This window comes from Chanodichthys erythropterus, chromosome 11 (assembly GCF_024489055.1).
Source record: "Chanodichthys erythropterus isolate Z2021 chromosome 11, ASM2448905v1, whole genome shotgun sequence".
NCBI classification, from domain to species: domain Eukaryota; kingdom Metazoa; phylum Chordata; class Actinopteri; order Cypriniformes; family Xenocyprididae; genus Chanodichthys; species Chanodichthys erythropterus.
The window spans coordinates 8,960,182-9,082,077 of record NC_090231.1 but is presented as its reverse complement, the minus strand read 5'-3'; the positions used below and the strand labels follow the sequence as shown (position 1 = coordinate 9,082,077).

The 121,896-nt window shown below is 38.5% G+C and overlaps 3 protein-coding genes across 5 annotated transcripts; 1 reads left to right on the top strand and 2 right to left on the bottom strand.

Annotated features, from left to right (window-relative positions):
- The first annotated feature begins 2,607 nt into the window (after window positions 1-2,607).
- Window positions 2,608-3,606, top strand: gpr185b (G protein-coupled receptor 185 b). Its single transcript, XM_067401087.1, has one exon. The coding sequence runs from the start codon at window positions 2,608-2,610 to the stop codon at window positions 3,604-3,606; it is 999 nt and encodes a 332-aa protein (XP_067257188.1).
- Window positions 3,607-16,796: 13,190 nt separating this feature from the next.
- On the bottom strand, window positions 16,797-59,779 carry zgc:109889 (uncharacterized protein LOC553542 homolog). Of its 3 annotated transcripts, none has more exons than XM_067400409.1 (10): window positions 59,584-59,779; window positions 33,638-33,782; window positions 32,263-32,397; window positions 27,393-27,546; window positions 25,703-25,820; window positions 25,228-25,311; window positions 24,685-24,863; window positions 22,432-22,716; window positions 18,895-19,283; window positions 16,797-17,523 (listed from the first exon to the last, which is right to left on the bottom strand). In XM_067400409.1, the coding sequence occupies exons 2-10, from the start codon at window positions 33,768-33,770 to the stop codon at window positions 17,366-17,368; spliced, it is 1,635 nt and encodes a 544-aa protein (XP_067256510.1). In that variant the 5' UTR covers window positions 33,771-33,782; window positions 59,584-59,779; the 3' UTR covers window positions 16,797-17,365. The 3 variants fall into 3 exon arrangements, with proteins under 3 accessions (XP_067256510.1, XP_067256511.1, XP_067256512.1); XM_067400410.1 differs by having other exon boundaries at window positions 33,638-33,779; XM_067400411.1 differs by lacking the exon at window positions 25,228-25,311.
- Window positions 59,780-62,247: 2,468 nt separating this feature from the next.
- htr2cl1 (5-hydroxytryptamine (serotonin) receptor 2C, G protein-coupled-like 1) lies at window positions 62,248-89,999 on the bottom strand. Its single transcript, XM_067400412.1, has 3 exons — window positions 89,609-89,999; window positions 65,720-65,920; window positions 62,248-63,203 (listed from the first exon to the last, which is right to left on the bottom strand). Exons 1-3 carry the CDS (start codon window positions 89,997-89,999, stop codon window positions 62,248-62,250), a joined length of 1,548 nt encoding a protein of 515 aa, XP_067256513.1.
- Between the last annotated feature and the right edge of the window lie 31,897 nt (window positions 90,000-121,896).

The following is a 121,896-nucleotide window of genomic DNA, read 5'->3' as shown; positions in this document are numbered from 1 at the left end:
ATCTTGGCAGTAGCTGCTTACACAATACTAAGATAAACAGAGCTAAGAAACACACTAGGGAAAATCACGATACAATGAGCATATTTACATAAGTGGCTTTAAAAGAGACAAATAAATAGGTCTGTCTATTCAGCTACCAACCATGTTATAGCGTGCACTGATTTAACCACATTGCCAATTGACAAATGCGCATCGAAATGCGTAACAAATACTTTATCAGGTAATATGTGTATATGCAGAAAGGTGTTGTAAATGATTGTTGTAACAGTGCATGGATACTTGTGAGAAAGGTATGAGAGAGTGATGATGTAATAGCTTACCCACAATGCTGTGCAGAGAAGATGAATGGGGGAGTGAGAGTGAAGGTGATTGGTGGGAGCTCCCATCAATGAACACATTGCAGGGCTGATGCTCAACCAATGTTGAGACTTATTGTGATTCTGAACACGGCTAGTTATTCATAAGATTTTCTGTCAGGGAAATCGCAATGAAAAAACAGCATTCCTTCAAACAGTTCAGTGCCCTCCATTCTCACTGTGGGTCTCTATTTTCGGCACACATACAAAAGCCAACTGCAACGTACTGTTTGTCCAATTTTTCTTTTGCACTTTGTGACTAACAAAGATTTTTTGTGAGGTATAAGAACAACCAAGTGTCACAGCAGGTAAAACCTGTATGCCATCTACCGCTCCAAAACTAATTCTCATGACTGTCTGTCTGCCATCATTTGCTAGCAGATGCTCAATTCAAGGAAATGCGCCTTTCTAAAAATAAAGCCTTGTAAAGACATCTGTTGTTGGTGTATTTGAAAGTGTCCTCATAGTGGGAGACGCACGCGCCACTGAACACTCACACTTACCACTACAATCCGTATATATATATATATATATATATATATATATATATATATATATATATATATATATATATATATATATATATAAAAAAAAAAAACACACACACAATGACGAAATTAGATATCTGAATCGACATGTTACATAATCATCACGATTATAAATGTATACTTTAAGAATTTTCGGGTGCCAATATGTTGCGTATAATATCACGCAAAAGACACATGAAAGTCATAAGAATGATGTAGCAACAGAGACGCGCAAAGTAGACAGATTTAGTTACTTAAAACAAGTCAAGTGGCTTTGTGTGAGCAGGACAGTTTGGTGTGGTCGGTAATCTTTGTAGAGAAAAAAAAGGAGAAAGAATCGGGTTGTTTTGCGCAAAGCGGCAGCAGCTGCCATTGGGTCCGGTACCGGGGGGAATGAAACCTAGTGAGACGCGCTTGTCCCTTGCACCTTATAGTTGGATTCATGTTGTCTGAACGTGTTTTAATATTAATATTCTGTCCACAGCATCTCTGATTCACAGACTCGATCATGACTGTTGTGAGGACTCTTGACGTCAGAGGGGAGAATCATCGCTGAGGTCCAATGGGGGGAATATCAAGCGAGGCAGAGCTATCGTCCTACCAACAGTATTAGCCATGCTAACCGATGGGCACCTCGCTTTTCCACAGGACTTAACCCTCCAAAGATGACGGTTTTACCCACCTACGTGAAATAAAGGGCATTTTAGTTCTTCTTTTATGTTGCTCTCCGTCTCTTTCTGGGTCCCCCATCTCCTCTCTCATCTCCATCTCCTCTTGTATGACAAGCACGGACAGCGCGCGAGCTCGGGGGAGAAAAAGGCATTGCAGCTTCATGGCACTGAGGTACCGTATGCTGATGCGCACTTGTGCTTTCTTTTGTTAGAACATTTCTTAGTTAAACGTGTCATTGACTTGCAATGATTGGTTTTCAACGGGCAGTAGTGTATTTAAATAAATTGCCGGAGGGTTGACCTCTCCGAGTCCTTTGCAGTCTTTTCTTAGTCAGTTTATATATATATATATATATATATATATATATATATATATATATATATATATATAGCCAGGTCGGTGAGGTAGAAATTTATGAATGAATGAGTTAAAATGTGTCTGCGTCTATGGCGTCAGGCAAAAGCGCATCATTGTGGATTCTGGTAGCATATACACGATGCCTTCATAAGAGACCCGTGCACTGAGGTGGCGCGTCTTATTTTTAGACAATTACTAAAAATAGAAACAAAGTGAAGTGCGTGCGTTTCGTCGGGACTGGTGCCTGATTAATAGCCTTTTTAGCGATGAAATGCACATGCAGCAGTAAACTAAGCGAAATATTGCATATTTCCAGCTCGTCCGGATGCAATTTGCTACACTGTTTTGGTGGTTCAAAATGAGCCAATTGCGCCTCGTTAGTGCTCAGCGACTGTTTATTAATTTCTAATTAACCACAAACCAACACTTTACGAGCTATAATTATAAAATCTGAAAATTTGAGCTAATGACAACATTTGTAAACACACAGCCTACTTAGCCTAGTAATTTTATTCTTCACTGCCCTAAGAATAAGAGACTGTGTCATCAGGTCCAGACGCTTCAGGCATATTTCTTTTGACAGATATCCTATTCCCACTGCCTTTCCACTGACATACACATTCTCTCTTATCTTCACTACCGCACCCCTCTCTCTCTCTCTTTCACCCCCTCCCTCCCTCCCCCCACCATCAGCTATGATTCACTCTCTTGCAGCAGCAATGAGCAACCAACTTCAAAACACCTCTTCCCTCTCCACGGCGGGCACGTGGAATCTCCTGGACGTGCGGAACTCATCACCGGTGCGGACGGCAGAGCTGAGGCCGCTTCCCGTTAGCCCATGGGACATTGCACTGTGCGTGACAGGCACGCTCATCTCCTGCGAGAATGCAATCGTGATTGCCATCCTGTTCTACACGCCCACCTTGAGAGCTCCCATGTTCATTCTGATTGGGAGCCTCGCGTTCGCGGACCTGCTCGCAGGACTCGGCCTCATTCTCAACTTCGTTTTCATCTATATGCTGAACACGGAGTTTGCGACTCTGATCTCCGTCGGCTTGCTGATCGCCGCCTTCTCCGCATCAGTGCTCAACATCCTGGCTATCACAGTGGATCGCTACTTGTCCCTGTACAACGCTCTGACCTACCACACAGAGCGCACGGTCACGTTTACCTATGTTGTGGTGGTTCTCATTTGGCTGGTGTGCATCACCCTGGGCCTACTGCCAGTGCTCGGCTGGAACTGCCTCAGAGATGAGGCCAGCTGCAGTATCTGCCGGCCGGTCACTAAGAACAATGCCGTGGTGCTCGCTGTGACGTTCTTGCTGGTGTTTGCCCTCATGATGCAGCTTTACCTACAGATCTGTAAGATTGCCTTCCGCCACGCGCAGCAAATCGCTGTTCAGCACCAGTTCATGGCCATTTCCACCACAAAAGGTGTGTCCACGCTCTCCGTCATCCTCTGCACCTTTGCCGCATGTTGGATGCCCTTCGCCATGTATTCGATCGTGGCAGACTCCAGCTACCCAATGATCTACACGTATGCAACAGTGCTGCCCGCGACATGCAACTCGGTCATAAACCCAATCATATACGCTTACAGAAATCCGGACATCCAGAAATCCCTGTGGCTAGCCTGCTGCGGATGCGTGCCGTCCAACTTCTCCTTGCGGCCAAGGACATCGAGCGATGTATAAGTCGGACTACCTATGAGTTATGTCTATCTCACATAATTGGTTTGTACCGTGTCAGTGTTAATGATATGATGTTTTCCCTTGATGGGATCCCAGTCAATCGTTGTGGGTTGTGCAGTAGCTGTTGCGATCCAAGATGTCAACCTGCAAATGTATAATTAGATGTCTTTAATGCATAGAGCACCTCTATGCACAAAATATCAAATCCTATCAGATATGAAACAGTTCAAACTGAACATGATCTAAATAATCTAGATATGTCATACAGGCCCAGTGACAAAAATCAATATACTATATATCTAAAAAAAAAAACAAAAAAAAAAAACACCATTAACAGTGAAATGATTACAAAATCAACCCAATTTGTGTGAAGGAAGCTGTAAATTGTGAACAGCTTTCATGTACACGATAATGCTATATAGAATGTTTTCAGCACCACGGACAGCGGCAGGCACAATGAGGCTATTCCCTTGCAAACCCGCCTCTAACACTTATATCTGTGTTTACTAAAAAATGTATGAATGACAAAAAGAAAACACAGTCCCGTGAGTGAAAATTATACCGCTTCTGGCGTCTGTTGCTTTACAGCCAGATTTATTAAATCACTTTTCTTTTCTTTTTTTAGTTCATCTCGCTAGCTGAAATTATGACGCAAGAAAAAATGACCTCTTTTCTTTTAAGCGCAATTTATTTGTTACTACAAGTCTTTTGCAGTGAAAATTCATATCATAAATGTAGGATTCCCTGGGAAAAGCCTATTTGTTTAGACATGCTGATTTATTTATTTTTTTAATTGTCTGACGTCCCTAATGACTTCAAAATTTCTGCTGCCACAAAGTTGTGAGGCAAATCATATTTTCAAACATTTTTGGTCTCTGGAATCTATTGTGCACACCTTTTGGTTTCAGTGCATAACAGCGAATTAATGAAAGTTTAAGCTCAAAATGAGGTGTCAGCCACAATGCTTTCGATACGACACAGACTCTTTCAAAGCAATTTTGCAAAAGACCAATTGGGACAGGAATGCTTAAATGAGACAAATGCTTTGGGTCTATACAGCAAAATGATCCTGGTGATTATCAGATATAATTGAGTGTGTAGACTCTACAATTAGTCCGCCAGATCAGAGATCAGTGTTAGGGGCAGGCTTGTGTGTAAACAGATCTACATGTAGGCCTATTTAATGGTCTTATAATTAGGCCAAAATGGGACAGAAGGGACTTAAGTTAAGATTCAGCCAAAAAGACCTAGAAGTGGCATGTGAGATTTAAAAACCACATTACTGAATCTGCCAAATCGGATATATATATTATGCTGTACAACCAAAACAAACAAACAAAACCGAGAAACATTATGACTCTCAAAATGGCGCAAATGAATCATCACTAACAGCTAAACACTCTCAGAAAAAAAGGTATGGCTCTGTCACTGGGGCAGTACCATAAGGTACAAAAGTGAAAAAGTACATCTTTGTACCTTCTTTCCCCCTAAATGGTACATATTAATACCTTAATAAAGGTACAGTATTAGTACTTTAAAAGTACATATTAGTACCTTTTCACTTTTGTACCTTAGGGTACTGCCCCTGTGACAAGTGCGGTACCTTTTTTTCTGTAAGTGAAGGATTAGTTGTAATATTTTATATGCATAGATATTTGTGGAGCTTGAAATATGACCATAACAAAGCCTTGTGTTTTCAAGGGGTGGGGTGGGGGGAGGGGAGGGGGCTGTTCTTTGACAACCCCTCATTTGCAGCAAAGAGTCTTAATTTAGGCCTTACCTTTTCTCTTCTGCAATAATGAATCAGCTTGTACCGTTCACTGACAGAGCTACAATCACAATGAGGCCATCAACAGAGCTAATTTTACTTCCTGACTTGAACATGATTAAAAGAGAATAGGTTAGTGAGACCAGGGTGTTTCAGCTCTTTAAATCAAATGTACTGTTTTCTAGGATGCACTTTTGCATTGTAGTACAAGTATTCAAAGTTGGCCTTGAGAGCCCATCCAGATGCCCTCTGACTAACCTCAATACTCTTAGTGACCTGTACGAAATCTGATGGACTTTTACATGGAGGTATTTCACAGTCTGGACACTGTGGAACGATTCTCCAGTCTTCTTTGTGCGATTGTGTGATACGCCTGATCGTTTGTATGTCTGTGTTTGAGAGCGAGAGGACCATTTGTTTATATACCACTCACTTATGTCAGGAGTGGGGTTCAGTGACCTATCACACTGTGCCCACTTATAAAAAATAACCCACCCCACATAATACACGAAACCTAGCAAATATCAATGTTTTTCAGCAAATCTCTATCGTTATGTAATGTATCTCCACTACAATGTACTCAATGGGATACCATAGATTCAGTTTGTTCAGGGGTGCAGCGGTTATTTTTCTTATGCAATGCTGTATGAAAACGTATATTTTTATACACATCAGGGCATGAGTTTTATGATGTCGTTTTGGTGTGTGAGTATATGTACGTGTGTTCAGTAACTGTATTCTTATCGATGTTTTCTTAGAAAAAACAAAAACAGAAAAAAACGAAACAAAAAAACAAATGAAACAAAAAAAAAGTGTGTTGGCAAGGCAGAAAGTGCCATAATTTCACTTAATAGTGTCTTACTGAGTTCATGCATTAATCATATCAGTAAAAACAAGGATTTGATTTGTAACATCACCTGACTGTGTTGAAAGTACCATTCAGCTTCAAACCTGCAATGGTTGAAGTACAGCTTTGTGCCCAGATTATAGGCAGCTTGACTACTGAAGACAGACAAGATATAGTTTGTTTAGTAGCGGAGGGTTTTAACAGTAGGGTCTAAAGCTAAAAAAATAGACTCAGAGAACCAGATGGTGCACACGTTCAACGCCAAGGGAACGGCTGCATTCCACCCTCTCGCTTGAACACTGGAGCCCAGTACGGCTACTGGCAATGCAGTCCTCTCTTTAGTGTTCTGTTGGACTGGGACAGCCCTTTTGTGTGCCAGACTACAGACAGATGGTCCACCCCCAGCCTCATGCTCAAAAGTGACCTATCCAATTACTAACACCACAGATATCATCACAGAAATTAAGTATGCCAGGCAGCCAGTCATCTAGAGTTTCACATATCTTCAGTCAGTAGTGGATAAAATATAAGACGACTGCATTCCTCTGGAGCTATACAGCACAGTCAACGGGGGCTTATTTTCAGAGTTGCACTGAGAGAAAGAAGAACAATCTAGAGTGAGACTAGCATACCTTAGTCCTTTGTCATGACGTCACTGCTGGCGTACATAAATGGAGAGAGGTCGTCTGAATGACGGCACCTAACCGCATGGAAGCTCTATTACCACTAAATCTAGCCCTGCTAAAAATAACCTTGAGGAGCATGAAATGTTACATTTATCTAGGGTACTTGAAATCCGTTTTCTGGGCCATTAAGCTGAGCTCTGTGTTTCCCATCAACAACTACATTAGAGTAAGAAGGCGCCTTCCTAAAATAAGGAAGGGGAGAGAGACAGTAAGCCTTTAGAAGAGCCTCTGGGATTATGTAACCACTGCACCCAAATGTAGCTCATTCTACAAAAATCCAAATCTCTTGTTACTGATGAAGTCTCACTATGATCCACAATCACTTTTGTAATCATTTATAGAGCTAAAGGAAAGGTCTTCTGTAGGTAAACTGTCAGCACAATTATGTGGCCCTTATTAGCAAGTGGTCAGAGATGTGGAAGGGTGCTCTGATACTGTGATGTAATTGTTGTTGATCATTTTCTTGCTTTGTTTGTTTCTATTTGTGTTGTGAACTGAAATCTGACAAATACGATGCACTTTATGAAAGGAACATGCTACACATTGCAATGTAAGTGTGGAATGTAATCCTTCCTAAAAATGATTTATTTTTTATTACTGTAAATATGACAATATCAAGACAAAAAGAGAGTGGGTGAGAAAAAAAACAACACGAGGAGAATACTTTGTCAAATAAAATTCAGCAAACTCAATCACGGTCTATAGTTGTTTGGTGTCTTTATCATCTGTGTGTGTTTGAGGGGGAAGGACAGACTCACACCGGTATGGTTCATTGTTTGAAGGCGGCTTAGCTTTAAAAGGATTGCGTATGAATTATTGAGCCGTTCCGTTTTACGTAACGCTTGCTGTCAGGATCACGGTGAGTGTGGGATCTGAACGCCAGAGATCTTGCCGTGCCCACGATGAGAGGTGATGGGCAATTCGCACCTTTTTGAAGCGCCTGCTGTAGAAAGTGTATTAGGCCTACAATTTCAGCAGAATTTAGTTACTACTTCACTGCTATAAAACAAAAATGGATTAATAGGGTAAACCTCAAACAGTTTAAGATGTCAGAATCTCTATAAAATATTCATTTTATTTTATTATATATAAACTGAGCATAAAAAATAAATACAAATATAGCTGCGAGCAGCAATCATCGGGGTTCAAGCCTTTAAGCACATGCGTAAAAAGGTATTATATTTTATTGTATTATAGCATGGTAACTCCATTAATTAAACGTGCTTACTCACACAGTTTTGTTGCAGAAATGGAAATTCAAAATCAATAATGAGGTAAGAAAATGCTGATTCCAGGTTTCCCCCTTTAAAAATCGTAATTTTCAGGTCTCAATGTAATTGTAATGTTATATTACTGCAAAAACGTACGTCAAATGAACAAATGAAGTGGTAGACCTTGACAAAATGTGATTTGTAATGTTATTATAAGGATTTATATAGTTTGAAGGGATTTTAAATGACAAAACCTTGAAACCTTGAACTATATTAGTGGCCTTCTGCCGCCATCTGGTGGCACAAAATGACAGTGTCAGGCAATTTACTATAAAAAAAAAATATGGTTTTAAAGTTTTTTTGACAGTTATAGCGCCACCTATTGCGAAATCTTTCCCACCTTTTTTGGGGGGTGTCCTCAGAGTGTGCCATACATATGCGTGTTAATTTTGGTGAAAATATTTCATTTCATTTTGAAGTTATAGACACTTATATATATGAGAGCATAAAAAATGACCCATGAAAGTCTTTCGTTAAGGATTTATGGGCTTTCAAATATATTTGGCCACACCCATTTTGTAAATGACCCTGTTGTAGTGACCCAAAGGGTAAAGTTCAACTTTTTTTTTTTTTTTTTGATAATTATTGATCTAGAGAGTTCAGAGAATTGTCCTGCACTGGTTTGGTTCCGATCGGGCGAAAAATCTAGGACTACTTCGCAAAAGTAGGTTTTTCACATATTTGCGAATAAATAATGAACAATTTGATTGACCGCATTGGTTCTTGAGGCAAAGCTGTTCAGAATGAGGAGATATATCAAATGATATGCATATTGTGAAACACCATGTGATTACTGAGGCGCAAAACTCGTTAGCGCCAACTAGTGGCCGATTTCTTTCAAGATTCTTACAGAACTCTTGGACCATGAGTCGTACATGCCCACGTTTTGTTCCAGTCGGCCTCCGTTAACCTTGTCTAATAGGTGCTCAAATTTCATTGGCCAATTGCGGCCATGTTTTTTGAGATACGCCAATGTCCTCATAGACTATCATACCGCCTTGGTGCAAGACACTGTATGCCAAATTTCAAGTCGATCAGACTAACGGTTGCGTAGTTACAGCTGTTTTCATTTTTTTTCAAGTTATAGCGCCACCTAGTGTCTCATCGTGACCAAAGATTGAGCCCATACACACGTGAACCGAGTTTCACATCTCATTTCTTTCTCAAGTTATAGCCATTTTAGTAGAAGTGGCTCCACCCACATCATACTTTTTGGCGCCCCTTAGTGACCATGAACCAAAATTTCGATAATTATTGATATCCAGACTCCAAAGAACATTTCTGCACTGGTTTGGTTCCGATCGGGTCAAAAACCTAGGACTAGTTCGCAAAAGTAGGTTTTTTAAAAAACCCAAAATACCCGAACATTCAGAGACATGTCCTCCGCTTTGCGTCGGGTGGTTCTTCGCCGCTACATCGTGCATTAAAATCCTTTAATGCATGGCTAGCCGTGGATTATCCCTTACATAAACATTTACCAATGCACACATCAGTTATGGTACAGTAAATGGAATCTCAAGCATGTTCGCTTGATGTGCAAGAACCAATGAGGTTCATTGTTATGTTACACAACACATTTGAGCTTCTGGAAGAGGTTCGTTCTCGCGCGTCAAGCTGTTTCCGATGAGCTCGTTTATGTTTGCTGATTAATGTTTATACGTGAATAAAAGCCTAAATTAAATCTGTTTGTCATATAAAGTGATTGTGTCTCTTCAGAAAATTTGAACTAAACCACTCAATTCATATGGGTTACATTTACGATCTCTTTATGAACTTATTGAAGCGTCAAAGTGGTAGTTGCATAGCTGTCAGTGGAGGGACAGAAATCTCTCAGATTTCATTTAAAATCTTATGGGTTTAGAACAACATGAGGGTGAGTAAATAATAACAGAATTTTCATTTTTGGGAGAGCTTTCCCTTTAAATAGGCTACATTTAGGCCTAGATAGAATTATACTTTTCTCTCCTGTGTGCTGTCACATGCCGCCATGATTCACCCTAAAAATATTATTTTGTCAAAAAAAACATCTGTGCAAGATATACTGGAAAGCATCGAATACATTTAATTGAATGCGATTTGGGTGGCACTAAATGAACTGTTAAAAAAAACACCAAAGGAGTGTGATGTCCACTGGAATAGAGACTGAAACTGAACTGAACATGATAAAACACAAAACAAACGTGTGCTGAGGTAAAAACTCGCTTCCCTCAGGAGCAATGTTAACTTTTGCTTACCACACATAGGCCTACACGCACACAAGGGGGAGAAAAAAAAAGGTTGGTGGGCACTGGTTAATGGAGCTCGCCTGTATATTAGACAAAGAAAATACTGAAATTGATGTAGGCTACCGAAACGAAGAACATACCCTCGATTGAATGGTAGACTAATAAGTGAGAAATTGCGCATCCTGCTGGCAATTTGAATGAATGACAACTAATGAATGCGCGAAGAGGCAGGACAGTAAGGTTTACCCATGCCCACGTAACCTGCCTACTCATTCGCTCACAAGCTCACGAACACGCACACGGTGAAAAGCAGGGATGAGTCATGGGCGCGCGCGCCCACGCATGCGGACAGAAACTGAGAGGTGACAGTATCACCGCCTCAACAGCACTGAGTCACACCACAGCACAACTGAGACAGTCACCACGAGAACTGCTCCAAGACACAAACAGAACGTCACATAATATACCCTCTTTTTATACAGTTATTACACTTGCAAATAACTTTAAATAAGACAATAAAGACAGAAACTTTTGAGAGCCACCAAACAAACAACACTCTTGACTGTGTTACTAGCTCATCTGTTACTGTTTTGTTCAATAATTGTCTCTGAATTGTAGTGATTCTTTTTTATTGTCTCGTTCTTTATTAGACATGCACACAAACAATTTAAACAGGAAAGAAGACCTACTAAACCATTCTGTGACAATAACTCACTATTTCTTACTGTGACCGAGAGTGGACACACAGTTGTTTTGTCGTGGCAGCAAGACATGTTAACGGTAACCCTTCAAACTATATAAATCCTTATAATAACATTACAAATCACATGTAAATATTAATTTAGCTTAAGTGGTGATTGATAGTGGATAGTAATATAGGCTAATGTATACTGGTGGTGATAGCCTATTGCGCTGTTGAGCCGCATGTAAGTTAACCTCTTGAGGAGAATTCAAAACAAATGAGCTCTGCTCACACAAAGAAACTCAGTTATCATGTTGCAATAAAAATTCAATATGTGGGGTTTATTTACTACATATGATAAAGTTAAGCATCACATGACCGAAAGTGCTAAATTCCTGAATATCACCTCGACTGAAATTTATACTAATTTCATACAACAGTTCAATAAATAAGTAGTTAACATTAATCACTTACGTTTTAGGTGCAATATTGCCTGTTTTTGTTCTATTGTAGCAGTGAAAATAGTCCAAACAAAGCAGAACCAGCGCATCTCGCAGCTGTGCTAAACGATTCAGCGTTTTGAACGAATCGGTTGAGTGAAGATTCAATGACCCAATCATAAACAACTGCTTCATTCTTGAATGATTCAGCCTTTTGAATGAATCGCTTGAAGAAATGAATCAGTGACTCACTCATTAAGACTATCATTTACCGCCATCCACTGGCGGTTTAATTTCATGTTTAAAAGTATAATTCATTCATATAATTCATAGTATATTTCATCAATATTTCTTATTTGTATATTCAATTTTTTTTAAAAGAATCTCATAACATTATTGAATGTAGTTGTACTTTTTCAGTGTAAATTATTTAATTTGGTAACAGCCCTATAGTGTCTTACTATTTTAATATGAAATTTAGAATTTGAAATAAAAGAATAAACACATTTAATTAGATTGGGGGAGGGGGAGATGCCCTTTATAAAGGTTAATTATTATTATTATTAATTAAGAAATTATTATTATTATGTAAGAAATATTAATAAAATACCCCAGGGTAAATAACATAAATATGCAGATTAAGATATATCACTGCTGATAAAACACTGATGAGAATGTTGCTTGTTTCAGAATAAAATATATTTACAACACACAAAAAAATTTTTTTTTTTCTTCCCAGGCAAGCTAGGTTTTTACCCTGACAAGTAAATGGCCAATTTAGTTGTCCAAAAGACAAGCACAAAACAAGGCTTAATGTGGAGCACTGTATTTTGCATTTATATTCTCTCCTTTAATGGTAGCATCACTCTAATATTTGATACTGACACAAAGGAGACGGCACAGACCTACAGAACGATTTTATTGTCATCAGATGTAGTTTTCACACTACCAGCATTTATAAAATGATTTTGATCCGCATTTTATTGTTCATAGCAGAGGGCTCTCTCAACTTGTTATATTTTAGTTTGTCAATTGATACAATTTTGTAGTCTTCGCATACACATGCACCCCTGAAACCACAGAGCCCCCCACATAACAAATCCCTGCCTACAAGAAAATATATTTTTTGTATCTATCCCATCCACAGCCGTTTAAATATATTCACTGATCGTGTCTTTAATATTTTCATATTAGCCTACCGCTTTAAATTCCCGTAAAGTGAAAAAATCCCAAGTGCGCCCACAGAAATGTCATATAGAATCAAAGCTTTGGCTGGCAAGACTGCTGCCATTTACGGTGAACGTGATTTCACCAAGTACAACATGTTCCTGGAACAACATTCCAATCAACCAATCAAGTTTACAGTTTATGTCAAGGTTAGGGTTACGACCCTGGGTTGTGTTTCCCGAAAGCATCGTTAGCCAACTATGGTCGTAAGTCCCATTGAACTCTATTGGTAACGATGGAACTTGCGACCATAGTTCGCTTTGGGAAATGCACCCCTGGTTAGGTGCTTCCACAACAATGTAATTAAACTATCATTTCCCTCTGATTTTAAGGATAAGTTATGGGTAGGGTTAGGAAAAGTACATTTTCAGATAGGAATATTGTTAATCCAGGAATTTTAGATATGTCAGTAGCTTACAAGCTGCAATACAAACATTCACTTTAGTCTAGGACTAGCTTAAGCCTTGTCTGTGAAACCGGATTATCTACTAATAAAATAAGATAAAATATTTATTTATTAATAATATCCATTTCTGATAATCCCAGGTTGATATGGTCCTTAGGATCTCGACTCGAGGACAAGACTACACATTGCGTAGCCACAACATAAGGATATGCAACGTTAGTTACCTTGACTAAATAATCTCCACGACATAATATCACATTCCCAAAAATGTATTTCTCTTAGGCATGACAAAACTAAGTTCACCTTTTCCAGCAAACAGACTCATTCACTTTAAAAACTCAATTTGGCAGCTCTACAAATAGCTGAAGGAGACAATGAGGACAATGAAACAGAGATGCGTCACAGATCCACACAGCTGATCAGTCCTGCTGCAAGTCACGACTGTGACGGTGACACATCCTACCTTCCTTGAAGTTAAGATCAGGTGAACAAGACCCTAAGTCACCCTCAGTTCTCTGCCAATTTATGAGGGATGAGAAATCATAATAGGAAAAATTAAATGAAGGAAAGTGGGAAGAAGGTACAGTAAATGTTAAGGATAATAAAGCAATAAGGAAGGCTTTTCAATAGGAAGGGAATTAAAGCACTGCTTGCCTCAGAAGTAATCTGATCTAGCATGTATAAAATGATAGGGATTCATTTGAAGGATACAATCTATAAATCAATAGAGACAGAATTTAAGGAAAGGATGAGTTACTTGATGCTTGCTGTATTATTTTTCACATGCTTCTATAGTGCGATTGTGATTACAGCATGACTTTTTTATTTTTTATAATTTTGTAGACATTGCTGGAGTCAATTTCCATTTCAGTATCCTCACCAAGCCACCAATAAATAGTTTTAATTTATTAATATTGGAGTACATATGTAAATAAATACCCTGAGATTTGAATGGGGGAAACCGATTGAATAGTTTAGATATTATAAGAAACCAGACATTTCCATGGCGTTTAAGATCATTCATGAATCCCAATTTTTTCCCCCAAATATTTCATTCCTGGGGAAAAAAAAAAAAGGTCTTATTTCATTTGATCATGGAAAATACTGTATGAAGACAAAAAAAGACAAAAAACAAACAAAAACAAACTACCACCATTGGGCATGATTGATTTGCTTTTTAATATATGCATTAAATTGATTTATAAATAGATTGAAATTGAAATATTAAATGTAAACAAACCACACCACACTGAGGAATGTTTTAAGAAGCACTTTAATGGCAGTTCATACATGCATGCAGCATTTGCCTACATTATATTATTTTTAATACATTGAGTTCTGCCATTTTAACAAAGTTCTATACATCACATTGTTTAAAACACAAAAAACTTCATTCTTTACATACAAAACACAGGCTAAACACACAGCTCATGATAGCTGGTACATTGGGAGCGTTTAAACTTGAAGTCTCCCTTTTTGTGCAGTGAGTGACACATTTAAGCAAATAAATAGAAAAAAAAAGCTGAAATACTGAAGTGCTCTTATTCTGTACAAATTAGCATATTTAACGTTTCAAATGCCCCAGAAGGCAAGATGATTCAAAAATTAAAACACTAGCAAACAAAGCTAAAATTCAAAAATGACCCCAAACCAGCTGTTTATCAATTACACAGAAAACACTGTTAATTTGTGTTTGTGTTACACATTACCAGGACAAAACAGGCAAAAGCACAGCTGTCTTGTTGTCTGCTTAATTATGGCGTGCTTGGTGCCTTGGTAATGATGCAGTGACATCTACTGTGGCTATAGTGAGATGATTAATAAGTGAATGGTTTGATCCTTTAGGGAACAGATGGCCATGAACTATATCCATTTGAAAGGACAGAAAAATGTTGTTTTTTTTTCTTTTTCCATTCTTGAAAAGACAGTGGAAAAACAAAGAGAGATCCTGACACAGTTAAAGATACAGTCCATAACTACTAACACAGCACCACTTGAACCTCAAAACAAAGTATCAAAGTATTGTTTAATGAGCCAGTAGATGAATAAAAGCCCAGCTCTGTTGTCTAAAGTCATTTGTAGTTGCACTACCAGTAACTGCCTACAAGTAGCAGCAATCACATTTTGTGACTTGTGTGTTGGTAGATTCAGAATGCAGCAATATACTATCAAAGTCCTTTAAAAGCCTGACTTGTAGTCAAGAAGAAAGCAAACAAAACCCTAAAACTCATTCCAATCCATCCAAATGGGTTCAATCATTTAATTAAATTTGGGGAGATAATGTGCATAAAACATAATCATGAAGCTTCCCTCCATCCCTCAGATTCAGAAAATATGTTATATTTGCAACAGAATTTGATTATATCTTACATATACACCCTTGATAAAGTTTCCCGATTCAGATTGTCCATCCATTCAATTAGCTGGGATGTAAACATAAATATATTTTATACATTTTAAATAATAAACGAAAATATAACTAAACATCTACTGTTTATTTGTGCTCTATTGGAGCAAATCGCTCAATAATATTGCTATTTAGACTTTCAACTGGTATCATTTCAACTGGTTTGTTATCCGCTTGATTCGTGGTTGACATGTATTCAAGAGGTCAAAATGCAGCTGTTTCTTTGGGCTTGAACATGAAAATGTTTACATGCAGTTGCAAGAAAAAGTATGTGAACAACTTGCAGAATCTGTGAAAGATTTGAACAAAATAAGAGAGATCATACAAAATGTGTTATTTTTTATTTAGTACTGTTCTGAGTAAGATATTTTGCATAAAATATGTTTATATATATAGTCCACAAGATAATAAAATAGCTGAATTTATTAATTCAAAAGTTTATGAATCATTGATTCGTAATACCATTTCATTACCTGGATGATCTACAACCTTTTTTTTTTTTTTTTTTTTTTTTTTTTTAAATGATAGTTGTTCTTGAGTCCCTTGTTTGTCCTAAAAAGTTAAACTGCCTAATGTTCTTCAGAAAAATCCTCCAGGTCCCACAGATTGTTCAGTTTTCCAGCATCTTTTGTATATTTGAACCCTTTCCATCAGTGACTGTATGATTTTGAGATCCATCTTTTCACACCGAGGACAACTGAGGGACTCAAACACAACTATTAAAAAACGTTCAAACATTCACTGATGCTCCAGAAGGAAACACAATGCATTAAGAGCCGGGGGGTGAAAACTTTTGCACAGGATGAAGATGTCAAAATTTTTCTTATTTTGTTTACATTTTTTTATTTTTTTATTTAGTACTGCACTACAGTCACTGCTGGAAAGGGTTCAAATATGGAAAAAATGCTGGAAAACTGAAGAATCTGCAGGACCTTGAGGGTTTTTCTGAAGAACGTTAGGCAGTTTAACTGTTCAGGACAAACAAGGGACTCAAGAACAACCATCAAAAAACAAAAAAACAGTCATAGATCATCCAGGTAACGACACAGTATTAAGAATCAATGGTTCATAAACTTTTGAACGGTTTCATTTTAATAAATTCAGCTACTATTTTTTGTCTTGTGGACTATATATAAACACTTTTTGTAAAATATCTTACTCAGGACAGTACTAAATAAAAATTAACAAGCATTTTGTATGATCTCTCTTATTTTGTTCAAATTATTCACATTTTCACAGATTCTGCAAGTGGTTCACATACTTTTTCTTGCAACTGTAAATGTTTATTATATTATCCTCCAATATATTCCTGACTGTTTCCTGTCCTTCAAGCTAAAATTAACATTGCATGTTCATCCAGCTGGCTGTTCTAATAATTATGGGGTCATGTTCTAAGGTTAGAGAGAGAGAGAAAAAGTGCAGGAGAGAGGACAGATGGTAGGACCACCACACTCAGAGTGAGTGATGAATAGTCTCAGGCATAGGACTCAAGCCCACTGCGCTGACGACCCGATCTCTAACAGACATTATTCCATGGGGTCAAAACTCTCATTAAATTTCACAGTCAAGGCTTCAATTTAAGATGTACAATCTAAAATTCAAAAGTTTCCAGTTTTGTCTCTTTGAGACTTTGTAGTTAGGCAGCCCCCCTTTTTTTAAACACAGGAGCCATGATATATTAGTGCAGACAGACATCAACATGCTACATTAGTTGTGATAATTCTGTTCTCTGAAATCTACACTGTAATGCTTACTTCATGTTTTTTTTTTTTTTTTTATTTCTCTATTGTCGTTTTTCTCATCTCAGTCTGACCACTCATTTTCATCCAGCTCAGAGTCTTCATCAGATTCGCTGTACTCCACGGCGATGCGACGTGATAATATAGTGGCTACGTCATTCCCAACTGGCTCCTTCTTCGCTTCCTGCTCCCGCTGTTCCTGCACCTTACGCAGCTGGATCCCTATAAGACAAAAACGAAAAAAGGAGGACCAGAGAAGATCTCTAAACATCAATTCATACATAACTAAAAGGGTGAACCTCTCAAGAACTGTCAAGAAATGTGTCTCAGTTCATATTTCCAAAGTCCCTTCAGTGCAAGTCATTTCAATCAGCAGCTATCTTTGAAGCTATTTCAGTCATGCAAGTACAGCTCCTCTCTCTTTGAATGGGGAACCATCAAATTCTCCAAAGCTGTTCACCAAGCTTGCAATTAAATTTCATATTTGAAAGCACCGATGACATCCGACATCAAATGTCTCATAAATTATGTTTCTAAACACTGAAATCACAACAAAAAAACTGCATTCTTCAGGCTAGAGCAGACAATGCACATTCAATAGCGACTGGAGCTTCTAAAGGTGGCTGCAATGACTTTATCCTATGCTCACCAAGGCTGCATTTATTTAATCAAAAATACAGAAAAAACAGTAACATTTTGAACTATTATTGAAATTTTAAATTTTAAACTTTTCTATTTTAAAATGTAATTTATTCCTATCATGCATGCCTGAATTGATCATTTAACATTATCAATTTAATATAAATAGTCACTTTATACTGTCACTTTTGATCAATTTAATGCATCCTTGCTAAAATAAAAGTATTATAAAAACAACAACAAAAAAACAAAAACAAATGTACTGTCACTAAATCTTTGAATGGTGTTATATTACACTGCCTGACCAAAAACGAAAACAAAACGAACAAAAAACAACTTTGTTTGGATTTAAATAGGGAAATGCTTAAGAGTCTATGATTGGATCATTATTGCAGTGATTACTATGTTTCTAGCATGTTATAGGATTGGCAACAGTTCTTCTAACCCTAATTGATGGAGTGTGTAGCTTTTCATTTCTTAAACAACCATGTACATGTAGGAAAACACATACCAGGATAGCCATATACAAGGATGACAATGTCAAGATTCTTCAGGCTCAAATTGTGAAAATGGTTGGGATGGAGCATGAAGAATCATTTTCACAAAAGAACTGGCACCTCTGAGTCCTGACCTTAATTTAAAATTGATGCACCTCTTGATGGAAATAAATATGATGTTATTTCCATCGAGAGGTGCATCAATTTTTGTTCAAGATCTTGACAATGCAAGAGTTAAGAACTCCAAACAGCAACTGTTTTTATTGCCCCAGCTGTATATTATATTATATTTATATAATATAAAAGAACATTTAAAAGTTTTTACATTGTGACATTTCCATGATGCCGCCAATTTTCAATATCGAAATGAAAGGGGAAAAAAAAAAAAAAAAAAGTAGATTGTAGTCACCATCTGACATCTCAACACCCAAACCCCACTTTATGTGTGACCTCTCACCTCGTCGGATGGCTGCCAGCAGGTCGCTGCGTGCATCGCTCATTGGGATGAGAGGTACCTGGCCCTTCCTGGGGACAACCGGTGCTTCCACAGGGGCAGTGGGCATAGTGTGTGAGTGAGGGTGCGGGTGGGGGTGTGTGGGTGGTCCAGGTGGAGGTGGAGGGGGGGCTGCAGGGGGAGGATGGGTTGGGGAAGGGGTGTAAGAAGCAGGGAGGGCAGGAGTCGGAGGAGAGGGGTTGTAAGTCTGGGAAAGAGATGGCATGGTGCTGGCTGGGGCAGAGGAGGGGCCAGTGGGACTGTCAAAGGCAGTCTGGGCGGAAGGAATGAGAGGTGGAGGTGGAGGAGGAGCAGGAGGTACGAAATACTCTCGATGCTGAGACTGCTGACCACTGAGATATAAACAGAGATAGAAATTATTCAGACAAACAACTTTACTCAAAAGATGAGGTTCTACAAGATGGAAACTCATTGCTTTTTTATGTTATAAATTTCAGCAGGTCTCATACCAATGAGGCCAATACAAAAAAAAAAAAAATGTATATATTATATATATATATATATATATATATATATATTTATATATATATATATATATATATACACACACACACACACACACACACACACACACACACAGGTGCTGGTCATATAATTAGAATATCATCAAAAAGTTGATTTATTTCACTAATTCCATTCAAAGAGTGAAACTAGTATATTATATTCATTCATTACACACAGACTGATATATTTTAAATGTTTATTTCTTTTAATTTTGATGATTATAACTTACAGCTAAGGAAAATCCCAAATTCAGTATTTCAGAAAATTAGAATATTGTGAAAAGGTTCAATATTGAAGACACCTGGTGCCACACTCTAATCAGCTAATTAACTCAAAACACCTGCAAAGGCCTTTAAATGGTCTCTCAGTCTAGTTCTGTAGGCTACACAATCATGGGGAAGACTGCTGACTTGACAATTGTCCAAAAGACGGCCATTGACACCTTGCACAAGGAGGGCAAGACACAAAAGGTCATTGCAAAAGAGGCTGGCTGTTCAGAGAGCTCTGTGTCCAAGCACATTAATAGAGAGGCGAAGGGAAGGACAAGATGTGGTAGAAAAAAAGTGTACAAGCAATAGTGATACAGCACCCTGGAGAGGATTGTGAAACAAAACCCATTCAAAAATGGGGGGGAGATTCACAAAGAGTGGACTGCAGCTGGAGTCAGTGCTTCAAGAACCACTACGCACAGACGTATGCAAGACATGGGTTTCAGATCGCATTCCTTGTGTCAAGCCACTCTTGAACAACAGACAGCGTCAGAAGCGTCTCGCCTGGGCTAAAGACAAAAAGGACTGGACTGCTGCTGAGTGGTCCAAAGTTATGTTCTCTGATGAAAGTAAATTTTGCATTTCCTTTGGAAATCAGGGTCCCAGAGTCTGGAGGAAGAGAGGAGAGGCACACAATCCATTTTGCTTGAGGTCCAGTGTAAAGTTTCCACAGTCAGTGATGGTTTGGGGTGTCATCTGCTGGTGTTGGTCCACTGTGTTTTCTGAGGTCCAAGGTCAACGCAGCCGCATACCAGGAAGTTTTAGAGCACTTCATGCTTCCTGCTGCTGACCAACTTTATGGAGATGCAGATTTCATTTTCCAACAGGACTCTGTTATGGCTCTCATAACACCTGAGCAGTGCCACAGACTGATCGACTCCATGCCACGCCACATTGCGCAGTAATTCAGACAAAAGGAGCCCCAACTAAGTATTGAGTGCTGTACATGCTCATACTTTTCATGTTCATACTTTTCAGTTGGCCAAGATTTCTAAAAATCCTTTCTTTGTATTGGTCTTAAGTAATTCCAATTTTCTGAGATACTGAATTTGGGATCTTCCTTAGTTGTAAGTTATAATCATCAAAATTAAAACAGAACTATATCAGTCTGTGTGTAATGAATGAATATAATATACAAGTTTCACTTTTTGAATGGAATTAGTGAAATAAATCAACTTTTTGATGATATTCTAATTATATGACCAGCACCTGTATATATAGAAGAAGAGTAATGTCCACACAGCTCCAAACACTTAATAAACAGTGCAACGTTTTGTCTTCATTAGGCACAATGATTGTACTAAAATGACTAAAACTGAAATAAAAAATAAATTAATACTAAATATAAAAAAAACCCAAAGGCTAATAAAAAATGAAAAAAGCAAATAACAAAATTACTAAATAATAAACAAAATAAATTTAAAATGAAAACTGAAAATATAAAAAAGAAAGCCAATTCAAAATATTAATAAATGCTACAGTATTATAAATAATACTAAAAGAGAGTTTGAGAGAGTTTGAATTAGGAGATGACACACCTAGGGCTCTATCACACACCCTGTTAAATGCGACGGCAGGCACGATGCAAGTGTTTTTTGCTAGTTTCAGCCCGATGCAGTTATCGTTTCCATGTCCTGCGCCACGTTGTTTAAATAGCAAATTCATTTATGCCCATTTGTGCGCCCATGGGCTTGCTGGTCTGAAAACGAGGTGTGTTCAGGCGCATTGTTGGAGCGTTACTATTTTGAGGCAACTGGAATAGACTGCGCCATTGACCAACTGAAACCTGGTCTAAAGTCAATGGCGCAATATTTGTTTTGTTATTTAAACAGCGCGTTAGTAATATGTGCCTAAATGCAGGTGCACAATCGCGTACACTCTGCTTATAACACATACAGGGATGCGCAAGCAGCACACAAACATGTCAAATTTTAAAAATAAAAGGATTACAATGTAAAAGATTATTATTGTGTGCATAAAGATAAAAATGCTTTGGTGGAATCCGGCTTGTCCAGTACATGGACTGCTCACGCACTTCAACCTCGCGCACAAGCAGATCCGTTTCCTTGCTAGAGAAGCGTTCAGTTTTTCCGCTTGCAAATTCCGCCATGTAAATAGCCAATCCGCCATGGCACGAGCGCAACTGGCTTTTAAAGGGAATGAGAGAAGAGAGGTTTATTGCACGTTATGCCAAAAACACACCCATCACTCATTAAGAGAATAGAGACAACCCTCTCAGACCATGCGCCAGGCACACCGACCATTTTTCCTGTCCTTAAATTAGCAAAAGTGGATTCGGACACGCCCTAAGTGCAGTTGCGCCGTGCGGTTTAGACCATGTGCTTAGATCAGCCCCTAGTCTGTGGTTTCTTGTGTAAAGTCTGATAATGTTACCAACAGAAGAAAATGTGTACAGCGAGACAGGCTTTTGCCTTGTAGTGAGTGCTTGGCCACAGACATTATGCTAGCTAAATTTTACACATGATTGTATATGTATTTTGTACATTATTCAGACTCTAAACAAAAATATAAATGAAATAGCATTTAGACCATGGTTCTGCAACCCCTAGGCCTAGGGGTTCATGGTTGAACTGCAGAGAGAGTGCAAAAGAAAACTGAATAAAAAAAAAACTTTATATTACAGAGATTTACACAGAAAATACTATGTTATGAGAAGCCAAAAAAAAAACAAACAAACAACCCAGACCTGTAGTCTTTAGCCTGCAGGGGGCGTGGCCCGTTGAGAGCGGGGTCTGTGACTGGTTGTCCATGGGAGGTCTGAACCCTGCCAATGGTCTGTCTCCCAGGTGGAGCGGAGGAGGAAGAGGCTGGCCGGTAACCGCGGTCCAAAGACTGGGTCTGGACGTGAGAGGGGGCCATGAGGTGATCTTTGCCATCAGCAGCAGAGTATGCGCTGGTCACAGCCATCTGTTGAGCTGGGTGACTGGGGCTGCCTGGGTAAGAGTGCTCACCCATGTCTGAGGCAACCGACCTGATGACAGAAAGATGAGAGAGAGAGAAAAAAAAAAAAAGAAAAAAAAAAAAAAGACATGAAGAGAGAAACATTAAATGCAAAACAAATGTTTTGGGTTCTAAAGTTCAGCTCTATTGAAAGCACCTGTGTGGCATGCTGTTGTTTATTACCACAAATAATAATTCTGACTGTTGATTTTGCTCCTCAGTCACTGCACCAGAATGAATGTTAGAAGACACAGTGTTTGGAAAGTGTAGGCAAAAACATGCAACTTCCTTTATTGAAATTTCTCAATAAAGAGAAAACAGTCATTGCAGCTAATTAGATTTAAAATTGAAAGTCTCACCAAGGCAGCATTTATTTGATAAAAACACATAAAAACAGTAATATTGGGGAAATATTAATACAATTTTAAATAACCATTTTCTATGTAAATATATTTTAAAATGTAAATTATTCATGTGATGGCAACACTGAATTTTCAGCAGCCATTATTCCAGTCTTCAGTGTCACGTGATCCTTCTAAAATCTTAATATGCTGATTTGGTGTTTAAGAAAATTAAGGTAGAAAACAGTTATGCTGCTTAAAGGGTTAGTTCACCCAAAACTGTAAATTCTGTCATCAATTACTCACCCTCATGTCGTTCCACACCCGTAAGACCTTTGTTTATCTTCTGAACACAAATTAAGATATTTTTGATAAAATCCGATGGCTCAGTGAGACCTCCATTCCCAGCAAGTTAATTTAGACTTTCAAACACCCAGAAAGGTACTAAAGACATATTTAAAACAGTTCATGTGACTACAGTGGTTCAATCTTATTGTTACGAAGCTACAAGAATATTTACTGTGCGCCAAAAAATTACTTTATTCAACAATGAAGCTTCAAAGCTTTACAAGCTTTTACGAAGCTCCATGAAGCAGTGTTTGAAATCCCCCATCACTATGTATTGTTGAATAAAGTTGTTATTTTGAATATGTCTTTAGTACCTTTCTGGGTGTTTGAAAGTCAAAATTAACTTGCTGGGAATGGAGGTCTCACTGAGCCATTGGATTTTATCAAAAATATCTTAATTTGTGTTCCGAAGATGAACAAAGGTCTTACTGGTGTGGAACAACATGAGGGTGAGTAATAAATGAGTAATAAAAATTTCATTTTTAGGTGAACTAATCCTTTAATATTTTAGAAATGTGTAGAAACTGTGATACTTTTTTCAGGATTCTTTGCTGAATAGGAAGTTCAAAAGGACAGCATTTATTTTGTAGCACTCTAAAAGTCTTTATGTTCACTTTTGATCAATTTAATGTGTCCTTGCTGAATAAAATAATAGTAATAAAAAAAAAAACAGTAGTGTACAGTATATGGTTAAAAATATATATATATTTTTTTTTTCAGTAAGCATCATTCTTCCCTTCATTTCTACACACCAATAAAACAAACAACAGCACAATTCATCTACAGCACATACTACATACATAACATATATTTAATATATGAAATTAATTATTTTAAATATATTAATTTTTATTATGTATATAATTGTGTTCACGCAGAGACTCAAACACAAATCAATAAATCATTGCCGATTTATTGAGATAGTTTGAACTGATTTGAACAGAACCAAACTAATCAACCAATTTTTAAACTTTAAATGTGTTGTACATGTCTCTGATATAAACCTCTGTCTTACTTGCTTAACTGTGAGAGAAAGCCAAATAAAAAGCACATTAAAATCATTGCAATATTCACATGTAAAATAACTAAATATCATCTAATTGTTTAACTTTACTATATAAAAAAAGAACTGCATACAGATGTAATGCTTTAGATTGGCAGGTGAGTGCTCAGGTGTCTCTATAAATTCAAACAGATGTTGGCAGCTCAAAGTGTCAACAGATGGCAGTAGTGAGCTATGCTGAACTGCAGCCCAGTTTGAAGATCATGTATTGCCATGGAAAAGAGTCACAGCGAATGAGACCACCAACCTGTTGTCCGGCGAAAGGGAGCCTTCAGAGGACATGCCATGGTATGGAGAAGGTGTGAAGCGGGCATCTGGGCGGAACTCCTTATCAACCGCCATTACGTTCCACTCCTGTCTGCGATTTCGAGCCTTACGAACCTTTTTCACCTCACGACTGGGATCCTCCACCTGCTTCTGCTGCTCCTGAGTGAGTGAGAGAGAGAGACAGAGAGATCATATGAGAGTGAGTGAGGGAGAAAGAAAGTTGCAGTGTTGCAGAAAGCCCAGGGATTCATCACAAATCACGTTTGGTGAAAGAGTTTTAGACTGTCAAGCTAAAAAGAGTAAAATCACAGACACACAGACTGTAGTGTCCACATCTTTCACTGAAAATGCTGTGAAGAAAGTTTTCTACATAATTCAGGAAATGCATTAAACATACACACGCACTCAGTAGAAAAGCTAGTGAAGAGACTGCAGGGAAAGAAAGTGAATGCACAAGCAGGAGTCAGCATAGTGAGGGATTGACGGATGAACAGAAGGACTGAGAGAAATGCAGGTCTCTTACGGAGGACAGGAGGGGGCTTCTGAGTAGGGCCTGCCTGGAGTGGGACTTAGTCTGGTCTGAGTGAGTCTGGCCTGAGCCGCTGGTCTGGAGAGAAGGGGCAGAGTCTGGGGGGGTTAGAGCTCTCATTCATGCACACATAAAGACACGTTCATTGACGTGTTTCTTTCTGCTCTATTCTTTGCATTTAAACACACAGGCTTCTGGTTCGTAGGAGGAAATGAATTGGAGAAACTGGTTTTATGGGGGGCCTGGAAGTGCCGTTGGAATCAAAGGTAGGTTGTCTGATGTGCTAAGCATTATTCCAGCTTGTTGATAAGTAAATCTTAACCATGTTAGTACCATGTACAACAACATTTATTTAAGTATCAACTTGGTACCAAAGTTCCAGTATTTTTGACATCCCAACTGCAGTGTATGATTGTGGAAAGAACAGATATGAAACTGGACATAAAGTGCACATGTAGTAGACACACACCTTCTGTCTCCTCTTTTCTTTTCTCTTGTCCTCTGTAGCTTGCAGCATTTTCTCCCTCCAGAGGTTAAAGAAGTAGGAGGGATCTGTGTAGAACTTTAGTGCATCCTTCTTATCATCCCTATATAAAGAAAGAAAGAAATAGACATATGATGGTTGTATAAGTGTATTAAAGGGTATAAACTGTTTAAACAAACTAATTTGCTGAAACAAATTGGGCATTCAGACACTACTTGAGATTGAGAACATTCTAGGATAGTGCACTTGATGTGCAGCAAGTGATTTATCATTTTGTCACACTGCACCAGAGATGCACAAACCAGGGACATAGTCTAATCTGTCCAGCCAGTTTCAAAACTAATCGAAAATATATTTAAACTTCTCATAATAGCAAAAAAATATCTTTAATGTTGCGTTTTGCACTATTTATTTTGACAAAGCATCGGTCAACTGAACTAATATCTAATAGCAAATACTCCATCTCTTCATGTGGTGTGAGTTTAACATGCATTTGGGAACACAATGTAATATTATACCGTATTATATAATTATTATTATTATTGTTATATTTAAATAGTTTGGCTTCCTATAAACACCACTGTGAAGATGTGGACTGAATAACTATTACAACTAAAAAGAAGTATATTTATTTATATATTTGGATATAATGCAAATTTTTTTTTTTTTTTAAAGGGATAGTTCACTCAAAAATGAAAATTTGATGTTTATCTGCTTACCCCCAGGGCATCCAAGATGTAGGTGACTTTGTTTCTTCAGTAGAACACAAATGCTGCTTTTTAACTGCAACCGCTGCCGTCTGTCAGTCAAATGATGGGAGTGGATGGGATCTTCTACTATAAGAGTAAATAAAACTTGCTTAGACAAATCCAAATTAAACCCTGCGGCTCGTGACGACACATTAATGTCCTAAGACACGAAACGATCGGTTTGTGCGAGAAGCCGAACAGTATTTATATAATTTTTTACCTCTAAAACACCACTATGTCCAACGGCGTTCAGCAATCGCTTGGTGATGTCTGATCGCGCTCTGACAACGGCAGTGATGTCTAGCACTCATTGAAGTATATGCGCGAGATATCACTGCTGTTGTCAGAGCGCGATCAGACCTCACTAAACGATTGCTGAATGCAGTTGGACATAGTGGTGTTTGAGAGGTAAAAAATTATATAAATACTGTTCGGTTTCTCGCACAAACCGATCGTTTCATGTCTTAGGACATCAATGTGTCGTCATGAGCCACAGGGATTAATTTGGATTTGTCTAAGCAAGTTTTATTTACTCTTATAGTAGAAGTTCCCATCCACTCCTATTATTTGACCGACAGACGGCAGTGGTTGGAGTTAAAAAGCAGCATTTGTGTTCTACTGAAGAAACAAAGTCTCCTACATCTTGGATGTGCTGGGGGTAAGCAGATAAACATCAAATTTTCATTTTTGGGTGAACTATCCCTTTAAATTTGATTTTTGGCCCTTTGTTATAAAAGCCTTGGGCATCTCTGCAGTACATAATTACTTACTCATAATCTTCTTACTCATAATTCCGAAGCTCAGAAGCTGAGCTGAAGCTACAGTATGCTACAGAAGATGCACTGTCGCTACGGTTGATAATAAACAACATTTAATGTATCTCATGGTAGAATGTCAGCTGGAAGTAAGGATGACGATGATGTCACCTGTAAGGGCTGAGAATATTGAGAGGGGGAGGTTTGTCTCCACGGTGGTAGAGCTCCAGAACAGGATTAGGGATGGAGTTCCTGGAAACCACCTGTTGGTCCTGAATGGTGGAACTCTTGAAGGCCTTTCTCATGTTGATATCTTGCAGAGAGACTAAAGACGGGGGGCAGAGGGAGAGATCAAGCTTATGTATTCATTATTTTTATTGAGACTGTCTTCGTTGCAAAACTACCATTCTTAATTTCTATATTTGTCTTATTTTTTAGTAAAACGATCTAAATTTTCTCAATAGAAATTTACCAGAGAATAAAAAATGCATAAGATATTGAAAGGTTCGCTTACCAAAAAATGAAAATTCTGTCAATTATTACTCACCGACACATGCGTTGTGTGTTCACACAAGAGCTGACATTGTTGCGTGAACATGCTTTGAATAATACCGTTTTGTAAATAAAGCTTTTTTTTTTTTTGCACAAAAAGCACATGTAGTCACATGTAGTACTTTAATGATGTCTTTCCTACCTTTCTGGGGCCCGTTTCAGAAAGGAGGTTAAGTGAGAACTATGAGTATGTTAACCCTGAAATGAGGGGAACTCTGGGTTTTCTGTTTCAGAATGAAAGGTATGTCAAACCCGAGAAAGCAGGGTAAGTCAAGCCTGTTTCTGAAAGAGAGGTAACTTATACTCCGAGTCAGTTACCATGGTAACTTACTCTGTGAACCTAACCTGGTCAGGAGCAGGTTTTCTTCAGAGTTTCTTTCAGTCTCCTCCCCCTTTTTAAAGTTTCAAGTGGTGTTTAAATAGTTAATTCATTCGTTCATGCTGGAAAAATGCGAGTATTTTTTGTCCTATTTCAAGTACAAATATCTAAAAATAAATGTGCCTCATTCCGAACTCGCTCTTCTTCCTTCACATCAGAGAGGCATTTATTTTCAATAAAAATGAAGAAAATGTTCTAAAAGTTGAAGAAAATTTAAAAATGATAAAATAATTTAGCCTCTGATATTATTGCGTCCTGTTAATTTTCAACACTGGAGGTGCAAATAGTATGCATCTGCCAGTATAAAATATAAAATGAAAATTAATTAGTTTAATAACTTACCATTCTGCCAGGTTTCACCTTTGATATTATAACAGTGATAAGAATTAAACTTGCATTGAAGTATGCGGACGTCATTTTGTCACGTGCTGATGTCATGGTGAATCCTAATATCGGCACTCCATTGATGATAGCTTTTCATAGTCGTGGTGCACGCGCTTAACTCAGAGTGAATGAACTAACTCAATTCAGCTGTTCTGAAACCGAAAACTCAGAGTTTCCCATTCCAGGGTAAGTCAACTCAGAGTTCAAGTTTCAAGTTGGTTGAACCTCCTTATTGAAACGGGCCCCTGGACCTTGAAAGTGGAAGTTGTATCAGATGTCTAACCACTCGGATTTCATTAAAAAATTATCTGTAACACTTTACAATAAGGTATAATTTGTTAACCCCAGTTAATGCATTTACTAACATGAACTAACAATGAGCAATACATTTGTTACAGTATTTATTAATCTTTGTTAATGTTAGTTAATAAAAATACAGTCGTTCATTGTTTGCTCATGTTAGTTCACAGTGCATTAATGTATTAGTAAATTTTGAAACTAACATTAACTAAGATTAATAAATGCTGTAGAAATATTGTTCATTCTTAGTTCGTTAACTAATGTTAACTAATGAAACCTTATGGTAAAGTGTTACCAAAATATCTTCATGTGTGTTCCGAAGATGAACAAAGGTTCAAGTAATTGATGGCAGAATTTTCATTTTTGGGTGAACTAACCCTTTAAGACTTTACAGAATGAAGAACCAAGACGAATTACACTTATATAAAGGCAAGACAGACCGAAGTAATGCTGAATGGATCATAATCACCATAATGGATGACATACTACTATACACGAAACACCAGTTAACTGCCACTCAGAGGACTGGATAATGATAAGGCAATACTTACAGCCATTACCCAAGATCAGTTTAACGTTCATTATTATGGTGATTAAAGTTGTGGTTTGACTAAGACAAGATGTCTCTTGATCAACATAAAGAGTAAAGGGTCTTAAAGCAGAGCTGTGTGAAATCCCTGCTTAAGTCTTTTAAGTGTTCACTGAAGGAGAGGATAGAGCTATCCAGGAGACAGCAGATGGTCATTCTCCTATTCACACGCTCTGCTTCTCACCCTGGACTAATCTGGAATGGCTCAGACACATACGATAAATCAGCTGCACACCTAAGAGCAACATCATTTTTTTATGTTCTGGCCTCACAATCCCATGGTGTTTTTGTTTTTTTGTTTAGTAGATTGAGCTGTTCATGAGTGACTTAAGATGTTCTGTACATTGACACCATCCAAATAAAAACCAAGGTAGTGAAATTGCATTAAAAAAAAAATGCAGTGAACAGTGGTGGAAAAGAGCTATTTAGATATTCGTCCAACATCAAAGTCATGATGATGCAAGTGATGTCATACAATGATCTATGACATTGTGTGGAAATTAATGTCTTGGCTCTGGTCCAAAACTAAATCATTTATTAGGACCCTCTACATTAGTTTTGGGGTTGTCTGTTACTGAGGGGACGGGGCTTGTTTTGATGTAAAGAATGATGGACTGCCTCAATCACCCTCTAATTATGTATGCCACAGGAGAACACTCGCAATATAAAGCACTGGCTGTGCCTCAGGGGCCACTGTACTACTTTATTGAACATTAATAATTCAAGACTGAGCAAACTGGCTGATCTGATGGCAGGAATGGGGTATATGAGGTCAAACCTGGGACAACCTATAAAACAAGGTGGTTCTACTTTTCAAAAAATGTACTATGGAGTTATGAGCCACAATGCAGTGCTAAAGGGAAGTGCTAAAGCCCTTTCTTTGTCCATTCGTTCAAATACCAACAGACATTCTGTCTAAAACAGCTATGATGCAGACAGGGCTGTAGCTTGGGTCTCCAGGTACCGGTGCAAGTTGTTGATGTGGGTACCCTTGAAATCACATTCCCAGGGTTGTTGCCCTCAGTTGAAATCGCAGGGATTTCAGGTTAGGGTTAGGGTTAGTGACGGCCCTGGATGCAACTCTTAGGACATGCATGTTATATATATTTAAAATTATATCCTTAACCTCTGCATTGGCTATCAAAATGGTTGTCTTTTTTATTCAGAAATGATTCCTCTCAGATTCATCTGTAATCAGAATGTTATTAATACAAAAATGGCTGCTCTGAACAGTGTTACTGTATTTTATTATCATTGAGGTTTTATTATAGTTGTAATTTAATTATTTTATTTTTATATTTTCCAATTTTATTATTATTTTAGTTAAAATATTAGTAATTTTGATTTGTGTTTTTGTAATTTTTTTATTTTATTAAATGTCTATACATTTTTTTTTATTTTTAGTTCAAGTTTTAGTTATTTGATTACATCAAGGCAAACTAAATGAAAATGAGAAATGTCTTGGCAACAAGCTGAAACAAACTAACTGTTAACTATTTCAGTTAATGTTCATTTCATTTCAATTAACAAAATTGTTTATTTATTGCTTCAGTTTTAGTTAACTATAAGAATCCTGGCTGTGAAACATAATAATATCCAATGATGTTCTTCTCTCTAATATAATCTCCACATTTTTCACTTCAGCTTTCTTCGTCTGTCTCTTACTTTAATTGTTTTATTCACATATCTAAATCCATATTTTGTCCTTGTTAACAGTCTGTTGGAGTGCAAAAGAAACTCTGTTTTAAGTGTGGATGGCTGGTTATAAATTAATAATTAGAACGAATGTTAAGAGAGGGAGGGATGACATTTTTGCATCAGATACAACCATGAATGCCACCAAATCCCATCACCCTTTCTACTAACACACAACACACATTATATATATATATACACACACACACACACACACACACACACACACACACACACACACACACACACACACACACACACACACACACACACACACACACACACACACACACACACACACACACACACACACACACACACACACACACACACACACACACACACACACACACACACACACAGTCTCCTTTCCAACCCTTCATTCTGCATGCAGCACACATAAAACCCCAGATCACCATCAGGTCACACAGACACACATTAGAGACACACGGTCCAGAAACCACACTGTGCGCATTCCCAGCAGGCTTTGGCTCTCAGCACGGGTGTGGTTGAGAGGTCATCACTCACTGTGAATCAGGTGGTAATAGAATGCTCGGACTTTAAAAGAAATGTCGATGTTTCTTCTCCCTAAATGAGTGGTCACAGGGGAGCTGGAACATATTAAACTCTCTTTATCGGCTCTCCAGTTATCGATCACAGCCAGGTGGAACGTTTTAAATAGACAAGGACATCGTTAGAACATGTAACATGGCCCTAATCTTGATTTTACATATGGACAGGGTGTTTACAGATAAAAAATAAAACTGTTCTGTGATGGGCATCAAACACATAGCCTGACATCAGAGAGTCGTGCTGAGCTCTGCTATCTGTTTCATTTATTGAGACAAAAGACGGTGCCACCAGGCACTGGATTCTTCTATTCCGCAGAGGGAAGAACAAAAGAATGAGATGAGAGGAGTAGAGCGAGGAGTAAAGTGATACAGTGCAATTTCTCCCTCTTTCATGACAGAGAAAGCTGGGTCATCCCTCTAACTACAGGCTAAAAGAAGACCATTATAGAGGACAGCACTTGAAGGCAAATGCGCTCTCTCGCAACCTCTTTCCAGCTGCTACCTGCAACAGCTGAAAGCTTGATAAGATCTGGAGATGATGTAGAGATTAAGCTTAATGCTTGATGTTACCCTCTTCCACGGTGGAGTCCAGCTGAGTGACTTTGATAGCCAGCAGGTCCACTCTCTCCTGCAGGTTATTCATACGCATGTAGAAACTGTTGGCTTCATTAAACAGCTCTCCAAAGATGTCCTCTGCATGACGACCTGCAAGACAAATGGCAACTGAAGCTAAGAGATTGGCATGTTTAAAAGATCAACTGAATTTCCACTCTGGTTTTGTGTTGGTCTTGCAAGTGGACCAGCACAGCGACACTTTTCATCAGCAAAACTTGATTAAGCTGGTGGACCAGAATAGTGTCTTCTGTGAATGTCTTCATATCGATATTGAACGCGATATTGCGTGGCTTGTCAGTGAACTACGGCTCTGTTTATTAAATGCCGCTCCATTTGAAAGCAGGTGATGGTGATTTAGCGGTAATCAGGGAACCGGCTTTACTGACGAAATGCGCGTGAAAAAAACATTCGATATATCGCCCAGCCCTAATAGTGTAGAATAGTGTCTAAACAGGTTTACATGCTGGTAAAACTAGATAAATTGGTAAGGAAACAATTTTCTTGCATCACTGGCTTTTTGCTTCAATCTGAATGAATTCATTTTGATTGATGAATCCGAACGTAGTGTATACATAAATGCTAAATAAAGTGATCAGGTTGATGTGCACGTTTATATGTGACATAATAACCATTCTCCTACGTTAGTTACATTAGCATATGCGCAGTACGTTCCAGTTTCGGTTTTCAATCCGATCAAGTGTTTACATGCCCTCTCGATCAGATTAGAAAAGGAATAAACCGGGATGGTTTCAATACGATCGAAATTTCATTTGGATTGAGCTCAATCGGATTAAGGCATTTACATGAAGGCTTTTCAGTAGGATTGAGCCATCAATCTGATTACTAACGGGTTATTTGGTTGCACGTAAATGTAGCCACTGTCTCCGTTTAATCATATTAAAATATTTTAGTAAAAAAAAAAAAAAAAAAAAAAAGAAATGTAGGTAAATATATATTTTCAAATTTCTGCATGTTATATTGGTGCACATTACTGAAAATGATTAAATACAATTCCTTGTTTTATTTAATAAAATCAAGTGTGGAAAAGATACCATATCAAGTTATTTTAACTATATTTTCATGGTGTTTACATCAAACATTTTGTATACTAAACCGATTTGACTATAATGGCAGTCTGGTTGAATGATACCCCCCCCCCCCCACTCTTTTCAGTTATATTGCTTAGACCTAGAGACCAGACTGATGGTAGGGAGAGAGCCTCCAATATTGTGAGATAAGCAAATGAGACTTATTTCAACAGATAACATTATTATATATGTAAAAGAACAAACAATTCAACAAGAGAAAAGAAAAGCAGGGTGCCACCCACTCAAGCTTCCCAGTTGTTTGATGATGGCCGCTAGGGTGCTGTTGGTGACACACTCCAGCTCACTGGGCACTCCATCAGGCAGAGCTCCTCGACACAGGTGCTTGGGCTCGATGCTCCTCTTCACTAGCGGCATGACTGACTACTGCTGTGAGAGAGAAACAGGGAGACTTGTTAATTAAGACACAAATAAACCACCTAATGAACTCAAAGACCAAATGAGAAATATTATTTTCTATATATACATACATATATATATATATATATATATATATATATATATATATATATATATATATATATATATATATATATATATATATATATATATATATATATATATATATATATATATATATATATATATAAAATAAATAAACTAATCATCCTTCCTCACAGCCAATATAAAAATATTAAAAGTTAACAGAAGTTAGGTATTGCAAGGAATAGGAAAAAATAGAAAAAATAAATAAATTAAAAAGCAGCACTGGGTCGACAGGGTAAGTGACCTGTCTAGAACTCTGTCACATGGCCATGGGTCATCATTATTGCTTTTATCATTTGTTTATTGTACAAATGAAAGACATTGTAAAGGTAAAAGTTAATATGAAATAAGAAATCAGTTCTATAACATCAAATCTCACAACCTGATATGATTACATTGTCTTTCCTGCTGAAGCAGCATGCCTTAAGTGTGTTGTGCTGGGGAAAAAATAAATAAAATAAAAATAAATTAAAAAAAATTCACCAGTAGTTAACCTGGGTCCATATTTCTAAAACAGATCTAAACCACAGACAAACGCTAATAAAGTCACTGGCATCACACACACTGATGCAGATGCAATGGTTCAGTGACCTGGGCACGCAGACAACATAGCCTGGCAACTAAAGCAGACTAGTATGCTGCTAATGAGACATGAAAAAATGTCTGCTGCGCAGACCGGCTCCCTCCCACCCCAGGAATGCTGTCACTCAATTCCCTGTAAAAGGGTCACTTCTTTAGATTGGAGGGGGGAGAAAAAAAAAAAGAAGAGTAAAAGGGGAAAAAAGGAATAGTTTAACAGTAGTTAACAATATATGATAACACTTGATTTTCTGATCATATTTTTTTTCCAGGCACATCCTACCATTTCCAAATCACATTAATCTTAATAACTACTATTAATTTTATATTTATTCATTTATAAGTGATATATTTGTTCATGAAGGCTGGAAATGAAAAACGCCTTATATTCATGTGGGCATAATTATTAGGTATGTTTTCTTTTACAGATAAAATTAGCCAACATATATTTAACCCGGATTGAAAAGTCAAAAATTATTCAATGCCCATGAGAAGGATGCAATACTAATGAAATACTAGAAATTGCAATTAAGGCATGACCATTGGACAGTGAAATGCTCATTGGGTCAGACAAAAACAGGTGGAGAAAAAAGACGCATGTTAACTGCAAAATAATTAAGAATTAAGTGTGAAACCATCAGGACCCCTTTAGTCTCCAGCACCAACATTTTCCAGAACTGTAGTGTTTAGTAGTGTTGAAAACTGAAAAATGTTATTTTAAATTGTAATAATAATTTCAATATTACTGTTCCCTTTTAAAATGGGAACTCACATTGAGTCGCCTAGAGGCAGGGCCAGCGCGTGCCTATAGGCCTATAGTGGCAGTACAGTCAGGGTGGCAAGAAAGAGAGGGATTTAGTTTTTAATTTCATTAATTAATTTATTTTTTGGACATTCATTTGGAATTATTTCACTTATGAAAAAGTTATCATCCGATGGACGAGCCCAAAATCTAAATTAATTTTTCTTGCTTCTACTAAATACCAAAACTTGCCACTACCAAGAGCGGCATATCGGTCTACATGCAATGTAGCCAAATCACATACATACAGTATCTGCTGATTTTGCAATGGCCAATCAGAGGTGTTTACATTATCACTGGACAAAAACTCTGGCGTTTTGAGCGTTGAGTGGAATGGACTCAGAGTTCTGCAGGCTCGCAAATCCTCTCATAATAAACAAAGTGTAGATATGTAAATAAGAGATTCATTATGCAGACAGCTTCATTTATTATAACAGAACTTTGAGATTGCAATAAAGTTATTATAGAGGGAGCATATATATATATATGTATATATATGTGTGTGTGTGTATGTGTAATCCAAAAGTAATCAGATTACATTACTTTCATATTGTGGTACTTGGATTACGTTACTGTATCCACCTGTTTCCGTGGGGCGCTACTGTAAAAGAGAACGTGGGTACAACTTCCGGTGAGGCGGCGGAAGTAGCATACCAATGGTATTTTGTGTGCTAATTAGTGAAGAGGCTAAGTGTTTTTTGGATCATTGTTTACTTTGTAAAGTTGCAAATCTGAGAGATGTCGTTACGGTGCTCAGGGACAACATCTCGATTTACTACATTATTAGTTAATAATATCACAATACAATAAACAGTTTTCATGCCCTTAATTGCTCTTTACTTTACTGACCTTCCACAAAAGTGCTGCTGCATGACTAGAGCATCCTGACCCTGCAATACATGAACAACCCGCTGTCTGTATCTTCTTCCCGTCACTGATGCACCAAAGCCATATGATGTTATATTTTACTCCTAATGTGCTGTGCGTGCCAGAGCCAGTCGCGTTTCCACAGTATGCGATGCTAAAGGCTACTTATGTTAACCACTGCGATAATAAATACACACGTTGATGGAAAATATCAGAGACTGCTTGAGGAATGAAGACAATTCTTATGTGATTATAATCGTGTATTTATTTAGTTTAATGTTTTATCTGTCTCTTCCCTGTGCCTGTTGATTCCTAACAAATGCATATCTTTCACAGATTCACACACTCCGGTTAACTCGTATAACTCATAACTCCTGTTGTCTTCTCATGAGCTCCCTCTGTTGCTCTGGCTGAAAGGATCAGGATAGATAGACGGAGAGATCGCGCAAACATCCTCGGATAGCAATCATCGCATAATTTAGAGGAAAATCAATAGAAATGCTCAGAAAAGTGACGTAACATGAGTATGTTATCAATATATTTCTAAATGTGTAAGCCTTTGGATTTAAAAGCCTTCCTGGAGTTGTTTTTTGCATTCTTGTGATCGCAAATAAATGGATGCATGCACAACTAAATAGGTCTGTGTTTTCTTTTTAGGTCAATATAAATATCAGTTAGATTTAACATAATTGATGTGTACTCCTGACATAAATTAATACATTACTATTACTGTAACATCTTTTTATTGTAAAACATTGTTCAAATATTGATGAATTGATGAATCTTAAATCTTTAAGTAAAGAACAAACGTTCGCAAGTTTGGATCGTTAAATCTTGAATGACTGTCAACTGTTAAATGAATGAGTATCACATCCAGCTTGTTTACTTCGAACCAGAAGGCGCTCCCACGTTTGACGCAAGGCCTCATGGGGCGTAGGAAACTTGTGGATACTTTTTATTTATTTTTTTAAGTAATTTGTAACTGTAACGGAATACATTTTTAAAGTAACCCTCCCAAGCCAACAACAACAGTAATGACAACAATTACATAGAATCTTTCAATTTAATATTTAACAAATTCTAAAAATATTCCTGGAGAAACCTTTCAAAAAATGTCCATTAATGTCCATTGATGTCCACTGATTTAGTATTGGATTCACCTTATACAGTTTGATATTTTCGCATTCGTTACATTCCATTTGCCATTTATTGTAAATGTACAAATTCAATAAGGGTTTAATGTCAGACACTGATAGTTTTACATTCCATAATTTCCAACTTAAGTGCTTCCTTTGCTGCTTTATCTGCTTGTTCATTACCAGCCAGTCCCATATAGCCGGTATCCAACAAAAAAACAAACAAAATAATATTAAAATTATGTTTCTTTAAAAAGTCCACTTTTCCTATTATGTTGATAATTATAGGATGTTCAGTTTTCAAGTGCTTGTAGGCAGGATTTAGAGTCTGCAAATTAAAAAAAGGCATTGTTGTTCCTTTTCTATTTGTTCTAGAGCTAAAAGTAATGCACAAGCTTCAGCTGTAAAAATTAAACTTTGTCCAGAGATACACTTGCCGACACATTTTGGACAAATCACTACTGTGGAAGATTCATGATTGTCTGACTTTGATCCATCTGTGTTGACAGGTACATGGGATGGTAAACTGAATCTTATGTCCAGAAATTTCTCCTGAAACATTTAGATGATTTAGCTGGGCTTTAAAAAAAAAAAAAAAAAATTATATTGAGCCAGGTGCAATCATAATAGTCGTTTTTTTTTTATATTCCAAGGTGGTATAGGGCAAGCAAGTGCTAAGAGTTTTAGGAAGCATGTTCATTTGTGTCAGGGTTATCTGACACCTATGAAATGTGTCATGTGCCTTTGCGAGGAGCATGCACGCTCATTCCTTGAGGGGGCTAAATGCAAGAGTAAGAGTTTGTAAGAGAAACTCTGCTCTTATTTTTTCTAGGGTTGTTCCGATTCTGATACTAGTATCGGAAATACCACCAATACCAGAAAAAAATTCTAGCATCGGTATCAGCGAGTAATTAAAATGTACCGATCCGATACCATTTTCTTAAACAATATGTAGTTGTGCCCGCTATCTTTGCTTAACGCAGCAAATCGGAAATCAATTCTTCTTCACGGCTCAGAATGCAAACACAGGAAGTTGTGCTGTGTTGCCATAAGCAACCACTGTTTAGAGCAGCGAAGAAGTGAAAAACAGGGTTATTTATTAGAAATAAAACTAAATAAGATGCTAAACAAATTAATTTAAAGTGAATCTGAAGCCTACCTTTCTCATTCTGCACTGTTTCGAGACGAATGCTAAACTATTAGGCTATTTATTATGTAAGCTTTGTACTTCACTCGCATTATCGACAACATCCTTCACATAACAGCATAATCAGGCGGTGGTCACAGGACGGCAGATTGTATTACAGAAGTGAATTGAGCAGTGTAAAGTTTTATGTGTTTGGTTGATTGTATTTTATTTTAATATTTAACAGCTGCGATATCAAGTAAGCAATGCAAGAATTTGTGTCCGCGCGCATGAGGTGCCGGTGCGACCACTGGAATGTTTTTTTCCTAAACTGTACTCCATAATTTATGGTCGTTGGAGTGCGCCACGATGAACCACTTACGATTTGTTAATATTTAGACCTAATTATATGGTGAAATATTTCGCGAAGCCTATAGGCCTAAATATTCCCTTTTATTGTATATGTGTTATGTAAGCCTAAAGTTTTATTCTGTTTTCTCCGCTCACCGAACCGCTGCATGTGCGCGATGTGGCTGTGTGAACTCATGTTCTACATATCCTGTAATTGGTTTCAAAATGCACAAAAAGCTGCATATTAGCCTACTTGACATTCATTTTCACTTAAATTTAGGCCTTAATGGTGACATATATCATCGGAAAAACTAATGCCAGGGCATTGCCATTGTAACTTACCTAACCTATGATGACTTGACAGCTGAGCCTGAGCGCGTCAGTGTGGGCATCTCACTTTTGAGCGTGAGAGCGGGCATCTCACTCATGTTGGATGCGTCAGTGTCACATTTGCATAGGATGTACTAGTTGAATGTGTGATTTGTTGACTGCCAAATCAAAATATTAAATAGAACGAAAAAATAACGTTATTAACCGGTTGTAACGACGGTTAGTAGTTGTGGGAAGAAGGAGGCGGGAACCGGCGAACGTTCAAACAAAGTTTAATTCCAAAATGAACAAAGAACAAAAAGGTCCGCGAGGGTCTGCCGGCCACACAAACATAATAAACCATAACATAAAGTCCAGGCCTGGTCCACGGTCGTCGCTCCTCCTTTTATGCTCCCGGAGCTCCTCCGTGAGAGACTCAAGGCCGGTGCGCCTCCCAGGTGATGCTTGTTATCACTTGCGTCACCGGCCTGGCGCCGTTCCCTCACGGCTCTCGCCCGCCCTGGTCGCCACATCGGTTAATGGCCATTTCAAATGAGCGTTTCTGTTCAAAATGATTAAATCTGATTCAGTTTCCATTTCTGGTTACGTTTCGTCAAAATCTTGTTCATTTCCGGTTTTCGTTTTCATTCCTTGAACCAGTTCAGAGCCCTGCACCTAGGTATCGGATCAGTACTCGGTATCGGCCGATACCCTGAGCTCAGGTATCGGAATCGGTATCGGGAATGGAAAAGGGGTATCGGAACATATCTAATTTTTTCCGTTTCTCGAGGGAATTTGGACAATCATCTTTATCCGTTTGGATGAGCTTTTGTTTATCGGGACATAACCGCCCAGCTCATACGAGCCTTCAGTTTCTCCCAGATCTTCACGTTGATGTGGAGAGATCTTGGGGAAAGCCTTTTTCTGCTCACATTCACCTTTTCCAGCATGCAAATTATGCTGATGTGGAAGAGATCCACGCTCCCCCGAAGCTCCACTTGAATAGCAATTCTGAGTTGTTAGGCTAAGTTGAGTTAGCCTCCCTGGAAGCTGTCCTGAGAGCAAAACGTCATTAGGCCTCCTCTCGTTTTAAGCCCGGAACACACCAAGCCGTTGCCAACAAAGTAGTGGCGACTAAAGCAGACTGAGGGGTTGGCTCACATCGGCAGCATCTGGGTCCAAAGTTGCCCTGACACACCACACCGATGGCCAAGAAACACGTCCATTCTACGCCTGCGTAAGAAGCAATGCCTTTCCATACCAGCAGGTGGCAGTAGCTGAACAGCCAATCAGAATGATCAGATGTCCCAACACTGATTCAACATGACGAAACGGCTGAAAAAAAGCAGACGAGGACCAACTTCAGCTGACGGTGCGGAACACACAGAGAAAACTTAGTCGGCCGACGAACAAAAACTGCCTGACGGCCGACCGTTGGCTTGGTGTGTTCCAGGCTTTAGAGAGTCAACCTGCTGAGGCCTCAGTTCTTAGAGCTAGGCTCTCCCCTGAGCTCCGCCTGCTTTAGTAACAAGGCTGTTGTGTAGCCTTCTTGGCTGGTGTAAGATGTAGTGCTGAGTCCTCCATCCTCTGAGTTCAGCTAGGGACCAAGTTAGGTTCTCTGGGAGAATCCTTGGTTACTGCTTGCAAAATGAGCTCCGCCTGCTTTTAGTAATTTTTGACAGGCATAGGATGCAGTGGCGAGGCCTTCGTCCCTAGAGCTTGGGTAGGTAGTATGCCAGGTTGTTAGGCTCTCTGTGAGCCTCCTTGGACAACGCACAAGCAAGGAGTATTTCTAGGCATCCTCTCCTTATAAGAGTCGTTTGCTAAGTCCTTTGCTCTACAGAGCTTCACTTGGCCAGCTAGATCATGTTGCTAGGCCTTCTTGATAGCTGCTCTTTATAGGGCATAGTTAAGCCTCCTCTCACTTTGGAAAGTTGTTGTTCGCAGCCTCTGTCCTTAGAGCCAATTAGGTGGGAGTGCCAAGTTGCAGACCTTGTTGAGCCTTTTTAACCTGTACCTTTAAGTTAAGAGCGTTGCTAGACCTCCTAATTTGGAAGCCTAACTTTTTACCTTGATAACAATTAATGAATGATTATTTTTGATTATATTTGTTTTGTTTTTGCCCTCATAGTTCACTGGCAAGGTTTGTACTATAAATATGCTTGACTATTAAAAGGTGGAATATTTTTTCCTAATGAAATAGTGATCTGACATCATAGCTCACTTTCAGCACTTATTTTATCTATGGTTCCTAACATTTATTACATATTTCTGCTCGTTATAAATCAGATACAGATAAATTAGTACAGTACCAGTACATTTATTTGAATGTGTTAATGAGAGCGATTGCGTGTGTGAATTAGTCTGATTAAAAAAACGACACGTGAAGTGTCACTCAAAGACCTCAACCGAATGGCCAGAAACATCCCTACATTCGCACTAGATCTCGCAGGAGACCACAGCGTTCACACTTACCTGCGAGACATCGACTTTCACCTGCAGTCTTTGACCAGTGTAAACCACCAAGATAGACTATCTGCTTTAGATCACTTCCAGCCCAGAGTTGCGACACTTTCGGACTCGGCAGCCAGAAAACATCTAATCAGACTATCAGCAGCTGAAACGAGCCATCATAAAGGAATTCTTAGACCCAGAGTCTGAGAATGGGCTGATTGCTGCCCTAGACACCAAACAAGGTCGGCATGAAACTCCCGATGTTTACTACCACAGACTCAGATTAGCATACTTCAGAGCTTGCAACGAACCTGGGATGGAGGAGGACACCAGCTTCAAGAGCCTTTTCCTCTGAAACCTCTATCTGATTGTAAGTCACCATTTGGGCATTACGGCCTACCCCCACACAATGCCTATTCAACAACTACATGACCTGACACAGAAAGCCTTTAACAAACACAAGGCCTCTTCAAAAAGGGTTTGTAAGACCCCAGTGATTCTGAACCGCAAAACCCAGAATCCAAAGCTGGCACCAGAAGTACACAGAAGTACACAGTACTGCTAGAACGCAAGACCCTTCAACAAAAACCATGGAAAAGAACATCCTCACCCTGCAATAGGGCTGGAAGATTAATCGAAAAGTAATGGAAACCGAAATTCAGTACCTCTAACCAACGTAATTTTCCCATGTTGGTTAATACTTCCCCCTTAACACTCTGAGGTCTAAAAACGCGCCGGCACGTTTTGCAGTTTTTTTTTCACATTGCAGCAAAACAGACTTCAAATACTCCGTCATTTTTTGTCATAGAGACATAAGTAATATATCAATTGAAACTATAGAATATCTTCTTTTATTTATATACACTCAAAGTAAAAACAAAATGTTGTGCTTTTTGTAAAATAAAGAAAACTAACATGATGCGTGATCTCTCCTCTCCCTCTGAACGAAATCCAATCTGATAATTCTCAGAAAATGAACTGTAACTTAGTGAATACTAATCACAGAAAAATTAAACTTATGTCTAAAAAAAACGTTAAGATGTCAGGTTTTAAATCATGTAAGTCAAATCGAAAACAAACCTTCTGTGTTTATGTAATCTGTATGAAAAGAGAGCCATGTCAGAAGTCTGTGATTCAGCTCATTATCCGCTAATGCGGCCACGCCCACGGAGCAGCGCTATTCAGACGCAAATTCAGAGGCAATACATGCATTCATCATCTCAATCGTGTATTTATTGTCTTGAAAAGTGTTTATCTGGATGTAAAAGTCATGGTTAGCGATCTCTAGAAGACATACAGTTAGTTCCGGTTTACTTTTCTTCTATGGATGAATTTTAGATGAGTTTTTGTTTCTTTAGCGCCCTCCTGCTGCTGTATGAATTGGAAACTCCATTCATGGAATAGCCTCTTCTTCTTTTAGATGAATTTGTGGACTAAAAATGCACAGAGCGCCCTCCGACTTCAAGGATGAATTGAAAACACCAGCGCTCATAGTAATGACAGTGAATATTAAATTAATATAACTCCTCTGTATAGAAAATTGACATAAGCATATGAGAATCCAATATTTCTCCAAATGTGCATGTTTTTAAACTAAAAGCCTATATTCAGACTCTTTGCATCACAGAAATACATTATATTTTAAAGTATAATATAAAACCATTACTTTATATTGTAATATTTTTCTGTATGCTTCATATATCATAATGAGCTTGAGACATCACAGAAGGTTTTTTTTTCACAGCCTACCTGACTGAAATGCCTCATTAATATGAAAGTCATTTCAGCTCATTACTATCCAATTCTTTTGTCTTCTCAGGTGAGAATGGCCCATTTTCAGTGGTGATTCACGCCTCCTCGCATACTGTGTTTCTTGGCAAAAAGTGTCTTACAAAAACTAAATGAATATATTGTTTTATATGAAGGAGTAGGCAGCATAATTTTTACATAATTCTGAAGCAAAAATTCTAGTCTACAACCTCCAATACCCAAAAGTCTTGTGAACACAGATTTACTATACTTTTTTTGGCCTTATTTCAGTGACTTAAGTTTTTTGTTTTTTCAATAACCACGCATAAATGTTATTCCTTCAAAAACACAAACATGTACATACATGTTCCTCACATATTATTGTAGCCTAGTTTGTGCTGAATACAGTGTAATGACACTTTTTCCATTAATATGTTTATGAAGAACTGAAAAAAGCACAAATGTCAGAGCATGTCAAAACTTCTCCAGGCCCCAAATCAGCCTCAGACTCCAGAGGGTTAAAAACATACTACAGCGTGTGGAGCCACGTGAGTCAGTCAGTGGTAGGGTTGCAAAGGGGTGGAAAGTTTCCGGTAAATTTCCGGAAACTTTCCACGGGAACTTAACCTGGGGAAATATTCCAATTTGGAAACTTAACAGGAATTTATGGGAATTTACAGGAATTTATGGGAATTAATTGGAAATTTTAGGAAATTTATATAAATGTATAATATTTACATAAAAAGTATCATATAAAAACAAATATAAACATTTTGTTTGGTCATAACATAAGTTATTTATTTTTCGCATTCAATTAATTCTAATTCAGTAAATATGTAAAATATATTTTTATTGCAACAATTGTGTGTTATGTATTTCAATGTCACATGATCCTTCAGAAATCATTCTAATATGCTGATTTGATACTCCGTTATTATCATTGTTGGAAACAGTTGTGCTGCTGAATATTTTTTGGAGCCTGTAATACTATTTTCAGGATTCATTTTTAATAAAAAGTTAAAAAGAATGGAATTTATTCAAAATAGAAATCTTTTCTAACAATATCACTTTAATATAACTTTTATTTAATTTCCCACATCCTTGCTGAATAAAAGTATTAAATTCTTTCAAAAAAAAAAAAAAAAAAAATTACTGTCCCCCAAATTTTGAACGGTAATGTATATTGTTACAAAAGATTTCTATTTTAAATAAATGCTGTTCTTTAAATTTTTATTCAAAGAATCCTAAAAAAAGTATCACATGTTATAAAAGAATTAAGCAACACCAATGTTTCCAACATTGATAACAAAGGATCAGATCATCATATCAAAGATTTCTGAAGGATCACTGAAGACTGGAGAAATAATGATGAAATTGTAGCTTTACATCACAGAAATAAGTTCTATTTTTATGCATATCAAAATAGAAAATCATTATTTTAAATTGTAGTTATGTTTGACAATATTACAGTTTCTGTATTTTTGTTCAAATGAGCTTGTTATGGACTGGGGGATGCACAGTGCATGCAGGGGGCGTGGCCTCAATGGCCCTGCAGTAAGTAGTGTGCTGTGTGAATCTCAGGGTAAAAATTCAACTAAAATTATATTAAATATGGTTGTTTTAACCAAAATTATGCTGCAAGATGTTCTTTTCAACTACATTTAAGTACCCTGTCATAGGCTAACCAGGATTTTGCAAATTCTCTGTTTATTCCCATTAATTCCCGTTAATTCCTGTATATTCCCGTTAATTCCCATATATTCCCGTTAATTCCCATGGAAAGTTTCCAGCTTTGAAAATTCCCGGAATTTTGCAACCCTAGTCAGTGGCATAAAAGCAACACAGAGGCGAATGCCGGTTCAACACATAGTGATGGTGCACAAGTGGTGAGCCTTGCGTTTTCAAACTTTGTCAGATGTATTTGTTTTAAGGTTTACCAGTTTGAACATTCAAGCGATTTTAGATGATTGGATGTATATTATTTCGAGCTACCGTGCTCGCGCAGCTGCATTGTGGCACGAACACTCATACGAACAGTAGCTGTGCAAAACGTGAAGATTGGGCGCACTGAGAGGAGCAGAAAGTAGTTGTCAGCGCTGTCATGTGATTAACCACTAAAGTAGCTTAGAAACTCAAAACTTATTATAGCATATATGTTTCTACTTTTGAAGTAACTATTTACAACCCACAGCTTCACAATTAATAGAGAGATGGTATGACTAATTCACACATGCAATCGCTCTCATTAGGTACTGGTACTGTGCTAATTTATCTTTATCTGATTTACATCGAGCAGAAATATGTAAGAAATATTACAAACCATAGATAAAATAACTGCTGAAAGTGAGATGTTATGTCAGACGTTGCATTAATCCTTGAATGCATGTGTTAATATTACTTGATTAATCAAGATCGCATATCATTCTTGATATATACAGATTTGTATTTTAATGAACTACATGATGCAACATATTAGTATTATAAGAATCTTGAAGGTTCTTCTCTTAAACTCAAATTACATATGCAAGAAGACAAAGGATTGTAAAGTTTCCCTCCAAAGGAACAACTTCTTATTGGCTAACATACCTTCAGGGGACTTAACATCTTCAAACTTTAAAAGATCACTGATCACAGGATAATGTGGGTTTTTCCACTTCCTGAGAAATTCTGATGTGAAGATGCTGAACTAGAAGTCTTCTAAGGACCATTAAGTTTGTGCCAGGCTTCAGCCTTGCCTTTCCATTCACCATAGACCCTCCAATTGGTTCTCTCTCATCAAGACATCATCAGCAAAGATCAACTGGAGCCTCAACAAACTGCATCAGGACAGTTTAATTCAAATGGGTGAGACATGCAAATATCAAAGTTAGTCTCATTATTTGATACATTAAGTATCCTTAACCCTTTTAAATAAGGGCGTGTTTGAACTAAACTGATGGATTGCTCAAGGCTGTTGATCTGCTGAATTTCAAACAATGCTATAACTTCTTGCTTTCCTGTATTTTGCTTCAGCTCTCTTTCCCTTGGTAAACTGTATGAATGTATGTGTGTGTATGTTAGAGTAGTTTAAGTGTTTAGTCAGTAAATACGGTGGTAAATTAGGACACTGTAAAAGGGCCTTTACATTTTCCAAAAAAAAGAACTTTTTTTGTTATTAAAAAGCAAATAAGCAAGCCCAGCCCAGGTGAGAAAAAAATAATGCAACATGTTACTTTCCATAAAAGAAAAAGTTGCTAGTAAAAAGTTTTATTAGGGAGTAATGCAATATTGTAATAGATTACTTTTAACTTTCCTCAACACTGGTGACAAACATTCTACAAACTCCTGAAAAATGCAGGTAGTGACAATCATATTTACAGAAATTCTACACAGTGTGTACGGAACCGAACTGAACAACTGTTTGTTATTGACGTATTTAAACGTGCATTAGAGCTGTGTCTCTCGCCCGTATGTGCGTGGTGCAAGAAAACCACAGGAAAGGTAGTTTGAGCTTTGACTCATTTGTGTTACCAGATCTTGCTAGGAATGACAAGAACAAGCCCATAATAAACAGAGATCAATCCAAAAGCTTTATATTGAAAACAAAACCAAAATATCCCACCTGCCAACTTTAAAATCGTCACTTGATCATTTTATGAACCAAACCCAAACAACAAGCCCAAAACAATTATAATAAGTGGACATGGCAACACATCAAAAGTGTGCTCTGCGAAGCAGCCTTACAAACAGAAACAAAACATAACTTTGCTGTGGTTACCATTACCATGCTGTCAATAATTGCAATTTCGGGAGAGAGTCATGTTCTGTATACACATGGAACAAAAATTTATGGGGATTCAGTCCTGTATTTAAATGCGGTTATCCCTCCTGAAACTTTATAGTTTCTTTCCCCCCCATTTGATTCTGCTCTTACAATGTAAATTATCTGTCACTGTTTTTTAAAATGTAAAAAAAAACTGGAGAATTTTGCTTGGCTGATCATCAATTGCTGCCCTGATCTCTTTTATATACACACACACACACACACACACACACACCATTATAACAATTACACACCAGTTCAATAACAGATAACACTGCACTGAAATATTCACGCTCTCTTTCAGTCTGTCTTCTCATGAATAAAGCAGTAGAGATGAGTGAGACCATAGAGACACAGGGCTGTAATCCTCATTCCCTCAAGCCCTCAGCAGGACTGTGTGAAGTGTAAGTAATAAAAGGATGGGTTAATGGAGAGAGAGAGAGAGAAAGAGAGATGATTAATCACTAAAAACACATTTTTTAACCTCCACAATAAACTCCAATGTTACTCAACCCTAAATAGAACCACTACATTGGCAAATTATCTATTAAATAAACAATTTAATGAAACACAAATCCTCTCCAAATACAGATTAATTGACCATGATTTAGAAATAGAGAGAGGAAGATGTAAACAAGCATGGACAGATAAAGCAGATGATCTGTAGACACTAATCTACAGCAAATAGAGGATGAGAAACTCTTTCTACTCATCTGTCCTAAATATCACAATGTAAAAGAAACATTTCTCCCCAGATTTGAATTCATTAATTACATCATTCATTGAACTTATGGTACTGAGAAAATGTCCTTCATAATTCGAGAAGATGATAGCACAGCTGCAAAATATGTGATAGCCATTCAATTTTAGAAAAGTTTAACTATCTAGAGTCCCGATTTTGTTTATTTATATATTAGTATAGAGAATATCGGTCTATGTGTCTATATGTTTTAGAGGAATGGAAGGACACATCAGACAGCAAAATACTCAGAAGCTGAACAGTTCATCATGGCTGTCTGTCTCTAAAAACCTTGTGAGCTCCCTATCTACATTTACATTCATGCATTCAGCAGACGCTTTTTTCCAAAGTGATTTTGACTTTCAAAGAATTCATGATATGCATTTTATCAGTATGTCCCTGGGAATCAAATCCATGACCTTGGCATTGTGCCCTGCTCTAACAGTTGCGCTACAGGAATGCTACCTACCAAAACAGTTTTTGTTTGCTGCTGACTCACAACAGGATGGGTTAATGGGAAGAGAGATTCACAATGCTGTTTAGATAGGCAAATCTCTAACATTTCAAACACAGTCACTGATACCAACATCATGTCCTAACCTGCCATGATGTGTCAAGTTTCAAATGAAATTGCTGCGCAACTTGACACAATTTCAGCCAATCAGAACATGTCTCATGTTTAATAAAATAAAACTAAGTGATTTTTGACCAAAAAATTTTTGCCACAACTGGTTAAGGAAAAAAGAAACTTGATTAAAATGGAAGAAAGAATTTATCATATGACGATTTGTTGTGTTGTGCCTGGTTAAGTGTAATAGTGAGAAACTTTCAATTAAAAAAAATAAATAGAGTCAAACTGTTCCCACTCTCTCACCATCTTCTCTTTGCATGTCATTCAGGGTTTTTATATAATAACTAAAACAAAAAAAAAATAAAAAAAAAAAATTTGCTACTTGAAATAAAATAAAGGTTAATTGAAAAAAAATATAAAAAATGTAAACTTATTTTATTTCAGCTAGTTGCCAATAGTATAATATCATAATATTAAAGGTGCCATAGAATTGAAAATTGAAAAAAAAAAATTTAAAATTTAAAATTTTCATTTTTAAACACTTGCAGTCTGTATAATTCATAAACACAACTTCATTCTTTATAAATCTCTCCAACAGTGTGTAATGTTAGCATTAGCCCCGTTAGCCACACATAGGCTACTATGAATCTCATTCAGAATCAAATGTAAACATCCAAATAAATAACATACTTACATAATCGGGTATGCTGCATGACGAACACTTTGTAAAGATCCATTTTGAGGGTTATATTAGCTCTGTGAACTTTGTTTATGCAATGTATTATAGAGTCGCAAGCTTGGGGGGCGGGGAGCGCGAGCATTTAAAGGGGCAGCAGCCTGAATCGGCGCATATTAATGATGCCCAAAATAGGCAGTTAAAAAAAATGAATAAAAGAAAATCTATGGGGTATTTTGAGCTGAAACTTCACAGACACATTCAGGGGACACCTTGGACTTATGTTACACCTTGTAAAAAAGCGTTCTAGGGCACCTTTAAAAAACAACTGACTTGAACCCTTAGACACAAACTGTTGAAACGTGATGGTGAGAATGATGAGAATTATAGGAAGCACACACAGAGAGAAAGAAAAGCAATGAATGAAAGAAAGAGAGAACCAAAAAGTGTGCCACCTTGCCAGGAGGGGCCTTGGTGATGTTGCCATGGAAACAACACTGAAATGGCTTCTGAGAAAGGATTGAATTAGAGAGAGAGACAGAATGAGAGAGGGAGAAGAGTGAAAATGGTGCAGAGAGAATCCCTTCTATACATCTCAACAAGATGTCAAATGCAGAAGAGCCCCACCCACTCTTGTAACGATTATACCTAAGCATGTCTGAATTTCCCCATCTCTTTCTGACAGCAGGAGGGGGTCAGGGACCCTAGGGAGAGCAGCAGAGTGAATTCCTGAGTGATGTGTGTAGGGGGATGTAAAGCAGTAATATGTGATATGAATATTAAGAGCAATGAGCATATGAGGTTCACCTCATTAACCAACGCTAAACACTCATTCACAATCATCTGATTAGGAGCAGTTATAGTACAGCAGGAGTCCGAGTCAGTGAGCATGTAGTCTCTGTTTGCATGATATTAAAGACAGAACTACCCGCTTTTGTGGATGCATGTTGTTTTTGATGTGCATCAGTGTCATTTAATAAGTTTGTGTGTGTGCATGAGCATCCGCTCTGTGTGAAACAGATGGCATTTATAATGGAATTAAAGGCCCAGCTCTCTCTCTCCAGGCATGTGTTTAAAAGTCAATGTAATGCTATCAAACACTCATCTCTCACTGTGAGCCAAGTGCCTGTGGACTGCTTGCAAAATATCACACACACACACACACACACACACACACACACACACACACACACACACACACACACACACACACACACACACACACACACACACACACACACACACACACACACACACACACACACACACACACACACTATATCATTAGTCACAAACACTGAAGTTCATTCTCTTAATAGATTCCAATCTAATGCAATTCATCTGCGGCTGCATTTATTTGATTAGAAAAACTTGTAAATTATTATAACTTTAAACAAAGGTGAATTTTCAGCAGCTATTACACCAGTCTTCAGTGTCACATGATCCTTCAGAAGTCATTATAATATGCTAGGTGATCAAGAAACATTCCAACCTTATCAATTTAAATCAGTACTTAATATTTTTGCGGAAACAACTATATATTTTTTTCGGGATTACTTTAAGAATAGTTCAAAGAATAGAATTTATTTGAAAGAAATATTTTGTAACATCATAAATGACTTTACTGTGACTTTTGATCAATTAAATGTTGTCACAATACTGTAAACTCTAACTTTGATACAATACCTTGAAAAATATCAATATTCCATACCATTTCCGATTACATGGGGGAAAAACTGCCATATAAACTGACATGTAGATTTTTTTCTAATATCTCAATCATTTACCAATCCATTGAAATTCTATGCAATTAATATTTTCAAGCTTCAAAAAGTATGAGACATTGTGACAGTAATGCATATGAATCAAGTAGTTTAATCCAAGTCTTAAGAGCCATGATCGCTTTATATGGTGCTTAGATTTTAATTTAGGTTTTATTCACATTTTAAACAATGACAAAATTACAATCATCTCACATAAATGTTTGCTCACTCAATGTATTTGCGTTTTTACAGTGGGGGAATTTTGTTGCAATAGCTTAGAGACAGCACAAGGAAGCTTGATTTCAAACTCTGAATTCAATTTACATAAGACAATTAAACAGTCCGTAATAAAATGACTGTATTCAATATTAATATTATAAAGCGACGAGAATATTTTTGGTGCACCCAAAAAAAAAAAAATATAACGACTTGTATAGTGATGGCCGATTTCAAAACACTGCTTCAGGAAGCATCGGAGCATAAATGAATCAGCATATCGAATCATCGTATTGAATCAACAGCAGATTCGACACGCCGATTCATTTATGCTCCGATGCTTCCTGAAGCAGTGTTTTGAAGTCGTTACTTTGCTTTTTTGGCGCACCAAAAATATTCTAGTCACTTTATAATATTAATATTGAACCACTGTACTCACATGAACTGATTTAAATATGTTTTTAGTACCTTTATGGAGCTTGAGAGAGGAAATGTCATTGCTCCCTATGAAGGCCTCACAGAGCCATCGGATTTCAACAAAAATATTTTAATTTGTGTTCCGAAGATTAACGAAGGTCTTATGGGTGTAGAACGGCATGAGGGTGAGTAATAAATGACAGAATTTTTATTTTTGGGTAAACTAACACTTAATATGTTCTGAGTTTGTCACACCAAGTCAAGTAAATGAAATACTGTAAGTTATGAAAATCTGGATAAAAAACAGCATTATTCTCTCTCAAACGCAAGGGGTGTGTCTGCGCTAAAACCACGCCTACTTGCAAGAGCTGCCGTCTCTCTCAACTTATTAGTCTAATGAGTCAAACATACTGATTCATATAACCAAAAGAATCACATTAGACGGTTGCAAAATTTAGTAGAGTTACTGTGGACTACCTACTAATTATAAGCACAGACAAAGCATTTTACACTCATTGGTGGGCACGTACTGCTGACTGTGGCACCAGATGTCGGCACCGCGAAATCTGAGGATGACGGGATGATGAATGCCGGGATGATGAATGCCGAGGCGGGAGATAGTCGGTTCAGCCCCATTTACCAATAACAGTGGATTATCAGTGAATCCCAGCTGTCTCAGATGAAAGTTTGTAAAACTATCCGGTGTTAAATGATCACTGCAGAGGCGGGTGTTGGTGGTGATTGTCAGCTCTCTATCAAGATGGCTCTTCACAAAATGAATCCACCTTTTCTTCATATCATCGTTTTTAGGAAATTTAAATAAGGAGACTGAGCTGTATTGTATATTATCGCAACCAGGTAATACACCTTTGCATGACGAAGGCATAGCTAGCAAAATGTAGGTTGTAGTAGCTAATGGTAATGACAATAACTCGCGATTGAGCGGGCGAGCCGCTGTAGTGTTAGGGGCGGGGCAATGCTCTGTGGCCCTTGTGCATCATCAACATTTATTATAGTTAGGGGCGGGGCCATGCTTTGTTTGAGACTCTGACAAGTAAACATTACTGTATTTCACTACTGTATAAAGATCAAAAATATCACTTTTATCTGATATCTTTTACTTTGTGACCATACACACAAAACAGACAAATATCCTCCAACATCAGACTCATCTCTGCTTATTTCCTTTCTCTTTTCCCAGCAACATTTTTTTCAGGAGGACATTATGTTTTAAATATCAAATCAAGAGGAGCACAAACAGCAGAGCTGCATTTGCAGGTCGAACTGATGAGCAGATGTGTGTTTGTGCTGCTCAGATTCCAGAGGTCCTGATCCCCCCTGCCCCCCTTTTCCACTGACTTCCCTTCACCTCTTTAATGTCAGGATCAAATCTGTGGGCTCTCAGGGAGCCAAGCTAATCAAGCCTTAGCCAAAAAAAAAAAAAAAAAAAAAAAAAAACCCTGTAAGGAAATACGATCACATTTTGTTCCCTTATCCAAAATATTCAGAGCTGTTCGGAACACAGAACAAGAGTGTCATTACTGCAGACTGAGAGGAAGTGTTGCCATGGTTTCTTTTCATGCCCTGTGATTGTGGCTTGATCAAAAAAAAGAGAAGAGCAGAAGCCAAACACTTCGATAGACAAGATAGTTAGACAGACAGAGAGCAAACTGTACATTATCACCTTCAAGGTCAATGACGTTAGACTAGTATTAATTTTATATATATTTTTTTTTTAGGCCAACTATAATTTTTTTTATTATGTGTTGAATTTGCTTTTTTTGTTTTGGTTTCATTTTAAAGTAACTTTGTGCTTTTGTCACTTTTTTTTTTTTTTTTTTTTTATTATATAAAGGTGCCCTAGAACCAGTTTTTACAAGATGTAATATAAGTCTAAGGTGTCCCCTGAATGTGTCTGAAGTTTCAGCTCAAAACACCCCATTCTGAATGAGTTTGAAGCTGTGCTCCGTGGCTAAAGCTAACATTACACACTGTTGGAGAGATTTATAAAGAATGGTATGAAGTTGTGTTTATGAATTATACAGACTGTAAATGTTTAATAAAAATAACGACGGCTCTCGTCTCCGTGAATACAGTAAGAAACGATGGTAACTTTAACCGCATTTAACAGTACATTAGCAACATGCTAACGAAACATTTAGAAAGACAATTCACAAACATCACTAAAAATATCATGATATCATGGATCATGTCAGTTATTATTGCTCCATCTGCCATTTTTCGCTATTGTTCTTGCTTGCTTACCTAGTCTGATGATTCAGCTGTGCACAGATCCAGACGTTAATACTGGCTGCCCTTGTCTAATGCCTCGATCATGGGCTGGCATATGCAAATATTGGGGGCGTACATTTTAATGATCCCGACTGATACGTAACAGTCAGTGTTATGTTGAGATTCGCCTGTTTTTCTGAGATCTTTTAAACAAATGAGATTTACATAAGAAGGAGGAAACAATGGAGTTTGAAGCTCACTGTATGTCTTTTCCATGTACTGAACTCTTGTTATTCAACTATGCCAAGGCAAATTCAATTTTTGATTCTAGGGCACCTTTAAATATTACCATTTAGGCTTAATGTATTTTTATTTCAGTTTTATTTATTCATTTATTTCCAGTTAATAACTGAAATGCTTAAACTTACACTTATTTCACTTAGTTGATAAGCAGCATTTCTAATTTATATAGTTTAAGGTTTCATCTAATATTTATATTTTATTTCAATTAACAAACAAATGAAAATGTTTCAATAGTTTTAGTTAATGATATAAACTTGCTCCAGACAGACTACATACCAATGAATCAAAAGCTCTGTCCTCATCATGTGTACCAGCTCTTGTGGATCTGATTTTGAAGGCATCAGATATGCCATTTGCAAATCAAGAAGATTCACTGATGTTGCAAATTACGATATACATCTGTAATGTTAGATGAAAAAAGATATGGGTCACTAAAGCCCAAACTTTTGCAATAAATAAGAGTACATGTGTTAAACTGGGATGGGCTTGAGGGTTAGCAACGCTCTCTCTCTCTGTCTCTCAACCATGAACTCTTCTCACTCCGTCACACACAATTAAATGTGCTGCATTCAGCACAATTGGAACAAATCAGCCAGGACACCATGTGACCTAGCTTGATACCCCATGCACAAACTCCTGGCTGAATAAGGCCTCGAGCAAAAGGGGTCGCTCCCTGGAGCAAGTGCTTTGAGTGTAGTGCTATGATCTGAGACCTGCTTTGTATCTGAAGTTCCAGTACATTTATTAGGATATGGATGGGTCCTTCATCTGAGTAAATGGGGCAGGCTAACAGGAAAACGAAACTGGGGTGTTCGGAGAAAAGGCGGTGGGCTAACTGGAGAGTGAAATATGTCTGTGGGTGAAACCTTCAACCCGAAAAAGACTCAAAAGAATGATTACTTCAGTTTAATTGTCATACAAAAATTAAATGAAAATTAATGCAATTTTATCTATTTTTTTTTATTGTTCAATTGTTCATGTTGTTGTGAACAGTTCATCCATGCACGTGTTTCTTTTCATTTTATGAAAAGAAACACGTAATTTTTCATTCCAATATAATAGATTAAAAAAAACATAAGATGCATAAACACAGGAACATTGTTTACAGCATGCAATTTGACATCAGACGACAGCTGTCTTGAAATGTATCTGCTCTGTTAAAAAAATGGTTAGCATGCTGACAGTTAATTTTTAAAATACATTTTGTGCCAAATACTTAGATGCTGGACGAATAAATCGGCCATTCGCTCGCTTTTCACTTTCATGTTTGAATTTGTGATCACGCGTATACTCTGAAGGCCTATAATTTGTGGGCATTAGGGAACTGCTATCAATATGCAGGGTATTGAAATCGCTTTTGAATGCAAGCTTGGTTTTTTACTTTCACTTTTGTGTTCAAATTCACAATTACACATACTCTGTGTATAGGGAGCGCCGGTACTGATCGCACATTTTACAAGATAAGATATTTGTTGCGCACCAAATTCTCCATCATCATCTTGTCAGTCATGTCTCCAAGTGTAAGTGTCTGCAGGTTGGATTAATGGTGTGACGAAGGTTGGGGCATGGAGAAAGGTCTTTATCATTGTTGTAGCAATTCACCTTTCGGGACACAAATTACTCCTAACTACAGCTATGAAATTTGACTCCTGCTGCGACTCTGCAGCTCATGCTGTATAGAGTAGAGCAGAAGTAGGCATGTGACGGTATCAAATTTCATGTTGCCATTAATTAATGAAGCTTTTATCACGGTGTACGGTATTATCACGGTATTAAAATAAGTTGCAAAACCATTTGTCATAGTTTAACAGGTTTAAGAACTCTTTTTGTAATAAAACAAAAACAACTCTGACTGAAATTTTCAAACAGATTAAAAAGCAAAAGAATTAGGCTATAAAGAACAACAGATAACACTTTACTCTATTTAATGCATTAAGTAAGATTGAGCAATAGCTACATTTGTTACAGAAAGTGTTATTTTTTGTTAATGTTAGTTTAGAAACTCAACTGATCATTGTTAGTTTTATCTCAGGTCCATTAAATAAGTTATTTTGATTTAAGTAATGTTATTAAACAGTAACTAAGAAATTAACATTAATTAATAATAATTAATACTTTATATTTTTATTGTCAGTTTAGTGATAATGAATTAACATGTAAACTAATGAAGCTGTATGTTTTCAAAGTTTTACTGAACAATAACAAATAATCAGAGCATTTCTAATCAATAGGGCATGTTGTAGTCCAGATTAAAATATAAAAATGTTTAGGTTTGAAAATAATCCTTTTAAGTCTTTTTTAAGTATTCAGTATTTGGTGCTGTGATGAACAACACTGAGATTACAAAAAAATGAATGGCTGTTTGAAGCATTTTAAAAACTTCACTAGCGCAGTTACTTTGTTTGCACGGTTTCCGCAGTAACCGCTGCACGCTGCTGTTCCATCAGCGCCCTCTGTTGTCAGAGAGTGAACGCGCACTTTCATTCAGCTCGTCTCCTTCACTGGTTCCGCCATGTGCTTCTCGTGCACGTTGGGATTGTTTACATCTGAGCGCGTGTCCTTTTGACGCAGAATACAGCGGTGTTGTGCATTTTATACGACTGATGGGTATTCTTAATTGCCTTATAAAAAAATTAATTATTTGTAATAAATTATTATTAATGGTATTCCGAAGTGCCGACGATTACAATATCGTGCATATTCATTATCGCGATTTATCGCATTACCGAATATCGGCACAAGTCTAAGCAGAAGCTTTTAGTTTATGGCTAATTGTAGCATCCGTTGCAGGGCTCCAGACTGCGCCTAAAGCGGTCGCATTTGCAACTAAAACTATTAATTTGATAGTGATATTTATGCTGAAGTCGCCATTGGCAACCATACAAATTCGTACAAACCATATCATGCTGATCACTTTCATTATTCCACTCAGCTCACGCTCATCAGATAAATTTAAGGTCATAAAAAGTCTTCAGTGCCTTAAACAGTATAACAAGAGTATAAACGATCATTTAAGGCGTCTTATATTTTGTGGATGGAAAAACAAACCGCGATACTCCCTAATGTGATTATTATTAATTTCATTAAATAAATGTGAGCGCTACATGTTTTAAAGTCAAAAGATGGCGCTGTTGCACGTTCTTCAGAGCAGCTCGCAATCAATGATTAGCGCACATTTGCCAACCGATTGCTACTGCAATTATCACAGTTTACTTTATAATATTTATATTATATTGTGTTGTAAACGGTTGTAGCAATGTAATTTTTTAATCCATCTGAACTTGAATGAGCAGCAAAAGTACAGCACAGACATTTCAAAATAAGAGTCCTGCTGTATTTCAAAGTAATCAAAGTCAAGCAGTATGTATATGAATTTCCCCTGTTTGTTATTTGCTTACACAAACCAAATGTAATATATTTATATATTTATTTCCATATATCTATTTTCATTTGATTCAAAGTAAACTATTGTAGCATCAGGAAGGAAGGACTAAGAACATTATTTGACACATATTATTCAATATAAAAATTGTACTACCATCAGGGTTATTATAGTTAACTAAAACCATTAAAAACATGTTTTATTGCTTGAAATAAAATGTTAATACTAAAATAAAAATCTATACAAACAAAACTTGCATGTTTAAAAACAATATAAATAAATAAATAAAACAAAAGCAGAAAATATAAAAATCTAATCGGATTCAAAATATTAACAAAAACTATAATAGTATTAAGTGAAAATAGTGACATTCAATTCTCACAAGATGAAAAAGCTGAAACTGTAAAGGGGAGATATATAAACAACAGGATGACTAAAATTAAGTGATTTAAAATTAAGTTTGTTGTGTGGCTCTTAAAATTATTTGGCACCTGTTTTTTTCCCCCCTATAGGAGCTCCTTAATTAATTTTTTTGTCTGGAGCCCTGTGTTGTCCAACTGAACCTTTATTTCTATAAAAAAGCAAAATGGCAGTGGGGGCGGTGCCACAGTGGGCAAGTAATGTAATCGGTCTGTGGCTGAACGCCGTGTAACACTCACTACCACAGCAAGCATACACCCAGACACATCCGTCTGAGATTGATAACATTGTACAGCAGTGGATTGATTCACAACATCGATGATGACCACCGTGACACCCATGTAAAGTAACTGCAACAACGCATCATTGATCATGCCCTATTGTTGCCTGATATTGCGGAGTAAGCATGCTGGTAAAACAGACTGTGTGTGTGTGTGTGTGTGTGTGTGTGTTTGTTATTGGGTTTGTTGACAAAACCGGAAGCACCTACTCATGTTGACAACCAAAGTGAATAAAAAAGAGAAAATGAGAGAGGCTCTGGTTTAGTCCATCTATCTAGTATCCTGATATGTAGTGTGACCTGGAAAGTCCTTTTCGATAGGCTCAATAGACAGGCCATGCTTGCATTTTCTTTTCTTTCTTTTTTTTTTGGTGTAGGATAACAAAAGGCAAAGGCAAAATAGCAGCAAACAGCACTTCTGCACAGGCAATGCACACAAAGACAATTGCACACAAACACAACAAAGGGGAAAGGTGGCCTGCTGTACAAATACAGACAGTACGCCAACTGAGACTTTAGTTGAGACTTGACTTGGACTCCACGTTAAAGACTTGTGAACATGTTCATACAGTAGATCAACAGAACTGACATCAATGCTCAAGTTAAAGTCAACAGATCCATTCCGGCTCATGGTTAGCGACATCAAAGAGCTGACACCGTCACAATCCAGTGGGAACATTTCAAAGTTGGTAAGCAAGCTGGAAAGTGGACACCAAACATTTACTCTGGCTAACATGATAAAACTGACATTATTAACCCTATGGGGTCTGAGGCACTTTTTGGGACCAGGAGATGTTTTGACAAGAACTTAACAGTTTTAAAATGTATATAAAAATTATTTTTGAGATTTTTATTCTGAAATGATGCCAACCAAATATTTAGGCTCATAAGAAAGGCACTTGGCATATAGTTATAATGTTGTTAAACATACATAGGCTACAAATGTTGGTAAAGAGCTCAAAGTGTAGGGTCTAACATTTACTTTCAGTCAATATTTGAAAAGATGGACAGACTTTGGAGGACAGAAAACAAACTAACAACATGAATATTTTTATGTTTATAAATATCATAGTTCATATTATCATATATATATATATATATAATTTATTTATTTATTTATACACACACACATATATATATTACACACACATACTGGAGACCTCAAGCCCTTAGGCATACTAGACCGACCTATGATAAATTATGTAAACTTACAAATATGGATGTATTATGTCGCAGTTCCTAATAAAGTCACCAGCCTCAACTGACTCGACATTTTATTTGTTCGTACCACATGATTTCTCGTCAAAGCAAATAATAATAAAATGCACACCCCATGTTAGGAATATTTTCACGGTACCACATTAATCCTCATCACAGCCATACCACGCATAACAAACACATCACAGCCTTTTTATGGGATCAAAACAGAGCACTTGCGCGATGTTAGCGTTAGCAGCTCAGCTTTGTCCAAGCCCACGAGAGATGCAAAACCGATTAAAAGACCGTTTACCTGTGTATATCAAGCACTGGAGCGGCGTCTCTCTGATTTCGGTCCGTGTGTTCCTCTCACTCTGTATTGTTACATCGCATGCATCCCTTAACGGTTATTGTCTGCAACGACTGATGTGAATAACGGTACGCGAGACAGGTTCAGTTGTTTGTAAATCTCGGAACGATGCGCCCAGCGTGCGCGTTTCCTTGACAGCGTCGAGTCTTCTGCTAGAGAGCAAGATAAACGCTGCCTTGCGCGCATGCGCAGACTGAAGTCTTGACCACCTCCCACCGACTGGAGCAGCAGAGGAAGAAGAAATGAGCACTTTGCAATTTAGCATCTTTACAAAAATGTAAGTCAGGACGGGCCAGTAGTAGACTATATTAGGTAAACTAGTTCGATTATGTACTGATGCCAGTGAAACCAATGTAAGCACAAACAGGTAAAGACAAATATATTAGCTTTTCTAAACAGAAATGTCTCCACTGCGAGGATGTTAGGAATAGATTTTTGTAAATTACTATGCAAATTAAAATTTTGAAAATTAGAGCGCAGAGTAGGCTATGCATAATTAGTTTCTTATTCGTGCATTCGTATTTCTATCAGTAGATGGCAGCATAGGTGACCGTGATGATTAAAATGCAATGTATAATTTAATTTGAATAAAATTGTTTCATTTTAACAGAAATGTAAAAAAACGTTTCTTGGTTAACTCTTAGTTACCTTACCAATACGTATGTATATATATATATATATATATATATATATATATATATATATATATATATATATATATATATATATATATATATATAAAGGAAATGCATTGATTAAATTCTTCAACCTTATCATGTGGCTTTAAATTTTAGCTATTATTGTCAGCAGTTTGTTCTATATTGTCAGCAGTTTGTTTTATTATTGTCAGCAGTTTACACCACCAAACTCATTTTAAGAGTTTGTAATAGAACTATTCATATATAATTTACTGACATATACATAAAGCCATAGTACTTAAAAATGTATTTATATGATGAATTATTTGTTCTAGTCTGAGGTAAAATACCTAAACAGATGGCTTATAGATGTAATTTCCACAAAATTATTTTAAAATACCTGATTGTGTTTAAGATGTAAAGATATCCCGCCCACTGATGAATCCGGTGCTGTCCATGGTCCTGGAAACAATTTGATCTCATTGCAGGTAGATGTACTCAAACTCTTCAAGATATGCTTCAATTTACAAAACTTTACAAACACAATGACCACCACAGCGAGGTGTACTGCAGAATGAATGATAATTGTCTTTTATTAAATAAATAGCAGCTTCACAAAATGATAACATTGTGAGGATGATGGGGTTTTTATAACAAAAAAAAAAAAAAAAAAAAAAGGATCTGGTAAAACTTTCACAGGCTATGGTATAAAAAGGAGAGTTTGAACAAGGGCAGGTCATACAGGAGAAATTCTAAGGTTCTACACAGGAAAACAGCAAGAATTTACAGCTTTATACATTATTCATAGACATCCTCAAATGAGCATTTTTGGTCTTACTGACCAACATCTGTCCATAATATGTAAATTGTTTTAGTACTCTTCTCTCATTGGGTCATGACCACCTGATGAAGCAGATCACAACTAATCGTACATTCACAGGAGATCGTGTTCCCCAGAGCTGGAGGCTAATTACTGTACTTCACTATCTTTTGAAAAAAATCCTTGAGAAGCAGTTTGGACTGGACTAAAGCTCAAACTGCATTAAATGTTAGCATTAAAGATGCACACTGACATTTTTGATTAAAGCTTTATGTTAAGTATAGGCATCTTTACACAAAACTGATTTAAGGCTGCTCAGTGCCTGCTCAAAATTCTGTCTAAAGACATAATGCTGAATAAAAGTCCTCTGACCCACCTTAACCCCTAGTATAAATGTATACTTATTAAAATTGCTGTGTAAATGCATTTATCGCACCTCTGAGCAGCATTAAACAGTCTGTGTAAAGACACCTATTGCCACTTCAGAAGCGCTTCTGTGCCACCTTTACAGTGTAAATTTGGCATATGACTTTCACCCCATTTTTCTGTTAGGTCTGGCTTTCTAGGTCACTGTGAGAAGTGGTTTGCAGGCATTTCCTCTGTATTGTTAGGCCAGGAAATAAGATATGACCCCCAACTGTATTATCGTTTTACTGGCACTCAGAGGATTCAGCATATCATACTGGAGGTGTTCACAAGTTACACAAACAATGACCTGACTTGCAAGTGTATTTAGACAGCATAGCTTGAATGACACAGTAACTTTTTTTTGGATTCACACTAGGTGTTTTTGTAATTTTTCAACTGACCACAAGAGGATGCTATGACTCTATCTTGCATGAACTGCTGTCTCGTAATGGCCAATGCTGCTTTAGTAAGAGACCGGGTGCTCATGCAGTACTTAATGGCATTCAAACGTCTGAACCTGTTAACACAAACAATCTCTCTCTCTCTGTCACACACATTCCATTTCCCTTTTCCGATCTTGGTCAGATTGTTTCCGTAGCTAACACAGCATACATTCTATGCTGTGATACAGCTGAGTCGATGAGAGTTACGAGTTTGTGACATCTCCTCAGGATCTATACATCACTTGGAGCTTGGTCACACACCCTGTCCTGTTTGCCACGTCAAACTAAAAGATATTTTTCAGACACTGCTGGTGTGTTCTGTGTGACTGTGACAGCTGCTGATGGAGAGCTCTGATATTCCCGGTTTCAGCTCCAGTCCGGGTTCAGTGTCCATGTCGTGGAGCTCCAGATTTCGGATTCCATTCCCGTCCCCATTGCGGCAGTTACTGTTCCGGTCAATGGAAACTTTTTCGCAGATCAGGATGGGTGTGACCACAGCATGGGACGGACAAGGAGCGTGTATAGCGATGGGTTTAAGTCCTACCCGTCCATACTGGCAGTGCAAGTAGCTCGAGAATGCCCTTCGGTAGGTCTTGTTAAACAAAGTGTACACTAAAGGGTTGACCCCTGATGAGATGTAGCCCACCCAAACGAACACATTGAGCAGTTCTGTGAGCAGAGGCTCATCACAGGCTCCACGGCAGAGGACATACAGAACGTTAGTAATGAAAAAGGGACACCACATGAAAAGGAAGAGGAAGAACACGACACCCAACACTTTAGATGCTCGCCGCTCGTTCTTAATGGCCTGCATCATGCCCCGCCGCCCGTGGGCTCCACCCGGGTCCCGTCCAGCAGGCGAATTCATTTGAGATGGCACTTCTGAACTTGGGATTATTGAGATGGTGTCCGGGGGCACGGTCAGACTGAGCGGGTTTCCATCGTTGTTGCTGATCCGTAGACAGTTCAGACTGCTACGACGTGATGGAGCCGACGGCGGGGCCAACTGGGAAGTAGGTGGAGGCTGCAACGGCTGCTGAGAAGAGGCTTTGCTCTCATAGAGGAAGACTGTGGCCTGACGCTGAAGTGCTTGGACGGTGAGGCAATAAGTGACCACCATGATGACCAGAGGAATGAAGAAGGCAACAAAAGAGCCAACGAGTATGAAACGTTCCTCGTTCAGAGCACAGTTGCCATCTATTAAGACCTTTTCTCTGTTACGCAGTCCGATCACTGGGATAGGCATTGAGACACCTGGAGTTGGGACAGGTAAGAGAGAGAATATTATAAATAAATATACATAAACACCAAAACAACAAAAACAGTCGGACTACCAATGGGCTCAGCAAATCACACTCAGAAATCTGTTTCTGAGACAAATCCTCTCTCATATTTGGCTAGATCAGTATTCCTGATGTTTGAGAGAGAGAATCTTTTATTGAATTAGAGAAGACGGGACTGTCAAGGCAGATTAATGCAGTTTTGATCCAGATAAGAATCAAATAAACATTGGGTTCACGTTCAAACAAGAGAGACGTTGGATGTGTGAACTCTGTCATCTGCACTCATTACTAAGTCGAAGTAATATTAGCAGGTGAGACAAGAACCTTCTGTGGAGAAAAGAGATGAACAGGGGGCAAAGAGAAACACAAAAGGAGGATAGATAGAATAGTGCTGTTATTGTTAAAGGATTAGATAGGGTCTTATCTAGAGAAACCATCGCTCATTTTCTATTTTTTTTTTTATTTTTTTTTTATACATTTTAACCATAAATGCTCATCTTGAACTCCACAACGCAGCCCTGAAGTATCAGCAGAGATAGAGTCAACTGGATCATCCATTGTGAAGGCCTCATCGACACGACAACCAGTGCCACAGTCCCTCAACAAACCGTCTGGATGGAACTGAAATAAATACTAACTGATTGTTGCGATCCTATCAGACTTATGATAGCAACCTGATTCGTAACAAAGCACTGTTCGTCAGAGGAGAACTGGCCCCCAGACTAAGCCTGGTTTCTCCCAAGGTTTTTTTCTCCATTTTAACAACTATTTGCCACTTGTTTGCCACCTGATGTCACCTTTTGGAGTTCCTTGCCACTGTCGCCTTTGGCTTGTTTAGTTGGGCACACTTGACATTTGACTTGATATTTGATATTCAACAGTATTCTTGACATTTATTCAACAGTGCTTTGATCTGTCTGCATTGACACTATTCTTGAAGAGCTGCTGTGCAGCAACAATTATATACCAGTTATCACTGTAAAGCTGCTTTGACACAATCTGCATTGTAAAAAGCGCTATATAAATAAAGGTGACTTTACTTGAATTAGCTCTCTTCTTCTTCTTTATTAGAATTCTGGCAGTGTAGCCCTCCTCAGGTCAAAGTTTTAACTAAATTGTCATATACAATATTCTAATGCAAGTATATAACAATTAGTTCAAACTTTGACCTGTGGAGGGCAGTAATAAACTTAGCAGTGTCTACACTACAGATTCTAATAGAGAAGAAGAAGAGAGCTAGTTCAAGATGAGCATTTATGGTTAAAATGTATAAAAAAATTTTATAAAATGAGTGATGGTTTCTCTAGATAAGACTCTTATTCCTCGTCTGGGATCTTGTAGAATGCTTTGAAGCTGCAATGAAACTGTAATTTTGACCTTCAACCATTTGGTGTCCGTATTGAAGTCCACTATATGGAGAAAAATCCTGGAATGTTTTCATCAAAAACCTTAATTTCTTTTCGACTGAAGAGAGAAGGACATGGACATCTTGGATGACATGGGGGTGAGTAAATTATCAGGAAATTGTAATTTGAAAGTGAACTAATCCTTTAACTAAAACTATTAAAAACCAGAATGAGCTCAAACTCAAAATGAGTTTTGATTAATAAATAAAAATAACTTATAACAATAAAAGCTGATTCAAAATATATTAATAAAAACTATAATAGTATATAAATAATACTAAAATAACACTGCAATAAAGGAAGGTAACGCCTGTGTGGGTGAGAGAAAGAGAGACATGGTGTCCAAGAGAGTGTGTAGGTTTGCATTCATTTCAAAGAAAAGCAGGGTGAGAAGACTTTATCTTTTCTGGAATCTACTAAATTCATTAAACCTTCAAACACAACTGCCAGTTCAATCAATCCAGAAAATCCTTTAACTCTGCTGTTGGAACAGATCAGTCATTGTAGAGTCACTCGACTCTAGAGGGCGCTATTGCAGTAGAATGCCAATCCTTTAGCATTCCACACACACAGACTGTGCTTTATGTTATTGAACAGTAGGTGGTGATCTTCACTACAAATGTGTGAATACCAGACCACAAACATTCAATTAATGCAAGCTACTCTGAATTTAGAGGAGCTGCTCTGGGTGATGGAGAAAATCACCACAATCACCAAACTGGTGCTTGTTTATACATTTGTTATTTCAAATCATTTTCATTGTTGCTAATCTGAGGGGCCTCAGCTGGAGCCTTGAAAAACATTCACAACATAATCGGCATTCTGAGGGGTCCTGTGAGATATGAACACATTCCAGCAATAAATTCAGCCAAATTGCAGTAGGCTGACATTGACTTCAGTGGGTACAAATGGTACAGCTGTTTAATCTAAAGACCTCTACTGTCATTGGAAAATAATGTTGCGTTTGTCCTTTCTTCTGGAGGTTTTTCAGGCTGCTGCTCTGCTGGTTTATTTGGGATTGCTTCAACATTCCAGTCATCCACATGCTTGTTTTTGTATATGATATCAATGTTTCTCTGACCTATTGAAATGGTCCAAACTGCAGCGATCTTCAGCATGGCCTTGGTGCGGGAGTTGAACCGACTGTGCTCAATCGGATTGCGTATGGCCACGTAGCGGTCGAGGGAAATGGCACACAGGTGCATGATGGAAGCAGTGGAGAAAAGCACATCCAGATATATCCAAATAGGACAGAGGGCGCTGGGCAATGGCCAGGCATAATCTGGAAAGATACAGAGAGAGAGATTACTTTGTAAACACCCTTAAAGAAAGAAAGAAAGAAAGAAAGAAAGAAAGAAAGAAAGAAAGAAAGAAAGAAAGAAAGAAAGAAAGAAAGAAAGAAAGAAAGAAAGAAAAAGGATAGACAGCAGGCAAAGAGGTCCTGGTAGATCACATTTTAAAAGTCCAGAAAACTGTCTTTAGACCAAGAGCTAAAAATGACTGTTATGTCAGCAGGCTTAAAATAACCAACATTAAGAAACAGTCAGGTTATGTAAAAAAAGTCATTTAGAGTTGTGTAGGCTCAAGGATATGAGAGAGAGAGAGATATACACACACACACACATTCACATTGGGTATATTTAGAGATAATTCCAGAATTATAAAACAGACAGTTCTGGTCCTGGTTCTGATTTGTCAGTAGTTTTCCAGCTGGCTACAATGCTCCAAATAGTAAAAGGTGTGATGTAAATCTCTTGTTCACCACATTATCTGCGTAAAAGGTTTTGCCTTTCACTGCCAAGATGTTATGTTGTGGGTGGATGCCAGTGAATTGCTATGCAGTTGCTAGGATGTTTTGGGTTGTTGCCAGGAACTTTGCTAGTGTGTTTCTAAGTGCTAGGTGGTTACTTACTGGCTCAACTCAAAAAGAACCCATCCCGAAACCCCATAGTTTGAATTAGCATTCATGTCTATTCAGGGCAAGCTGCACATTGACAACTGTAATAGTGATGTTAGCTTTAGCAAGCACCTCTAAAAAAATGTCTAACGAGTTTCTGACCAAGTTCTTGTTAAATTTTAGTTCCACAAGACTAAACAAGAGTTGGGAACAAGTGATGATACCAGTAATTTAGTGTTGTAGTACTCGAGAACGCTCTTGGTCTTGAGACCATTTTTTGAAGGTCTTGGTCTTGTGTCAATCTCAGACTAAGAGGTCATGATCACAACTGCAGGGATATCACTAAATTGCCAGAGCATTGTCTGATTTATTTGTTAACTACAGAAGAGGATTAGGGCCAAGCAATAATAAAAAAAAAAATAAAACCATCTTGAGTTTAAAGTTGTTAAATTTCGAGAAAAAAGTCGAGATAAAATGTTGAGAATAAACTCGTTAAATTATGAGAAAAATGTCGTTAAATTTTGAGAAAAAAGTCGAGATAAAATGTTGAGAATAAATTCGTTAAATTACAAGTTTGTTCTCATAATTTAATGACTTTTTTCTCGTAATTTAATGACTTTATTCTCAACATTTTATCTTGACTTTTTTCTCGTAATTTAACGACATTTTTCTCGTAATTTAATGAGTTTATTCTCAACATTTTATCTTGACTTTTTTCTCGAAATTTAACACGTTTTTTCTCGTAATTTAATGACTTTATTCTCAACATTTTATCTTGACTTTTTTCTCGAAATTTAACGACATTTTTCTCGCAATTTAATGAGTTTATTCTCAACATTTTATCTCGACTTTTTTCTCAAAATTTAACGACATTTTTCTCATAATTTAATGAATTTGTTCTCGTAATTTAACGACTTTTTTCTCGTAATTTAATGACTTTATTCTCAACAATTTATCTCGACTTTTTCTCAAAATTTTACGACATTTTTCTCATAATTTAACGAATTTGTTCTCGTAATTTAACGACTTTTTTCGCGTAATTTAATGACTTTATTCTCAACATTTTATCTCATCTTTTTTCTCAAAATTTAACGAGTTTAATCTCGAGATGGTTTTATTTTTTTATTATTGCTTGGCCCTAATCCTCTTCCGTAGTTAACATCGTTAATGTGACTGGATATAAAACTTCCTGCTTCAAATGCAAGCAATAACTTATTTCTATGGATTTATTTTGTTACTGTTGTGCCAGGTCAGAAATTAATAAGGGATTATATCAAAAATATCAGAAAAATTATTACAAATGCCCACAAAATATCATATATGATTGCAAAATACTACTTGTATGAGATCTTGTTTTTTAAATTATAACATGATATAATTAAGCAATATCACAAGAGCAAGAGAGCTGTTGTCTTGACTACAACACTACCTGAAATTCAAAATTTCAAGCTTCAATTGATAGGCTTTTAGGTGACAGAAGTGGCAAAATGAAAACATCCCTCAGAGAGGACACACTATAATGCAAGGTCAGATACTCTTACAGCAAGGTCTACAGGTCTGAAGGGGCATGTCTGAGGGTTCGGAAGACATTAGCGCCACCCGAGGTGTGAGTCACTGCCAATTTAACATTTTATTGAAGCCCAGGGCAAGTGCAGGCAATCCAATCATGGGCTGAATGAGACTGGTCCAAATCCAGACAGCACTTTGGAGCTCAGAACACCTGGACTGGAAATGAGGGGAATGTCTGATGCCAAGTTAGCGAAATTAGTGATAACCGAGTTCTCTGCCAGCGTGGGACAAGCAAGTGTTCTGACACAGATGGCAAGTGAGGGGTTTTCCTCTCCTCGTTTATTTGTCTGTATCTCTGCAGTGGCCCCATTCATGTTTTGCTGTCCACAGAACATGCAATTACACCTGTCCTAAATGAGAAAAAATGACAGCAGCAGATCCGTGGCGATACAGATTATGGGGTTAAAATAAGTGTAAGAGAAAGAGATAAAGCGGTATAAAAAGGAGATGGGGTATGTGGTGGAAAGCGGGAAGTAAAGGGAATAGGTCAGATTCAACCCATCAAATGAATGTTTAATTACTGCAGGTAGAAAAAAACAAACAAAGTGTTGTGGAGGAACCAATACATCACTGATTTTACACTGTTTTGTCACATTCTGTTGTGCATGCAGACCTACAACTGGAGCAATAATCAAACATATTCTCCCAGAATATCCTCTTTCAGGTAGCATTGGGAAGTTCCCCATTTAAGAAACCAAATCATTTTAGTGAATCAATTTGTTCGATTTAGTGAATCAAAAAAGAAGCACATATTCATGTAATTTAAATCCTTGTCTAGATATTCCTGCACAGCCTTTTACATATTTTCTGTAGGAAAATACTTCTAAAAATTAAAAAAAAAAAAAAAGTTCTAAAAATATTTTGTTGTTGATGTCTTTTTAATTTCATTAGCTATTTTAAGTCTCATGCTGTCACCCTAAATGAGAACATCATCGGTTTGAACTAATACATGAATACACAATCTAAAAAGTCTCCTTTAACAGCCTGTTTACATATTATAGACAGTTTTATTCAAAGTAACTTTTATTCAAAGCAACAAGGTTGCATTCAAGGAACACATTTTTCCAGCATGTCTGTTACCTGGTAATCAAATCCATGACCTTGCCATTGCTAGTGCTGCCAGCAGTGAATATGTTGTACTGTTCTGAACTGTGGTGGTGTGGCTGTATCAGAGTGAACACAAAAACTGGGGGGGTTGAAACATAATTAACAGGGCATGGGGGGCAACATTTCCTCACGTCAACATGCAACTTCATCTGCATGTTGATGACAGAAAGCACACATACACTCTATTTTAACTCTCTTTCATCCCTTGATTGGTCCAGCTGCCTACGGCCCTTTACATCTTGCTTTGATTAATTGGAACAACTGATAACTCAGCCCTCATTTCCATGTTTAGTAGATTAAATTCTCTCTTAGTGCAGACAGAGATGGAGTGTTGGTACCCTACAGAGACAAGAAAAATCAACTGTTGATTTCTGTACATCACTGATATAACTGAAAGGCAATGATCTCCTTTGGATCTTTCAACAATTTTCAGACATCCATGATGAACTACTTAGATTATGGGTTTGCACTTCTTTTACACACATTTTCACTCATTGATAAATGTGGATTGTCTAATAACAAGTCTAATACTTAATAGTGCTCCTGTAGCTCAGCTAGTGGTGCTAGCAATGGCAAGATTAATGGTTTGATCTCAAGGGAACATGCATGGGTGCAAAAATATATAGTTCGAATACACTTGCGGTTGCTGTTAAATGCTTTTATGTAGATGTTTAATATCCCGTATTTTAACAAAGTAGTATCATTCAGCAAACTACACAATTCACCCACTGTTAATAAAATTCACAGATAAATCAATTCACTCTAACGACAGTTTTTAACTAATTTACACGAATTTGTATGAATTGTTATGATCTCATTCACTCCACTGAGGGTTAGATTTAGTGGTGCAGTTAGGGATGGACCTTTTATACTAAAAATCATGTAAATTCGTATTTTTGTACGAATTCATGCAAATTTGCCACCAATTTTTTACAAACCATCACTTTGTAAAAAAGTAAGCGTCTACGCACATACACATTCAAACGCACAAACCTATAGACTAAACACGTAAATGAATGGCAAGAATGCATTAAAAGTCTTCTGTTTTCAGTTAAAAAGTGTCATTTAGGCGGCCCCTGAGTTAATAATTAATTTTTACAACAGAAATGATTCAATCAGAAACCTACTTTAGCTCGAAAATTTTTCTTAGAGCTGCTGTAAAGCCAAAACAATCTCTGTCAATTAATTTTCCTATTATCACTGTGAAGCTGCTTTGAAACAATCTGTATTGTGAAAATTGGTATATTAATGAAGATGACTTGACTGGACCAATTTGCCAAATATAAAAAGAAATAATTCAAACATATGATAATTTTGTCAAACGGACAGGGGAAAAGGTGGCCAGAGTTTATGTGCAGTGTGAAAAACATTGAAACCTTAACAGGCCCAGAACCACCCTTCAGACGCAAGACAGAATTGAGATGTCTATCAGTTCAACACCATTTGAGCTGCTGAGTATCAGTATATAGCTCATCTTAAACACGTCCTGACACTGTATGTTTCCAGAGGTAATCAGTCTAATGCTTCTCTCCAATTTCATTTCTACTCCTCGTCTGTCTCTTGCTGATCCTCGACGATATGGTTTCTAAGCTTTCTCCAGAAGGCCACATGCTCCATCACAAACCCCGTTTTTCAGATGATGCACTGGAACTTAACACCCGACTCACACAGATTAAACAGACTGCATCAAGGTCAGATGGCTGTATCTTACGAAAGTCACATGCCAGCTCAATCACATACGTGGTGCAATCCCCCCACCAAACACACACACACAATCGCACACACTATTAGACCCCGTAAATGAAATGAGTGTGAAATCCATCATTGTCTCATTCACTGCAGTGGAAATCTATTTTATGTCAGTGTGTGTGTTTGTGTGTAGACATAGGCGTGTCTGAGTTTATGAACGTGAAAGCATTCGTATGTGGGTGTCTGAGTGTACACGTTCACACATTCTAACAGCTGAAGATATTTTGCTCTGACAGCTTGCTGGTAATGGCCATCACAGGCTTACTGTTTATGACAACAAGCTGACATGCAGCAGAATCCCTCCACTCCATCTTTATCTGTTCTATCTGTGTGCTTGTGTGTGCGTGTGTGTGTGTGTGTGTGTGTGTGTGTGTGTGTGTGTGTGTGTGTGTGTGTGTGTGTGTGTGTGTGGTTGGGGGGGTCAAAACCCAAGAAACATATGAATACGGCACACAAAGTTGAGCTGATGCTATTTTGTGTCAGTACTGTATATGAGATTGCATGCATTTGAAGTTTTTATAAACACTGTGGTCTGTGCTTTGTGCATGCTAGAGCAAGGTTTTCATTGTTAACTAAAAATAAAACCAAAACCAATTCCCTTGTTGTAAATGTTGCCATTATATTGTTTATATCATTTATGTATAATTTTGTTTTGGTTTTCTAAATTCACTTTCATACCTGAGAATTTAAGTTGTGTTTGTTATTTATACAAAGTTCTGGCATGAAACTCTAATGGGCAGGCTAATTGGTCCTTTAACACAACCTGCTAATTATCACATCGTTCTCTATAGGTCAGAGATGATTGGTTCCTGCTGTATTATAGCCAATGAGCTTGCGTGCTTAATCTTTAAATACATGAGTTAGCATTGCTTAGCAGCGCAGCGTCCTTCAGAAACCTTCCACCTTCCCCATTTTTTTTTTTTTTTTTTTTAAAGTTGGTGGTTTAAGTAAAGCTATGCTTAATTTTCATTGATGACTGCGGAGTTAGGAAATATTATAGCCTGCACTCTTAATAATTTTAATTAGCTAAAGGCCTATAATTTACTGTATAATAGACCTAAAAAATATATAGACCTAAAAACATTTTAAAAGATAGCTATTATTATCCTCACAGCACGTAGTATAATATTAATTTAATAATAAAAGAAGCCGAACCTAATAGTTATAATAATAGACTAGAAGAATGTAACAGGCCTACATTCATTGGAAATACCAAATCCTCTTAATATTGCCAAGATTTGATGCTTTTGACAATATCTGGCTATCATCAATACATGATCGTCTGTTGACGCAACCCTGGTTACCGCAAGTGTGATTGATATGACGTCACACACGTTAAAGCTCGACTGGAAGAAGAACATGTAGCTCTACAAAAGACTCTACACAAACGGAGAAAGAAGAGTTCGATCAAGAGAAGGCCATGGAAGAAGATCACAAAGAAGATCTCCTTTTAGACACTGATCGACCAGAAGAACATCCAAGACAAGGAGAAGGTATACTACCTCCATAGGTATGTTAGTGGATAAGCTAAGAAGGCACTCGATGGATATTTCCTACTCAGAACTGAATCTGCCTATGTTGCTGCATGGGAAATTTTAGAAGAGAGATACGGAAACCCATTTACTATTGCAAAATCGTACAGAGGCAAGCTCTAGGTGTGGCCTAAAATGGGATCTAGGGACAGCTTTGAGCTCTGAGAGTTTGTTGACTCTGCGTAGTTGTGAGGCCGCCGTGGTCCATATCAAGGCATTGGAAATCTTGAATGACTAATGAAAATTTTTTTTCAAAGTTACTGGATTGGCTAGCGGTGAGATGGAACCAGAAGGTTATTGAAATAGAAGAGGAGAATAATTAATCTCCCTCTTTCAGCCAATTTGTTAAGTTTCTGACAAGAGAGGTGAAAATTGCCTGCAATCCTTTCACATCATTACAGGCACTTCAACTAGGTGAAGTTGAAAAGCCAAAATTCCAAAAAAAAGTCAAAGCTTTGGAGCAAAAACACTGACCACAAGTTCCAATGAAAAGTCTGTTGAAGTATGCATTTTCTGCCAGAAAACTGGGCATACTTTGCACAAATGCAGGAAATTCATGAAGAAAGCATTTTCTGACATAATTAAGTTTGTTCAAGCTGAAAAGCTATGCTTTGGTTGTCTCAAGCCTTGTCACTTATCAAAGAACTGCAACAGTAGAAGTGTTTGCGTGCGCCATAAGATGCATCCGACCTGTCTGCACGAAGAGCAAACCAAAGAAAATAAAAAACTACCACAAGCCAAGCAAAGGACAAGTCAAGAAAAGCCAAGTACAAGACAAGAAAGGCACCAAGAAAGACCACAATCAACACAACATAAAGAAACAACCACAACAGTTACTTCAAATAGAGTAATACTTGATGAAACTAACACACGAACATCATCAATATATCCTGTCTGAATTGCATCCATAACTCAACCAGCACAAGAAGTCCTTGTATATGCTCTGTTGGATTCTCAAAGCAACACAACCTTCATTTTGAGTGAAGTAGCTGAAGCATTGGAAGCAAGCAAAGAACAAGTTAAGCTCAAGCTCTATGACCTCAAGAACCACAGTGGTAAGCTCTCAAAGAGTAAAGAACCTACAGGTCTGAGGCTTTTATTCTGGTAAAAGGATCTCTTTACCACCAGTCTACACTTGAGAGTTTAGTCCAGCCAACAGAACGCACATACCAACTAATGAAACTGCAAAAGCTTGGTCTCATCTAGAGCACCTCCAAGACGAGATACTGTAGCATCACTGCAGGATTGTGAAGTTGGTCTGCTCATTGGGTACAACTGCTCACAAGCCCTACTTCCAAGAGGAGTAGTCAGCCTTATACATCAGCCTTATACTCAGTGTAGTGACACAAGATATGGAATCTCCTTTCAATCTCAAAACTGAAGTACACAATGTGAGTCAAATTAAAGTAAAAGAAATTACTCCTTCAGAGATAATGAAGGTCCTTGAATCAGACTTCTCAGAAAAAGCCGGAGAAGATCATCCTGTGTCCCAAAAGGATCTTGTCAATTTTGAGAGAAAACATCACACAAAAGAGCAATGGTAACTACGAAATGCCATTACTATTCAAAAGGGAAAAACTTCCTAACAACAAAACTTGTACAGTACAACACCTGAAATATCTTGAAAAGAAATTCAAGAAAGATCAGAAGTACTACAAGGACTATGTATACTTCATGGATGACATCATTTCACGTGATGACGTACTGTAGAGAAGGTTCCTGAGGGAGAAACTGAAACCAGTCCAGTTTGGTATACTCCACATCATCGAGTTTACCATCCACAGAAACCAGGGAAAATACGTGTAGTATTTGACTGTTCTGCCAAGTTTCAGGATACATCCCTCAGGATGCATCCCTCAATGACCATCAAGGTCATTGAAGATCAAGATTACCTATGATTTCTGTGGTGGGAGAATGGAGATCACACCATCCATCTACAGAATGAGAGTCCACTTGTTGACAAAAAGTCCAGCAAATGTGCAGAGAGAAGGTTGGTTGGGATGAGAAAGTTCCAGAGAACTTAAGACCTTAATGGGAGTCCTAGATCAGAGAATTACCCAATCTATCTGAAATGGAAATCAAGAGAGGCTTCTTACCTTCAAGTTTTGGCTAGGTTAAAATGTATGAGCTCTGCCAGTTTGCATACGCAAATGCAATCTGCAAACTGCAAGCAATTAACAAGTCTAACAAAGTTTCTTGCTGTTTCATAATGACACCAGACAGTTTCACCTGTTCATAGCCAACTGTATACAGAGAATCAGATCCAGTTCAAAGCCTAAACAATGGGCTTATGTTGCCTCTGAGGACAATCCAGCCGATCATGCCTCTCGAGGTTTGACAGCAGAGCAACTCAAGACCTCAAGACCAAGTTTCTTTGGAAAAAATGACACCTGACAGACTACCTGACAGAGAATGCACAATGGGAGAAATTCCCCGTGTTCGGGACTCTAGTTGAAAGTCTGAGCTAATCGATGGTGGATCCTGAGATGCAGCAGTGTAGTCTCATCACACTGTTATGGATGGCACAGAGATGAGAGGGTTAGATCCAAATGCAGCTTTAATATGGCAATCCAAAAACATAATCCAAACAGGCAAGGGTCAAAATCCAGAAAACAGTCCATACATAACAAAGAAAACAAACAGTGAAGCCGGTGACCGTAAACCACAATAACAAAAGCAGAAACAAACCAGGTATAAATACACAGACACTAATGAACAAACACAAAACAGCTGAGTGCAATGACGGGATAAAGAGTCCAGGAAGTGGGTTATGGGAAATTAAGTCCAAGTGTGGTGAAAAATAGTCTGTCCAACTGGTGATCATGACACACACATCTTCAAGAGAAAACAAGTTAATAGCTAGTGACACCACATTTGACAAAAAAGGGAAACTCAAACTAAAACTGTTTCTTAAAAGACCTGAACAAAAGGTTATTACTTTGCTTGAGACAGATCAAGGGGTATAATGTTTTCTTGAAGTTACAGCCTGATTTGTTAATAACGTGAAAATGTTTTCATTGAAATGTGGTTACCAGCAACAACCATTTGTGTGATTTGGTGGGAGTGTAAATGATGCCATTATATTGATTATATATTTTATGTGTAATTTTGTTTTCATTTTCTAAAATCACTTTCATAATTAAGAATTTAAGTTGTGTTTGTTATTTATACGTTTATACATTATTTTATGCGCAAATGCTGACTTCACATCGGTCTCTTAGCTCCTGCAAGCAAGGACATTATGTATACTCTGATAACAGTTTGTTTTCATCACAAAAGACTTGAACGGTCATAAGGAAGATTTAAAGACTATTTCCCTTTCTCGCAGCATGCAGCCAATGAGGTATTTCATTTTATTTGTCATGTTGTTCATGACGCTTTGGGCTTAAAGCCCAGTACACACCGCCAGTGACAGTGGCTGAATCCCAAATGGCACGCTTCTATGCACTTTTGGTCTTGTGGACTTACATTGGCTGCCATGTGCACGTGTCCATTAAGTCCATGAGACCGTAGGGTGTCCCACTCATCATTTTTGCTTTCAGAAGGGTGCTCACGAGCGCCCCCTTTGCGGCCGCTATGCTTGCAATAGTTTGATGCCTGCAAGTTTGTGAGCTATGCAGAGGACTTTACCCGGCAGTCAAAGTGGCATTACATCACAAAAGTGCGGACTCAGAGGAAGACCGTGAGGGTTTATGGTGCCATTTGTGATTCAGCCATTGTCACTGCATGTCGCTATAGTCTCTGTAGACATAATAAATACATAGACGCTCTATTGGCTGCTTTGGACTGTTGTTGCGATACGTCAACGAGTCCGCCATTGTTATGCGGGGCAAGACTCCTCATCAAACATATGCAAGTAAACGGGGAGCTGCGGCTTTTCTGGACAAAAAGCGCAATAACATTTACATTTCTCAACCAATTTCAACGGTTTATGATCTGCGTGACGTACAAAAAAGGCTCTGTCTCCAATTACTTGGAATCCAGATAGTTTGAAAATATAAAATAGTCAAGCAACTTGAAAATTACTCATTGTCATAATTAATATGTCGTAATTGTGGAAATGGCTTTTTCTGTCTTCAACAATGGCATTTTAGCTTTTTCCCTTGTACCTTTAGCTTTTCCTCTTGAATCAGATGAAGGGACAATTTCAAATTAATATGAAGATAATTTGCATCTCAAAACCTTATTAATCTGAAGCATTTATCTTAAGGCCCTTTACATTTTTATAATTTATTTCTATTTGTGTTGCCTTATGCTTGCAGTTTAACACACAAATGTTTGCTTTATTATTCATAACACAACAATAAATGTCTTTATAGACATTTTATATTATAGTAAAAAAAAAAAAAAATGTCTCCATTTTAAAAGAACAGCATTATATTTAACTGTCTGGCAACTTTATTAGTAGTAATATAATATAATAACTGAATAAAATAGCAGATAGTATATCATAAATTGTAAAATAATATAGTCAATAAAATAAAAATAACAAATAAAATAGTGAGTAGTGAATAGTACAATCATATAATAATATAAGTTGTATAATAATATCATAATAATAATAATAAGCAGACGAGGTCTCTTGGAAATGCAGAGAACAGTCCACTGACAGGCTTTCTTCAGCCTTCTTTGAGGTTTGTGTTGTCCTGGTTCACTGGCTAAACTGGGGTAAAAATATAAATGAGCCACGATTAGATCAGAGATGAGTCGGTTTAAGTCTATCTGTACTTCTGACAGCCTGACCTGTCCTGTCAAAGTCCTCTGGCTTCATTGCACGGAAGACGCATTTGTGATTTTGATTAATTAATGGAATAAACTATAATATAATCTCAGACTTCATAAAAATCATGTAAACTTTATATAATTTGTTATAAAATCTCAGTTTTCATAGATAACTAGTGTTGTCGTTAGATTTTAATAGTCTGACATTGGTGGTAAACTAGCTGTCAAAATGTTATAATGACCAAATACAACCAAAAACAACTGTTCAGGCTTACATGTGAAAAGTAATTCCCCGATATGTGGTTTAGATTGTGCGACGGTTTGTAAATTCTAAAAATAGTCAGGTATCTTTTCTTCAGTCCACTTCTGAGAGTTACAACATGTTGCCCCTACAAATATGGCAGCGCCGTTGATGTGTGGTCCAGCGGCCAATAGGGCATCTATGTATTTATTATGTCTATGCTCTGTACTGTTAAGTCACTTGTGAGCGTTTCTAGTGCTGTCACTGTAATGTTATTGGTAGACTGCACGTCTGACCATATCTATAGAAAATGCAATCACAAATGATATATAAAACTAAGAAATCATTCTAATTTGACTATAATTAAGTTGTTGTAGAGTGTTGTGACTGTAGAGCTCAGTGCATTAAATCATTAACTAGATTAACGATCGATCTATTAACAACTTAAACTCACTCATACTGTCAAATTACTAAAACGTCATTCGAATTTGACAAATAATCAATTTTCTTGTCCCTAATAATCCACACAATGCAGGGGAAACTGTAATATGAACTGCAGCAGTGCTAAACTTCTCATTGCATCATATAACAACACACAAACTATCAATGCACGAATCAAACTCACTAAGACTACCTTTTCCATGCATCATTTTATTATGTCCATGTATGTGGTTACAGTCAAATCATATAACACAGTGATACACTGATTTTATTCTGGCCGCCGCTGCCACTTTTATATGTTAAGCTTTAGTTGAGAAAACGTCTCGGGTTACGTTTGTAACCCTGGTTCCCTGAATAAGGGAACGAGACGCTGCGTAGTCGCTTTGGGAACGCCTCTGCGTGATTACGTCTTGAAGCACTTGTGTAATCGAACCAATAGTGTAACAGGACGTCAGAGCGGGTGACGTCACGGACCAGGAAACTATAAAGCACCCCTGAGAACAAAGAACGCTAGCTTCTGATACGGATGAAGCAAGCGCTCACAGGCGTGCAGGGAGTATGGCTAAGCTACGCAGCGTCTCGTTCCCTTATTCAGGGAACCAGGGTTACAAACGTAACCCGAGACGTTCCCTTTCATGGGAACATCGACGCTGCGTAGTCGCTTTGGGAACGCTATCCCAACTAGGCCATAAGACCAAATGCCTGTCTGAATCACCTTTTAGGATGACAGTACTGAGGACCCTGGAGTGGAGCCCAAGTCAAGGTTGTAGAATCTAACGAAGGTATGATGAGATGACCACCCAGCAGCATCGCAGATATCATTGAGGGGAACCCCCGAAATCAGAGCCTTTGAGGCAGCCATACCCCTGGTAGAGTGTGCCCGGACGGCCAAAGGCGAGGGCTGTCCGGATGACTTATAAGCAAGAGAGATGGCCTCGACCACCCACTTGCTCATTCTCTGCTTAGACGCAGGACCTCCCTTGTTAGGGGACCCGTAACATATAAACAGCTGTTCTGTTTTTCGCCACAGGGCAGCTCTGTGGACATAGGTGTCTAAAGCCCTCACTGGGCAGAGCAGATTTAGTTTTTCCTGATCCTCATTCGTGAAAGGTGGAGGATAAAAGGCCTGCAGTACAATAGGCCCTGGGACATGAGTAGGGACCTTGGGTATATACCCAGGTCTAGGATGCAAGAAAGCTTTGACCATTCCAGGCGCAAAGTCTAAGCATGAAGGAGCAACTGAAAGTGCCTGAAGGTCTCCAATTCTTTTAAGAGATGTAATAGCCAGCAGAAATACGGTTTTTAGCGTGAGGAACCTCTCATGTACTTCCTCCAAAGGTTCAAAGGGAGCCGCAGACAGCCCTTCGAGTACAATAGCTAAGTCCCAGGATGGAGTTTTTGTACGTACAGCCGGCCTCAGCCTCTGGGTGCCACGGAGAAAACGTATAACTAGTGGGTTTCTTCCCACAGAAACACCCTCCAAAGGAGAGTGATAAGCGGAGATTGCTGCTATATAGACCCTTAATGTAGAAGGAGTTAGGCCATCTGAGAATTTTTCTTGGAGAAAATTGCAGTATGTGACTGATAGAAGAGTGGAACGGGTCCACTTGAGACTGGCTACACCAAGTAGCGAACAGCTTCCACTTGTATGCATATAGTTTTCTCGTGGACGGAGCTCTGGAGTGGAGTATGGTCTCCACAACCTCAGTTGGGAGACCAGATTCTATGAGCTCGGCCCCCTCAGAGGCCAAGCCCACAGTTTCCATAACTCTGGGCGGGGATGAATTATTGTGCCGCCCGCTTGAGACAGAAGGTCCTGCCTGATTGGAATCTCCATGGGGGAGCCGTCTAGAAGGGACACTAGGTCCGTGAACCATACTCGGGTTGGCCAGAACGGGGCTACCAATATGAGACGGGCCCCGTACCGCCGAACCCTCTCCAGAACTCCGGGGAGCAGAGCAATCGGGGGAAAGGCGTACAGACGCAGCCTCGGCCACGTCTGTACCATGGCATCCAACCCCAGGGGGGATGGATGAGTTAGTGAGTACCACAGCGGGCAGTGAGACGTCTCTTTCGAGGCAAATAAGTCGACTTCTGCGCGACCGAATTCTTTCCATATCAACTCCACCGCCTCGGGGTGAAGTCTCCGTTCCCCGGGCCTCGGCTCCTGCCTCGACAGGATGTCTGCCCCCACATTTTGATGCCCCGGGATGTAAGCCGCTCTCAGGGAGAGGAGCTTCCCCTGGGACCACAGGAGGATCCGAAGGACTAATTTTTACAACTGACGAGACCTCAGACCCCCCTGATGGTTGATATATGAGACCACCGACATGTTGTCTGTACGGACCAACACATGGTGGCCCCTCAGGTCTGGGAGGAAGTATTTGAGTGCTCGAAATACCGCCATCATTTCCAGCCGATATATGTGCCAAGAACGATGATGGTCCTCCCAAAGACCCTGAGCTGAGCGACCACTCATGATCGCCCCCCAGCCTGTGAGAGATGCATCCGTCGTTAGCATTACGCAACGACAAGGAGCTCCCAACACAGGACCCTGGGACAGGAACCAGGGCTTCTTCCACATGGATAAAGCACGAAGGCATCGCCGCGTGACTTTGATCATGCGGAGAGGATTTCCCCTCGGAGAAAACCCCCTGGTCCTGAGCCACCACTGTAAGGGTCTCATGTGCAGCAGGCCAAAAGGTATCACGTTGGACGCCGCTGCCATCAGACCCAACAGTCTCTGAAACTGTTTTACAGTTAGTGACTGGCCTAATTTCACCCCTTTCACGGTTGAGAGAATGGAATTCACCCGAGCAGGAGACAGACGTGCCTGCATCGTAGTAGAATCCCAAACTACCCCTAGATAGTTGGTAGTCTGAGCTGGTAGAAGCACACTCTTCTTGGCATTGAGTCTCAACCCTAACCTTCTCATGTGTGACAGAACTACATCTCGATGTAGAACTGCCTGTTGCTCTGATTGAGCTAAAATCAACCAATCGTCGATATAATTCAGTATGCGGATGCCCTGGAGTCTCAGAGGAACCAGGGCTGCATCCACGCACTTCGTGAAGGTGCGGGGTGAAAGGGATAGGCCAAAGGGAAGAACCTTGTATTGGTAAGCTTCGCCCCTGAAAGCAAACCTGAGGTACTTCCAATGTGAAGGATGGATTGACACATGAAAGTAAGCGTCTTTCAGATCTATTGTCACAAACCAGTCCTCGGACCTGATCTGAGTGGTGATCTGTTTGGGTGTTAGCATCTTGAACTTGAGTTTTTGTACTGAGCGATTTAACATACGTAAATCTATTATGGGACGCAACCCTCCATCCTTCTTCGGAACGATGAAGTAACGGCTGTAAAACCCTGACTGTTTGCTGGGAGGAGGAACCCTTTCTATAGCTCCTTTTTGCAAAAGTGTTGTAACTTCTTGTTCCATAACCAGAGACTGCTGGGGGCCCACCACTGTAGGGAGGACCCCATTGAACCGGGGCGGGCGAAACCCGAATTGTATTTTGTAACCCTTTTCTATCATACGCAGTACCCATTGAGAAATGTTAGGAAGACGTTTCCATTCCTCCAGAAATTTCACTAAGGGAACCAGCCTCTCGAGACTGGCCTCTGGTGTTTTTTGAGCACTTGGCTCAGTGCCCTGAAGCGGCGTACCGGCAGGGAGCAGCCGAAACAAGCGCTGTCTGACCCCCCTCAGAGGGTCGGTGGGGACCGCTGCGCCCTGAAGCACACGGGGTGGCAGGGTTGGCAGAACGGCCCCTTAAGGGTGTCGGAGAGGAGTTAATTTTATAGATTTTAATACAGGACCTCTCCGGAGGGGGCTACCCTCGGAAGTCCTGGGCCACTGGCGTCAGGACTTCTTCGAAGCCTTCCTGGCGATAATAACAGTCCTCAAATCTGTTCTACCCCGGGAAGGCTTCGACTGTGTTGCCCGTCCCGGTCCCCAAGCTCTTTGCGGGGGAGCACGGGCAGCAACACTCTGTTTTTGTTGCGCTCTCTGCACAGATGAGGAGCTGCTAGACGCCCGAGGCTGCTCCCGCTCAGCAGCCTCGGACGGGAGAGAGCGGCGAGGGAGGAACTTCTGGAAGGCCGCTGACTGCTTTTTTGCCTCCTGGAACCTCTCGACGACCGAAGTGACAGAGTCGCCGAAGAGGCCCAGGGGAGACAGCGGCGCATCCAATAAGACGCTCTTATCTCTTTCTCTGATGTCTGATAAGTTTAGCCATAAATGCCTCTCCGTTGCCACCAGGGCTGCCATAGAGCGACCGATTGTTTTTGCCGTCTCCTTGGTGGCACGGAGAGATAGATCAGTGGCTTTACGAAGTTCCTGAATCACATCAAAGCTAGCCTCACCGCTCTCATTGATCTCCCCCAGCAGGTCAGCCTGATATGCTTGAAGGACAGACATTGTGTGTAAACACGCTGCGGCCTGACCTGCTGAGGCATATGCTTTGCCCACCAGAGCTGATGTTGTTCTTAGTGGTCTGGTGGGCAGCGTCGGGGATTTTAGGGACGACGCAGACTCGGGCGAGAGATAGCTCGCGAGCGTCTCTTCGACCCGAGGCATTGTCCCATAGCCATGTTGTTTAAGCCCCAATATATTGGAATATATAGATGTTTGAGGGTTATATACACGATATTGTGCTGGCTTTTTCCACGACCTCGTCACCTCGGTGTGGAGGTTGGGAAAGAATGGTAATCCCCGACGCTGAGGCTGTGACCGGGCAGGGAGAAAGCGCTCATCCAGTTTGCTTTTGTGACGCGCTTCGCTTTTTTCTGCTGGCCATTCGATATTAAGTTTTGCCACTGCCCTAGTCACAACCTCCAGCAGCTCCTCATATGCTGGAGATGAGGATGGCGAGTCCTCCTCTCCAGCTTCAACGCTCACCACATCCAACTCCTCAGAGCTAGACAGGTGAAGCGCTGGTGCCTCTCCTCTGGGGGAAGAAACCGCAGCGCGTGCTTCCGCAACCAAAGGAGAGACACTGGGTCTGGCGGGTGAGGGCCGAGATAGGGCTGGGCCCGTCTCTAACCCCTCCACCAGATCCATCTGTGAACCCCAGGAATGCAGCCGCCGCTGTGCCTCAGCAGCAGCGGGACCCGATCCCTGGGGAACACTCGCCGCGGCGCCCTCTTTATCTTTCTTGAAGAACGCCCGGCGTGAACGGAGTGTACGGAGCGTTAACTTTTCGCAATGCACACAGACAGCTCCCTCAAGAGCTGCCTGGGCATGCTCCACTCCCAAAGAGGCTACACATAACTCGTTTGTATCCCCGCCCCTGATGAAGCGAGGGCAGGGAGAAGCACACTGAATGAACTGCTGCTTGCCTGTTTGTCCTGCCGCCATATTTTTTATAAACGTGTCTTTCAATATATATATATATATATATATATATAAGTGCTTGGTGGACTGAAAATACTCTTGCCCTCGGACTAAGAGATATTTTCGAACTGTATAACGGACAGACAACACCAAATAAGACACACAATACACAGAGCGCTTGCTGAAGACGCAGAAGCTAGCGTTCTTTGTTCTCAGGGGTGCTTTATAGTTTCCTGGTCCGTGACGTCACCCGCTCTGACGTCCCGTTACACTATTGGTTCGATTACACAAGTGCTTCAAGACGTAATCACGCAGAGGCGTTCCCAAAGCGACTACGCAGCGTCGATGTTCCCATGAAAGGGAACAGTTATTTTGCAGAATTACTGGTCAGTCTGTAAATTAAAAAACTTAATGACTTTGCACATTTGCTGTAATTCTGCATAATAGTTACACTTTTTCCCAAAACAGTCTGTTAATCGGCTGCTGTGCCAGTCTAATGATATGATTTATTATCAACATATGTGGAAGTGTCTGTCGCTAATGTGCTTTGGCCTGAGTGCTGTCATGATGCGTCAGCTTGCATTAAATTTTGTGGCCAGTTGTCACCATATTCCTGCTGAAATGAAACACAGATTGTGTGATGATGCAATTTTTTTGTAATAATGATTTCCATTTTATTACTTTTTGTTTAATTTTGGTGTTAACTCTCACGCTCACTATGATGTTTGCTCATGGCATTTCTTGTCAAAGGTAACATGCAGTATTATAGAAGAGGACACCGTAATCTAGGCTGGATTTGGAGAAAAGTGTTTGTATAAACCAGTTGCAAGAGAACCATTTCTGTCTGCATATGCTTGGAGGGAGATACACTTGTTTTTATTAATTCCTTCCCTCGTTTTAGTAAATACTGGCCACGATTTACTATCATTCTATAGTTTTAGTTGAATCATGCACAAATTAAGAATTTGTTCCCTCTTTTTACTGGCCACAGTGTAATAATTAGTTTCCTTGTTTCAATTTAATCAAAACGAGGGAACAAATTAGTACAACAAGGCCATGATTTACTAAAACGAGGGAACAAATAAATTCTTAATTTTCAGAAATAAATTCTTAATTTATGGCCACAATAAATATTTTTGTCCACATTTCATGTGTGGGGCTTCGTAAAATAACTTAAACATATTTTATTTTAGCTAGCTGCCAAGAAAACATCTCTAATTTTCATTTAGTTTAAGTTTAATAACTAAAATAACTAAAGCTCATATATAAACTAAAATACACTGGCTTCCAAAAGTTTGGAAACGCCCTAGAAAAGTGGGGTTTTGGACAATTTTGGCATGAATCCTTTTTAATTTGTGATAATATTGCAGTGATAAGGGACAACACAAACTACGAAAATATATTTTATTACATAAACAGTTTATACATAGAAAAAAAACTTACATTTTCGATTCCTCAAAATATCCACCATTAGCAGCTATCTGACCTAAACTGGGTTCTGATTGGTTCATTGTATTCTAAACTTAATTGGCAATCAATTGTTGAAGCTATTAAGGTGTGCTGACCCAAAAATCTTTTACAAACCTGGGCCAAGTTTAAACCAGTAACCAGGCATCACAGCTGGCAAAGGGGCATGTCTGACTTTGACATGTATATATTGCCATTATTATGTAATCAAAATGAAAATTATTATTGCTGGTCTTCAGTGATAACGTCAAGTTACTTTAATGTATTTGCACCAAAAAATTATAAGGATTTATGCTGATATCGTCCAAAACCATACTTTGCCTGGGGTGTTTCCAAACTTTTGGAGGGCAGTGTGTGTATATATATATATATATATATATATATATATATACACTCCATACAAAGTTTAGTTCATTTTTATTAGATTGGTTTATATACTGTGTATATATATATATATATATATATATATATATATATATACACTCCATACAAAGTTTAGTTCATTTTTATTAGATTGGTTTATATACTGTGTATATATATATATATATACACAGCTATGGAAAAAATTGATTTCTGAACTTGGAGTGGTCTCTTAATTTTTTCCATAGCTGTATATATATATATATATATATATATATATATATATATATATATATATATATATATATATATATATATATATATATATATATATATATATATATACATATATATATAAACCAATCTAATAAAAATGTACACAGTATATAAACCAATCTAATAAAAATGATTAGAACTAAACTTTAAAATCAAAACTGAAAATATAAAAATAAAATCGAACAAAATCTGACAACAAAATCTAAAGTCTAGTAGTATATCAATGATACTAAAATAAGAGAGTATCTATGTGCATGAATCCATGACAGTTTGTTCTCTCCCGCCACTAAATTGCCTCTTTTCCAATGCTCTGTTTGCTCTGAGGGTCTGCAGGATCCTGTACTGATCAATATCTCTTTGTGATCAATAACTTCCCCTTCTCTCAAACTGACAAATGCAAGCTCATCATGTGCACTATTTACAGCTGACAAGCAACTAAGATCATTTAAAGCAGGACATCTTCCGCAATCAATATGAAGGGAGTCTGAGAGAGTTCGGCTAACCCACTCAAGTCCAGAGATTGGCGAGGCGACGCATTCTGAAAGAGCTCCCTCATGGCTGAGGAGAGATGGACAGTGTGGCCCCCTGCATGAATAGCAAGAGTCAGAAATTCTCTAAAGCAGACAGCTCAGTTGCTCAGAGGCAGCTGGACTGGAAAACGATCTGAATTCTGTCACAGGCAATATTTCTGTTGGCTTCTGAGCAAAGCAATGCCAAACAAGATTCTGTCTCTCTCAATGTGCCCCCACAGCCTGTCTCTCTTCTCTTCTCTTCTCTTCTCTTCTCTTCTCTTCTCTTCTCTTCTCTTCTCTTCTCTTCTCTTCTCTTCTCTTCTCTTCTCTTCTCTTCTCTTCTCTTCTCTTCTCTTCTCTTCTCTTCTCTTCTCTTCTCTTGTGAAAGAAGATTTCATGCTATACAGTGCTATAAAGCTATTAAATCTTGCCACTTCTGGCCCTTTCTTTTCTAACTTTGTCAGTGCTCTGTACTGTATATAATTAAACTGATGTAAAATTTCTCAACTAAATCAACCTAAACCCCAACTTTTTTTTTTTTTTTTTTTCCCAAAATAGAAGTTATCATCTCTTGAGTTTTGGTGGAAAGAGACCAATTAAATGTGTTATTTAACCAGGGTATATTCTGTCATTTGTATAATGAGCTGTGTTATTTGGAGGAGAAGGGCTGCTTTGCACCAGTGAAAAAAGCCCCTGGGTCTTAAAGAGAAATGCCACTAAAGTTATATTACAGGAAGTCTGGTTTCTCGTGAGGATATATTCTGTAGGTGACGAGGGCTTTCTAATGGGATGCATTATTTTAAAGTTTGCATTCCATTTGCATTTTTATACTTAAAGGATTAGTTCACTTTTAAATAAACTTTTGCTTATAATTTACTCACCCCCATGTCATATCATGTCCTTCTTTCTTCAGTCGAAAAGAAATTAAGGTTTTTGATGAAAACATTTTGTGATTTTTCTCCATACAATGGGCTTGAATGGGCACCACACGGTTCAAGCTCCTAAAGTGCAGCTTCAAAGGGCTTTAAACTATACCAGACGATACCAGACGATGAATAAGGGTCTTATCTAGCAAAACGATCAGTCATTTTAAAAACATTTTGTGACGTCATGTAATACGCAATTACGTTGAAAAGGTCACGCTTGACATAGGCGGAAGTTCAGATTCGGTGTTTACAACTGCAATATACAATGCAATATACTGAACGTGCAAATACTAACCCTGCGTCTCGATCAGCTCCCTAGTTCCCTAGGTCGTGAATCAGTATGAAAGTGAATGTGGCTGTGGCTGATTCCCTGATCAGTGCCCTGACTTCTGAACTAGGGATCTGATTGACATACTTCCGCCTATGTCAAGCGTGACCTTTTCAACGTAATTGCGTATTACGTGAGGTCACGAACGCGCATCCGAGAACAGAGCAAGGAGAACATTTGTGCTTATAAAACATTTGTGCTTTTTTTTAAATGACTGATCGTTTCGCTAGATAAGACCCTTATTCATCGTCTGGTATAGTTTAAAGCCCTTTGAAGCTGCACTGAAACTGTATTTAGGACCTTGAACCGTCTGGTGCCCATTCAAGCCCATTGTATGGAGAAAAATCCTGGAATGTTTTCATCAAAAACCTTAATTTCTTTTCGACTGAAGAAAGAAGGACATGGACATCTTGGATGACATGGGGGTGAGTAAATTATAAGCAAAAGTTTATTTAAAAGTGAACTAATCCTTTAAAATGGTAGTTCACCCAAAATGAAATTTCTGTCATTAAGTACTCACCCTCAAGTCTTCCCAAACCTGTTTTCAAAACACAAAGATGTTTTTGATGAAATCTGAGGGTATCTGATCCACACATAGGCAGCAATGACATTGCACCTTTTGAGGTCCAGAAAGGTACTAAAGACATAGTTAAAACCGTCAACGTAACCACAGTGGTTCAGCCTTAAAGAAGCCATCAAACATTTTTTTCCTGAATGTGTCTGTGAAGCTGCAGCTCAAAATACCCCATAGATTTTTTTTAATTCATTTTTTTTAACTGCCTATTTTGAGGCATAATTAGAAATGCCCAGATTCAGGCTGCGGCCCCTTTAATTGCTCGCGCTCTCCGCCCCCTCCCGAGCTCTCGACTCTTTCATTGCATAAACAAAGTTCACACAGCTAATACCCTCAAAAATGGATCTTTACAAAGTGTTCGTCATGCAGCATGTCTAATCACGTAAGTACAGTGTTTTTTTTTGGATGTTTACATTTGATTCTGAATGAGTTTGACAGTGCTCCGTGGCTAACGGCTAATGCTACACTGTTGGAGAGATTTATAAAGAATGAAGTTGTGTTTATGAATTATACAGACTGCAAGTGTTTAAAAATGAAAATAGTGACGGCTCTTGTCTCCGTGAATACAGTAAGAAACGATGGTAACTTTAACCACATTTAACAGTACATTAGCAACATGCTAACGAAACATTTAGAAATACAATTTACAAATATCACTAAAAATATCATGTTATCATGGATCATGTCAGTTATTATTGCTCCATCTGCCATTTTTCACTGTTGTTCTTGCTTGCTTACCTAGTCTGATGATTCAGCTGTGCTCAGATCCAGACGTTAATACTGGCTGCCCTTGTGTAATGCACTGATCAGGGACTGGCATATGCAAATATTGGGCTCATACATATTAATGATCGTGACTGTTACGTAACAGTCAGTGTTATGTTGAGATTCGCCTGTTCTTCTGAGGTCTTTTAAACAAATGAGATTTATATAAGGAGGAGGAAACAATGGAGTTTGAGACTCACTGTATGTCGTTTTCATGTACTGAACTCTTGTTATTCAACTATGCCGAGGTAAATAAAATTTTCAATTCAATGGCACCTTTAATATTATGAAGCGAAAGAATAGTTTTTGTGCGCAAAAACAAAACAAAAATAACGACTTTATTCAACAAATTTGTCTGTCCCCGGTCATACTGCTACGCTATTTTCATTTCAGGTCTTCAGTGTTTACATCCGAACAGCGGCTCAGTATTGGCCGGCTCTGGTCACGTGAGCAGCGCGACGCATTCGTGTGATGCTGACGCAGGAGCTGGCCAATACCGTGCCCGCATTCAGACATAAACACTGAAGCTGTCTTTAGTACCTTTCTGGACCTCAAAAGGTGCAATGGCGTTGCTGCCTTTATGTGTGGATCAGATACCCTCGGATTTCATCAAAAATATCTTAATTTGTGTTCTGAAGACAAACAAAGGTCTTATGGGTTTGGGACGACATGAGGGTGAGTAATGACAGAAATTTCATTTTTGGGTGAACTAACCCTTTAAATATCAGTGCCTATAGACCAACTTGAAATATTTTACCCACAATTCACCACTCCACACGGTGATAATATCTAAATTTCAAATTAATATTTCTAAATGTTTTACATATATTCTCATATTTCTGGGTCTATGGTATTAATTAGTTTGACAATCAGGAGTTTTCAAATTGGGGTCCCCAAGGTGCTATGCCAACCGTGGAAAAATTCAGAGTAATATAGTGCTAAAATGTAAATGAATAAGAATATTAAAAATACATAATTTATATTAAGAATATCATATTAAAAATATTAAATATTAATGATTAAAAAAAAATAAAAATAAAACATAATATTCATACTTTTTCACAATATAAACGGGTCTTTATTGGATATATTTCAGGAAGGAATTTTATCTACTTTAAAATTTGCGGATCATGGAATCAAACAGTTTGAAAAACCCTGTGTCAACTCACCATACAGGATGTTAATGAGCGAGATGGGCATGACCAAGATGCCGACCAGCATGTCCGCCACGGCAAGGGAGCGCAGGAAGAAGTTTGTTGCATTTTGCAGCTTCTTCTCCAGTGACACAGCTAGAATAACCAAAATATTCCCTCCTATTGTCAGAAAGATAATCACAAGAATCAGCAGGGCTGGCCAGTTCTTTTCCTTCATCACCTCCCTTTCGACCCCATGAGGAGAAGATGAAGATGAGGAGGGGAGATTGACACTGTAATCAGTCCCGAAAAAGCTCTGGTTTAGGCTCACGGTGGTATTGCCAGGCCAGACCATCCAGCCAGTGAGGTCTAGGGAGGATGTCGTAGAGCTAAACCCACCCAGAATTGGCCCGCCAGGTGCCCCCATCCTCTGATGCCGTTTTCTGTTCCCTGTATCAGTCAGAGCTCTTTCCACTCATGGCCGCCGATGGCCGCGTATGTGAAGAAGAGTTAGGAAGTTCAAAAATGATGAAGTGATCCACTCAAAGTGCTATGTGAAGGAGAAATCTACTGCGCTGAGGATATCCATAGCATTTCCTGTTCCTAGTTTCTGCCGCAGGATTTTTATTCATGGAAATTGTATCTGTAAAACACAGTGAGAGACACACAATACCAGTGAATACCAAAAATATGAACTTAAAGATAATAGACATTATAAAAGAGTAAAAAGACACTGACTATCACAGAGAGTTGCTCAGAAAATAATAAAATAATAATACGAATCAAAGTCACACAATAGTGAAGGTTGCGCTGAATATTTTCAGTACATTGTCTAAATGGTGACTGACAGCCCTTGCTAAATTTATTTTCACTCGTTACGGAAAGATCCACCTATTTCGGGAAACCAGTGGCACCCTGTCTCTGTGGTAATAGAGGGTAATTGAGTTCACAAGTTAAAATGATACGCTACAATCCGAGTCTCTGTGAACCTGCTGCACTTCGCTGTACAGGCCTACCGGGAGTCATAATTCACCAAATCTGAGGTTACTCGTCATTAAATTAGCTGATATTAATAACTCAAGACACCTGTCAAAGGTAATGTGATGTAATGTCATTATTATTGTGATGGACAAGTGGGTAATTGTCGCTTCATACAGCCAGTCGCTTTGCGCTAGCGCCGAACAACGTCTAATAAGCTTCTGTAATTGCAGTTTTCACCCCATCAGTTAGGCTGTGCATTGTAGTAGGTGTAGACTGATGGCACGTTACGTGTGTAGGAATAACAAGTAACCACAGTGCTCTGTGGCCCACAACTAACCATGTATGTTTTAATTAGGAGAAAGCAGCTGAAAATTGGCTACATGATGAATCTCACCACTAATATGCTGATGAATAGTTTTGAGAACTTTCTCTACACCTCCAATGACTGTCGTTCATCATGATGACTAACAGATCAATATGGTGATTATTTAAACATAAGATTATCAGCTTTATTTTAGTTCGATAAAAAGGGTTGGTTTCTTTGGTAGGGTTGGTAAGGTGAGAAGAGTCAGTAAATCAAGCCATTCTGCTCTAAACTGCAGAGATTGTCCCCTATAGACAGCAAATGTGAATTGCACAGGAAAATATGATAACCTGTCCGAGTTTCCTTCTGCAATGATAAGAAATAGGTTTATTCACTGCATGGGGAGGGCAGTTTTCTGATATATAGACATGTTTCCTCACATCTAAATAGAGAGCAAAATCGTAATGTTCCTTAGACGCAGCAGAGACTGTGGTAGTTCACCTCTTCTCTGGAGACTGGAGATAATGCAAACAGCAAAAAGTAAAACGACCTTACAATAAATAAATCACTGTATAGTCACTTCCTGTGTGTCTACCTCACACATAAACACAAGAGCATCTTAAATGCAATCATATACAGGTTCAAGGAAAGTGCATAAAAGCCACAAGACTTTACAGTGAGCCCTGAATCTTAATTTGACACTTCAGGTCCCATTATAATAGAACAGATCATCTCCTTTGGGAGACATGCTGGTGGGTACAAAAATGAACACCATGAGCTGCAGCAGGCTAAGAGGCAATATCAGTATTAAGGGGATTTGAAATGGTCTAAAATTAGAAGTCTATATATGGACTGCAGTAGCCTCTCTCACTACACAGTGACCCCAAAAAGTATTTGGACACCACACAAACTTTAGGATCACTACGTTTATTTATTTATTTACTTAGTTATTTTTTAAAGAAATTAAAGGTGCCCTAGATTCAAAAATTGAATTTATCTCGGCATAGTTGAATAACAAGAGTTCAGTACATGGAAATGACATACAGTGAGTCTCAAACTCCATTGTTTCCTCCTTCTTATTAGGGCTGGGCGATATGGCTGAAAACTGTATCACGATATCAGTGTTTCATATTGGTCGATATCGATAATTAATGATATTTTTTATGACCCATTTAAAATAAGGACCAGGAGAAAAATAAATTACATTTAAACATTTTTATTTTAAACTTAACCTTCCTCTGATCATAATCCCCTCAGTTATTAAGACAGATGTCAACAACCATGGAAAACTCAAATAATTAAAATGAAAACATAAGTCTAAAGTAGGGTGACTGACCACCCTTCCCGCATTTTGCAGGACAGTCCCGAAATTAGGAGCTTTGTCCCGCAAGACTTAAGTAGTGTCCCGCATTTCATTTATGTCTGTAATTTTTTTTCATCCCTGAAATTACAATACCACAGTAAGAAATATAATAAAAACTGTGAGCATTTAAAAATCTATTTGTGCAGCCGTCATATTCTAGCTGTGAAAATAACCAACCAGCGCAATCATAGAGAGAGGTTTTCCTGCTGATGACAACTGAGTGGACAGGCAAAGAGCCTCATCAAAGTCAGTAAACACAACTACACCAGCAAGGATTTCATCTTTCATACTGGATAGGAACTCAAGAGCTGCTCAAAGCTGCCCAAATCGATTAAAGCATGTAATCATCCATCCTCAAGTGCCACACACGGAAATGGTCGAGCACCTACAGGAAAACGAGATATTCTCCATTTGTTTTAACCAATACAAAATTGTGAAATTCAGGCACAACTCTCTTCTCACATTAATATTTCATTTAATGCGGGTTCTATGACATTATATTAGCCAGTATTAACGTCTGGATCTGTGCACAGCTGAATCATCAGACATAAGCAAGCAAGAACAATAGCGATAAATGGCAGATGGAGCAATAATAACTGACATGATCCATGATAACATGATATTTTTAGTGATATTTGTGAATTGTCTTTCTAAATGTATCGTTAGCATGTTGCTAATGTACTGTTAAATGTGGTTAAAGTTACAATCGTTTATTACTGTATTCACGGAGACAAGACTGTCGTTATTTTCATTTTTTAAACACTTGCAGTCTGTATAATTCATAAACACAACTTCATTCTTTATAAATCTCTCCAACAGTGTGTAATGTTAGCTTTAGCCACGGAGCATCATCAAACTCATTCAGAATCAAATGTAAACATCCAAATAAATACCATACTTACGCGATTAGACGTTGCATGACGAACACTTTGTAAAGATCCATTTTGAGGGTTATATTAGCTGTGTGAACTTTGTTTATGCTGTTTAAAGCAAGCGCGAGCTCTTGGGGTGTGGAGCACGAGATTTAAAGGGGCCGCGTACCCTGAATCGGCGTATTTATAATGATAGGCAGTTAAAAAAATTAATAAAAAAAAAAAAACGATGGGGTATTTTGAGCTGAAACTTCACAGACACATTCAGGGGACACTTAAGACTTATATTACATCTTTTGAAAACATGTTCTTCAGCACCTTTAATACTTTTATTCAGCAACAAAATTGATCAAAAATGACAGTTAAAACATTTATAATTTTACAAAAGATTTCTATTTCAAATAAATGCTATTTTTTAGAAGTTCTATTCATTAAAAATATTAAGCAGCACAACTGTATTCAACACTGATAATAAAAAATTCAGTTTTTCCATCACATGAATAAATTACATTTTAAAATACATTAAAATAGAAAAGAGTTGTTTTATATTGTAATACAATTTGACAGTATCACTGTTTTTACTATATTTTTGATCAAATAAATGCAACCTTGGTGAGAACGATAAACTTCTTTCAAAAACATTGAACTTTATATATCACATAAAGGTAAAAAATTCTTTGATTAATATTTTAGAATAAAATATTATAGTATACAAATACTATGGGGTCACTGTATACATGTTGGTGAACTGCAAAAACAAGCCTAACCACACAGTTTTTTGAAAAGAACAGTGAAATATAAACTCTTTGCTAATATAAAGTTAACAAAGCTGAGTTTAGCTCACCTGATGAGAATCCTAATCTCACCAGCTCTCATTCTCTCTTTATTGCTCTCCCTCAAACACTCTCTTTTCCCTTCAGACACCTCTTCATCTTCCATTAATGAAGTGGATGAGAGTGCACTCACAAACTAAGAGATTCTGCATGCCAACAATGGGTAATTAGCCTCCTCAGCAGAAGCCAATCAAGTAACTGTGAATTGGGGTAAATTGGCATAAAATAGAACGACTACAGGAAACAAGGACCATACCCAAATACCCATCCATCATCAATCATTTAATCTGGTAATGATCAGTACTAGTTTAGAATTTAGGAAAGGCTTTCATTGGGGAAAATGTTGCCAAAGCATTCAGAGATTCCCTTATGATCCACCAAAACAACAAATAAACTTCCACATTTCCTTTAATAACAGAATGAATACAAAAAAATAAATAAAAATAAAATAATAAATAAATAAAAGGAGTACAAAAAATGATTCTGCTTAAGAGTGTTTTAGACACTGACCTACATGAATGTGTTCTTGGAATTGGATGTCTCATTTCTTATTTGAATTGGAAAATGAAATGCAGAAGTCTTTTTACATTATGGGAATTGTGGGCAGACGAATCTGCCTAAGGGGAATAAAATTTCCTCCCACTAAGAAGTTTAAAAACCCTTTTACTTCCTGACAGGAAGGTTAAACATTCTCTCAAGCTAAATCGGAGTGGTGTGAATGTGTGAAAAAAGGATGAGAAATGAATGCTGAGTAGTTAATTAGTCCTGGTGCCGTCGACCAAGATCAACAGAGACAAATGAAGAAAAGAGGAAGGCATTGCGAGACTAAGATTAGATTGAGCGACTCTGACAGCATCGCTAACTGAAGGAATCTGTAGAATTACAAATCTAATATTACAGTCCCACTTGTGTTGTTTGGAAATATAAATGAAATGTAAAATCAGGCGAGCAAGAGTAGCCATGTGTGTATGGGGTCTGGCACAAATAAATGAACAGACTTACAGGGATCCTCGAAGACCCCAATAACAAAATGCGCAGACACTAAACATATGCATGCACAGATTTCTTCTCAGCAAGTGCTTGCGAAACGAAAACCCCAATTTTGATCCCACAGAGAAGACTCTCATGTCTCCTAATTTATTGTTCTTTTTAACTCAGCACTGCTTTAACTGAATCTTTTTAGTCTGCATGCCTGAATAGTGGTGTATAGATTGAGAAAGTAACCAGCAGGCTTGAAAAGCCATTTGCACAGAGCCGCTCAGTGCAGCATTTTAATTTAACAGAAAATAATTCCAATCTCAATTTATCCTGGTAGGGAAAAATCGTGACATAAGAACTGAAAACTTGTTTCTATGGAATGGAAGACATTTCTGGATTCATTTTTCAAGTGCGCTATGTTATGAACAGCACTTGAAAAGAAAATCAAACAAACAGCTAAACACAAACTGTTCTGCTAACTGTCGCCCTTGGCCTTTTCTTTTTGTTTTATCTTGCCGTTAGCAGGGTGAAATACTTAGGGCAGATTTTGGAAAGAAAATGAGTAAACATCCTTACTGCTACAACAAATACTTTCCTATTTTTATATATTAGGCTACATGTTTCAGCAGTCATATCGCAGTGATAGAGTGATTCTGCAGCTTGCGGTACATTACCATTACAATCTGTTCTTGTAAAATAACCCAGACTAATGATTTGAAACCTATTCATATATGTCTGTTTTGCCCTCTTCTTCACGTCTCTGGAGAAGGACATTCAGATAATAACTCAACTCAAAGGACTGTTACAGGAGTCACGTAAGTGGAAAATTTATGTTCCTTCAATATTCTGCAATTACAAAACGTAAAAGATGAAAAAGCCTTTGTCACAGAAATCGAAATTCAAATATTAACAGCAGCATCTTTTTCTTGCACATCCAATATATTCCGAAACGAATCCTGTGATTTTTCTTTGAATCAAAGGCTAGTCGTGTGCTAACCAGACTGCTAATGTGCATTTAACAGGCAGAAATCAATGACTAATCGATACGGTTTCATAAAGAGCTAATAATGAGGAGAATACAAACATATACTTGCAAACAAAGACACGCACCCAAATTAAAGTATTTTGAAGCACAAGAAACCTCTGAACCATGAAATGGGGCTTTTACTTGGTTTGAATTAACATAAGTCACTCTGACACCTTTGTGAGAGGAAGCTTTCAGAAAGTCTTAATGTATGATAGGGACACCAATCCCATTCATTATATGCATTTCCTGGATGGGTGAATTTGTAGATAGAATCTGAAAAAGGTGACACACGCACACACACAAAAACTTTTAAAAATGCACCTGCTATTGTTTACTAGGACTGGTGCGATTGATAAAAATTTCTTCTCATGTATCATTCAGGGTCAACATCTCACGTCTGCTTGTGCCTGCTGCAAAATGCATCTAATATAAGAAAAAAGGCCGACACATGGCATTCTAAGATTTCTTCTTTGTCCTTTTTTGCATTCTATTTGAAACTCAGCATTTTTCTATTTATTTTGTTGGTTACAATGGGCATCGGCATGCCTTAGTGCGACACATCTGCACATCTCTGACTGATCTCTATTTATCAACAACAATAAAAAAAGTAAAATAAGCCTTCTGTAAATTTATGCACAAGGTCAGGCTGGATTTCTGATATCAGCCATCAACCGCTCATGATCGGCTGATGATAAGGCTAAACTGATATTTTTTTTATTTGAAAATCAAAAAGAGATTGCATATACAGGTGTAATATAATAATTCAAAGTCTGTTTTTGAATCTCCAATGATGAAATTAAAAACCGATGTTGAGCATGTACGCACAAGTATAAAGCCTCATTTTTATTTTTTGGGAAATTAAACCATATCTGGAGTTCAGGAATGCATGAATAAGATCTCTTTGCATTCAGTATAGAATTTAAACAATTAAACCTGGGATATCTTCAATATTGCTATCTTCTCGGTTTAGCTTTTTATTAGTTTCCATCCATTCGTAATATTAGTTGTTTCCCTTTCTTTCTTTCTTTCTTTTTTTATTTTTGCAGGCTTCAGGGGTTATATTGGCATCCAGGGAGACAGTGTATTGATTTCTATCTTTCTTTAACTTCTTTCAAGCTTTTCAATTCTCAATCTCTCTCTTTCTGCCACATTTCAGGAGCATTTGGTGAAGAGCCTGTTGAGGTGCTCTATGCCCTTGACTGAGCACCATCGGCTGTAATTTCACCCCTTCACCCTTTTTCTCTCTCTATGTATCTTTCCCCTCCCTTTCCTTTTCTCTTTTCTTTTTCCATCAAACAGAGCAACACCTTTTGCTTCTTCTGTGGGAATGGTGCTCTCTTTCTCCTTTTAACTTTTTCATGATTTTACTCAATTTATGAGCCTGTCTGTTTATATAACACCTGTTTTTTGGGGGGGGGTTTTATCCGAACACACTGATAAACACAATACCGCTTGAAAGCGTCTTTTGCACTACCTGACATGACTGACCCCTCTAAGGCAGGGGTTCTCAAACACATTCCTGGAGCCTCCCCAACGCTGCATGTTTTCCATGTCTCCTTAATCAAACACACCTTATTCTGATCATCAGCTCATTAGTCGAGACTCCAAGACCTGAAATGGGTGTGCCAGACAAAGGAGACATGCAAAATGTGCGGTGCTGGGGAGGCTCCAGGAATGTGTTTGGGAACCCCTGCTCTAAGGGTTTCATTAGCACCTGTTCATCCTATAATCATTTCGCAGTTAGTCTTCCTACTATATACCCTTCCTGACCTGCTGCGTCAGTCTTCCTTTCCTTGTAGACTGAATCAACACTTATGATAATTGCCGCTTGTTTGCCATAGCAACATTCGGATGAACAGTCACGGCATGATGCTGAAGTATTTTGATCTGTATTCTGTTTTTCACAATTATAACACACTATCAACGATAAATCCCAACTTTTTTTCTAGTCCAATTATTGGCCACTTCAGTTTCTTCACTTCCTCCCAGTGACCCCACAGCTCACTGATGAAGCAATGCATTCCTCTATTCCTCGTTCTCTTTTCCACAAAGCTGATTCAATGACACTTGAGCTGCTTGGATATTCAAGGGCAATCAGCAAGATACCATCACCCTGAGCACTACACTGGCCTCTACAGCAAGGTTTAACCGAAGGAGTGGTCAGAGTTAATGTTAACGCTGCATAGCTTGAAAGATCAGTGGACTTGAAAGATGCAAGAAACTTCTGAATGCCTTCTGCTGTCCTGATTGACTCATTAAATCATCTAAAAATGTTCACTAGAACAAACATACAGGAGGCATGTGGGGGAATGATGATGATCCAGGCAGAACTGCCCTTTGAATGCAAGTCTTGGGGTCTGATTGCTTTCAGAAGCACTACCTTGCAGTATATTGTGGGCAGCCTATTCCACTTTATCAAACATTGATCAAAGACACTCTTGAGGTACCTCAAAATCACTGAGCTGGGGGGGAGAGATGATAGATTTTTCAAGTTGAATTTGAATGCAAGGAAGGATAAACCATGCATTATTGTGTGTTGGGGGGGGGGGTGATGGATGGATGGATACAGGAGACATGTAACTGAAACACTAGCCAATACAGTTTTGGAGGTTTCACGCTATATACTGTACTCTATGCATAGCCTGGTGGCCAGTCTTGTGCTTGTATCTGTGATTTCCATGGCGAATTGATGCTGTATTTGCTGCAAAAGGAGGCCCTACACTATACTAAGAAATTATTGTGGTCTAAAACCAGGTGTTTTATTTTCATTTTCCAACCCCTGTAGATAGACAGAGAGAGAGAGAAAGAGACAGACAGACAGTACTAGAAATGTCTGCTAGCATATTATTTTTGGAGTGGTGGATCATCATCAAACAACATCCTCTTGCCCAGCCAGTAGCATGTGCTGTAGGTTGTCTTCACTTAGCATCATTCATGCTGTCCTTGTGGACAATCCCGTGTGATTTTCCTACAACAAAGCGAGTTACTAAAGCCTCTGATATGGGTAGCAAAAGAACAGAGAGCATGAATCCTCATTAGCAAAAAGCACTTGTCGTATGCCCTCTGCATACTCCCTTGGCATGACAAAACGGCAATAGGACAAGGACACCTTGCATTTCATTAAGGATACAACTTGTAGTTGCGCCTCAAATCAGAAACCCAAAGATAACTGAGAGAATGTCCTGGTAAATGTGGAGTTAATTTAATTTGTGAGGATATTCCAAGCCATCGATGGACTTAATACTACAGGAAGAAATGAAAATGTGATTGGTTTTACACTGTGTGCTTAATCATATTAAAAACACTGTTAGAGGCCCATGAGGGAAAATGCATATTATAAATAAAAATGGGAAAACTGGGGTGGTGCAGTGATGGCATCAGAAAGCTGAGTGATTACTGTGTTCATTTGATTTTATAATAGTGGTACTGTTGGGAAATAAATTAAAGTCCACTTAAAAAAAAAACAAAGAGATACTTCAGTTATAGGTCATGTGGTCTGGTCTATAAATACTCCCTTCCCTTTTGGGTTGTCCAAACTTGTATCTCGCTGATACTCTATTATAAATGGTGACAGGTAAATGGTGCCTGTCAATATCATCGGAATGGGGTGATTAATGAGGGAAGAAAAATGAAATGAATCCTTTTGTAAAGAAGAGCAGAAAAAACAATAATGTCTGGAGTGGAATTCATCGATCAACGTGAAACAGGCAGATGGTGCAGAAGATGACAAGTTTCATCTCCCTCTTTGACTTTCTTTCTGTGATTTATGGTAGGTATTAATTATTGTGATAATGGTTCAAGCCTTTGTGTGAAGATGAGAGTGACAATGAAAGTCTTATCTAACTCACAACAGTACAAGTGCACACATCCAATGTTGAGGGGTGCAGGCCAGGGTCACAGACCCTCATATGAAAAAGAAATAAATAAAAATAACTTACTGAGGGCTCCTGTCCTGTTTAATTAAAAAATAAATTAAAATTATTAAAAAAATATAATACATGTATAAATGTATAAAAAATGTAGAAAATGTATAAAAAAACAAGAAAATAAGAATTTATTGCTTTGATGTGACACTTCCGCAAACACATATGCACAAGTCAAGTGAGAGGTCTAAGTACAGAAACATCCATTTATTCTTAAATAAAAAAACAGCCATTTATTCTAATCATCTTCATCATAAAAATGCGGAATAGACATTTGGATGATGTTCACAGTCTGTTCTGATTGCCACACCATCACATCTCTCATGAATCATCCAACAAATCCTGGTGCTTTTGGCATTTAGGCTGCCTAAAACCATAATTATGTTGCAAACATGTGAGTATGTGTTTGCTGAGGAATGTTGTGAGAGACTATGGTAATTAGGATTTGTTCGGAAACTTTACTTGCTGACACAAATCCAACGGCTTTCATTGCCCACACACAGACCCTGTGAATAAATAAATAAACAAACGAGCAAACAAATAAATGGATAAGAAACAGCACTAAAAGTAGGCTGCTTTAGTGCTGAAAGTCTTACATCTCTTTGAGTTCTTTCACTAAACTAGCCACTTGAAAGGACACAAAATAATTTATCATCCACAGTGTGTGTGTGTTCTGCCTCATTCCTAACACGTAACCAAGGCCGTTTCTGCACCCGCTCTTGCTTTTGATTCAGCATTGACATTCAGCTCTAAAGAAAACCTCATGCTTACAGCGTAGTTCTTCTGGCTCCTTGTGCAGTAGTGGAAAAAGTTGATAATTATTCAACTGAATTTACAGGCGAGCCAATGTCACTGAATTCAACACTGTTCTCTGCAATTGCAGCCCTTCACAGTTAAGACAAAGCCTTAATCCGGCTCTCAGTTACACGGTCACACCTCCACCTGTGTGTCAAGGTACTGTATGGATTTTAGCTTTGTGAAATGAAGTACTGAGAGAGGGTGAGAGACTTTCTCTCTTTTGTGTATTGTCTTTTTGCCCTCTAAACAAACAAGACAGCAACCAGGAGTGGCAAGTGCTTATTTTGAAAATCTTTCTATAATGGTGTTTCCTAACAGGGTCCCTGAGACTGTTTACGGGTTTTGTGTAATTCTGTCATCCCCTTTACCTCTTTGAACCTCCCTCTGGGCTTTTTGTCAGTGTTTGCTCTCAGGAAGCTCCTGGCTTCATGCACCCAAACTGAGGTGAGAGTTGTTCTCACTTTCATAGTTTCCATGAAGGCTGTCAAGGGAATACTGAATGTACTGCCATCAGGATGAAAAGAGAGCGGAAGAATGAAGAACATTAAGATAGCTTTGTGCAACAGTCTTTTCATTGTCCTTGCTCATAATTATTCAGCATGCAACATTTGCATAATTTCACTTGTGATGTCTGTCATTTGGTCACATTGTCATGAGAGTCATTAACTGTGCAAAATCCTCACTCACTCACTCACTAAACTACCCCTGAATTTCTTTAGCCAGGCATTCATCCATTCATTCACTCATTCATCACTCCCTCATTTACATGCTTACTCGTTTACTTGCTTCCTCATTCATTTGCATATGAATTAATTTATGCATTCTCTAGAGTCTCTACCCCCAGTCCACACTGTGTCATCCAGCCCAGAGCACATCCTACCATCACCCTGCACTACGGAGACTACGCCAGAGTCCTCCACAGATGGAGAGCTTCCGCCAGCCTCAACAAAGTAACCAGTGAGGAGTTCAGTGCCAATGATCGCCCAGGAGCTGAAGCCCAACTGTGAGTCTGACCAGGAGTGTGAGCCAGCAACATCCGTGCCAGTAGGAGTCTTGATGGAGCCTGACACTAAGGACTGGCTGATCGATTGGGACAGCAAAGTATTGCTTCCTACCCTGCCTCACCCTGAATCATGTGTATCTTCATCACCTCTGGTTTTACCCAGCATAGAGACTGATTTATTACCACTGATCCCACCCAGCCTCCCTCTCCGACCTCCACTGCAAGATTCAGCCTGTTCTTGAGTCACACCTGGTTTCTTTCAGTCCCTCATATTCTCTCCAAACGCCTAGCTGTGTGGAGAAGCCTCAGGCCCTTTCGGTCGCCAGCTTCGCCCAAGCGAGTGGATCCCCTGGCTCTGCACCAGCTACTGATCTCTTTGGTTCACCTTAGCCCATCGACCTGTCGGCTCCACCTTGGCTCCTCCTAACCTCTGCTCCACCAGAGACCCTCAGCCTTGCGGCTCCACCAGGTTCCCTCGTCCCTCCAGCTCCATTTTTGGTCAGTCATCACACCGCCTGCACTACGGACTTGCGAGCCTTCCGCTGTGCTCCATCTCTCCATCCCCACAGCTTCAGTGGACTCCTCCTACCCCCTTGGTCCTTGATCAAACTGGCTCTGGCTCAGCCCTTGGGCGCACTGGAACCTCCTTGGACGCTTGTCGTCGCAGCTCCGCCTTGGTCTTTAGTGCCATCGGTGTCGCTTTGTCTGTGCCTTGGGCTCCCCTAACTAAACAGATTATTTGTTCTTTGGATTACCTGTGTTGAACTATTTATAGCAAATCAGCTCAAAGGGGAAATATTAATAATTATTCATAACTCATTATTATTATTAATTATGATTAATTATGAATATTTGAATCAGTTAATCAGATTAACTTGATGCAGCTACATTAAAATTACAATCAATAAATCAGTTCATCCTGTGAACACTCAGTATTGATTATTAATTAATTCTAAGAAAACTGTATTTTTCATGGCCACAGAAAAATGATTCTTCCTTGGCATTTACAGTGCTTAGAGCTGATAAGATCTGATCATTTAAGAGACAACATATTGCAGACAGAGAGTCAGAACTAAATATGTATTGTGCGCAAGTTAAATGAACTAAATCACTAACACTAACATCTAAATGAACAAACACATAACTAAACTAACAAACACATACATACACACACACAGTCACACATACATAGGTAAAATGAGGAATGATTCCCACCGAAGTGGGAACAGGAAATGGAGCTATGGAGAAGCCCAAAACCAGGAAAGGATCATCAGTATTCATTACAAAACTCCTTTGTAAACAAAGGAGGTTCAAAACTTTAACTAACTAGCAGCAATTTAGTATATTGTACGATACTTGCATTAGGCCTCAGCTTTTTGAAGAGCGTCCCAAATATACCATTGCAGTAGAAAGTCCTGAGGGCTCAGTCCGATGGTGCTGAAGTTGCAATCGATGTCTTCTGCATTGAATGAAGGACTGATGACAAACTTGCATGGTCGTTTTGAATCTCTTAGTAGGAAAGAGTTTTTTCTCTCTCTCATAGATGAGCACAGGGCTGGAGAGCAGGCCTTGGCCTACTGAGGCCACCCAGCTGGAGATTTCTTGAGACCGTCGAAGAAGCAAGGGAGTGAGAGAGGGTGGCGCTGGGCTCTTAAAGTGTGGGCGAATCCACACCTCTCAAGGTCGATCTCACCAATGAGGAAAGTGGAACTTATGAGTGGGAACTTTCTCTTGTGGGGAAATTTATGAGCCTTTGTGTTTCTAACGGGGCATTTGCCTATGTAACTGACTGGATTGTTGAAGAAGAAACTATTAAAGATTCTTGTCATCCTAATATGTTGCATAGGTATCAACATCTCATATACACAAGCATTTAAATCTGCACGATACGAACCCATCGACACTAAACATGATACATTAAATGTATCATAAAACATGCAAATAATACTGAATACAAAAGACAATTAATTAAATAATAAACAATGATAGCACTTTAATTTCATAGTCCACTTTAGACATTTTACTAACAATAAGTATCTTTATAACTACATGTCAAATAGCAATTATTAGAATATTAATAGACTGTCTGCTTAATATCTGTTAACACTTTATTTTGATGCTTCCCCAACAGACATTCTTCTGACTATAAGTAACTTTGCAAGTACATGCCAACTTATTCTACTAACCCAAACCCTAATATAACAGAGTTGCAAATTAATGAGAGTAGGTTGACATGTAGTTACAAAGTTGCTTATAGTTAGTAGAATGTCTAAAGTAGAAAATTAAAATAAAATGTAACCTAAACAATTCATTAATGCATTCTCTTATTCATTCATTCTCTCTCTCACACGCTCTTCACGTTTTGACGTTCATCAATTCATTTCACTGACATTTTCTCACTTGCTCCACCATTTACATTTACTTACCCCCTTAAATAATTTAATCACTCACTGAATTCATGAAACATTTATGGATTCATAAATGTATTATAATCATTTTAATTATTAATTTAACAAAAATAAATTCATGAATCTTTTAATTAATAAATAAATTAGTAATTAATTCATGCATTATTTTATTTACTTACTCATTCAATCATAAACTTATTCATTCACTTATCAACAAACAAACTTATTCTCTCATCGATTTTCTTAATTAATTAGTTCCCTTATTCTTGCATTTATCCAGGTAATTATTAAGTCACAAGAACTGTCCCCACACTAGATGCATTTACATGGAGCATTGTAATTGGTTTCTTATAATACTTTCCAGCAGTAATATGCTACAAATTAACGCTGTTGCTTGATTAAGAGCATCACTTTACATAAAAATAGCACACATAACAAATAATAATGGAACTCCATGTTGACAGGAATAAAAGGCGGCAAACAGGACATAAGCTAATGTGCGCATGTCACAAAGTAATTCCAATAGAAAGCGCCGGCACTTGTAAACACCATATCGGATTAGATAACGTCTCACGTAAACAGTCCACTGAATCTGTCAATCGGAATGATTTTAATCGGAATGACAAATAAGTGTACATGTAAACATGGCTACAGATTCATCCTATAAAATGTCATTCTGTGCCCAATATTCTGCTCCAGCAATTGGAATGAATGCAGTAAGTAACATCTGTTCCACCCTGTGAGCCCCTCAACCTTCAGTTTTACAGTGTTCACCTGAGATCTCCTTCAGCGTGCAGGACTGCAGAGTGAATTGTCAGTCAGCTGTCAATCAAAGCCTGCTCTCCGACTTGAGTGCCGCCCGCTGTGGAATAGAGACATGCTTGATCAGACGCTGTTCTTTTCCACCATCACATACTCTTGTTCTAATCCTACACACACAAACAATGAAGCGTCCCTGCCCTACGCTGAATATTCATCCGATATTTTAATTAGATGGAAAGCGAGTGTCAAGAGGACATAATGAAAGACAAGCAATTAAGGCAAAACGGGAAAGTTAGTGCAACCTTTGCCACCTTGTTAAACAATTGCTTTGTCAGCCCATTTCTGATCTACTTCCTTTTATAATATGAACCAGTAAAGGCCAGAAATTATTTGTTTAAATTAAAAGGAGTTCCTTTCTTTGAAAGGCTGTGATCATTTATCTTTCAGGATGCTTTAACAAGCTTTTGGCTGACAACAGAATTCGAATATCTATGTAAATTAGAATGACCATGTGAAGTCCAAAAAAATAAAAATAAAATAATAAGTGGTTGACGAGTAGATGTTGTGTTTTAAGGCAATTAATCTGTGGCTTTAAGTTTTTTAAAGGCACACTATGTAAATTTTGGCCGCTAGAGGTTGCCTATTCAAAACAGAAAAAAAGGTGTAGCTTGACGTGTAGCTTGACAATGCCGAAATTGAGCGCAGAATCTTGGGAGTTGTCACAGCCAGTGGAAAAGAATCAGGATGGGACTTTGGCAGAAATCATGTTCATGGATGAGATTACGAACATTACTGTAGTATTAAGCAGAGCAAGGTTGCGTGATGTTGGAGCTGAACAAGGCGGCTTCTTCCAGTCAAGCGTATGTGGAGTAACGCAGCTCTCTTTTATCATATTAGATTCATTTGTGTGTTGAAAATGATGTTATAATACTGTTACTCTGAGATACTTGTTGCACACTGCAGTAAGCTAGATCAATATTAGAATATTAAAATTATATTAGAATCATTAGAATCATATTAATAAATGTTAGATGGCTTGTGTTGATAAATGGCATGCAATTCATTTTACAACATATTGTATGATGGAGAAAATGCTGTATTAAATAAAGCTGCATCTGACTATGCTATGTTAGCTACTTGCCAAAATAGTGTTTTTCTCGGAGGCATGGTGAAAACATGCAGTCGCGGAAAATCAAGAAAACGAGATTCAAACAATAAGACTAAACGTGTTGAGCTACATAACAATAAATAAAGTTATTGTCTCTCAAAAGAAAGAGTCGAGTCTGAACCGCTTAAACGAGTCGTTTTTAGTTCACACGTCACAAATTAACACATGCGTGGACATTAAAGATGGAACAGTACCTGCTTTATTTGTTTTATTAACTCAAGTCTTCCATGTGATGGAGGCTTGGGTTGAATAACTATTTCTTGTAATGTTTCATCATCGGACATTGATATGGTAAAATTGACGCCATCGTTACTGTCTTTACCTTGTGTACAATTGCTTTGGGAAGCATACAGAGCTGATCAGTTATGGTAATGGATGTTTGTTTTCGACTTGCGCTGTACGCAGTAGACCAATCACAACAGATTGGGCCGTCTGGCCAGTCAGAGCAGAGCAGGCTTTCGGAAAGGAAGGGTTTAGAGAGACTGATTCATCCATTGAGTCGTTTGACAATCATTGAACAATGTAGTGATAAGCAATGCATATTATGAGAAAGAAAAAAAAAGTCCTTGGATGCATGTAAACCTGTTATACGAGACCTCCAAAACAAAATTAGGAACCTTTCAAATACCATAATAGGGCACTTTAAAGCATCTTTGGTGTTTCCATGGTTTCTACAAAATAAAACCGAGGGTAACAATATTTTAATCCAAAAATCCTACATATTGTGCCTTTAAGAACAAGTCTAACTGAGAGGCATTCATAGAGAAAATAAAATGGTATTTATTTACCGAATTACAGAGTGTGAATAATACTCGTCTTGTGTTTTCATGCCTGTCTAAAGAAGATGCATGGAGCATGGAATGCCTTAGCTTCTCTCTCTTTTTCTCCACTGTATTTGTCATCATACACTCATCTCCCTCCACAGCATAAGCTGAGGAAAAACAACTCTTACCACTTCTCTGTCACATGGTCAATGGTCGAAAAAATGCCTTTGCTTTTGAATAAATATGACTTGCTGTCTAATCTCTCATGCATAGTAATAATCACAGCATACACACACACACACACACACACACACACACACACACACGCACAAAGGTTTGAGTACATATGCCCGAGGCTTTGCTGAGTTTGTATAACAGGTGGCTGAAAACAGACAGGATGAACAGGGTGCATGCATCTGCGAATCTCTGCTAAAACCAATCAAATTATGACTGCATGCTGTCTTTATCAGGACTAGCATACATAATGTTTTGATTTTTTTCTAAATATCCCTACCTGGCATGTTAAGGTATTATATTATAAGACAAAAAGTAATCCTGAGAAATGGCATGGGTCTCTAGGGCTTTTCACACATAACACTGGGTTAATGTCTTATTACAGTAACACCCCAGATAAAAGCTAGTTTTTACCCTAGGTTAACCCCTTGTTGCTGTGCAAAGATTATACAGTGTGAAACTACGTGTTGCTAAAATGCTTCCTAGAGCGTGCAACAACAGACAACAAATTATAAACTTCCTTAGTGCTTACCTTATCAAATATTATATATTATAAAGTCAGAGCTAAAAATGCAATAATTATACATTAATTGAAGTGATGAAGAGACACTATAATTATTATTATTACTCTATTAGATGATTTAAACAACCAGTAGATCTAGTGTGATTTCTACAGATTGACAAACTGACTCCTGGAATAAAAACAGGCTTGTATTAGTCCTCTTAATTTGTCATCTATGTTGTTAACATGAATATGCAAATTGCAAATTTAACCAGCTTTTATATTTGTTACATCTGATCAGGCTCCCATCCACCAGAGGGAGCCTTCACATGAATACTGAACTCTGTCACTTCCTGTTCCTAAATCATTCCCTGTCATGTCATTTTCAGTTCAGTTCAGTTCTGAACGAAGAGAAACAGGAACTAAAGGCCCGGGTATTCTTCACTTTCTGCGTCTGGATTTGTCTCGCGCCCAGTCATGTCCGCGCAGCTTTCAAAGTACACTTAACTGTGGATGAGTGCGGATGCCCGCGTTCTACATATGCACAATACAATTGTTGTGACTCTTCTGTGTGTTCTGTTTTTCTTGCGCATGTGCTGTTGTGCACTGTCCACATGCAGCCAAATTCACACGGACAGTGCGTGGACGTGGACGGCCGAAGTATACTTTGGCCTTAATGAATACAAACTAAAAGTCCATGAAAGTGAAACTAAGACAACACAAACAGACTAAGTGTGAAGACATTATTGACAGTTCTACTGTCTTACTAAGGCCCTGTTTACACCTGGTATTAAGATGCGTTTTGGTTGATCGGATCAGACGAGCGAGACACATTCCCATTTACACCTGGTGTTTTAATCTGTCTCTGTTCTCCATTTTCAACCACTTCTGTCCTGACTTCTTTGAGAGAAGGGTCTATGGGTGGGTAAATGTATGGGCTTTTTCAGATCTTTTGATATAATGGACGAAATAAGCTCACGCAATTTACATATAAACGCGACCAGGTTTAGTTTCTGCTCTGACAGACGCAAGACCACGCCTAATGCCGAGTTCAGACTGCACGATTTTAGCCCCGATTTTGGCTCGCCGACAGGTTTTGAGCAATCGCCGACAAATGCCCGAAATCACAGGCAAATCGGTGCTCGTTCACGCAAGTGACAATCACGCAGTGTGAATGAGCAAAGACGCGATCTGAGAGAATCGCTGACGAGTCGCCGACACCCGTGAGATATTTGGCATGCTAAATATCTGGACCTGTCGGCGATTCAAAATCCTGCAGTGTGAAAAGTGTTCTGACTGAAAACTACATCGGCGATGACCGACAGCCAATGAGAGAGCAAGGTACAGAGCAGCGGGGAGTTTGGGGAGGAGTTATAGACCACAATATCAGCAAGCATGGCTTTGTTTCAGATAAAAATTACAATTCTATCAAACAGAAATAAAACACAAACATTTGCTTGACCATCTGCAACAGCAGCACATTGAAAAGTTATTTACCTCCAACTCTTGTTGCAGAACACACAATCCACAGTCTCCCCAACCATTTCCTCCTCCATATTCTCCTTTTCTTTTTCTTATATTCGCTGCAAATCAGCGCACAGGCAACTCGTATTGCAAGCTTCTTGCGGGCTACTGTTTTTAATAATAATAATAATAATAATAATAACTCCGGTCTTGCACGCATGATATCGTGTTGTTTCCTTGTCACATCTCCCGTGTGTTTGGTTGTGAAACGTAGTTTGCGTGCCAGACAGAGTTGTCGGCGATTCTTCCTATTGTAAAGTCATGCAGTGTGAAACCTTCTATCGCCGATCCATCGTGCAGTTTGAACACAGCAGCGACTGAATGCTGGCCAAGATAGTCATGCAGTGTGAAAACAACAGTGACCCGACTGCTTTGAAAATCGTGCAGTCTGAACTCGGCTTTACACTGTGAGTGCATTTTAGATACCAGGAAGGGTGAGGAAGCATTGTTTTTGGTATGTTTTTCATCTTCAAACCAAACTTGGGTCTTCAGCCGACAAAGTCCCATCTGGCTAGCTGCGCTTTCCATAATGTTTACGCATAATGTATCTGCGATTGCGCTGATGAGTTGACCAGCGCCAGCTGTGGCTCATTAGCACTGCTATTTAAGACCTTTGCATTCTGTCCTGTGTTGTCAGATCGTTTGGTGTTTCCTGCTTGTGTTTGAGTCTCCCTTGTCCTGTTCTTCACCTCCTGTGGATTATTGTTCCTGTCTTCTGTGGATCTTTGTACCTGTCTACTGTGGATTTCATGCTGGATTGTCCTCGGAGGAACACGGCTGTCCATTCCGTCACTGCGCTGCCAAGAGTGACTGTTTGATCTGCACATGCTTCATCTGACTCTTGCACTCTTCCTGTCTTGGACTTTTCTAAATACATTTTTAATTGTTCACACTCGCTGCTGAATCTTCCTGTGTGACTGTGACACTTTCATGTAGTCGTGTTACATTGTGTCATGTTTACCAAAATAAATCTGTTAAAAAAAATATATATATATTAGGCCTTTACTGTTTTTTGTTTGTGTGTCTTGCTTCCTTTAGTTTTGCCTTCAGCAAGAGAAATGCAATTGTTATATACTATTGAACTAGCATATTGCATATAAAAATTAGTTCAAACTTTGACCTGTGGAGGGCAGTAATATGCTTAGCAGTGTGTACACTGCTGGAATTCTAATAGAATAAATTTTTTTCAGAAAATGAGCGATGGTTTCACTAGATAAGACCCTTATTTCTCATCTGGGATAGTTTTGAACAATTTGAAACTGCAGTGAAACTAATTTTGACCTTCCACTGTTTGGTGCCCATTGAAGTCCACTATAAGGAGAATAATCCTGGAATGTTTTCATCAAAAACTTTAATTTCTTTTCGACTGAAGAAAGAAAGACATGGACATCTTGGATGAGTTTATTTAAAACTGGACTAATCCTTCAACTAAACAGAATCAGAAGAGATATTCGCTCAGGAATCAGAATGCTCTCCCGCTCTCTGTATACTGTATGTCACATGATTCACTAAATACAACAGGTGTTGTGCTGAATTTCGACTCCTTGCCAAATTATTTCCCACTTTGTTGAAGTTGATACCTGATTGCCTAATCCTAACCCCACACCTAATCCTAAAATAAGAGTCATGCGTTCTTAAATCGGACAATTGGGTTGAGATGAGGTGACTCAGCCATTGCAGAATATTCCACTTCTTTTCCTTCAAAAACTCCTGGGTTGCTTTTGCAGTGTGTTTTGGATCATCGTCCATCTGTACCGTGGCGCGCCTTCCAATCAACTTTGCTGCATTTGGCTTAATCTGGGCAGACCGTATGTTCCTATACACTTCAGAATTCATCCGGCTGCTTCTGTCTTCTGTCACCTCATCAAAAAATCACCACTGGAAGCCATGCAGGACCATGCCAAAACTGCATCCACCGTGTTTTACAGATGGTGTTGTATGCTTTGGATCATGAGCTGTTCCAAGCCTTCTCCATACCTTTTTCTTCCCGTCATTCTGGTACAGGTTGATCTTAATTTCATCCATCCAAAGTATGCTTTCCAGAACTGGTCAGGCTTTTTTAGATTTTTTTTTTTTTTTTTTGCAAAGTCTAATCTGGCCTTTCTATTCTTGAGGTTTATAAATGGTGAACCCTCTGTATTTGCTCTCGTGAAGTCTTTTCTTGAGTGTAGACTTTGACAGTGACACGCCTACATCCTGGAGAGTGTTCTTCACTTGGCTGGATGTTGTGAAGGGGTTTTTCTTTACCATGGAGAGGATCCTGCAATCAGCTACTACTGTTGACTGTGGACGGCCAGGCCTTTTTTGTTGTTGTTGCTGAGCTCACCAGTGAATTTTTTTTTATTTTTTACTCAGAATGTACCAAACTGTTGATTTGGCCACTCCTAATGTTCTTGCTATCTCTCTAATAGATTTGTTTTGTTTTTGAAGCCTAATTATTAATGGCCTGTTTCACTTACATGGAGAGCTCCTTTGACCGCATGATTTGGGTTCACAGCGACAGCTTCCAAATGCAAATACCACACTTCAAATCAACTCCAGACCTTTTACCTGCTTAATTGATAAAGAAGAAAAAAATGAAAAAATAGCCCACAGCTGTCCATGAAACAACTTTTGAGTCAATTGTCCAATTATTTTTGGTCCCTTGAAAGAGAATGGTTGCTCCTCTTAAGAGCTGTAATTCCTAAACCCTTCCTCCAATTTGGATGTAAATACCTTTTAAATTAAAGCTGAGAGTATGCACTTTAAGACCATAGCTGTATATCTATAATTGTATACATATCCCATATATACAGATCCCATATCCAATATTCAATATATAACTGTAGCTTTAATATGATTTGATAAATACCTGGAAAAAACAAAAATTGTCCATGTGTTCAAATATATATGGACCCAACTGTAAATAAGCAGATTGCACATAAATCCTATAAAAATGTCATTATATTTGACATCAAATATCCTCTAACCTGAAACCCAAACACATCTGAAGCTCCTAGGATATGCTGCTAGAAATGTGATGCGAGAGCTGGCTGGGTTACAGATGTTTTTATGGAGTGTCTGTGGAATACAGCGAGTTGATTAAAATCCCAGCTCTGATGTAACAGGCGGAAGAAACATGCCCTGCTAACATACATCCATAAACCACTTACACAAGATCTTCAGGCTCTGCAGGACAGAGGCTGTTGATGTGGATGTGTATGGGAAAGAGTGAAAAAAAAAAAGTTCAAACAATACAACTGTGTTTTTGTGCATGAGAAAGACTCCTGTGATTTTATAAAGTTATACTTTAGGAAATTGACAAAACACAAAGATAAGATTAGAAAATTTTATCTAATAATTAAGATTAATTAAAAAAAAATATTAATTTCATTTGTTATAAAAGCAGTGAAATAATAATAATAAAAAAATGTAAAAAATAAAAAATAAAATAAAAAAAATACCTGTTACTTACATTGTTAGGACCAAATGTCCTCACAATGATACTACAACCTGAAATCTTATGCAATTATGTTGATCAGCCAACAGTTCCCACTTGGAAAATGTCTTAATAGTAATAAACACACTAAATAAGCACTTAATTAACATTTAAATTTCAAAAAGCTTTGTGCGAGGATTAGGTTTAGGGTCGGGATTAAAATTGTCATGAGCTCCATATAAAACAACAGAAGTCTACAGAAAGTCCACTATAATTGAAAAGCAGTAGTGTGTGTGGTCAGAGGGTTCCTCAAATCTCTCCTACAGCAGACGTTTAGTGAAAGATTAGGCCTTCTCATTATCTAGCTCTGTGCTGCGTCTCTCAGAAGACATTGGCCAGTATCCACTGATTCACTAAACCAATTTACAGAAATCACTCCTGGGAGAATCTGGAGAATGCCGTTAAACACATGTGATTTACTGCAGACACATGGATGATATGGTGTTCATATGATAGAAATGGAGCCAAATGATGAAATGCAGTGTAACAGGACTGACATAGGACAGCGAGAGAGAGAGTAAAGATGTAACGGAGGTAGACAAGATCATAGACAAACAAGGAAATGCTTGTAATGAGTAGGGCTGCCAACCATTCCTTCTAATATAAGGAATCATTCTGGACTGGGGAATGGAATTGAGTTTCATACTACCGTATTGTTCCAAATATAAGTTTTTTTCTTGAAAATACATCTGGGGAAAAAATGGGGTCATCTTATATTCAGGGTCTAGACTTTTACATGTCAGTAATACACCTGCAACAATATGGAGCGCCAAGAAATGAATGTGTAATGTTAGAAGATGGTGAGCCTAAAAAGACTTTAAAAAATGCTAACAGTCAAAGAAAAGCTTACCGTGGTCCTAAAAGTGGCCACTTCGAAGAAACTGACGAGCAAGTTTGTCAGTATTGTAAGAATTAACTTGGATCAATTAACTTAAAGGGCATATTGCAGGTTAGAGCTTCAGTGATTCAATGTATAGAAAAATAATGTATTAAATAGATTTTCTTGAAAAAAACACGTATAAATACGCTACATAGTCTTCTGGAGTCGTATTTTGGGAGAGAATTTTACTTCCGCATCTGAAAAATGCCAAATTGGAAGTGACGTAACTCAAGGGAGCGCGATCAATATAACCAATAGGAAAACAATGGATCGCAATGACAGTTCGGACGCTGAGGAAATTGTAAATGTTTATTCATACTCGTATTACAAACCACAGCCATACAATTAGCCTGCTATATGTTTAAGAGAGCAGGGACAGGCCAGAATTAGACAGAATAACGGTCAAAAGAGACAAATATTGAGCTGTTGTGTGAGGAGAAGCAGTGGAGAACAGGGCAGCGACCGATGTTAGCTTAGCTAACGATTGTGCTCAGATCACAATATTGTACAGATTTTTATCATGAATCAGGCAATAGCAAAGCTATTGGTCATCTAGGACTAACGTTATTGATTACTAATAACATAATCTAATAAACCTTGATCAGGCCTATGTCACACGCGTTAATATCCGCGTGTAAAGTTACGTGATATAGCGGTTTCTCACCACGTCTGATTTGGTAGTTAGCAAATTAAATAATAAAATAATAATAATAATAATAATAATAAAGATTTACGGTGCACAATTCACGTGTTCATCGAGCTACATCTCTGACGGATCCGTGATCATGTCTCCTGCCGGCGGCCGAACGTAGTAGTGTGTTTCATGTAATGTTATCCTTTATTCATTAATTCTGTGTTATGAGTTTATTCCGTGCCCATTCACTGATAGTGTGAGGATTTATATTAACGCCATGATTATGTAGTTGTGTGAACTTGAATGCGTACATTTACAGTATAGCTATAGCCTACATGGCATGGATGAAATTGGAGTATTTACATTACCAGCACATAATTCAAAACTGTTTTGTGTAAGTGTGAGACTGTATGCATGTGTACATAATATGTATTCATCAGTGCTGAAATTGATTCAAGTAAAAACGGTGAAGAAGCATTGCGTGTGTAAGTTTATTCAATAGCCTATCATTATTTACAGTAGTATTACAATGTTGAACTCCATCATATCGCCAAGATGATAATTCTCCGGTATATAATGAACGCGTTTTTTGAAGCAGATGCAGAAGTGAAGTCTTGTCTCTTCATCTGCACAAAACACCCCGGCACGGAAGAGAGCAGCGTCCTTTTTCTTGTTATTAAACCTCTGGACTCGATGTCCTGACAGGCTGAAGTTTGTGAAACCTCCACAAACACAATAATTTACCATTACGATGATAAATACAATACAAAAACTACAAAAAACACACTAATCCATGGCCGCTGTCACTGAATACCAGCCTACTCTGCACTGAGTCAACACAGAGCTCGGCGATCGACTCCCTTGAGTGACGTAAAATGACGCGACGCTGAAAAAAAAAAGCATTTTTTACAGAGACCGTCACTTTCATCTGCTAAATTCATGCCCTTATGTCCTGCAAAACATTTTTAAACCCTGCAGTACCCTTTTATATGGTATTTTTGTACAAGGTTATATATTCATCTAGAAAAAAATGTTTAACCTGCAATATGCACCGAATAAAACTGTAAATGATTCAGAATTAAAAATCAAAAATCAAACAAGACTTTATTGAACTACTTTAATACACTAACGAAAACACACACGCACACACACACTTTGACTCTCTTTGATCTTTGGGATGTGGAGTTTGTGGGCTTCATTCATGAATAATCCTACAGTATTGTAGCTGAAAAAAGAAATGAGTGGCTGCCCATAACAGAGTTGGAATCCAGCTGAAGGCACTGGATATCGCCAAATAGCTGAACTTACTTTCAGGGAGAAACTGTGGTCTTTTCAGCGCTATGTGATTGGCCTAAGGAAAAACCATTATCCCCTGGATCAGATAGGTAATGTGGATCAAACACAGAGCTGGCCAATAATGAGTCACCGTTCTGATGTAGAACTCTGAAGCGTACGTGATCAGCGTAGGAGACTGACATGGAAGAGAAGAAAATGTTGAATAAAGTTATTTCTGTTTGTTTTTTGTACACAAAAATTATTCTCGTTGCTTCATAACATTAAGGCTGAACCACTGTAGTCACATGAACCATTTTAAAGTTGTCTTTACTACCTTTCTGGGCCTTGAAAAGTGGTAATTGTGTTGCAGTCTATTGTAGGCCAGAAGTCTCATGAATCTTAATTTGTGTTCCAAAGATGAACGAAGGTCTTACGGGTGTGGAACGACATGAGGGCGAGTAATTAATGTCAGAATTTTCATTTTTGGGTGAGCTGATATAATTGTCAAAAACAGAAGTAATACAACAAATATCTATTCTTTATAACTGTTAACGGGCACAAAAACATGCAAATAATTGGTATCAGTTGATCTTATTTTGTTTTTGTTTAAAATCCGGTCATTTGTTACAGATGGTTTACTTTAACCTAAAATGGCATATGCTGTATAAATATATGTTGAGTGTGAGTACATTCCTTATTTTCCTCTGCTAAAGTTGACATCTCCAGTAATGAGCAATAAAGACAGAATCATCTTATATACATAAAACTTTATGTGTAAGACTGAGAGGTTTGTAGGTTGGTAGCAGGGTATTTGAAGTAACTAATTAACCGCAGAGACAGATTTGACCTTTCCCTCAGACTACATCGATTTCCCCTATAGTGGCCTGGACACACACAAACAAAACACACCATTATAACACACACTCACACAGAGATACATAGATAGATCTATCTGTAGTATACTGTAGAAATGACAAACACAAGATAAAATGAAATAGAAAGAATCTGCTGAATGTGAATCAATAAACACACACACACGCACACAGTTAATTAGTTACTTTGTTTTCCGTCACCTAGTTTCTGTCTGTCAGTGAGTTAATTAGTTAATTCATTTCCACCTGTGGTCTATTATTTTACTCATTAGTTCCTTTGTTTGGTCAGTGTAGTTATATCCTCAGTTCTGTCTTAGTCTCTGTTTGTCTTGGTTAATGTTAAATGTGTTTAGCTCTGCCTCCTATGTTTGATTATTAAATTCCAATTTGTGTAATTACAGAAAGACAAATCGAATACCAATTACAACATGGATTCACCTGTTGTTAAGTTGCTTTGCCTGGAGCAGGAGCAGAAAAACCTTGGGGCCCACTATTGTGGATTTCTGTATCTGATGAGCCTCACAGACTTTCCCGATCGTTCCCTGTGCTCAGTCTATCTGACCAGCTTGAATGAACATACAAAGGCTCGCCTGGGTCCTCGGGGATCATTCAATGAGTTTGTTGAGTCTGCCTTGTTGAGGAAAAATTCTCTAGCCCCACTCCGACTCCAGAGCTGCCAGAGACCAGCCAGCCACCACCGGTGCAACAGGGGTGTCGCATGTCCCCAAAGCAGACCGAGGAGGCCAACCCGCCGCGATGGACAAGCCAAGACCGAGGACAAGAGCGGATGGTACAATTGTCTCTGAGTCCACTTCACAGCAGGGGTCTGACCAGGTGCGTGAGCTGGCAACAACCGTTGAGGAATGAGGAGAGCCCTGCCCACAAGACCAATGCAGTGGATGAGTTTACAATGGGCTTTGGCAACTATTATAATGAACTGAAGGACATTTTTGAGAAAGATCTTATTGACTTTTTTGGAGAGGTTTTTCCCAGCTCCCCTGTATCTCCAGCGTCTCCTGAGTCTCCAACACTCTCAATATCTCAAGTATGCCCACCCAGTCTCCCTCTCCCACCTCCTCATTCAGCCAGTTCCTCAGCCCCACCATCGCTGCTGTCTTTCATCCCTTCTGCATCTCCCACATGCCATCTAGATACGCCAAGTGTCTTCAGGCCATCAGCTCCATCCCGCACAGAGGATCCCCTGTCTCCGCCTCCAGCCTCTGTGCCCACTGCTTTACCTCGGTCCATCGACACTTTGGCTCCACCATGGCTCCTCCCTCCCTTGGCTCCACAGAAAACCATCGGCCATACGACTTATTCGGACCCCCCCGTCCCTCCAGCTCCGCCTTGTTCAGTCGTTGACCTGCCTGCACCTTTGGTTTCAGCTGGCTTCTCCTTCCCCCGGCTCCGCCTTTGTCCTCGGTCCCACCGGCTCAGCCTCTGCCCTCAGGATTTCCAGCTCCACCTCGGATGTTTGTCGCCACGATTCCTCCTCTGGCTTATTGGCTCCATCTGGGTCTCCCTCAGTGGTGGTGTCATCTCCATATGCCAGGGCGTTGGTAACTATTGTGTAGTCTCAACCATGGCCCCTCCCACCTTCAACTCCGCCCTGGGGCCTCATCCTGGTTGGCCTCGGGATTACCATCTGGCTCCTCCTGCTCCTGGCTTCCCCCTGGCTCATCCCTCTCTACACTTCCCCATGGACTGTTTATCTTTTATTCCACATCTTCCTCTAGAGTGCTGCAGAAGCTACTGAGCCTATTAGCTTTACTAAAGCAAAATCTTCTGCTCCTTTGCTACTACGGTGAGCAACAAATGATTATGGATTGTGTTAAGTTTGTATACAGCGCACAAGGTTTATGTGCATGCTCTAAGTCTTCTCTGCTTTTTCTCTGTGGCAGAATTACAGCCCCACATACTGGTCTGGCATGTATACTACATCCTTTTGAGTCGGTTTCAGTGGTTTCATGTGTATGCAGATATTACTTGAGACGATGCAGTGTTTATGGTGTGTTTTTTTTTTTTTTTTGAATGAGGAATAAAAGATCAGATAGCTCTGGCTTCATGCGGATGTGGCCTCTGTCTCGGTTTGTCTTGGTTAATGCTAAATGTGTGTAGTTCTGCCTCCTATGTTTGATTAAATTCCAGTTTGTGTAATTCATGAGTTTTGTTTAAACACTAGCCATTACTAATAATATAATATATGCTGCTGGAACATGTACTGATGAGGGAGTCAGTTTAGTTGCACACCTTGCAGCATGAAGAAAGAAAAAAAGACTGCTCCAAACAACACTGCAAAAATGTATTAAAAAGCACAAGGCATTCAAGAATACAAGAACATTTCCAAGTCATTAATATTCCTTAGAGAACAGATGAGTCAGTAATTAAGAAATGGAAATGGTACAGTACAGCTGGAAATCCTAAGGCAGTCCTCAAAACCTGACTGTGTAAGAAGGAAACTTGTGGCAGAGACCACCAAAAGACCGACTCTGAATTGAGCATTTTGGCCATCAGAATAAACACTATTAATGCACCAAAATTCACCAAACAGAAAAAAAAAAAACTATTTCCAAATTGGTGGCTCTTCACTGATGACACATTTTGACCATGTCAGTACATGGAAACTACAGTATTTCATGCACACAACGTATACAACAGGTAAACATATCAGCAGTGTAGATGCACTTCACTGTGACCAAGTTCGGATGCTAAAGTAGCAATTTGTAAAATTTACTGAAGAACTTGATTTATAACCTGAGAACACAACAGCCTGAACAGTATACCGAGTACAGCTACCCAAAATGAATTTCAGTTTTCGACTAAAGCCGGGCACACATTTAACGACTAGCTAAAATATTCTAAGACTGTGCTCAACATACAGTGATTGTTTCCTGCGACTGAAGCAGATTTAAATACTTACACATGGAATTTGAACACAGACTGTAATCGCAGACTGAACGCAACTGGCTCTGACTGGACACATTTGAAAATCTCAATAATAGGTAGAATATTTGTAGTCTCAGTCATCAGTTAAGAAACAGGTGCCTCAACCCCTGTGATGTGTGGCAGCAGCAGCGTGAGATCTCGGGACCAAGCAGACACAAATCAAGTGTGGTACAAAGCATTCTCAGATTTATTCAGGAAGAAGGGTCATATTTATAGACATATGTCAAACAACAAACTCCAGGAAGGCTCGAGCATCCAATCATACGACTTAAGAATCAAACCTTACCATGTATGGCATTTCAATAAATATAATAACAAATAAGAAATGTATGTGCATAAATGTGTGTGTGTCTTCAACTTCTGGTTACGTGTGAGAGTGTCAGTGTGTCCAAGGACTACTACTTCTTGTTTTGTCTAGGCAGGTACATGATGTGCACAAGGGAAAAATCCCAAGACACAGAGAAAGTCAAAAAGTGAAGCCCAATAAATAAGAAATTATTTAACAATTAGAAACACAATGTCCCTACTGTGAACAGCAACATGCTGTGAGAGGAGGTTCCCTGCAGCAGCCTTGGAAGGCTTTTGAGTGGAGGCAGTGAAATGAACGCAGTTATAACAGGGAAATCCTGGAGGAAAACCCAGAGCACAAGTCCAGAGCTACACAAGAATGACTTAAAAATAATGTTCTGCCCTGCTCTGCTGCTTGCACTACAGGAGTACATCTGAAATTAATTTTGTTTAAAAAAATACTTAGTATTTATTCTCCCGGTTTCAAAGTCCTGTAATTAATATTAATAGTAATATCGTCCTCAGAGGGCTTTTCTTGAGGCAAGATGGCTGCCAAGGGCAGGAGTGGTTTGTTGGGCTCCACTCATGGCCTTTGTATTTTACAATTTTTATTAGTGTTATTGTGTGCCTGGACCTATAATTTCTTCCCATAAAACAAGGATAACTTGGTTAATATATTTGATCGTGAACAAACGAAGCTTTATATGTTTGGACAAGGACCCCTCACTTTGCATTCCATCTGGGTATCTAAAGGCTTGCGTCAGAGCGATAGAAAGAACGCAAACTGATTACCAGAACGGCAAGGCAGAGCGTCTGGTTCGAAAGTTATGTTGGTACTTATATTATTGGCAGGGGATATTCATCTGAACCCTGGTCTGGCCAAGTTTGAGCACCATACTAGCCCTGTGGAGGTAATATCTGGCTTAGGGGATACGGCGCAGGTGAACCTGCAGATGACCTCGCCCCTTGCTATACCGGTGCCTCACGTGGCCGAGTTGGAGGGAATGCTGGCTCTAAGTCGGGAGCTATCAGAACTGTGCTACGCCGGGAAGCGGAGCACATTGGAGCCATGTGTGAGGAATACGGGACGCGGCCATGCTGGTGAGTTATCTTGCCTGTCAGATCCCCATTCAAGGACTGTGCTGGCTAGTAACCGTGAGGCCTCGACAGTTGTGGGTAACGGCGTGGGCTTTCGCTCTCTATCGGGAGACGGAGCGGTGGTTAACTTGGGGCAAGCTAATCCTTGTGGGGAAATCGACAATGTGTCACAAATGCACTGGGATGGCTCGGACAGTTGTGCCGCACAAAAACAGAAGCAGCATTTATTTTTTCAGACTATGAATCATGCCCGTATGCTTTGGGACGTTAAGTGTAAACCAAAGGGAATACTTGGCGGACATTTAAATATACGCAGCCTCATTCCCAAATGGGATCAGGTTTCTGCACTTCTTTTGGACTCGAATTTAGATTATCTTTGTTTGACAGAATCCTGGCTTCACTGTACTACACCAACTACCATGTTAGATATTGCCGGGTACCAGTGTTTTAGAAAGGATAGGAACATTGGCAAGGGAGGAGGAGCATTAATATACATTAAAGAGAAATTTAAGTATAATGAAATTGCATTGAATACCCCTTTAGAATGTCTAGTCTTGAATGTAGTTTTATCACCTACTATGTATTTTAATATTGTTGTTCTCTACAATCCACCCTCTCATAATAGTATTTTTTATGATGAATTGAGCCATGTATTGAAACAATTAGACTCTTATAGAGAGACAATATGGTATGGTGATTTTAATTTTAATTGGTCTGATAAAAGCTGTAAACAAAAATTAAAAGCATCCTTTACAAAATTCAATTATCAACAAATGATTGTAGGATCTACAAGGATAACTCGACAGACTAGGATTTATTGATCTTACATTTACTAATAAGCCTGAACGTATAACACGGACTAATAATCTTATTACAGGACTTTCCGACCATAACTTGATCCTAACTGTTAGGAAATTGACTAGAAAATATTTGCAGTATTTTGGTAAACCTGACAGTGAAATAATAAAAAACATTATCCCAAAATCTAAAATTGTACAATTTGAAAGGGAATTTTATAATATAAACTCTGAACAGATTATGGCTCTAGAGGATGTAGAGGAGTGCTGTAATGCCATGATTACAGGATTAACACAAAAATTTACAAGGCAAATAAAATCTAAAAAAAAAAATTAACCGTACCTTTAATTAATAATGAAATACATAAACGTATGAAAAAGCGAGATTTGGCTTTAAAAATATCATTACGTTCAAAACTTAATACTGATCTTTTGAATTATAAAAGTCAAAGAAATAAAGCTACATACTATGGAAGTATAGTATTTTAGTTGCATTTGGTCCGCATTTGTGGAAGCATTTAAATAATATGACTAACAAATCTAATAAACATAAAAGGATTACAGAACTTAGCATTAATGGCAATTTCATAACTAGTAGTGCCGCTATGGCAA

Coding starts and splice junctions, on each gene's coding strand:
- gpr185b (XM_067401087.1), top strand. CDS start 2,608: ATGATTCACTCTCTTGCAGCAGCAATGAGCAACCAACTTCAAAACACC.
- zgc:109889 (XM_067400409.1), bottom strand. CDS start 33,770: ATGCCGCTAGTGAAGAGGAGCATCGAGCCCAAGCACCTGTGTCGAGGA. Junction 27,547..32,262: donor GGACTCCACCGTGGAAGAGG/GTAACATCAAGC, acceptor CCCCGTCTTTAG/TCTCTCTGCAAGATATCAAC. Junction 25,821..27,392: donor AATATTCTCAGCCCTTACAG/GTGACATCATCG, acceptor TTCTTTATATAG/GGATGATAAGAAGGATGCAC.
- htr2cl1 (XM_067400412.1), bottom strand. CDS start 89,999: ATGGGGGCACCTGGCGGGCCAATTCTGGGTGGGTTTAGCTCTACGACA. Junction 65,921..89,608: donor GCTCATTAACATCCTGTATG/GTGAGTTGACAC, acceptor GTATCTTTCCAG/ATTATGCCTGGCCATTGCCC. Junction 63,204..65,719: donor AGTTTGGACCATTTCAATAG/GTCAGAGAAACA, acceptor TCCCAACTCCAG/GTGTCTCAATGCCTATCCCA.